At 46.5% G+C, this 142,945-nt stretch overlaps 5 protein-coding genes and 1 long non-coding RNA gene across 6 annotated transcripts in view; 2 read left to right on the top strand and 4 right to left on the bottom strand.

Annotated features, from left to right (window-relative positions):
• Positions 1-17,936, top strand: part of LOC149364778 (high-affinity choline transporter 1-like) — an 18,433-nt gene extending 497 nt beyond the window's left edge. The window contains exons 2-10 of the mRNA XM_089568755.1: positions 466-573; positions 1,413-1,568; positions 2,447-2,595; positions 3,395-3,544; positions 4,779-4,908; positions 6,133-6,350; positions 9,606-9,804; positions 16,295-17,313; positions 17,700-17,936. Coding sequence (XP_089424881.1) covers positions 466-573; positions 1,413-1,568; positions 2,447-2,595; positions 3,395-3,544; positions 4,779-4,908; positions 6,133-6,350; positions 9,606-9,804; positions 16,295-17,313; positions 17,700-17,936 — 2,366 coding nt within the window. The remainder of the gene's footprint in view (positions 1-465; positions 574-1,412; positions 1,569-2,446; positions 2,596-3,394; positions 3,545-4,778; positions 4,909-6,132; positions 6,351-9,605; positions 9,805-16,294; positions 17,314-17,699) is intronic.
• A 7,284-nt stretch (positions 17,937-25,220) lies between these two features.
• LOC149364777 (putative methyltransferase DDB_G0268948) lies at positions 25,221-42,092 on the bottom strand. Its single transcript, XM_089574710.1, has 7 exons — positions 41,873-42,092; positions 31,009-31,184; positions 29,366-29,526; positions 28,362-28,560; positions 27,457-27,563; positions 26,512-26,646; positions 25,221-25,421 (listed from the first exon to the last, which is right to left on the bottom strand). Exons 1-7 carry the CDS (start codon positions 42,012-42,014, stop codon positions 25,334-25,336), a joined length of 1,008 nt encoding a protein of 335 aa, XP_089430836.1. The 5' UTR covers positions 42,015-42,092; the 3' UTR covers positions 25,221-25,333.
• Positions 42,093-45,015: 2,923 nt separating this feature from the next.
• LOC149364776 (dehydrogenase/reductase SDR family member 7-like) lies at positions 45,016-62,893 on the bottom strand. The gene is made up of 8 exons (XM_089574709.1): positions 62,227-62,893; positions 61,414-61,563; positions 60,765-60,871; positions 59,793-59,988; positions 57,823-57,869; positions 56,119-56,241; positions 48,308-48,474; positions 45,016-45,859 (listed from the first exon to the last, which is right to left on the bottom strand). Exons 1-8 carry the CDS (start codon positions 62,354-62,356, stop codon positions 45,799-45,801), a joined length of 981 nt encoding a protein of 326 aa, XP_089430835.1. The 5' UTR covers positions 62,357-62,893; the 3' UTR covers positions 45,016-45,798.
• A 15,163-nt stretch (positions 62,894-78,056) lies between these two features.
• On the bottom strand, positions 78,057-79,036 carry LOC149364775 (uncharacterized). Its single transcript, XR_016288628.1, has 2 exons — positions 78,976-79,036; positions 78,057-78,230 (listed from the first exon to the last, which is right to left on the bottom strand). It is a non-coding gene; the product is annotated as an uncharacterized LOC149364775 (long non-coding RNA).
• Positions 79,037-83,038: 4,002 nt separating this feature from the next.
• Positions 83,039-110,705, bottom strand: LOC149364774 (neprilysin-1-like). Its single transcript, XM_089570192.1, has 21 exons — positions 110,537-110,705; positions 108,476-108,590; positions 107,653-107,751; positions 106,488-106,649; positions 104,418-104,504; positions 103,529-103,743; positions 101,801-102,004; positions 100,226-100,316; positions 98,733-98,862; positions 95,722-95,947; positions 95,000-95,098; positions 94,817-94,894; positions 94,536-94,648; positions 90,530-90,588; positions 88,898-88,949; positions 88,720-88,787; positions 86,794-86,924; positions 85,909-85,974; positions 84,935-85,036; positions 83,991-84,067; positions 83,039-83,281 (listed from the first exon to the last, which is right to left on the bottom strand). The coding sequence occupies exons 2-21, from the start codon at positions 108,567-108,569 to the stop codon at positions 83,182-83,184; spliced, it is 2,253 nt and encodes a 750-aa protein (XP_089426318.1). The 5' UTR covers positions 108,570-108,590; positions 110,537-110,705; the 3' UTR covers positions 83,039-83,181.
• Positions 110,706-118,065: 7,360 nt separating this feature from the next.
• LOC149364773 (neprilysin-1-like) lies at positions 118,066-138,848 on the top strand. The gene is made up of 18 exons (XM_089570190.1): positions 118,066-118,213; positions 119,529-119,609; positions 120,645-120,850; positions 121,330-121,494; positions 122,290-122,361; positions 123,166-123,308; positions 124,400-124,628; positions 125,217-125,315; positions 128,799-128,876; positions 130,136-130,245; positions 130,907-130,965; positions 132,703-132,754; positions 133,521-133,588; positions 135,638-135,768; positions 136,665-136,730; positions 136,879-136,980; positions 138,474-138,550; positions 138,656-138,848. The coding sequence occupies exons 1-18, from the start codon at positions 118,072-118,074 to the stop codon at positions 138,753-138,755; spliced, it is 1,980 nt and encodes a 659-aa protein (XP_089426316.1). The 5' UTR covers positions 118,066-118,071; the 3' UTR covers positions 138,756-138,848.
• The last annotated feature ends 4,097 nt before the right edge of the window (positions 138,849-142,945 follow it).

The following is a 142,945-nucleotide window of genomic DNA, read 5'->3' as shown; positions in this document are numbered from 1 at the left end:
TGTCATTCTTCTTGTTACATTACTGGAAATGGGCTAAGGTTTGTACCCCGTTTCAGGATTTTCATAGTGGTGGAATGAGTTAAGACTTTCCTGTCTTGTGGGCGTTACCGTACAATTAGGAAGTCGGTAGTTGTAAAGCAGCTGGTGAGATGTCATAGATAGACCATTTTATTGCCCCGTATTCAGAAGCGGAAAGTACTCTGTGATAGATATCTTTTCCGTGAAGCCTAAGCAGTTGAATCAGATGGCCTGGATTTCTCATGCCCAAAAGTGTCGTGTTTCTTTCCAAATGTCCTCCGACGGCAAGATTTCGGGAGCCCGTTTCAGCTGGCCCCTACGGGAAAAAAAAATTACAAATGGAGGAACGAAGAAAATAAAGCGATTGTACCGGTCCTCATTGTTTAACAACGATGAACTGGGGCAACTGGATGAGGTTTTTACCATGTGACTCCGTTACACCTCCAGCGACTTGGGTCGGTGGCGGCTACCTGAGCGGAACTGCCGAGGCGGTCTACACGCATGGCGTCCTGTACTGCCACGCTCCGATCAGTTACGCCATCAGCCTCGTCCTCGGTGAGTAGCACACGGTCTACATCGGATCTCAAGCTTCAAGTACTCCACCGCTCTAGTTGCTGGGAAGCATGCCTCAGCCCTGCGTAGAGAGCTCCAATGGAGCGATGGAAAAAAAATGAAGCCACCGGTGGCCCAATTCACATCTTTGTACGGAAAGTGCGTCCAACGTTATGCAAACACACTGACTTATGTAACACACTTATTATCTTATGTGCTCTCGATCATGTAATCGTTGTGGAGAGGAGCAGTTAGAATTTTCTCAAACTTAGTAGCACAAACGGCAGGTGATATAACAGCGTTAATCACTTCAAACAAAACAAAATAGCGATCGCATTTATCTCTAGAACAACAGTCAGCATGCAACTTCGCTTTACATTTGCTCAGCACTGAATTTTCAAGAGTTGTACAGAAAAGTGATGGCACTGTAGGACCCTGTTATTATACTATGCCGGTACTTTATGAAAAATAACCGTTGATTTTAAACCAGAATCTACTCATGGTACTGTGATGGCCAGATTTACCTGCAATTGACTGACACAATGCAGTCGCGTAAGGAACACCTCATTAATGTACGGCGTTCCGTCTGGATTATCCATAATTATGCAGTATATTCCATAAGGATTAGGGTACCTGCCAAATGATATGCTGCTGCTGCGCCAAGCATGAATTTTACCAGAAATGTATGTGACAAATCTTTCGGTTGTCTGCAAGGAGGACGCACAGCCGGTCACTGACTTGCATGAACATCTATTTCAACGCCACTGATGTGACTAACTTTCATCAGCTCAGCAATCTTTCAGAACTCTAACTGACTTCCGCCTTGTCATCGGCCGCTGTAGGCGGCTCCTTCTTTGCCCAGAAAATGCGGGAAACCAACGCCCTCACCATGCTGGACCCGTTCCAGGAGCACTACGGCCGCTGGATGGGCCTTCTGCTGTGCCTGCCGGCCGTGTGCGGCGAGATATTCTGGACGGCCGCAATGCTGGCGACGCTGGGTGAGCCGCACCAGTCGCGCTTCACTGAATCTCCCCAGCCTTTCAATGAGCAGAAAAAAAAACATTGAAGGCGGTTGAGAGCAACGGACACTTGTAAACCTTGTGTTACGTCTGGCACTTGCTGCTACCATCACCCAGGCGTGTCCTGTCAAATTCGGCTCAAGCCATGGGCTCGTTACACATATCGAGTTATCGTGTGCCAATAAGTCCAGGCTTTTATCAAAAGTAGAGCCCAAAGGGGCTACTTCTAACCCATGTGCTAGGGCTGTCGTAACAACCGCTGTTTCGGAAGTGTGACGACGATACTTCGCTCCCCTTCAAGAGATTTTAAACGCTTCGAGTACATAACCGGCCAAAAAGTCAAGAAGCAGACTTCCTGATCGCTTTACTTTTAAGTAACCTGGCACACGACTTCACAGCTTGCAAACACGTCAGCTGCCGGAAGACTATCATTGGTTCGTCGCCCGTGGTCACTCCGGCGGATTAGAGTTCCTGTATATGCTCTACAGTAACTCTACGGCGGATCAGGAAGCCCCGCCCCCTGGGGGATGGACGCGTGCATCGGCATCCGGAGGAGGGGTCGAGTGGCTGGTGCCGGCGGAGGTGCGCCGGCATTTCAGCGTGCAAAAAGTTAGAGAGGAGAGCGAAAGGCGCGAATACGCAGAAGTTCAAATTCCGACTACAGATAGCTCAGCCTCCTCAAAACGCAGTAAGGAAATTGTTGCTGAAGGACATTTGTGAAGCGGCAACATATTAAGCATAGCGCAACATTACGCCTCATTAAGGGATTCGCATATGGTTTGTGGAACCTCGAGAATGCTACTAGAATGAATGGGAGTTACAACGCATGCCTCATAAAATTTCATTACGAGTCGCAGGTGCCGCGGCGGGCGCAATCGCGGAAGTGGATCCGGACCTCTTCATCGTCTTTTCCGCAACGGCCATATTTTTCTACACGGCTATTGGCGGCTTCTACTCGGTCACGTTTACCGATGTCTTCCAGATAGGCAGCACAGCCGCATGCCTGGTAAGGCGCCCTCTTTTCGAACACGCTCGCCAGCTGTAGACCTAACTATTCAACTGAAGCTATTTTGCAACAATCCCACTCCTTTGCATCCCAGTTTCAGAGAATGCAATGGTCGATTTATCACGAGTTTTTAGCATCGAAAACTGAAGCAATATTGTAAACAAACCACAACACTTTAAAAACTAGTGGTTCATCAGGACAGCAGTCATTGTTGCATGGGAGCCTTAGGTGCTTATGTACCCAAAAAGCCCTAAGCACTCATCCACATTGAGCGAATTCCCCGATTGATTGTTTGGCAAAAACTTCTTTTGAACTAGAGTATCTTTACAGGCTATTGCACTCCGCCTATTGTTTCGGTAAAAATTATCTCACGATTGTTCAGTGCATTTAAATATATAGTCGCCTCCATTTACTGCGAATGAACACTGAAAAAAACGGACTGTAGACTTGACGCGAAGTGAGGGATACGAATGCTCACGTCTGCTACTACTCAGTCCTTTCCGATCGAAGTTTTTCCGCAGTTCAAGCCCGTTCCAACGGGCCTGACAGCATTCACCAGTAAGGATGGTTCACACAATCTCATGTTGGAGCCGGGCAACGGCTCCCTAAAAACCTGCAGTGGTCAGAACTATACGCCTCCTACTACTTATTTCTTCTGTCACTCGATAAGTAAATGACGAGCGATGTACCAAAATCGGCTGAAGCATACAGTGCACTGGCAGTGTATGACGCTCTGGCGGTTCACCACTCACTAAGTAGCTATTCAGTTCACACTCCTGCTTACGCACTCCATGCGCAGTGGATCTGCGTGCCTTACGTGTCGAGTAGCCCCGCCGTCGGTGCAGTGGGTCCTCCTCAGAACGACTGGATCGGCAGCATAGCGGTGAAGGATGTCGCCCAGCTGCTGGACGCCTTCCTCATGACCGCACTGGGAGGCATCCCGTGGCAGGTAAGTGTACAATTGCGCGTGAAACGAGCAGGTTGCAAGGTATACCGGATGTCTTACTTCACATGCTCTGCAATTTTTGAAAATAGGCTTTTTGAGTTAGCAGAGCGCTTTTTTCGCCATTATATTTCTAGCGGTGCAGCGGATCAAAACACAGCTAAGACGTGCTAACCAGTTGGCTGGTTAACTAATATTTAGTAAACTTTTTAACCATTACTGTGTAGCCCACCGTAAGTAATATTCATATCAGTTTTTACAGTTTCGAAAACGCAGTGACCCTCGGTGCTGTGGCCCAACAAATTTTGGCTATCTCTAGAGTTATGCGGACATTGAGGGATTGCTTTGCCTCAAGCTTCTCGAAAGCGCATGCATCTTATCGCGGTGTACCCAAAACTTGTCGCACAGCAGCGCCGAATTAACTGCGTTCCCGGCCACCACATTTTACCCGGGCACCGTTGATCCCCTCACCCACGCTCTCACAGGGAAGGTCGAGAATGTTCTCCGCCGTGATCGTAAACTCTTCCCTGACCCCTGGTCTTTCCGTGCGGAAAGATCACATCCTTCGACAGATGCAACTTAACACACCTGTCGCATCTGCATAGCTTTTTACCTGTACAAATTCCGTCGCTATCATTCATGTTCCAACTGCCCTACCTCTTATGCCAACTTCTCCCACTGTTTATTCTCCTGCTCGATTGCTTTGAAATCGGACTTCTTTTCCACCCGCATTGACGCTGTCGGGACCTGTCTGGACTGCCTTGGAGCTGAAGGTGAAGACAAACAGCATGTACAGTCGGCAATCTGCGTCTTAGGCGCCCAAATAAAGTCCCACACTACTACTACTGTATACGTTCTGGCAAGAAGTCCGCTCGCGAATTGAACGAGCTTAGTTTGCTATCCATTTTTCCTCCTCTCACAACTTCCGCATTATGCCCAGGCATCAGCTCTGTAGTTAGGATGCCGTCAGCGGGATTCAGTAACTCGGTTTTTAAATACCCGAGCTGCAACGTGGGCCATAATGCATACCATAGAGTGGAGGTCACACTGGGCTTGCTCTGCGCACACTGAAATATCTTTACACCAGTAATTTTGCATCTGTCTCTCTAAGAATGCGGTCACCGTGGCCGATTCCTACCCGCACTCACATGCTCAGAAACATGGCGCCATATCTGATGAACCACCGCGACATCCATCGGCAGGTTTCGGCGTTTCTCTGCGATAAATCTTTCTCTCGCAGGTGTACTTCCAACGCGTCCTCAGCTGCGAGAGCCACTTCGCTGCCAAGATGATTTCGTTCGTGGCTGCCACAGGGTGCGTGTTCATGGCCATACCACCGGTGATCATAGGAGCCACGGCAAAGAGCGCAAGTAAGCATAGCGCGGATTTAGGTTTCTATTAAAGCGGCAGCGTTAAGGCTCCCATTCAGCGGATAACCCGGCGTCGGCGTTAGTGTGTCGAGAAAAGCAGTTGGGCCACCGGGTTTTGAGAAACTTGCCGCCTCCTGCTAGTGGCAATGAAATAAAACAAATTCAGTGCAGTTGCCACCTGACCACTGCGTCACTGGGCATGAGCCTTGATAGAGCTCGAGAAGAGCAACCTGGGTCTCACAAGAAGCGCCGGTAGCTGTGTTAAACAGCCGCAGGTGGCGCATTGCTTAACTGCTGCACCGACGCGCCTGTAGCGGCGTGAGGTCACCCCCTGCCTATGAATGTGAAATAGAGAGTGACCTGTTCCGCGCATACTGGCATGTAGGCGGAACCTATAGACAAAAGAGAATTAGTACCTGCGCGGTAGGAGGGGGCTTTAAAGCATTATGTGATGGAGAAAGAAAACAGTGTCCGCGTCTACCGAGTGATGCGCAAAGAGGACCCCTGTCGGCTTTATGCTATCGCGTCATAACGTTAAGGCGGAGCTTAAGTGTCCAACATGTTTTGTTTCGCGTGTTGCTTACCTCCGCATAGCACGTCCGTTCTTAAATGCTGACTTTGTTCCGTCGTCACTAACGTTGCAGGCGTCCGCTGTGAGAGCTTAAAAAGAAAGAATGCATGAGAGTCCTCCTCACTGTGCAGCACTTAAATGATGTGGATGATGCTGTCTCTCTTAATAATGTGTGTTTAAAGTGCACACTGCCGGATCAGTGGCAGAGCCTTGACGCGGACCTATTTTTTTGCGTCTTCTTCGTGCAGAACATGCTGCTCATTCCTAGTGTCCTTCATTTGGATCGTTATGCGCTATCATTTCACGCAAAACAAGACAAAAGACATGCCTTACTGATTTCGCGTGGTTGAGGGTTCAGTTCCCGCACCTGTGGCACGTTTCGTTTCTTCCTCGTTCTGGCAAATTGTTTCTTGTCATAATTATTACTCAATCACTTTCCTTGCGCGAATAATTAAAAAAGAATTACAATATCTTTCCGTGCTCTCTTTGTTTTCAAATACTCTTGGCTTCCATCGAACATATCCACACGAGGCCCCAACTTCCACATATTCCCCATTGCTCGAGACTAAGTTTGGCATTGCTCGTGGAGTTGAGCAAATAATACTGCCAAGGAGGAGACGTTTTTTAAGCGCCGCTTCGCTCCCACGGCGCAGATTTTACGGCGGCCGGCTACCGAGGTCCGTGGAAGCTGCACGAGCGTGACAGCTCCAGCGTGCTGCCTTACGCTTTCCGCTACCTGATGCCTGCCTCGGTCTCCGTCGTGGGCATGCTGGGCATCACAGCCGCCGTCATGTCATCCGCAGACTCGTCCATGCTCAGCGCCTCCACCATGGTCACCAGGAACATCTACGTCGTGCTCCTTCGCCCCACTGTGAGGCGTGCTTCCAGCACCTTCACCGCAGTTGCGTCTACACGCGATATAAATCACCTGTTCAGAGTAGCCAAAACAAGTCGCGTGATGTCTGCGACTTGCTGGTGTGGATGGGCCATGCTTTAAAAATATCGCATTTGTGTTCGAAGGAGCTATTGGCTTTGCACACTACTGCTTAATAAAAATAACTTGATTTCTTAATTAGTATATTTATTCAGTTAACATAAAAAATAGCCACCGCATTTTATTTCAAAAGTGATTGAACCGAGTCAATACAACAGTACATTCTGATATCAAAACGCTATAAACCTATTTCGGGTAAAAGGTAAACTAATAAATGTTTTCCGTATACCTTTCTAACCTTTCTGGAAGTACGTATGTGCAACTTTCGCTGAAAACTAGAAATACCGTAACTAGAACGACCAAATGTGAAAGCAAAAACTCTCCGTCAGTACTCTGCAAGGAACAAATAGCAAGGCAGGCTTTGTCCGGTTGCAACGCCAGCGGTTAAAATGTGATCTGCCAGTTCCCATCCTGGGGGAGGCAAAACTTCAGGCGAGTTATCAGCACACTCGCCGTGAAATTGTTCTGCAGCCTACGTTGTCCGTTGCCAGATGCGAGGGCAGATCCAGAAGAGTCTGGACTTGTCACGTAGATCCCTCCGACGAAAACCCAGATATGCCTCACGGCCCTGGCGCACAGGCGTCAGGGTTAACGCACCTTCGTCGGTGGGGAACGCGGGTCTGTGGACATAGTAGCGGCACGTTCAGACGTTCAGGCCCAGAGAGGCTTGGTTCGTAGCGGTTCGCACATACTTGGTCGGAGACGAACGCCGTCAATAAGGTTTCCCGTCGTGTGGTGAGCCGGTAGTCAAGTGCCAGCCACTGCGATTTCGAGTACCTTGGAGTAGGAGCCGAATACCGTTCTTACGGCGAATTCGATTCGTACAGTACCCAATACGGTCGGGGCTGGTCGAACCAGGGTTGGGGTACGGGCAGTCTGAGTCGTTCCTCGAGATCCTCTAGTACCAAGTACGGTCGGGGTGGTGGAACGAGGCTCGGGTAAAGTGGACCCCTGGTCGTGCCTCTGTTAGGAATCCCTGTCTCAGAAGGTCGGAAACCCGGCAAGTGCCTAGTGTTGTTGGAAATCCGCTTGAAGGCCGAGGGCCGCATATTGGGCTAAAAGTGAGCGCTCGCCCTCTAAGAAAGGCCTTAAAAAGGAGCTCGACTCAATCAGGATCATTGAGCAAAACCCACGCTGTCCCCTTTCCCATCCCAATTCCAACAGCCCCTTCCCATCAACTCTCAACCTATTCCCTATTCGCATCCCCTCCTGCTACCCCCCAGGGGAGGCAAGGGGAGTCTCCCCGGGCCTCCTCACTCAGCTGTAGTGTCGCCAGAGTATCACCCCCCCCCCTTTTATGTTTCCATTTTACGCCTGCTGGCGAACCAAACAAATTTTGGACCACGGGACCAATTTAATTATTTTACCATTGAATTAAGCCTGTTATCCATAGCGGTGGAGGCAGGGGAATATTATTTTTCATTCGTTTCGTTCGCCTCAACATACTCTGTATTTTCCTGAGCTCGTACACAAGACTAATTATTTGCATGCCAACCATTTCTGTTCTATAAGCATCCTGTGTAGCTGGTAAGGAGGGTTAGAATGCGCTGAAGCACCATTTTGAAAATTGGTGTAATTGTGTCTGAAACAAAGACACGGGTGTCTAAGTTAAGGCAATTTTCAGAGATGTGAGGTTGTGAGGTGTCCTGCGTTTCCTTGTGATGGAAGATGGTCGAGTTGTCTTGCGTCTCCTCCGCTTGGGGAGACTTTGCTAGGTTGGCATGAGAATTGCCAACACAGGAAACAAAAAGATAATAAAGAAAGAAAAGCTGAGCATGGTGGCAATTGACACCACCCCGTTTCAAAGGGGACGCTCCTATCCATCCATCCATCCATCCATCCATCCATCCATCCATCCATCCATCCATCCATCCATCCATCCATCCATCCATCCATCCATCCATCCATCCATCCATCCATCCATCCATCCATCCATCCATCCATCCATCCATCCATCCATCCATCCATCCATCCATCCATCCATCCATCCATCCATCCATCCATCCATCCATCCATCCATCCATCCATCCATCCATCCATCCATCCATCCATCCATCCATCCATCCATCCATCCATCCATCCATCCATCCATCCATCCATCCATCCATCCATCCATCCATCCATCCATCCATCCCATCCCATCCCATCCCATCCCATCCCATCCCATCCCATCCCATCCCATCCCATCCCATCCCATCCCATCCCATCCCATCCCATCCCATCCCATCCCATCCCATCCCATCCCATCCCATCCCATCCCATCCCATCCCATCCCATCCATCCCATCCATCCATCCATCCATCCATCCATCCATCCATCCATCCATCCATAATCTGCGACCACACCTTAGGCCCGGATGGTACCGCCATGGCTGCTAGACCGCAACGAAATAAGCGGGCATAGCAATGGTATCAGTCAATAAAATAGATTTCAAAAGATGAATGCGCGGATTCTGCCTTAAAATATATGCTGATAACCAGAGTGTTGGGTAACGCCGGCCTTTTGAGGCAATGTTCGGAGTCGGAAAAACGCAATATGTGAGCATTGCTCAGGCGACCATCAAGAAGTGCGTAATAATTTTGTTTGTAAAAATCACGTACCTTATTAACTGATCCACTTATCGCTAGAAAATTAAATTCTAGCTTTGAATTCGTGTTTGCTGTTTCTCGATTTTAATGAATTTCCGTGTTTGTCCCCGTTGATCTAGAGCACAAGATAGTGCTTCAATGCTTACACCCCGGTGAAAATAAAAGAAAAATTGGCTGTGGCTTAGCTCTAGTTAAACCTGGACTGGCGCGAGAGCTCCGCCGAGCCGCCAACTTATAAAGCTGCGACACCTCTCCCCCTCTCCATCCCCCCCCCCCCCACACACACACACACGACACGGCGCATGCGCACAGCTGTTACAGCTCGGTTTCGCGGGCGCGCCGCGCCGCCGGCAGCAGCAGATGCTCCGCACCACGTGACCAACAGGCTCAAGGCCACGGCGCCGCCGCGGAGCTCAAGGGGTGCCACGCTGAAGGCTCGAAGGGCTGGCGTAGTGCAGCTCTCGCTACAGAAATAAATTCATGCGGCTGCTGTTCGTGGTGGTCAGGCACTGTGCCTTCAACGGGGGCCCGTATTTCCGCGCAGGCCTCCGACACGGAAGTGGCCCTGATGCTGCGGTTCATGGTGTGCCTAATCGGCGCCTTTGCCACCTACCTGGCGCTGTCGGTGCAATCCGTGTACGAACTGTGGATCCTCTGCGCGGACGTGGTGTACATCCTACTTTTTCCGCAGCTCGTATGCGTCTTCTACCTCAAGGGCACCAACACGTACGGCTCCATCATGGGTGAGATGCCGCGCAGTCACCTTCCCCCTGTTTCCCTCTTGGTTCACAGCCATACCGGTTTCCTTTTTGGTTATTTCGTTTACTGACGTGCGGAAACATTTTCATACCCTTAAACTGCTCTGTTTTTTTGCTAAATAACGGGTTTTATAAAATGTCTGTTGATTTGGGCAATTTGGCCAAATGAGGATATGTGCGCTATAGCATGACGTCAATTGTCAGGGGCGGTGGCTTTGGGGCGGTGCCACTTAACACCCAAAGTTGGTTGCCACTGGCTACACTTTGGCAAGTAAGCCACCCGGTGGGCAGGTGAGCACTGGCGCAGTGGCACAAGGCAGGTGCTATGGCAGGTGTTGCCGTCAGTGGGACTTGGGTTGCTCTTACCGGGCAGACTCTCACGATTAAATAGGCTCCTGCCTGCCACAATACCGGCTTCAGAAAAACAGACAGCTCTCAAATGCGAGTAATGGTCACTGTAAGTGCTTGCGTACTAATAACGGAGTTTTCTTGAAGACCTCGAAATCTTTTTAAACCTTACAGCATTTAAAGCTTCATGTTAAAGTGGCTCCCCATAAAAGTATGACATCGGACTAGAAAGAAACAAATTCGTGAAAATGGATTGTTAGAGGATATATCCTCCTCCATTCTGTGCACTGCGTTAGTACACTGCTGTGCACTGACAGGTGAATTACTATACAACAGCTCAGGTTAATCCGCTGGGCGTATAGCCTTACATAGCTCTGGCACACATACCATCTCTCCTCTTCATCACGTGACGTTCGCAATAGTGCACTCATTACGAAACCGAAGGACAGGTTGCATGAAGCAGCTTGAAACAAAGTACTTTTATTATACGCTCACTTTTCAGCCCCTCAGTATTGTATTTAACGATTAATACTAAAAGTGTTATATTACGTCACTATAGCGCAGTAAGGAAAACGTATATTGCTGTAAGCTCGGCCGATATTTGAAAAGTGAGAGTAGATAAGCCTGGCGGGCTATCGCTGCGCTGGCTAATATGAGCGTTGGAAGATAGTTATTTATAAAATAAATATACAAATATACATCGCAGCGTCAAGCCAGCATTTTCAAATGTGTTGACTCTAGGTGACGAGTGTGTCTAATGTTCTACAATGTCCTACATTGTGTGTATAATGTTCTTGCGATTTTTCTTACGGAACTCCAGATGGAATCTGTTCCATTGCCCTTATGTGGTATGCAAGTCACCCCTTTCTGGAATGTTTGAGTACCTTCGATTCGAATATCATATGGGATTATACTAATCCGACTCCTTAATCCACCATAATTGACCCTCTTATCTACTTTATTCCATTTTCTGGGTGGGCCTACCTCTGAAATTTTTGGGGCCTCTTGGGACTTTGGGGGTGGGCCAACTTTCAAATTATGGGGGTCCTCGGGTATTTAAATTTGGTGGTGCTGATGAGGTATGACCTTCTCGAACAATAAGGCAATGTTGTGACAGAGAATCCGGAAATTATTCGTGAGATGACAACCTAAATGCTACCGCATTAATATTGTTACGTTGCCCGAAAGGCTAGTCACAAGCAAGGGCGACCGGAGCGCAGAGCGAACAACACAGGAGACACCGAACACTAGCGCGCGTACACCAGTCAGGCACTTCCTTCTCATCGTCTTCTGTGAATATCCGTTGCATGGCCCCCCGTCCGGAAAAACACCGTCACGGTGTACTGGATGACGTTGAGGGGCATGGCGAGAGGTAGGGTTTCAGGCGAGAGACGTGGACGATATCACGTTGAGGATGGCGGGAGGAAGCGTGCTGGAAGGCCGGAGCGATCTCGTAAGTGACAGCGGTTACCTGGCGCAGGACACGGTACGGGCCAACATAACGGGACAGAAGTTTTTCGGAGAGGCCGACGCGGCGAGATGGGGACCAAAGCAAGACGAGGGAGCCAGGAGAGAAAGAGACTGTGCGGTGACGGCGGTTGTAGAACTCCTGCTGGGAGGCCTGCGAGGCGAGAAGTCGGGAGCGTGCAAGTTGACGGGCGTAGTCAGCACGGGCAATGGCGTCTTGGGCGTATTCAGAGGACGGAGCAGCAGGTGTAGGCAGTAGCGTGTCCAAAGGCAATTGGGGCTCGCGGCCGTATAAAAGGTAAAAAGGGGAGTAACCGGCAGTATCATGGCGGGAGGAGTTGTATGCGAAGGTAACATACGGGAGAGCGAGGTCCCAGTCGCGGTGGTCGGGGGAAACGTACATAGCGAGCATATCGGTCAGAGTGCGGTTGAGACGCTCAGTAAGTCCGTTTGTCTGCGGGTGATAGGCGGTGGTGAGCTTGTGCTTAGTAGAGCAGGACCGAAGAATGTCGTAGACAACCTTGGACAGAAAGCAGCGGCCGCGGTCTGTAAGAAGTTGGCGGGGAGCGCACCATGGTGCAATATGAGGTTGTATAGCAAAAAGTCCGCAACATCTGTAGCTGTACTGGTTGGCAGTGCCCGCGTGATCGCATAACGGGTGGCGTAGTCCGTGGCAACTGCAACCCATCTGTTGCCGGAGGTGGACTCTGGAAACGGACCGAGAAGATCCAAGCCGACGCGATGGAAAGGTTCTGGGGGCACGTCAATAGGTTGAAGTGTGCCAGCTGGGAGAGTAGCAGGGCGTTTCCGGCGCTGACACTCATCACAGGCTGCAACATAGCGGCGTACGGAGCGGAACAGGCCGGGCCAAAAGAAGCGACGTCGCGCACGGTCGTATGTACGTGATACACCCAAGTGGCCAGCAGTGGGGAGATCATGGAGTTCATGAAGGATAGCAGGACGAATGTGCTTGGGGACAACTAGTAGAAGGTTGGGGCCATCCGGATTGAGGCTGCGGCGATACAAGATTCCGTCAGAGAGCACAAAGCGCCGCATGGAGGGATCAGACGGAGTGGAATTGAGGCGGTCGATAATTGAGCGCAAATCGTCATCGCGGCGCTGTTCTTCGCCCATGTTGGCAAGGACAGAGACAGAAAACAGGTCGGCTTCGGTGGCAGGGCCAAACAAGTCACACTGGCCAATGGGGTAACGGGAGAGGCAGTCGGCATCTTGGTGTAACCTGCCAGACTTGTACGTCACGGTGTAATCATATTCTTGCAGACGCAATGCCCATCTCCCAAGCCGCCCTGCAGGGTCCTTCAGAGAGGAGAGCCAACATAGCGCATGGTGGTCGGTTTTAACCGTAAAAGGGCGGCCGAATAAATAAGGACGGAATTTGCCAACTGCCCAGACAAGGGCTAAGCACTCACGTTCTGTTATGGAGTAATTGCGCTCGGGCGCAGAAAGAAGGCGGCTGGCATAGGCGATGACACGGTCCAGACCGGATTGTCGCTGAGACAGCACAGCGCCGATGCCGTAGCCACTGGCGTCAGTACGGACTTCGGTGGGGGCCGCAACATCAAAGTGCGCCAAAACTGGTGTGGTGGTCAGCTTGGCGATCAAAGTGGAGAAGGCTCGTTCTTGGTCAGGTCCCCAGACGAAGGTGGCGTCTTTCTTCAATAGGTCGGTGAGGGGACGGGCGAGGTCGGCGAAGCCCTGAATGAATCGACGGAAGTACGAGCAGAGCCCTAAGAAGCTTCGGACGTCGTGGCATGATCGGGGAAGGGGAAAGTCTTTCACGGCCCGGATCTTATCGGGATCAGGGTGAACCCCCTGGAAATCAACGATATGGCCCAAAATAGTGATCTGACGTCTAGCGAAACGGCACTTCGAGGAGTTAAGCTGTAGGCCGGCACGACGAAAGAGGGAAAGAATCTGGGAAAGGTCTTCGAGGTGGGATGAAAATGTAGGCGAAAATACAACGACGTCGTCCAGATAACACAGGCACGTGGTCCACTTAAATCCCTGCAAAAGGGCGTCCATCATGCGCTCAAATGTGGCTGGCGCGTTGCATAGGCCAAAAGGCATTACTTTGAACTGATATAGGCCATCAGGGGTCACAAAAGCTGTTTTCTCACGGTCCTTCTCATCGACGGCAATTTGCCAGTAGCCGGAACGAAGATCTATGGAGGAGAAGAATTTGGCTCCGTGTAGGCAGTCAAGGGCGTCGTCAATACGCGGCAGAGGATAGACGTCTTTTTTAGTTATCTTATTGAGGTGTCGATAATCAATGCAAAACCGCCAGGAGCCGTCCTTTTTCTTCACTAGCACCACTGGAGAGGCCCAGGGACTGTGGGATGGTTCGATTATGTTCTTGGCAAGCATTTTTGAGACCTCGTTGTTTATGACCTTGCGCTCGGCGTGGGAGACACGGTAGGGCCTGCGGCGAATGGGAGGGGCATCGCCGGTGTCAATGCGGTGCGTCACAGCGAGAGTTTGGCCCAGTGAGGTGTTGTAGAGGTCAAAAATGTCGGAGAACGACTGGAGAAGGTCACGAAGCTGAGAAGTTTGGTCGGGGTGGAGATCGGTGGGCATCATGGTCGTGAATGCGTCCGAGGTCAGCGGAGTGGACCGCGGTGGGTCTGGGGGGTCGCGATTAGGAGAGGCATCTAATGGAGCCACAGGGCACTGGGCGAGTGGGGACAACGTAGCTACGCACATGCCGGCTGGAAGCAGTGAGGAGAAGCCGAAGTTCAAGAAAGGTAGAGACAGGTTGTTGGCCGTGACGGTGGCGATGGTATGGGGCAGGACAACACTGCGGGTCAGTGCGAGGTCAAGGACTGGCGCAACGATGTAGTCACCATCGGGAACAGGGCGAGAAGGTGTGAGGGAAACGAAAGATAAGGCTTGAGGGGGCAGGTGGGCATAGTCGGGGCAGGTCAACCGGAGCGACGAGTTGATGGGGTCAGGATCGAGTTGGGGAAGCTCAAGGTGAAGGACACCCTGCGAGCAGTCAATCAGGGCAGAATGATCGGACAAAAAGTCTAAACCGAGAATGAGGTCATGGGCGCATGTGGTAAGGACGGTGAACTGAACCGGCGTACTGTGGTCTCCGATGGTCACGCGAGCGGTGCACAGTCCCTCGACAGCAGGCATGGCACCATCCGCGACGCGCACACGAGACGTTGCAGGCGTAAGGACTTTGCGTAGGCGACGGCGGAGGTCAGCACTCATCACTGAAATATGGGCACCGGTGTCAATAAGGGCGCGCACAGGAACACCGTCAACTGTAACGTCTAGCAGACTGGGTCGAGTCGTCAGTAGAGGGTTTGAGGTCCGGGTCGTTGATGCAGCGTCACCTCCGGGAGCTGCATCACTTAGTTTTCCCGATGAGAGGGGCGGTAGGACGCAGCAGTCGAAACACGAGGCGACTGCGGTGAGCGTGAGCGGCGGGCTAGCGGCGAAGGCGAACGGGAGGACTGTCGTGGAGGTTGATCGGCGGCCTCAGACGTCTCGGATGGGCGGCGGGGTGAAAAGCGGCGAGTGTAGTTTGGACGGTAGTATGAGGCGTCTCGCGGGGGTGACGTCCAGGGGCTGCGGCAGTGGCGGGCAATGTGGCCGACCCGAGAGCATTGAAAACAGATTGGGCGGTCGTCTGGCGTGCGCCACTCATTCGGATCGCGGTAACGCCGTGGTGAATAATAGGTGGGTCGGAAAGGGACTGGAGGTGGTTGCTGTGGGGACGAGTTTCCGATGGCGCACAAAGCCGGAGGGAGGTTGAGGTGGGCGAGTTCTTGCCGCACGACAGCCTGAATAAGCGACACGCAAGGCAGTGGGTCATTAGGTGTGGTCGATGATGTTACCACAGGGGCTAGGGATTCGAGTTCACGGCGAACAATTCTTGTCACTGTGTCGGTGACAGGAGGAGACTCTGAGGGCACTTGAGTTTGAAGTCGTTGGTCCTGGCAAGAAGATGTAGCGGCTGTGTTTGGAAGTCGGGAAAGCTGTTGAGAAATGCGACGGCTTTTGACTTGTTCGAATCGACGGCACTCCTTGATAATGTTGTCAACAGTTGTGCAGTCTTTGCAAACGAGCAGATGAAAGGCATCGTCAGCAATGCCTTTCAGCACGTGGCCCACCTTGTCGGACTCGGTCATGGTGGCATCTACTTTGTGGCAAAGTGCCAATACGTCCTGTATATAGGCCACGTAACTTTCCGTCGACGACTGCGCACGAGAAGCAAGCTGTTTTTTCGCAGTGGTCTGCCTATCATCAGGTCTTCCGAAGAGTGCTCGCAATTTCTCTTTGAATATATCCCAACTGGTAAGTTCTTATTATATTATAGACCACCCACATCAAGCTGTCTTACGTAGATGCACGTTTGTAAAAAATGGAATTTGAAAAATCCAGCAGTTCTGTGGATACCCTAAGCTTTTTCCATTGAAGCGATTCACTACAACAAAATTCTGTAAAAAAAGGCTCATTGGCGGGTTAGTTGAAGACCGAACAGCAAAGACGAGCAGCTTTTATGGACTAGTCTTTTCTTTCTCAGAAGAAGTTACATGGGGTTGTCTGGTCCACGTTGGAACTTCAAGCCCTGCTATCGCCAACGTCTTGGACGCCTGGCTCTAAGCATCGTTTTTTTTTTTCTGTGGCTCAGCTTTCTTCCTGGGGGCCATCTCTCGCTGGCTGTGCGGACAGCCGTCTTTAAATATGCCAGCGATGACGTGGATGCCCATCTACGATCCGGGCCAGCGCCATATGGTTCCTTTCCGGTTTGCCTGCATGGCTCTCGGCGTGTCGAGCCTCGTCTTAGGCTCCCTGCTCACAACAATCGCCTTCAAGAGACACTGGATCCCATCCCGCTTCGACGTGTTCGGCTGCTTCGCTGGCCGCCAGGCGGCACACGAATCCACCCTGCAGAGCACCGGAGGAATATTCCCGGCAGGCCACGAGCAGCCCCGGAAAAGCGTCTCTGAAGGCCGCCCAGTGGCCCAAAAGCACGGCAGGCCGAGCGTTGGCGGAGGAGGCCCCGCAGATCGCCAGAACACAAAGAACATCGTAGGCGGAGGAGGCCCTGCAGAGCGCCAGGACGCCAGGCACATCGTTGGCGGAGGAGGCCCCGCAGATCGCCAGAACACAAAGAACATCGTTGGCGGAGGAGGCCCTGCAGAGCGCCAGAGCACAAGGGACATCGTTAGCGGAGGAGGCCCTGCAGTCCACCAGAACACAAGGAACCTCGTTGGCGGAGGAGGCCCGGCAGTCCACCAGAACGCCAGGAACATCGTTGGTGGAGGCCCAGTGGACCACGAGAGCGTCAGGCAGATCGTTGGCAGAGCAGGCCCAGTGGACCACCAGAACTCTAGGCACATCGTTGTTGGAGCAGGCCCAGCAGACCACCAGAACGCACGGTATATCGTTGGCGGAGAAGGCCCTCCAGAACACCAGAACGCCAGGCACACCGTTGGAGGAGGAGGCCCAGTGGACCACCAGGACTCCAGGAACATCGTTGTTGGAGCAGGCCCGGCAGACTACCAGAACGCACAATACATCGTTGGCGGAGGAGGCCCTGCACACCACCAGAACGCCGGGCAGATCATTGGCCGTGGTGGCTCGGAAGATCGCGAGCACGCCGGGCGCAACGTCGACTCTCCCCGCATCTCTAGACAGCCGTCTGATGTGAGTGATTTCATTGTGCATATATACTCTCTCCAAGAATATGTTGTCGCTGTAGTCGAAGGCATAGCTGTCGCACGCAGATGGGTGGCCGGACACTCACAGCCTTGATGCGTGTCCACGACATGACTTACAGTCCGTGCGTCAGCATTTTTCATCACCTTTCGCACGACTTCGTTCTCAAAAATAAGGGGTTCAGCCAAGTATTCTGCCGTACCATGGTACGGAATGAGCGCGTGTTTGCGAAGGTAGTAAGACATAGTGCGCGCAGTTACAACATTAGCCGCTGAACACGAAACACTCGCTGTCACTGACAGCTGCTGTCAGTCTAAAGGAAACAAGTGCAGAATGCGGAGGCAGCACCACGTCTCCGTTCTTTAATCCCGCAGGCGAGCGAGCCGGTGGTGGAGCTGCTGGACGCCGAGATGCAGCCCGCTTCGCGGAGACGCAAATCAAGCGCAGGTGCTGACCGCAGGGGCGACGTCCAGCGCGTTGCTCGCAAGGCAGACACCCGGCGCAAGAGCTCCGCGGGTGTCGCCAGCAAGGACACCACGCGCAGCAGTCGAGGGGCCAAGGACAAGGCGGCTCAGGGCAGGCACCTCGACAGAGCTCGACAGCGCCCGTGAGCGACCCGACGCAGGCGGCTGGAGTGGTCGGTGGTTACGACGCCTTGGGCAGACTGCACCAGCGGCTGACCATCCCAGCGGCGTAGAAGGCGGCCATCTGGAGCTGAGCTGTGGTGGCTGCCTGCCTGCGGTCGTAGCTCCTTCACACACTGCTCGCTGGTGGTGGCGTTAGTAACGCCCACTGCTTCGATACCCGCCTGCTCGGATGTGCGTGTACTTGTGCGCGAGAACATTATTCAGGGGTATTGTTTATTGAGAATTGACTCAATCGTGACTGTGAAAAACACATTGTATACTAAGATGTCAAACGTTATAGCCCACTAGCGACGAAAAATCCTCTAAATTTTTATTTATCTCATTTCGGAGTAGTGCAGGAATGGCATATGGCCAGCGGTGCTGAATCCGTGTGCTGCGCCATCAGTACGGTGCTGTGTCCGTACTTGACTATAAACCCTGACGCAGAACGAAAGGTCCACCGGCAGGAACTGTGAAGCAAGTGCGCGTTTTACAACCGACTTATTGTGCGGATCAGCTTACAGCAGACGTGCTTCCTGAGCCGGAAGCAAGCTTTTCGACCTACTGTGTAACGCTTCGAGTCGCAGGCTCTCGCACTAGTCGCTATGCCAACGAAAAACTGAGGGCTGCATACGTCTGTATCTACAGACGCATACGCCTGTGCATACTCTCTCCTGATCGTAGGCCGTTATGAGCGTGGGAAGGTCAAGGGCGTAGACTGGAAGCCTGAGAAGTATGTCGTCGGATTCGTGGAATGGAAAGCCCAACTGCGCCTATAAAAGGGCGTCTCCAGAGGCTTCTCCTCTTAAATGTCAATAAAACCATTTATGAAGCCCATATTCCTTTTTTATTCTGCGTGTCTATTATTCCTCGAGCGTCGCTCGGCCCGCTGCATCGCCCGTCTCTAGCCTTAGTAACACTGCAGAACGGGCTCGTGTAGGCGATGTTTACCGCTTCTTGTTATGATAAACATCACGTCTCGCGGCTGTTTACATCTAGGCTTCCTCGCTTAAATTAACCGCAAACATGTTCACCATGGCCGACACCATGAATATAGTAGACCAGTGGAGTCAACTGATATCCCGCAAATTACTGACGCAACTCATGCCAGCGGCGATTGGCTGTGATGTGTGGTTTTCTCCGGTCTGAAAGTATTTGTGCGTTAGCTCCTGTATTTTCTTTTCTCTGCCATTGTAGCCGTCAAGGACATAGCCAGATTCGCTCTCTGCTCCCCCTTACTGTTTGGGGTCGACTAGGCACCTTAGGAGGCTTCATGGTTTTGTTAAGTTTAACGAGTCGCATAGTCGACGCCAATACGCCTTGGCTAGCCCCGAAGCGTTTGTTCGTGCTGTTTTTGTGAGTTCCACTATTCGTTTTTTAGCTTCTTGTTGAGCCGCTGCTTCTGCCACCTCTTGGTAAAGCTTATGGCCTTCCATAGGTGTAGAAAGTGCGGGTGGATTGCTGAGGTTTCTTCAGTTGTCTTTATGCACTTCCTATGTTACCCGATGTCACCTAGGAGTTGTACGGCCCATGCTTCGTAGTCTTTGATTTCTTCCGCGTCTCTCTCTTCTTCCTGTTTTCCCTGACTTTGTTCCAGTCCGTTTGTCTGGCTTCCCCTCTTGCTCTTTTGCTTCTGCTGCATTCTGTCCAAATTATGAGTATTTAATTATCTCTGCCTAGATTTTCCCCTGTTCTCCCATTACGCCCTCCTAGTATTCTTCCCCAGTGAGTGATCTGGACATGTCCCTCTGCTGATGCTATTTCCTAGCCTCGTTGGATTGATGGGTATGTGAGCACGGTGATGGCTTCCCTAGTCAGTAGGTTGGCTAATCGTCTTCCCTTTGGGGTTTCTTAGGCGTAGCCGCACAGCTGGCTTGCCGCGTTGAAATCTGCGATTAGCGGAGCCTTCCCCGCCTCGTTTACTGCTTTCCTGAAGATGCCGATTTTGGTATCCTTGTTGCTCTGTCTACTGTATACTGTACATTTAGAATAAAAGTGCTTCTGTTTTTTTTTTTTACGTGTATGATTTCAGTAACTGAGTAATGGATTCCTCGAGATCGTGCTGCGACGCTACGCATTCTTCGCTAACCATTATGCATACCTCATTCCCCTTCTGATGTCTCTTGTACCTTGTGATCTTGGCTGTCGCGTTTGTCTCTTGCAGCGCTATTATGCCTGTCTTCTCTGTTGTCGTCTCAGTATATTGCTGTAATGATGCTTTTTTTGTTGAAGCCTCTGCAATCCCATTGCCATTGTGTTAGTTTCTTCGCCATTCGTTCTGAGTCTTTATCCATCGTGCATTTTTATTTCTTCGATTTCAACTTGCCTTTTTGCCGTCCAGTCCTACTTGCCGCCAGTTTCGCACTTTACTGGCGTCGTGTGACCGATTACCTTCCTTTCGAAACGTCCTTGAAGAAACGAATGCTTGTGCACTTTTTTGTACTGTGAGTCTTGGCTCCTGTTTCAGCTCAGTAAATTGTCTTGTGATTTGTCTTTGTAGATTTGTGCTTTGGCTATTAAGTATCACGTGACTAAACGTTATAAATATCGGTGTCCTCGTCAGATAAAGGTTGTTCATTGCCTCTCGACCATCGCTGCTCTGCCGTCGCCCACAAGCCTCGAATCCACAGCGCCCCCAATCATGACCCGGCCGGCTTCCCCGCTGACCAGTGGCCATCTTGTGATTCCTCTTCGCGCCTCCACTTCTACATTAGTATATGTACTAATGTACATATACAATGCACATTAGTACATATATAATGCATATATAATGTGCACTGCGTATGTCAGTGCACGTAAAAGAACCCCAGGTGGTCGAAATTTCCGGAGCCCTCCACTACGGCGTCTCTCATAGCCTTAGTCGCTTTGGGACGTTAAACCCCATAAACCAAACCAAACCAAACCAAACCAAACCAAACCAAACCACTTCTACATTAGAACCTCAGATGAGTTTCCGGCGCCGGTGCGCTTTTCCCTTCGTGAAGTGGCATGTGCTTACTCGACTACTACTCCTGCTTAACCTACGCTCAAATTACGCTCGCCTAGACGGGCACATCCCCTGGTCGATGCTGACGCTGCGGCCTTGCAGGTCGATTTCGGTGGCCTCCGCCAGTGGGTCCCGGATCCTGCAATGGCTGCAGCTTCTCCCTGTGCCTCAGAGAATACACCTCATTTTAAACGGCGGTATACCGCAATTGGAACATTGAGAAGGCTTAGGAGCGCTGGGAAGTGTTTTGTCACGTGGTGACAGTTTTAAGTAGAGCCGTCATCATCATCCATGCTTTGGCGTCATGCATTAAACGAGCGAAAATGAGACGAAGTACGAATAGGAATGCGAGAGTTAGCCGTCGCTGGCCAGAAGGAAAATAGCAGCAACATGCACTTAGCTTGATATCTCGCAAGGACACAAGAGTGCAAATCCGTTTATTTGAAAGCATTGTACCTGTCGGGACACGTCAACTAAAAAAGAAAGCATATTAGTAATGCATAACTTGAACGGAGTTTGACAATACTGGTCTAGGTGAGCGCTACAGCGGGCAGCGCCGCATATTACATAAGGGGTGTAGTGGGTAGAACCCCGAGGAACGGAGACGAGGCTCATTGGTCGAATGGCACCGATTTACAACCGTTAGTTCCGTGATATAAGCAAGTACATATGCATAAAGACAACACACAAGACAATCCACTGCACTGAAACCGGAACTAAAACCACAATACCGTCTATCAAGTATTCGTCTATCACGCACCCTCCTTCGCAGTGAAATGTTCAATAAAGCGCGAATAGTGTCGTGGCGGCGGTTCACCCTGCGCATCCAGAATTGCGGCCATCTAGAATATCTCGCCGCACATGGCCGGCAAGCACAGAAGCAAGCCCCTCCAGAGGCCATAGTGCCCCTCGAACCGGTCTCGCATCTTGTGGGCAAAGAGCAAGCTGCCTGCTGTTTTATACGCCTGTTAGTGTGGATGAAGTTGCCGATCCGGAAATCACTGTCGCGTCAGTGCGGTTCTGACTGACTGCGGTAAGTGAATGACCACGTATACCACCACTGTGCTGAAAAGAGAAATATTTGCCGCTTATATCTTTTTAAACAAAAAAAAACTGCAGAGGATGTTTACTACATTCGTATCAGTGCGAAAGCATGTAGAAGACGACGATGATCGGGCAGTGCCGCGGGACGGAGCGCTCGCGATAGGCCAGCTGCGAACAGACAACACGACAACGGATGATTTGTTTCAGGGTTAGCACCAATTTGATTTGTGCTTACGCACTAAAACTTATACATGTCGTAGTATCAGCGTGTCTTTCGGAAAGTAAATTGACCCTTTTCACGAGTTTTGAATAATGCTCAGCATTCTTCAGTGAAGGCAGTCTAAAAATATGGCACTAGAAGGGTGACAGCATTATCTGACTAATCGTCGGAAAACAAGAGTCCCAATACCACGAGCAGATCATTGTTAAAAAACCAAAATGTGGTTCTAAAGTACAGGCACTGGTAGCAACAGGTTCAAACTGTGCTCGCCACTGCTTTGTAGTGACTTTTGCTAGTGAACTACAGAGGAAAGTAAAGGGAATGTGGATACTGACTTTAGGGTGAGAAGAGAGAGAGAGTGCGCTTTTGTGCTAGCCCTTTTATTTATCATAGTTTTAGAAGTAATTGCAACCGTTCCTCTTTTAATTGTGTTATGGAAGTCAATGTGCCTGCATAACCTAAAAGTATTAAGCGTACTACGCAGATGTGCGCTGCACAAAGCTTCATTTGCTCTGCAGCGCACCAATGGAGCCGTCTACGTTGGCTGACGCGCGCTGCGCAGCAACTCCAACGGTGCCGGACTTGGAAGTTTGAGATCCGATGTAGACTGTGTGCCGTCCACCGAAAACGAGGCTGATGGCGTAGCTGATCGAAGTGTGGCAGTAAAGGACGCCGTGCCCACAGATGGCCACGGGAGTTCCGCTCAGGTAGCCACCGCCGGCCCATGTCGCTGGAGATGGAACGGTGACACAAGAGCCACATCCAGTTCTGCTTTCCATCAATGTTATACAGCAAGCCGCGCTACGACAGCTTTCTTTTCCCCGTTCCTCCATTTGTCTTTTTTTTTTTGTCAAGTCCGGCGAAAACGAATGTGCGTTCGGCCACCGAGTTCCCACCCGTGCTGTACTTCCCAAACGACATAAAAATCTTGACCCGTCTGGCACTCTGAAAATCCTAAATTCCGTGGAAACCTCAGCGCACCTCCAGTCATGCAACAAGAAGAATGTGCACACTATAGTAGTGAAGTAATTACACTGCGTCACGAATCCTTGATTACAGACCTGGCTTTGCGTAAGGACGAAATTTGTGGGGGAATTAATAGCGCGTCTAAACAACGGATATATGGTTCGCTTCTGAGCGTTCATTCGTAGCAAGCCTCAGTTTGAGGAATTTTTAAAATTTCCATCGAGAATATCTCCGCAACAGGTAATCCGAGAGGAGGTTGGTCGCCCTCCTCATCCTCGGCCAAGCGTTGCCCTCACCTGTCATGGAGCAGATTCCGACGGCTAGCGGCAGCTTGCGGTCGGCCACGAAGAGCTTCTCGAGGAAAGGATTCTGCGTCGCTCCCCTGCGCTTGGAGTCTTCGACTGCCGACAGCCTCCGGACAGGGTGTGCGCCGCTGTGGAACTTGCAGCAGTACCACACTCCCTCGCACCCTACTACGACGAAGTACATGATCACGGCGCCCACGGATGGAAGGTTGCTGTTGTTGTTGCCTCTGAGGCAATGGCACATACCCACGGTGGGGGATTGGCCAGAGTTCGGTGCAGATCCAAACGTCGACCACCATGGCACGCAGGTCTTCTTCTTCTGCATGCACGCGCTGCCTCGAGCTTTGGAGGGACAGGGCGACATCGATTGAATTGGATCGGAATGAAATAGGTTAGATTCGACCTTCCTCTTCTTTTATTCGATATCATAAGAGCCCCACGTCCCCGCACCCACGGCCGGTGACACATTTTGCCACCTTGCCAGGCGGCAATAGCCCAGAAGAGCCAACTGCGACCTGCAACATGCCGCTGGCGACAGGTGAGAAAGTGGAGAGAGATAAATCCCCCTCCGCACTTGTGTGGTATGTGTAGTCGTGTACGGCTAATAGTAATTATAGGCGTGCTTCAAGTTATTGCAGTAGGCAGGCGTGGGAAGGCCGAGGATTGGGGAAATTCCTGGGGAAATTTCACGCGCACGCTGCAAATGCTTAGAGTGATGTACTACCTTCAAGCATTCACTTTGCGAGTGAACGAGCTACTTGCTAAACACGCAGCAGAAAAAGGCGAGCAAAAAATATCTAAATCAAACACCATAGAGCCGGTGAGTCACGCGGCGCGCTCGGATTTCTTCTTTGTTTCTTTGTTTATTTGCTTTGGACGCCTAAAATAGGATCTGTCTGTATGGAACCCGCTACAAGCGCTTGCCTGTTATTTTGTGAGCTTGCTCTGAGGTTTGTATAGGGCCATCGTCCACCCTGGTTGTTCCAAGATCCAACTCTACGTCGGAACCACTGGTCTGGGTTCTAGCGTGTCCTCCCCGTGGTGACGGAACTAAGCAAATACTTATATATTTGGGGGCGCACACATAATTCCCATTCTACAGCCTAGCGGACTCGTTTCAAATGGCATGGCCGCAAGCATCATCATCATCGAGCACACGCCATTGGTCTGAAGGCGCTCAATAGAAATTGCTGCTTGAATTCAGACCAAAGCGTAACAGGCTACGTAGTTCCTGAAGATTTATCATGGAGGTTCACCATCCATCGAAGACACAGACTGCAAAATATGCCCATTGTAAATGTCTAGTGCACATTAAGGCCATTGCTCTGAATTTATTTATCAAGTGTATCACATTCCTTGAATACGTCTTCCGTGCTTAATCTGGTCTTTCGTATGTTTTTAACGAAGGTTTTGTTTATTTGGGATGAATACGCTTCTTTACAATACGGCTTGTATCCGAGCAGTATTTTTCGCATCCAGCCTACTAGGGAGAAATGCACATTTTATCTGTATCCATTCAGCATCGCTTCTGTCGACAGAAAGCTGGTGTCGTCAGCTCCCCTCACTAAGCTTATCATCTGCTGATTCCCATGAAGGCCAAACGCAAGGCATTCATCCAACAATGCCCCTACAACTTCCTCCTTCTGAGCAGCGCAACGTTCCAGAAGGAAACCACTTCCGCTCGCTTTAGCAGCGTTCCAGATATTAGCAATAGACCGTTCAGCAGTAGCAAGAAAGCGAGCCCTGCATTTCAAGCAATTATTCGGTTTATTCTCGCGTTTTCCACGCTTTCCATACGTGCTTTAACTCCTTAAATACACTTTTTGTAAAAAAAAAAATTGAACATTTTGATCGAAGTGGGTCACTTTCGGAGCAGGATGTAAGATGCTCTGTAGGCTACTTTTAGTTCCGGATCGCTTTCACCAGGCTTCCCCAGACCCGATCGGATCCTGAAACGAGAAGTACACAAAGCGCTACATATTACACGGATGGCGCATAGCATACCAAAGCGCGCACATGAATTGCATAGCTCGTTTACAAGTCTCGGCACTGGCACGTTAGCATGACCTTAACTCGCACCCTGCTGAGACAACAACGGCGTATTTTCCATTTGAATGGCGTGTCACGGTGCTGCCCCCCCCCCCCCCCCCCCCCCTCCCTTTTTTTTTTTCATCTCACTCGCGCACTCCAAGTCCATGGACCGTTAATTATGGAAGGCAGCAGTGTACCGCCGGGATCACTTGCACGTTCCACAACGAGTACTTCCGCAAGAGCTTGCCTTGGTCGCGCTAAGTGCCCGATGAAATTCAGTATTTGCCAAAAATCGGAGGGCGACAAGCTTTGGCCCATGCCATGAAGCCCGAGCCACCATCTGAGAGACAGTAACTCACGATTTTTTTATTACCTTCCCTGAAAGCCGACAATGCTTTGTACTCCAAACTGGGTCATGGAAGAGAAGCCTGCATGCCTTTAGTACTACCGGTGCTGACCTGAGCAGACGACACTTCAGCTGACGTGGAAAAGCAAACCTGAAGCATCCCTGGATAACCCTCAACGCTCTGAATTACCTGTTTTGTGGTAGCAAGTATGGAAAATTCCGCCATTCTCTTCAATGTTATTATCTCAAGTGAGCGCAACGGCTCGCAGACAGTTGACTATAATTGGTTACGAGGATTTCGGTAAGGCGCAATAGCTGTCTGACTCTCGGTAGGCACCTCGGCCAGCTTATTGGGAAAATTCGCACTCCCCAGAACCAAAAATACTAAAAATGATGGTCGCTCTCCCTCCGCCTTCTGGTCGCATCTGGATCACCACCTGGACTTGATAAACAAAGCGACCGTGGTTTCCGGCCGTTTAGTAGAAAGCCTGCCAGTTTTTGCTTTTTGCACCCAGGTCACCGACCGGCCCCGCTGCATAACTGCCTCGGTACCAAAGCAGCCAGCACCTGACCTAAACAGCCTGTCTGCTTTCATATCGCTTGCAGCGCCGGTCTTACTCCGAAAGCCACTAGGAACACCGCGCTCCTAAACGCGCACTTACCTGGCCTCGAGTCTCTCCACCGCTTCTTTGGCGCGCTGCGGTTCCTTCTCCGCCATTCGTATTGCGAAGCTCCATGTCTTCACCAACGCCACAACGGCCGAAAGCGTTGTCTTTTCGATCACGTCGAAATTTTTTCTGGACAGAAAAAGAAAGAATACAAGCCCCATAAGTTATTAGGTGTGTTTTTTCCCGCCCCGAAGAGGCGATGAAAAGCACCGTAGGAGACGGACTTTTAATAAAAGCTCCGGCGCTAAATAATATCGCGCCAAGTGTGCTTTTACATTTGGTCTCCTATGAGCCAGAAGGCGGAAGACTGTAGGGGACGGTACGACCAGGAACTCAGCTACGCCCTTGCTATCAAAAATCGGCGTTCACTTAGTTTAGAGCCTCACTTAATAGAAAACAATAATAAACACATAATAGAGCCAGTAACAATGTGATGCGTTCGGCGTCTTCTATCATTCCCTGCCATTTTTATCATAAAATTTTTCATGGAGAGACACGTAGCGCCTTTGCAAAAAGTAACCGGGCAAAGGTGGTTTGTTTCTTGGCCACGCAGTGAAGCACTTAATTATGGCAGCCATTAAGCTCTGAATCAGCGTAAAGTAAGGTGAACTCTTGACCTCGCGTTCTGGCACCTTTCGGTCTTTAGGGGGGCCGTAAAGGCTCCGTTGTGCGGTTGAGAAGCAAAAACCTGTTGCTCGGTTACTTCTGGCAAAGGCGGTACCTCCACTGTCTCAATGAACTGAACTGTGAAAGCTGTGTGGTCACGTGTCAACCGCCGCATAGAAGCAAGCCATAAATCGCTGCTCTCATGCACCTCTGCTAGTGTGAAGTTTCAAATACTCGGTAACTCTTTGAACTACAAAAAATTGCTTTTTTCTTCATTGCGCAGTTCCGCTTCTCGGAATTGAGCGAGACAAATGTGCACCATAGGCAACTTACGTCCGAGCGTCCTTGAAGGGCCACTTGGAGAAATCTGTGCGCTCGTAGCCGTACGTCCAGAAGTCATGCTGAGAGGTTAGGTAGCCTTCAAATTCTTTGTACCGAAACTGCAGGGGTAAAAAAGATAAACATTGAAACGTTGTCAAAACTCTGAGAGATGCTATCCCTGAAAGCAAACTTGGCTCCTAATTCTCTCCGATGCTGTCACACTCGACATGCTCAGAATACCATTACATATGCATCAGCTCGTGACAATGCACTTGTGACTTGTGGTTTCTGCGCGGCTGTGAATGACAATAAGTGCAGGTACAGGCAGTTTAAACGGGAACGTCTAAGTGGCATGCAAGCAACATGAGTAAGGAGCATTTTAAGAGTAGGTCTTATGTGGACGAATGACTCTAATTTCTTTTTAAAGCTGCCCGATGCACCAAAAAAATTTTTAAAATCGGCCCTTGAAAACAAACTTTGTGTGTGCTTCTAGCTGCATATTACACCTTCCTGCCCAGAACTATACTTTTGTCATGCCACCCACACACGAACACATTACCCATTTATCTTTCACGAGGGGAAAAAAATCCACGATAGTCGAATGGTGCATGGACACTTAAGAGACACATACGAGACTATGGGAGGCGCCGTAGTGAAGGGCTCCAGATTAATTTCGACTAGCTGCAGTTCTTAAACATGCGCCGACAGTGCAAAGCACACGGGCGAGTTTGCATTTCTTCTCCTTCGAAATATGTCCGCTGCAGCCGGGATTCGATTCCGCGTCCGTAGTCTCTATCATCAGCCGAATGCCGAAAACTGACCGGAGTCAAGAAGCTCCCTACAAAGAGAAAACAACGGCAGAGACCCTAGTCGTCCCCACGGTGCAGTCATGAGTATCCGGATAGAGTGCAGGGCACCTCTTGTAGGCAGTCCTCCAGGCCCGGTTCGGCGACGGCGCGTAGCCGGTAGAGCGACGGGCAGAACACTCCGCCGTCCGCCAGCACCCGGCGCACCTCGGCGAAGAAGGATTCCCAGCGGAACCAGTGCAGAGCGTTCACCGTCACCACCAGCGCCACGGAGCCGGCGTCGAAGGGCAGCGACTCCGCTTTGGCCACCCTGCGCTCGACGCGACGCGCGCGCCCTCCAGTAACCGTCAAAGAAGGTGACTATAATGCCGTTATTCGTTCCGAGAGAGTGGATTCGTTACCAAAATTGACATATCACCTACACGTAATCATACAGCAACAAGGCACGAAAACGAAGTTCCTTGATAGTAAACGCGTTTCTTTCCTGCCGCCGTTCTTCTGTGGCGAGTTTATTCGTCTCAGGCCCAAACCCACGACAGACACCTGTCTTGTCTTGAGCAGCGGCTCCGCCGACTGAGGTATAGTCGGATACAGCTTAAGTATGCAATGAAGCTCCACTCACATTCAGGACCATCTCACAGAATTCCTCCACGACAAAAAAAGTTGTCTGCTGTTAAAACGTTTCTTGTTACCTAGACAAGTAGGCAACCATCGGAAGAAACCAGAATCTCTATAATTTTGATGCGTCTGGCTTGTTTAACACAATAAAAGGTTAAACAACGGATTTCGTCTACTGTGGTCATAGGTCAGCGGAGTAACACACGACACCACGGCTCATGGCCCATTGTTATCAACTGCTGTTTTTCTTAAGTTGTATCCTACTACAAGTGCTGGAATCTTGTCTAACTTGTTTGATAGAGCGACTACACTAGACAGGCGGCGGTGGCAGGTTCCAGATTTTGGCCTGGATATCTTTTCTTCTTGAACTGCGGAGTTTATAATAGAAAAACTTAAGGGAGCCCGCGAACTCGAGCAAAGTAACATAACCACTAAGCCAGCAGTGCTGGTAATCAGGTGTTGCCTTTCTCACTGTCCTGGAGTGCACAGTTGCTCACTCGAAGCTCGCGTTCTTGGCGGTGCAGGAAGTTCGGGCTATGGAGATCTGCGTCTCGCTGATGTCGGTGCCCACGACCTTCTTGAAATGCGGACAAAACAGCTCCGTGCTCTGTCCGGGTCCGCACCCGACGTCGACGCACACGCCATCCTTGCACGAAACCTGCCCCGCAGTCATAAACAGAAAGAAAAAAATGCAGCGAAAAGGACGAGTAAATCTTCTAGACTACGCCTTCGCTTGCGTACTGCGTCTTAACTTTCAGCTCCGCTCAACACTCTTTCTTTTAGCACACATTTAGCTCGTCACACTCGAAATGTTCCAATCGATACTATATATAACTGAATATCTCGGTACTCGTCAAGGCGCACACGTGCACTTTCTACTGAAGATAAAACAAGGCATCCGTCCTATAGCGATCTGAGACGCATTGTAAATTATTACTGTGGAAGCTGTAAATAGATAACTGACGGGATCGAGGCCAAGTGCTCGAGAATCCCGAGTAAAACGCACACCTGAAATGGCACTAACACTGGTACAGTCATGGGCAACAGTTAATGGGAAGTGAGTTCGCGTGGGAAAAAAAAAATATTTCTGCGTGTTGAGGCAAAGCGGGTCAGTGGAAAGCATAGAAACGTGACGGGATACGCGTGCTTTATCGGATGAAACGAATGCCAACCGAATGCTCACCGAGTCAGCCCAGAAGTAATTTTTGTTCCGCAAATCGGCATCCCGTCAACTTCTGTCCGTGAATGTGCGCCTTGTTTGGCCAGTTTAAGCGAATGCTCTGTGAACTGCGGCAAACGTCCGCCGAAACTCGTGTGCTGCGCCGTGTTTCAGGAAATGTTGCCGCTGGTTCTCTTTATTGGTAGAAACTTGGATAATAGGAGTCAGAAGGAAAAGGCCACACGGATCTTTAACTAAGTTGCTCAGCAGGAAAGCTTATCCATGCTGCCAATAGGTTGACGTGAGACGCAGTTCGGGCAAATTAAAAGTATTGTGGACCGGCCAATGGACGCGCCAGAGTTTCGTACAGCTCCGAAAATCAATACACTGCTGCACCAGACAGGCTATCGTAGGCTAAACCTCGGTGAGAAATTGACACGATGGTTTATTCGACACGCAGTGTACCTCAGTTCAACTATACCTTGTGCCGCGCCAGTGACAGCCCTGAAACTGTTGACACCGTAATATCGGTTTTCCCGACGTACGCGCCACGGAGATGATTACTGACAGCTTCGTTGGCGCGCTGTGACTGTAGGCCGTTACCTCGTAATCTTGTCCAGGGGCCCTTGAAGTCTCTCCAGGCAGTTCGGGCGTTCCTCCTCTTCCTAAGCAGCGAGGATCGCGACTAGCGACTGTAGTAGGTTGCATTGATGCTGCGTTTCTACGCACTTCTGTTCTGACAACATTCGAACCCAACGCAGAGCTCTCTCTCTCCGCTCCCCACTCCCCCACTCTGAGCAGCTGGCCACAGATCTATAGCCAGGACCGAGCCCTATCAACTTCCGTTTCTTGTGGCCGCGTGTAGCACGAGCATACTTATTTACTTAGCAATATTGTGAGCCTTGACAGGCTCATAGTTATATCGCTATATAAAACAGAGGAACAGGAAAACAGAGGAAGCCAGAGGCCGCGTGCCCATACCGTTTCGTTGGCGTACTCAACGATGTCGGCCACCATGGAGGGAGGGATGATGGGCCTTGACATCTTGTACTGGGCCGATAGGTCCCCTCCCACGAAGCAGCGTCTGTAGGATTCCTCCAGGCTGCCTGCGGGCCGTTCGCCATAACCGTGCAGCGTCGTAGCGGCATCCGACATTCCTGTGGCCGAGTCGAGAAACCCCGGTCGCACTAAGAGTTTGTTTTTGTTTTTCCGGAGAAATGCGAGGTTTGATTTGAACACGATTGGTTTTCTCCAATCACTTAAATGGGGGGATATGGGAGAGGTCTTTGTCTTGTAGTGAGAAGAATGGCCTGAGGGGCGAGTTGGTGCATGATGAAATGAACGGCGGCGCAACAAGAAGAACACAACAAGAGAGGGGACACGTGGTGCGCATGTGGTGTCCCCTCTCTTGTTGTGTTCTTCTTGTTGCGCCGCCGTTCATTTCGTCTTGTAGTGAACGTAGTTAGGGTGATTATGGTGACGGTTTTGTCATATTGAATCAAGGCATCCTTTATAAAAATCATTTTTGTATTTCTGGTAATGCCATATTACTTACTCAATGGAACTTCAATGGACACACGGAGCTGTACTGAAGGTAGTCAATACCTTATTGAATACTGAAGGTATTCAATGAGTTATATATTGCCTTATGTTCAATACATTGGTAACTGAGAAGATGGCATTGTATTTATGTTGAATTCATAATGTCTCGCGACAATACATATCGCAATTATACGAAACGTTTTGCCGCCGGCCAGGACACTCAAGACCACAAAGATGAACATTAGCGCTGAAGGCAGAACGTTAAAGTAACTCAACAGGATAGATAGTAACATTAGTTAAAGTAACATTTATGGAATATGTACTTAAAGAATTAAAACATTGCTCCGACGTGAAAACACTTCGGCAGGTCTGGCTCGGGCTCAGTAAAATAATAATGTAGCGGGCCCGGCCCGGGCCCGGGCTTGAAGCCGCGGGCCCAGGTCGGACTCGAGCTTTGAGTCTCGGGCAGGGGCCCGCCTAGGGCCTCAGAATGCGGTCCGTGCAGTGCTCTACTCGTGACGTCCTTAGCGAGAAGAACGAGTTGCCCACTTTCTGAAGTGAATAGAAGCGTAGCGATGCATCTAGGATCCGCTCCCAAAAATATATGTCGATGCATGCATTGTACCTGCGAAGTCGGCCGTTGACGGCGACATGTGCATTTCTTTTCCTGGTCTTTTCTAGCTTATAACAGCTCCGTTTTCGGTGCGAGCGTTCTCTTTCTGAATAGAACGTGGCACTGTATCGATACAGCTAATTTTTATTACTCATGAGTGCCCGCTTAACATATATTTATCGTAGTAAATGACACAGCTCCAAGAAGAGACAGTGTGGTTACCGCTACCATTAAACACGCAACCTAACCTTGCAGCGCTGGTTAATCATACCAGCGGCACTGCAGATGTACATGCATTTTTGTTATTGCTTTTTTTTTCTGGTTTACAGTGCATATGCCTAGGTCCAAGGTGCATAGGTTTACAGCGCATAGGTCCCAGGTGTTTGATACTGGTAGAATATAGCCCGCATATGGGTATGACGCGATAGTCCATGTGCAGAGTAAGCGGCCGTGAAACTAATAAGTCTTTCAGGCTTTTAGACTTCCTCGAAAGGTTTCGAAACAGCTTGCAGCGACTGCTTTAGCAAGTTACGTCATGTAATTGTTGCCACACCACACAGTTTACTTACATTCACGAATACGTGCGCGGATTTGACGTGCTTAACGTCCCCAGCAGAGCAGTATTTCCCCTGGAAACTATTCGCCTTGAATACAATGGGCCACCACAAAGCCTTAGACGAGGCATAAGAAAAACTGTTTGAACCGACCAATCAATGTTTACTGTTCGATCGGCCGATCGAGTGTACACCCAGTGGATATTTAAGCGACGGTGGTTGTGGATCCGCGGGCGCGGATGGAACGGTCTCCTACTGCGCACTCTCAAATCCGCAGGATCACAATAATTATGCTCAGGAGAGCAAGCTGCCGGGCTAGTTGGTGAAGCATGTTAAATAGAATTCAGCGCAAAAAAAGAGACACACAGACGTTCACGAGCGCTAACTACCAACTGTTTATTCATGCTGAAGTACAGGGTATATATAGGAAGGGAATGAAGAGCATGCGCGTAGAGAGGTACTGATAATGCACATCCGTCAAGCAAACGAGTTAATCAAAAAACGAATCTAAAAAGGCACATTCAGATGAGTATATGTGTACCGACGTGTCACTGACACACCGTTCGGACAGCTTTCTGATATAATAAGCTTTTAAAACGAGCCTTGCCTTATCATTACCGCTCTTGCCAAGAATTGTGGTCTTCTCTAATCCCGCCCTACATTTACACGAAGCAAGGTGCCGCACAAGATTCACATTCGTGTCGTTATTTTCTATGTGTTTGGCGTGCTCCCGTAGCCGGTCATTAATACAGCGGCCAGTTTGGCCAACGTATGAAGCCCCACATGAGAGGGGGATGCAGTACACCACACCTATTGCACATTTGGCGTAGGCGATCCCATGTTTTTTGTTGCAGCCCCTGCCGGCACAACCAGTGATGAGAGGGCATAGCTTGGACAGCTTGTTTGGAGCAGAGTACACCAAGGGCACGTGGTGCCTGCCAGCCACTTTTTTGAGGTTGTGAGAGAGTTGGTGTACATAAGGGACCACCACCGGCTTAGAAGAAGGGGTTTCATGTCTTTTCTGGGCGCCTTTCTGCAAGAGGGTTTCGGCAACAGCTGAAATGACCGGGCCAGGGAAGCCTGCTGCTGAAAGTCGCGAAACCTGATCGTTCAAACTCTGTAGCATTTTATGTGGGCAGGATTATGCTGTTGTGAATATTTGCTGCCTTGACCCTTCATGGTAGCCAGTCGCCACTTCAATAAAAGCTGCAAAAGTCTGCATCTTCGATAAGGAAGGGGGTGCGGCTCCTACTAAAAGTTTCGTCGTCATTCCTCCAGCTTTGATAGTCACCCCACCGACCTTGCAGGTTCCGAGGTACTTTTTCAGGGTAGTCGTGGGCAGCCGTCAACCCTCCAGATCTCTTCACTTGCCGCCCACTTCCACTACAGGTGAGTTAATTCCCGAAGTGTGTGTAGGTCTCCGTAAACGTTTGCCTGATCGACGTAGAGGCATCATCTACAGATGGGTCTTGGAAAGTGGCTCAATTTAGTGCGCCGTATCGCAGGCTAGCGAACGCAGCCGTGGCTCCAAGGGCGGTACGGAAAACAGCGGGAGCAGGAACCTTTTATATCTCATCACACGAAAGCCAGGCTGGAACCGACCGGTACAGCGGCGACCGCACCCTTCACAACTAGAGCCGCACGCACGTATGCCTATGGGCGACCATAGTTTATCTCCATCATCACCATTCAGCGGCAGTGTCCCGCAAGCGCGCTTACGCTTCATTGCATTGACTTCTGCCCAGCGGGCGGCGGCTTTACTAATCGATATGCATGAAACAGCCCATTTAACCACGCCCACAGCATTCTCCCGTGTCATCTGGAATACATTTGGTTAGCGCTTCCCATAGAGTTAATATAATGAGCTTCCATTACTTCGTCTCCGAGACTCTGTATAATATTGGCTTTGCCAACATGCCGGAATATTCGAGGACAGGCCCGTTGCAGCACAACCAAAGCCTGCGATAGTCGGCCACGTGTAGGTACAGTGCGTTACTGACGAACTTCCCCAGATATTTTTTTCTGACAAGTTAGAGAACGAGTTCTCCTCAGAAAAGCAAAGCTACCAACGGTGACACCTTGAACGGGGCAATAAATGTCGAAGGATGACAGCCGATTCGAAAAGTGAACAAAACAAAGAACAGGGCTGACAGCATTCGGAGTACCTGTAGAACCACGGCGACTGCCTTTAAGAATACCCCTTGGCGGGCCCTGGCGTGCTTTCAATGTCACTTTTTTGCAGTTCAACGCTCATCCCAAAATGCCTTCGTCACCGGCCGGACCGTTCAAGGCATCTATCAGCCGTGGCTACAGTCGCATCATTTACGTTTGCGCCAGAGTTACATGAAATCCCTGCAGAGAATTCCGGCCTGCACTTCAGCGACCTCAATCCCACACAGCGTGCGATGCTTTTGTGGGCTGAAGCGGCAGGTCTGGCAGGACATTCCGAGTGCCAGGAAGTCGGCAGCTCGGCAGCAAGCCAAGCTACCGGTGTGGCAGCTGTCACCGCCGAGCCACTGCTACGATTGATGAGTAGAGACTGGTACATGCGGACATATTTAAATTCTGTAATAATAGTCCTCGTAGCACTGGTTATGCACCCCAGCGTCCTGGTACGTTTACGAAGCGAACACGCCGAGCGGTGCGTTTGCTAACGTGGAGACTCGTGCAACATTGGCTAGCCGGGAGTGTTTTCCTCGTCGCATGAGCGTGCCGAGGCATGAATTTCGCCGAAGGAGCACTTAGAGGGTCACTTGCAATACTTCTGCTGCTCCGCACTTGTAAATCGAGACGAGTCAAAAATGAAACTATGCGGGCACGCAAACCGCATAGCCCCGAAACATATCGAAACCACCGAGATTCAGCTGGTGGCCTGTGGCGCCGCCAAGTACAGGTTTTATTTGGCTTCCAACATTCAGGTTGTCTTTTTCCAGGCTTCTTTGTGTTCTAAATGTGCTTGAGAACAAAACTTACTTCCTTCGTTCATGCAGGTTTGTAACCCTCAGAGATCTGTGGTTATTTTCAGTTATTTCATCATCGCGCTTGTACGCAAGCGCGATGGCCTTTACCTTCGAAGCAATCGCGGTGCTCAAACCAGTTCCAGGAGTGGAGCAGCTAGGTATACATCTTTCCAGTGCGTCCGCGGCTTTTCCCATTCACTTTGCAAATATGCAGCACGAGTTCTTGTCTGGCTTGCACTCGAAGTGTAGCTGAAATGCAGAAAGATGGCGGCGGCCATGCTCAGGTTGGTCGGACGAGTACAAAAGCAGTATGAATGAAACGATGGCAGTTCTTTCGTGAAAGGAGCAGGCGCGTAGCTGTCCCTGGCGTCTGGATTTTAAACCTGAGCATTCACTTGAAGTCCCGTGGGCAGCATTTCGGCGCATATTTGCACATCATATACGTCTAATACATGGAGCGACTTTTATTTCCAGGGAAAGTGCTATTTTCTGGGGCTGGTTCATGGCAACACTTCATTGCAATTTGCTGCTTGAAAATTCTTAAAGTGGTTAGGGAAGTTGGTGGCACCTGATGTGGGCGGCACACAGCTGGCTGCAATTTGGTGGCGATGCCAAGGCTTTTTAAAACTAAAATTAAAATTGGGAAGCGTATTCGACAATTCCAAAGGAGGCGCTTCACTTTTAGAAGCTAGGGTTGGTGGCCTAGGACGAAGTACCATCAGCAAAAATTTGACACCACAGATATTGGCTGCATATAAGATAGAGAAACACAAGGGCGTCCGCAGAACTTTTTCCAGGGGGGGGGGGGGGGGGGGGGCACCCGATGGCCGGGTATGGGGGAGGCGGTAGGAAAGCACCAAAAAGGAACTATTTCTGGTCTAAACTGTGCACATGAAACAAAAATTAGAAACAGCAAATTAGTGCTAGGCTTGGAGAACAAACATTGGAATTTATTATGAACAAATAATTGAACTCAAAAAGCAAAATCCGATAAGTTAATATCGCCTAAGTATGCTAATCAAGCTGTCATGCTTGGCTGTGTTCTACTAGTGCATAAATAATATCCGTAAATCCAGGGGGGGGGGGGGCGCAACCCCCTCCCCCCTTGGCCCCCCTTTCGGACGCCCATGGAGAAACAATAGATCATACTCTTATCCAGCGTAAGGTCCTCCAGCCCTCAGAACACAAGGCCGTCAGGCCACCTTAGACATCCGGATGCACTGAACTTTAGAAATATCCAAGGCGTGCTCAAATTTCAAAAAGTAGAAGCAGGTATGAGAGCCGATGAAAGGATAGGTGGAGAAGGTCAAGCGGGAAGTTTAGACGGGGAAGGAGAAAATTGGCAGTTAAGACGAAGAAATTTCGCACGCTATAATTTGATAGCTGGGTGACAATTATCACTACCTCGATACAAAGGAAATGAGCTGCCGCGGTGGCTCAGTGGTTATGGTGCTCGGCTGCTGACCCGAAAGACGCGGGTTCGATCCCGGCCGCGGCGGTTGAATTTCTTTGGAGGAGAAATTTAGAGGCCCGTGTACTGTGCGATGTCAGTGCACGTTAAAGAACCCCAGGTGGTCGAAATTTCCGGAGCCCTCCACTACGGCGTCTCTCATAGTCTGTCGCTTTCACCGCGGTCGCTTTGGCACGTTAAACCCCATAAAACCAAATCAAACCAAACCAAAGGCAATGATATTAATTACCTATGTATAAACGCTACAGCGCGCAGAATACTAGGACTGCACTCGATCACTCATTCTGGCAGCAACCAGTGCCGAGCTGCACTTAAACTGCCTGAACCGGCGCTGCACTCATGGTACTGCCATGGAAAATAACGGAGCTGGTGCAGTTCCAACAAACACCTTTGTTCCACACAACATGCCCCGGTGCTGCCCTCTTGTGTGATACGCATGGACCAACGAGATGTTCACCTCGCCGCTGTCCGCAAGGTGGGGAGAGCTGCCCCTGTGGAATATGGTGACTCGACACAGCTGCATTGAGGCACACTATTCTGCAGCTGGTAGGCTCCTATAATGTCTCAAAAGCAGCGATTCGTTGACAGCCGTTCTTTTTTTTTTTTACACTGATTTAATACTTTGTTTTATATTCTTCGTGAAACGACACACATCGCCAGCCTACGCGCTGACACCCCAAAAGTGCATGCTGCTTACATCTGGCGGTTACAACTCAACGTTTTTGCTTTAACCCTTACCGCAGTTAGGCATCTTCTCTACTAATCACAGATGTTTGTTGTGTTTTCTAACAGCACACGCATGCGATCCCTCGTCCAGCGTTGTAAACTTGCCTGCGTGCGAATGCTCTGTCGCGTACTGGATTGCTTGCTGCGAAGGAGACGCCGGTTCGATGCAATGCGCAGGTCAGAAGGCTAAACGGGCAACTGTAGGCAACTGCGGCTGCGAACGCCATCTATCAGACATTGCTAGCTGTTTCGTCATGCGTTTCGTACGGGACGTCAGTTCCTCCGCATAGGAGGAATATGAGAGGCAGAGTAGTGATATTATGGACAGCACAAGAACTGGCAGGCCGGCCAATTGGCGCGATCCGTTGCGAAGTGCGTGCACAGACTAGACGGCGATGGACGTAGACTCACCGCTACATCTGACGGACAAGTAAACAGTGACAAAAAAAGAAAAACGACATCATAAAATCACCACCACAGAGAGAAATAGAGAGAGAGAGAGTGCATGTACAGGGCAGATATCTGCTCCAGCGGGTACTTGAGATTGTCGCAGTGACCGTCTTCTCGGTCGGCACTAAATAGACTTGACTGTCTTGGTGATCTTACAAATCCATTATTCCTTTTGCATCTCCACTTACTCCTATGACTGGATTTCAAATCACCTTTAGCTGTGAGCCGCCGCGGTGGCTCAGTGGATATATGGTGCTCTGCTGCTGACCCAAAAGAGGGCAGTTCGATCCCGGCCGCGGTGGTCGCATTTCGATGAAGGCGAAATGCTAGAGGCCCTCTGTACTGTGCAATGACATCGCACAGTACACAACTACAAGTGGTCGAAATTATCCAGAGCCCTCCATTACGGCGTCCCTCATGAGTGGAACGTTAAACCACATACCAAACCAAACCTTTAGCTGCGAGCGTTGCGACTAACTGTTCTGAGCTTCCTTCGGTGTCCAGGGTCCGCTTACTCTGTTTATCTGCTTCGCTATATTCATGCATTCTCGTGTTTCTACCATGCGGATATCGGGAACTCGCGAACCAGAGGCGAGTTTCGATTGTACGCTCGAGATAAAGAAAGCCTTTTATTCTCCATGAAAGGCCTGGAGAATTGGGCACAGGAGGAGAGCAATGCGATAATACGTTGTCTAAAAAACGTGCTTCGCCCCGACGCAACTTGTCTCGCCGAGTTGCCTCATGACCGTTGATGCCAGCACAATTCACTACGGAGATGTGTCGACGGCTGCAGCGGTCTTTTCTCTCTAATTAGCGAGACCCGAATTTAGCTTGAGAGGGGCCGGCGAAAAAAAAAATGCACGGAAATATTCACCGGCCATCCTCACGCGACGTCATTGTGATGTCGGTTTTACTTGCCCTTTTCGGCTGACAGAATCTTTGTTCTGCAAGTCCAGAATTTCATTTTCAGTTTATTTCATCGACTAAGTAGGCTTTGCAGAAGGCGAAATTCACCGACATTACAGTTGCCACCATTTTGTTTTGCGTATGAGGAGCACGGCGCAAGGTAGCCTCGAGTGTCTGATCAGTGTACTGTCACCAGCAGCTCTGGCCTGCATCACTGAAGCTGCGCGCTGTACGGCAAAATGGTACATGTGACGCCACATGTATATGTCCTAAAACGAAAGGCATGGGGACCTGTAATTGCTGCTTTTCTTTCTTACAAGTCTAGGATTTATCAATTGCAGAGTAACTCACAGCCTTCCTATTTGATTACTAGTTTCCCTTTTTTCTGCATTTTATGCAACAGATCATCGTCAAACCCACAGCTTTTTTTTTTTTTTTGCAGACGTGTGCAGCGCATGATTGCATACGTTTCAACTGTTCCTATACAGCTGCAGTTCAACCCAGTTGACCCCGTTACTGCGTTCTAACTGCACTGACATACAGATAAGCTAAAATTGATAGTTTTGTTGTGCTCGCGCTTGACGGTATGTTAACGCGAGGTCACGCATAGGCATTTCATGCGACCTAATTTCAGCCAGGTCAGGCTTGAATGCGGCTATAACAGCGTATGGCATAAGCTCCTTTTATTTGTGTCCGCACGTGCACCTGTCCGCTCGGCGCACAGTCCCCATACCTTTTATTGTAGCTTCGCATACCACCTAGTAAATCGCGAACTATAATTATTACCTCTGTAACACCCTATTACGTGCAATAACGGCAGCACGAACGTCAATGATATTAGTTCCTCCTTAAAAATTATATTAAGGTGGTAGTTAGGGCTGGTTGGTAACACACGTCAAACAAAGATAGCGCACGGGCAGAACAGGGACAAGCAAGGACACACATGAGTTGATTGGAAGTTAGCGCTCGTGTGTGTCCTTGCTTGTCTCTCTTCTGCCCCCTGAGCTATTTTTGTTTAATAATTGTCATACCTTAAGCGTATCGCACCCGCCGTATTTCCTTACATATTTCTCAAGGCAAAGTTAGGCGGTCAGCTGCGAAAGATGCAGAAATGCTACAAGATAATTCAGTGCGAAAGTCAGACAGCCTTGAATTTATGTGAAGGTAATGAAATGACATTAAAATTTAGCTGTTCATTGGTTGTGGACGCTAGCTGACAGCGTGTGCCTGTGTAGTTGAGACATGCGCCGTGTGGCCTCCCTGCTATGCTGGCCTGTTCGCACATGCATTTTCGTCGGAAACGGCTCTTTCAATGGAAATGTCGCCAGGGACCGTTCTTCACTTCCGCGGCGGACAGGCTGCCTGGGCGAACGAGATAGCAAGCGCGAGCCGTTTAATCAGTCAGTTTCTATCGCAGGTGACTATCACAGCGCAACTTCGCGCGTAGGTTCTCCATGCTGTCTAAAAAATCGCTCAGCTTTCAGACGACGGTGCTTATTCCCACGTGACCATGCTGCAAAGTGCCCAGCTGTGTGTTCCGTGAAGCTCACCACCTGTGCCATTCAACGAAATACGACGGATCATTGAGCTCAGCTAGCAAGGTATGCTATACGGCGCGAAATTTTTCGCTACATTGGCCGTTATTAGATCATTCGCGCAGAGACACATGCATAACCTACGCACAAAATGTTGCCGCGATGGCGACTTGCCAAAGCAATTAATAATAAAAGTGCTTGCGCGCGCTACGATCGCTCGCCCAGACAGCCTGAATGACTACACCGCGAAAGTGGAAGAGCGGGCCCTTGCGGCTTTTCTGTCGAAAAAGTAGTGCCCGACGGGAATGTGTGGGTAATGCGCGTTTCTCGGCAACAGGAACGAGCCGTTAATTCTGCCTAGAGTTACCCATATACAGTAACTCTAGTTCTGCCTGCCACCGTACTCGTGGTCTCTCTCCACTTATACTGACGCCTATACGTTCCACACGCAGCTGCTACGCACCGACTGCCCGATTTCCGCCGAAGGTAATTTCGTCACTACGTTCTTTGTGCTACATAAAATAGTAGATCCAGTACATCCGTACTCGGTAGCGGTGTACGAAATGGCCGCAAAATCTCCACCTTGCTGAGTATTATGCGAGCGAACTACTTGCGATGAGCAGCGATTACGAGCCTTCAAGAATATTGCCTTGAGGGGCATTTATTGGTGAAATAACACTAACTGCAACAATCATATGGAGGTTTCGCTCCGTCGCTGACACAACTATCAGTGGCACAATAAGCTACATTTGAAATTCGCGCCTCCTGCGTCTTATCAGTGGAGCTATCTCAATGCGAATTCTCCTCAGAACCCCACGCCATGGCATAACGCCAATCCCCTTTCGGCTAGAGTCGATAACTTGCCGCTAAAGAGTCTTGAGCTCGCATATAATAAACATAACTATGCTGAACTAATTCACTATGGCATAACGAACCGTTTCGCATCAGGGAAATCAAACAGTCGGCTTTCTGTTCTTGAACTTGGAATATGCAGCTGACGTAGTAGCAGAAAAATTGACAAATTCGACGCTAACGTGAGACACAATTTAGTAAGCAGAAGTGACGAGTGAAGACAGGTCGGGTATTACCGTCGCGTGATGTTACGTTGTCGGCGACGTTCGACGAACGCAGCGAGTTCGCAAGCACAAACGAGCGCCGGCTGTTCCTCACACAGGTGAACCGCAGAAAACAGCTGGCAAGGCATGCCGACCTGAACATTGCTGAAACCATGTTAAATCTACGGCTGGAACTAAGAGCAGCAACGACGCCGGCGGCATGTTTGGATTGGCTTCGGATTGGATACCTTTCGTCTGATACGCAGTCGCGCTCTCGTTCGCGTATCGTTTCATGATACGTTCCTAATCTGTCAAAACTACATGATCATGGATGACCATGCGTACGATTCAAGCCCCAGTAAGATGGCTTTTGTTTGTTTATATAAACTGAAGCTGTTATACGGCGCGTTCGTACCGCGCAACGGGCGGGACTTTTAATTAAGTGTCGCACAGCTAGCAGAGGCTCAGATACCGGGTGGTGGGTAAATTGTGTTCATAGGTCTAGAGGCGCGCGGTGTCCTAGAAGCTCGTACAATCTTCAGTTACAGTGAACTAGCAATATTCTAGTTCACTGTACTTCAGTCTTGCTTCGCTTCTGCCTCTGTTCCATCTGCTCGCGACAGCGTTAGCGGCCCAGTTTGTGCCAGTACAGTGAAGTTCTTGGTTTTCCTTTCTCATTGTAATTGTAGCTACTTACGCGTTTGTCTGCAACATCTTTATATCTTTTATATACTTAATGCTGACAACGTTCTTCGGTTTTGGATGTAGCACCGAAATACGTCTCGAACACGTAAAGACCGCCGCAGATCCTGAACGCAAATATCAGCAAGAATTACCAGCTGAATAAGAAGGGGATGAGTAAATTTGACAAGCACTGTGATGTTTTGTACAGCAGTTGGCCTACTGATGTCCCTCGGAAGAAAAGTATGTAACTGTTGTAGCCTGCCAGTACTTATCTTATTACTTACGAAATTGCATAGGATAGTGTGGTTGAGGCTGGCTCTGCACAGAACCAATTGGGGATCAAATGCAGGGTTCTTAGTCCTGCAGTGAATGCAGACTCTCTGACTACAGTGATCCTAATAAGAGGCAGGTGCTAGATGCTATGCCTAATACCCAATACCTGGGGTTCACATATCCTGGCCCTGCAGTGAATGCATACTGGCTGACAGTGATCCTAATAAAAGGCAGGTGCTAGATGCTATGCCCAATACCCAATACATGCCGTTCACATATTTTTACCAAGCTAGTGTCAGGCAAAAAGCGGACATGTGGCTTCTGTATGACCCTCAAAAAAGCACTAGCCATAGTTAACTCAGAAGTTGCCTAAAACTGCACAACAATCATGCACGCATAAGCTGTGGACGTAGCAGGAGCAACTTATATTTGAATATACACAAAAGCACTCTATCACAAAAAATTGGAGGGAACACTCAAGGAGTGAACATGTCATACCCTTAGGGTGGATGCAATAGCATAATGGGGGTAATTCCCATATATGCAGAAGATAATTCTCTACTTGACATTCATACACACATGGGAGTCCTCAAATCCAGCCTGGCGCAGTGGTGCAGCGGTTAAGGGATGCACCACTGCCCTGCGATGGCAGGGGCTCCCAGCTGTGGGCCTTGTGTAGCCCAGGATGCTCTTCCAGGGCGACCAACCATTAATTTAATTGCCACCTGCCATGCTTGGCAGTTTGCCCACTTTCCGGTGGGCAGGTTGATGATGACACCGCAATAAGGTCACGTGTCCTAGGTGGCTCACCTGCCTCCTAGGTTGCTTCTCTGGGCACCACCAGAGTCATCCACATGGTTTTTCGCTCACAATGCCAACATTGTCGACGCCGGATTTTTCTGATTAACGGAAACTTTAGCGCCATCGCATTAATACTTATGGGCAACTTTCTGGTTTGGTTTAGTTTATGGGGTTTAACGTCCCAAAGCGACTCAGGCTATGAGAGACGCCGTAGTGGAGGGCTCTGGAAATTTCGACCACCTGGGGTTCTTTAACGTGCACTGGCATCGCACAGTACACGGGCCTCTAGAATTTCTCCTCTAAAGAAATTCAACCGCCGCGGCCGGGATCGAACCCGCGTCTTTCGGGTCAGCAACCGAGCACCATAACCACTGAGCCACAGCGGCGGCGGGCAACTTTCTGTGGCACTGCAATAAAAGCTGTCTTCCAGAAGAGTGCTTTATCTCATGCATTGCCAAGCCAACACAGCTGACATGAGCAAACTGACAGTTCATGCTCACATATCTTATCAGTGCTACAGGCAGTACAGCTGCAATATGCAGACTTACAGCTTGTTCTGATATTTCTACAGCAGTGCCACAGACACAAACATGCACAGGTCTCTCCATAAGGGGTGGGGGCTGACCAAAGTTCATGGCAGTGGCCTTTCGTGTCTTCTGGGTAACAGGGAACAATATGGTACAAAATTTGTTCCCCTCTTCCCCATGTCTTATAGGGGGAGGCACTGCCCCCCCTTCTGCCCCTACTGCACATGCCTATGGCCACAGACAGTTGTCTCCAACTCGGTAGGCTTTCCCAGGCTACATGTCCTTCGCAAGTGCACTCCATTGGTTATGTTGCGTGACCACACAACTTGTGACCACACAATTTTCCAATTTTAATTTTCTTTCACAGGAAATAGTTCAAGTGTAAGGTAATCAGCACATTCACTCCTCTGTCGAGCAACAACAGCCACTCCATTTCAAAATTCATTTCGTAATCCTTGTTGGCACATCTCCATGCACCACAGAAGGCAGTGAACTCGGCAAACTTCAACAAGCCAGCTTACTACACATTTATGACGAAGAGCAGAGAGATTGGCTGGAAGAACATGCTTGCGCTAGATTGATGAAAGAAAAACCAGCATTTTCACAGCACAGAGGTAAACGCCTATTTGACTGCAGACAGCTCATGTGCAATTTTTTTTATGCATTAGCTGCTTGCCGAAAATGTCACTGCTAAGTCAGTCAAGATCTTTTTTCATGACTGCTGAGGATGAGACAATGCGAATGCATACTTTGACATGTATCTGAATTTCTCCAAGCAAAACAAAAAAAAAAGGGTACGCCAACATGCTGGTTATGTTCTACGTGAGCTAACACAAGGAGATGCGTGTAAGAATTTAGAGCAACAGTTTTCAAACCCAACAGCACTATTCAGACATGCTACATGTATGTTTATTACAAGGACAGGATCCAGGCTATATGAAGATGTTTGAATGATTAGTTTCAAGGAATACCATAGCAACTTTGCAGTATCCAACTGCCAAGTAGCAGCTGCCCAAGAAGTTGATGGAGATCTGGGTCTTTCAACGCATTTTTTCTGCATCGACCAGCGATTAATCACAAAAAAGAGTTATTTTTAGCAAGTACACAGAAATACATAATTTTGCATTAAGGCACTTAGCTATGACTAAATTCAAAACTATCATGGCAAGCCAAAAAAATCAGCCTGTTATTGAAACGATTATGTGAATAGATAACAACCAAAATAGAGGTATTTTGAACAAGACTGCTTTTTCGGTCAGCATCACACTTGCATAGCGAGAACAGGAAAATATGAAGGACTCTAAGAAATAATGAAATCACTATGTCCATTTTTATTTAGTAAAACTATAGCTTTGTAACAAGATCAGTAGCTTCAATACAAAACACAGTGCCACAAATATTGGCTTTCCAGCTCCCATAACACTATCACTTTGATAGCCTTATTACAAGATCCTATCATAGTACAAAATTGAGAGCAAATAGCATCATGCTTCCTCACACACCTTTTAAATAAAACATTACGCACCTACAGCAGCAGGCTTCTTAATTTAATTTGAAGTGCTTGTGCAAGGGCAGGAGGAAACAACAGGTACTCATAAGACAGGTGATCACTTTGCAACACTGCAGCACACAACCACTGTTAAGAGTCACTCATTGGAATGCTTCCACAGCTGTCTACTGGCCTTCTCTCAGCTTCATCACTCGGTCCTTTGTGAACAGCAGTTTCATGACGTAGCTGTAAAAAAACAAGAGAAAAGAAAGCTTCACAATTTGCCCTGCAGTTCTAAGGAACCACTCACGTCCAGGGCACAACGAATAAAGCACATGCACAAGTTCCTGAGCTCAGTAGCAATGGCAGACCACATACTTATAGCACGAGTTTGTGAAGATATCAAAATGATGCACACACATGCTCATCGGCATCCTAAGTTGAGCATGCAGCAAGAAGAACCTCAAATCCGCAGACCTCGTGCTGCATGCTGTCCGCACAGTTCCACAGCGTCTGCATGGCTCCCTTTTGTATTTACCAGCACTCCTTTCTCGCTCTGTTGTGGCCCAGTTCTGAAGGCACCAACTACTGGACAAATTTTTTACAAGCCAGTTTTCTCTATGCCTCAACCATAATTTTGTAAATAATTCCACCATCCCCCTTTCCAGTAATGTACTGCACTGAGCGCCAACATGACAATGAAGGCAAACAGAGCAACTTTTTTAGAAAAAAAGCTTGCCTGCTTTCCAGAAATAAGCTGCATGTGTCACTGCTTACTTTAGCTAGCAGATCTAAAATCAACAAATAATTCTGTCATCAAGGATGAGTGATAAACTTTTAGAACATGTTAAAAGGATCTCAGCCAAAAAATATAGGCTTGTACAAATATTTGATAATTTAGAATATTTTTTAAAATGGTCAATATCTGTTATTCATCTTAAGTGAATGTTTCTCGAACATTTGTTTCAGGTGGTTCTGGTTCAAGCACCTCCTTCTGCATGGCATCAAGGTACAGCTGCATAACGATGCAATTAAGACCAGCAGTTCGAGGCATGTGGCTATCAAAGGCAATAAAAAGGCTCAACTTCCACGTCTTCCTTTCTTGCGTGGCCCAGCTGGTTATCAAAGCAGAAAACCTAACTGCTGGTGATCCTGTAGTTTCAGATCTTAGCACGATGCACACTTCAGAAGTTACTGGAAAGACAGGAAGTTTTCTCCTGCACTATCACTTGCGTGGGAAAGCAAATGCCAGGGCAAGTGAGGGGGGTATATGCCCCGCAGTTTGAATTTTTGTTAGCAGAACTGATTTGTATATGAACTGACGATGCCTTGTTTGACGTGTGGAGCTCCACAAATCATGGCAGTAACTGACACTGGCATGAGGAGCATAATACCCGCGGCTCGGCTGAATCTACCTTGGGCCCCATAAATAGGCCAGCCTCAAGTGTAGGTCATACCTTGAGTAAGTGCGGCGAAGCTTAAATGCAGTCTATTTTTTCGTGTACTGGTCTTGTTGTTATGAAGAATATACATTTTTGAAAATGTCTATTGTGCCATTCAACCTCTTTATACGACAGAATGTTTGAAACATTCACTTTGAAATAATTTGAAGAAAATTACTTTTCACTTCGAAATCACTTCAAACCAAGAAACCACTATTCGCACAAGCCACCACAAAAAAAAAAAAAAAAAAATGTTCCCACTTCATCCCTTACGTCAAATCAAAGAGCTCCGATTGAAAAAAAAAAAAAAACCTGATTTCAAGTTTGCTCTAAGCATATGATTCTTTGCGTTTTGGCATAGTGCATACCTTACCAGCATTCACTTCAGACTCCCAGGCAGATGGAATTTATCCAGAACCGTCCTCTACACCATCCCTTCCTTTATTCCTTCTTTCATTCCTTCCTTCAAGCCCTTCCCTCACACCACAGTTAAGGTCTCCACCAAGAAGAGAGAGAGATACTGCGCCTTTGCTTTCTTCAAAGCAATATTCATTTTCACTCTAGACTGTCTTTCTACAGAATGCCCCGCAGGAAGCTATATTTACTACCTATGTGTCTGATACCCAATGCATGTTGAAAACCCCTACTATAGCAAAACACTATAGTCAGATATAGCTCAAGAACAAAGTAATGAATGCCTTTCAAAGGAGGCCCTCCAGCCGATGGTGTTGACCGACTGTCATGATGCTATGCTTAATCCCCTTGCACCTGCTAGTGTCACTACACAGGGGCTTGCAGATGCGAAGGGCCTTCTTTTAGAGCCATTCACAGCTTCACTCTTGGGTTGTGCCTAACTATAGAGAAGGACACAAAAATGAAACAAGCACTAAATTCTAGCACAGTGTTGCAGCAAAAAATCTATTTCATACACAATCATGAAATTGAATGTCATGCGTAACCAACAAACAAACTGAGTAGCAATTATTAATTGCGCTGTCAAGGAGGCTGAGATGCAGTCAATGAATTTCAATGTATAGCGCTTACTAACAGCAACAAAATGCATGAGTTTAATCCCATTATTAAAAACAATTACTTTCATTGCTTAAGTTCCAGAAGGTTGGGACTTCCAGTCTTTTTCATTGTTTACAAAAAAGCATGGAAGGCATGTGTTACTGTAGCATCTGAGGGTTATTTTGTCCCTTGGTTTCTTCACAGCGACAGCAGCCGTCTGTAGAAGCAAAAAAGTGCTCACTTTCTGAATATGGAGGGCATGTACTGTGCCATGTACATGGTGAGCAAGATGGGGTGCTGGGAAATCCAGACCTCATCCATCTTGTTGGCCATGGCGACTGCGATGAGCTGAGCACAGCGTTCGGTGGGCATCAGTCGAGACTTGGGCGTGTCCTTCATGTTGTACAACTGCAGGCAGCAAGAAAACAAACATGCACGCCAGTTGCAAGCTCATAACTACCACTGAGCAAGAAGTACAATGAGTGCTCAAAGCTCAAGGCAAATCAGTTATGTGCACATAATCCATTTTCCCCTCCCGTTTAATATACTTTGTAGGCCAGGAATTTCTATCAATTGTTCAAAGTCCTTGGCATATGCATGTCATGAAGTGCAACAATCTAGACTGCACTGAAGCTTAAATGTAATTATACCAAAACACAGATGTTAAAGGTCAGTAACATCAGACAGTGCATGTGATAGCTAGCTCTGGCTATGTGATAACACTTCTCCTGCATGTCACAGGTGGGAAACTTCTTCAAAAGCATGTACAGAAGAGCGTGTTGTCGGGCTAGTTGGTTCTGCATAGTATATAAGGGAATTGCGCAACAACTTAGACAGGACACAGAAAGAAACACGTACAACAGTTCACGAGCGCAACTAGTTGCGCTCGTGAACTGTTGTATGTGTTTCTTTCTGTGTCCTGTCTAAGTTGTTGCGCAATTCCCTTATATACAAAAGCATGCAATTATACTATTCCTCATGTTGCATAAAGACAATTCTTAAACGGACACTGATACTGTGGCATATTTTTTTGCCGATTACTGGAACCCAACACACCCCTCAATCTTAGCCAAAACCACTGCAAAAATAATTACAAAATAAAGTAGTGGTGTAATCCATGCTACACCTGGACTACCCAGATGCAGGGATGCATGCGTGCTGACCGGTGTCCTCAGGTCATAGCAACACAGTTTATGTCTGAAATTTTCAGAGGAGAATCGAAATGGTTCATCCACCTCAAGCACCGGGTGAAATCTGGAGTGACTGTGACTAGCCGGAGAGCATGTGCCGAGAGTGTCACGGAACGGGCACAAGTGGGCGAGGCATGACCAAGGAACGGTACCGGGAGGCAAGGGGGTGACGTAAGCAGTGAAAGAAGCAATGCAGAAAGTTGGGCGAGTTGGTAATACATGTTGAACTTAGAAAAGCGCAATAAAAAGACAGGGACAAGAAGAAGAAGAAGCACGCAGGACAAACGCTTGACATTAACTAGTTCTTTACTCGGGAAAAAAACACATATATACAGATACATAGAGGGCGGAAACAAATTATTAACCAAGCAATGATTCGGCTTTATCACAAGTGTGTTTAGAGTGAACAGGTATCAAGGTAGACAATTTCCTTGCGTGATAAGGTCAGGGAAGGAGTGCTGATACAATTTTCAGCTTTCTTTACAATACGATAGGCCTCTATAATTTCTCTGTGAAGCCTCTCTTTTCCTTTACCGCACGTGCGTGTGGCATTGAACTGTGGCTCATTTGCTTTGCATTTTTTACATGACTTGCAGTGTTCTGCTAGGTGCCCATCCGTTGCTACAGCTTGCACAGCACGACGGTGTTCCCTCAACCTATCGTTCAGGCACCTGCCTGTCTGGCCAATGTACGATTTCCTGCACGAGAGCGGAATCTCGTAGACCACCCCTGTGACGCAGGTTGTGAAACGGGTGGCATGCATCGTACATTGGCCAGACAGGCAGGTGCCTGAACGATAGGTTGAGGGAACACAGTCGTGCTGTGCAAGCTGTAGCAACGGATGGGCACCTAACAGAACACTGCAAGTCATGTAAAAAATGCAAAGCAAATGAGCCGCAGTTCAATGCCACACGCACGTGCGGTAAAGGAAAAGAGGCTTCACAGAGAAATTATAGAGGCCTATCGTATTGTAAAGAAAGCTGAAAATTGTATCAGCACTCCTTCCCTGACCTTATCACGCAAGGAAATTGTCTACCTTGATACCTGTTCACGCTAAACACACTTGTGATAAAGCCGATTCATTGTTTGGTTAATAATTTGTTTCCGCCCTCTATGTATCTGTATATATGTGTTTTTTCCCGAGTAAAGAACTAGTTGATGTCAAGCGTTTGTCCTGCGTGCTTCTTCTTCTTCTTCTTGTCCCTGTCTTTTTATTGCGCTTTTCTAAGTTCAACAGTGAAAGAAATTAGGACGCTACCTTTGGCACAAGCATAATAGAGACAGTTAGCATTGCGTGTACTACTACCGCTACCGTATGCCGCACCACCAGTGCTCACGCACTGGATGGTCAAGATGCATCAGGGTGCTGCACCCTGGATGAATAGAAGTATGGGAGATAGGAGGGTCCCCTTTGAAATGGGGTGATAGCAGTGGCCATCATGGTCAGCTTTTTTTTCCCTTCATATTTCTTTGATGATGTTGAGGGTGTATGAAGACCGTCTATAATTTTGCCATTTTTTTAAATACAATTTGTTATCCTGCACTTTTAACCTTAAGTTACAATTTCTTACTCTGCACTTCCAACCTTATGTGACCTCTCTGCTTTTCAGCCCCCAATCTTCTAAGCGCTTTTTGCTAACTTCTACTGCAGAATCATTCACATGACCATTGTTATCTCTAAACACTAGAGCCTCAACTTAGACAACCTGGGGTTATTTTAATGTGCACTGACATTGCACAGCACACGGATGCTTCGGCTCCATCGAAACGCGGCTGCTGTGGCTTGGATTGAAACCAGGTCCTCTGGCTCAGTAGCCGAGCGATTTAACCAGTAAGCATCTGGGTCATAATGGAAATGAAAACAAGAGCTAGTTAAAGCATAATGCTCTGCATACTTTTCTCATCGCTGGCGCTCACTCGAAACAATAATATGCATAGGTGAAACAGCCTTAAGCAGCTTTTGGAAAACATGAAGCCAGGAAAGTCTTGTTATGTGCAGTTTCTCCAATGAAGCTGTAGATGAGGCAGTAGCATATTGAGTGTTCACTGGTCTAAGTCCCACTAAGGAATTGGTATGAACTTCTGGACTGGCAATCCATCACAATGCCAAAACAAGCAGGTGAAGCCGGCAATGGCCATGTTTCAAGAGCCAAAAGGTTGCAGCACTGGCCATGGCAAGCGCAGTGTGCGGGTCTGGCAGTTACTTGTGTTCTTCTGTATTTGAAAAGACTAAGACATCTCGTCATTAAAGGTGCACTGAAGAGGATTCTGAACATGCCTTTTTGCCGCGGGAACTCGATCCACACGTTCCTAGCATTCTTAGAAACAGTGACTTATTGCCCTGTGTGGCCGATTTCCCCAATTAAAACGAATTAACGTCCGGCTCCCGCCTTTTTCTTTTTAATTCTGCCTCGTATGGTGGGCGGAGTCGACCAACACGTGAAGCGCCTTTCACCCAGTCCCATGGAGGCTTTGCTTTCGCTTTATTTTGCTTTTTAGGTTTCCATGAATAAATAGTTTCATTCGCAGATAATATAGCCGCAAAATAAGCCCGAAGAAATAAAAATACGCGCGGACTATTTGCTACTACGGACTACTACGTATTACTCCGCTGATGGCAGAGCGGCAAGCCGCCGCGGGACTGGGTGAAAGGCGCTCCACGCGTTGGTCGACTCCGCCCACCGTACGAGGCAGAATTAAAAAAAAAAAAGGCGGGAGCCGGACATTAATTCGATTTAATTGGAGAAATCGGCCACACAGGGCAGTAAATCGCAGTTTCTAAGAAAGCTCGGAAAGTGTAGATCGATTTCCCGTGGCAAAAAGACAAGTTCAGATTCCTCTTCAGTGCACCTTTAAAAGCCTTCATGGAAACCTAATTTTAATGCTTCATTCATTTTAAATTCTTATGAGAATGGGTGCGACCAGCGGTTGGCTAGCGTGTTCTGATGATTTTGCAAATGCTCGGCAAGAAAACGTTTTCCTGTGGCATCACAAGAAGCTCAAGTACTGTACCTAACAAAGCTATAAACGCAGCACTAAACACAATGAACACTTCTATTGATGTGTACTATTTTGTGATGTGTTATAAGACCTGGATGCACCTGATCCATATGGTACACTGTATTAACAGCCTGCAAATTCACCCATCAGTTGAGCGACGTCTCTTGCCTGCGTTAACAATAATGCTATAGCATGTTCAAACTATTTAATCCTAATCTGCACAACAGCGGTGTATAACATACCAAGAAAACCTGGACAAGTGCAATTTTTCAATGGGGAGTTGTTTATGAATGCAATTTTTTTGCATATCATAAAACTGCACCATAACAATCAATATATCCACAGGTCCTTCTGTGGGATACTAGTAGTTGTTGCTATTTGTTTTCAAAAACATACCATTGATATGTTCATAACAGTATGTTACAATATCCTACAGTTGCCACACAATTATAGACAAAAACAAGCCCAACTGGTTTTCTCGATCACAATTATTTATTTATTTATTTATTACCTCAAAGGCCCCGGTTGTGGGGCATTACATGAGGGATGGGCCACAATTAAAAGTGACGTCCAAGAAAGCTGGACTTGAAGAATGTAGCTCATTTAACTGAATGTTGAGACGCAATCTACGACAATCACAAAGCTACAGTATTTACATGTATACAGTTTGGCCAAGAATATAATTCGAGGGGGGAGTTGCAGACCTCACCAAATTTTAAAAAAAAATAAACAATTACAATGTGATCTCAGCCCGTTCAAGCCAACTACAGCCAAGAGTTCAGAAAAAATAGTGACAACACCCAAAAATATGGAAGCAACGAATACATCGATTCATTTGAGAAGCAGCACTCAAGATATGTGCGTGACATAACCGCAGCACAGCAAAGCCCCGGCATGCAGCAAAGCCCCCATGCAGGCCACCATACCACCACTGCTTCGTGTTTTATGCCGCCCAGAACTGTGCCTGTTTGTACTTTCTTGCTTTCCCTACTCCACTCAACTATTTCAGTGCCTTCTTTCCACATTCATAGCCACCCTCTGTTTTGCTGAAAAGATGGCTCTGCCTAGCCACTCATGAGCCTAATCATGAAGCTATCTGTAGTTATATTGAGGTGCAGCTAAGAAAAAAACTTTAAAGATACTGTGTTATCTTCGTTCTTTTGGTTACGATTATGATGTGAGACGTTCTAAAACCGATGAACTAAAAAAAATACCTTATGTTAAATTCATGCAAATTAGGTAATTCTTTACCTAACTAGGCAATACAACTCCTGGAGATGATGAATTTTTAATGGCACAAGGTGTTTTGCTCTTCACAAGGTTGGCCCAAGGACCCATTTTCCAGGCATTTCATGTCATAGAATCCGAGCACCAAGCCAGGGAAGTGCTTTTACCCACTATAACTAGTAGTTACAACATTACTCAAAGCATGATGGAAGCATTTATTGAATATAGCATGAAACGACTAATAGTTATAGCATACTGATGACTTAGCAGATCAATATATCTACAGCAAATATTATGCTAAATTCCATTCGTGCTCAGCACTTAATACGTATTGCGCAAAAAATGAAGTGATCTTATCTCTTCTCTCTCTCAGTCTCTAATTCCAATTCTGCTATATTTGGCTTTACAAATAGTTGCTCGGTTTTATGGGGTTTAACATCCTAAATCGCCTCAGGCTATGACAGATGCTGCAAAAGGAGGGCTCCGAATAATTTAGACCAGCTGGGGTTCTTTAACGTGCATTGACACTGCACAGTACACAGGCCTCTAGCATTTCACCTCCATCAAAATTCTACCACCGCACCTGGGATTGAACCCTCGTCTTTCGGGTTAGCACCAAGCATCAAACACTGAGCCACTGTGGAGGCTCTCTACAAATATTGTACCTGTCTATAAGAATATTTTGGCAAAGAATGTTCATACGAATCCAAGACTGCCGAGTGCCACAAGTGGGACGCGTGAAATGCAGTGACCCTTCAGATGTGCGCCGCTTTTGCACCTCGCAAGATGGCGGGCGAAGGCGTCACTCTAAGAGCGCCATTTCCATTCCACGATTACTGCATAACCTCCTTGAGCCACACATGGCGAAAATCTTTCCCAGCCCAAATGGTTTATGGAACAATTTCCAGTTGGTTCCAGTTGGAACCTACTGGGTTCCAGTTGGTTCCAACTGGAACCCAGTTGGTTCCAACTGGAACCAGCTGGGAATTGTTCCATAAACCAGTTGAGCTGGGAAAGATTTTCACCTGATAATCACACCAAAATCGCAATAAGACTAAGACGCACGAGGCAATGACTGGTGTAGGCGGAAGTGCTCATGAGAATGCTTCTCCAGTCAGCAGTACTTTCTTGTGGGAAGTACTAACAATCAATAAATAGAATCTGCACGTAGCTGGAGTCCGGTGCATGTCAGTATTTGCTAAATGCACAGAGTGTGCTTCGACATAGCCCATAGTATGGGAGACATCAGATGGGCGGCGACCATCCACTCCCTAGGCAAGTGCACCTCTCTGCCCGCGTGCAAAGAACTCTCAACAATCACACACAGGCGCCGAACTCTACTGGAACTCATGTATTTCTGCATATAGTGCGTAGTGCACCCTATCCCTGTCCCTTCTGGCCCCTCTTTCTTTCCCTTTCCTTGTCCCTTTGTTTCCGCTAGCTGCAGGTCAGGTGCTTCAGGCTTCGATGGTAGATACTGCGGCTATCAACGTCTTTTTCTTCTGCTTGTATTTTATTATGAATAAAACAACTATTAATATAATGTGGCCACACAAAGGACAAGCAGGAAACTGTTTTGGGAGAAATAAATCAGGCCTGGCTCTCCAGAAAATGTTAACATCTCCCATGAGTACAGAAGTAACGCAATGTTTAAAATCTCCTTAGTCAAACAAACCAAATCTCAATCAAGTACTTTACCTTGAACATGCATAAATATGAACAAAAGAATGCAAAACTGCAAAAGTACATAGAACCTTATTTGTTTGTTTATATATTTCATATTTGCCACTACAAAGAACACACTACAGAAGTCTTCCAGACTAACTGAACATTTAGACAAGTTGTAGCTACAAAAATGACAGAGAGAACAGCAAGTATAATGGAAAGAAACACTATTTTACAGAGTCACCAAATTAACAACAGTACTGCCTCTAATTTTCTCACACTTGTTTAGCCCAATTGGCAGCAATTTGCTACAATGGCTGTCCAGAAATCACTACTCGTTGGACCTACTGTGTGAACGAGATATCCTTACGCTGATGCACTGAATTTAGCAGTGGAGGTCAGCCCCGATAAAGATATAGCTAAGATACATTCAAGGTTGCTGCGTGGATGTGAACACAAGGAAAGGTGAACAGTGATGACTAGGTTTGCTTGCATGAAGTGACAATTGCATGAGCCATGCCACAACAATCAAGCAGCATGACTGTGATCAATTATCTGCACTTTATATCTGCACTTTATCATGCATTGCATGTTTGATGATCATATAAAACATGCAAAATAGCATAGTTCTATGATCGTGTAACTTTATCAGTGGAAATTGTGGTCATGATAACAGCAAGTGCCCTCAATGATCCTCACGATAAGAACCTCTGTTGCTCTCATTTGCATTCTATTTTTAGATGATGGTAAATTTTTGAGATAAAGCACCTGAAACACTGATAACAATCTCAAGCATCTTGAGAACTGCCATGCATGATCACAGTAGTGTTCTGGAGTCCTCCTGTCATTTAGCACAGCAAACAAACTGATAAGGTCCTGTGCCAGCGGTGATAAAGACTGTGGTGAAAACAAGCACAACAAAGCTTCACAACCACATTTGCACGGACGCAGACAGATAAATGATACTCACCTTGCCAGGTGTGGCAGTGAAAGCACGTTCCCGGATGCGTGAGAAGACGGGCCCAGGGCACGTGATGGTAACATCCAGACCTCCCATCAGCACAGCCTCCAAACGCAGGCACTCAAAGTAGCCCTGTAAGTCCACATGCAGAATACAGTTAATTCCGATGATGCTTTTTTCATGGAAAAACATAATGCATCATGAAAATACTTGCCGTGCATTTCATAGCATTCGCTTCTGTGCATTTTTATGTTGTACAATACTACATTTCATGTACACATGCACTGCCAGTTCATACACAGCAGTGAATACAAGTGCAATGCTTGAAAGATGACACTGTCATCTATTGTGCCCACAAGTGGCACTAACAAGTGACAGTTCCTAACATTCCAATGCACGAACTTAAGGACAAGGTTTAGGCCTAGAAGACAATGCTGTGTCCTGTGCACATGCACAGAAGCTGCTTGCAGATGCGCTGGATACAAAGGATGATGTTTGGCTTCCAAGGAAAGGACATTTAGTCAGCAGTACATTATGCACTGCAGGGTGTACCAGCGGCACAACATCGTCAACTCTGCATGGAAAGCTTTGGAAACACTGATGCTGACGATGGTGACTCTTTACGGCACAAGAGCAGCTTTGGGCAAACAGCATAGCGTAAGTAGACAAAAGGTGGGGTCAAGGACCCATTTCCCAATCAAATCACCCCGCATAAGCTGAGCAGTAGGCCTGAGGAAGGCTTGATTGTATCTCCGGTGGGTACCCAATGGCACTGAGGATCGAACTCCACGCATCTCACATGCGAGGTGAATGCTCAAATGATTAGGCTACTGCTGCGCTGTTTTGAAAACTCAACTTTTCCTATAACTGCTGATGATTTGTTATGTATTTGTATGAAATAAACTCCAAATTTAAACATGAAAGCCACCATTGATCTGTCATGATAATGCTTTATCCAAATTTTGTGACTACAAATTACTGGCAGGATGCATGATGCATGTACAATGTGTTACAGCATTGGATGACATAGAAATTTTCTTATGACAGGGGTAAACATCTTGATGCGAAGGGACCTGAAGTGATCAGCTGCTGGAGATAATGGTCAGTCACAGAAATGAATAGTGTAATCTTTACTCTTATGAGCATCAGAGCTAAAATTTCAAACTGCTCTCGCAGTTCAAGAAGGTGGCTCTGGCCGGCTTTAATTATCTATGGTAGAAGTCTCCAGAGAACTTGAAATGCTTGATAACTGAGGAGAATACAAGGCACAGTCTCCAGAGGACTTGAAATGTTTGATAACTGGGGAGAATACAAAGTCCAGAGATTAGTACTCGACTACCATGCCAGAAATTTTGCCACCTGCAGAGCTTGGGTGATCGACGGCATAAGTAATGATAGTGATGTAACTGGCTAGCAACACAACTGCAACGGGCATTGATAGCAGAATGCTGCATGCCTTTTATATCCTTCAGACAGCTCTGGCAAAGCAAGTAATGTCCTGCTGTCTCATGAACATCTTGATTTGAACGTTTTAAAAGATAAGCAAACTGCATTGCACTTGTTTTGTTTTTTTTTTTCACTTTGGTGTTCATGTTCTGGTTTGTTTAGAATAACATGGATTTAGCACAATATCGATCATTATTCTTTGAGGGTTCCCAGATTTGTTTTATCTCAATTAGGTTGCATTAGAGCACAGTGGCTGCTTCTACATACCTGCAGTGCATGTTTGGAGCCAGTGTAGGTGGCCGAGAAGGGGGCACCTGAAGAGAAAACAAAATGCTACACACCCTAGAATACTCCAAGAAACTTGACACTTAACCAGCAGTAACTTGACACTTAACCTAACCTAACCTAACCTAACCTCTACTACCACGCCAGAAATTTTGCCACCTGCAGAGCATTACTTGACATTTAACCAGCTTGACACTTAACTTGACACTTAACTTGACACTTAACTTGACACTTAACTTGACACTTAACTTGACACTTAACTTGACACTTAACCAGCCTCCTGAGAAGAAAGCAAAAGGAATGTCAAGAATGTTATCAAGTGTTCATTACACACAACAAGATGGAATTTTTTTTTTTGACAAGCATGCACAATACTTGGTAATCCAGGTTTCAGAGACTTCGGGCATAAAAAGTGTATCATATGTTTCTAAAGTAAACATGTTTCCACCTAACCAAAACAAAGCCACCAGACCTCGAGTTCGTTTGTGGGGTGAGGGTGGGGCGGAGATGTTGCCCACAATTCTTGTGTGCAGCAGAGCTACCAAACGAGTAGGGTAATCAGCTATCTCATAAAAAAACAAAAAAAACATATGTACCTCTGCTGGAAATTCTTAGAGATGGCACAACGCATATCTTAAATGTTTCAGGGCATATGAAATGTGCAAGCGAAATTACAAATCTACTCCCCAAGGTGGAGTAGGTGTGTAATCAGCACTTAGCAAGATTCACTTGCGTTCAGATTTCCTGTTTGTAATAAGGGAGTTATTACTCATTGATATCCACCCGAGCGCAGCCATACGGCTACAAAGGAAAGCTATACAGCTTTCTCAGAAACTTCGTAGTTAAAGAAAAATTCGTCCTGGTCCGGGGTGAAGCGGTGGTCCTGGGTTCGAACCCCGGACCAGGACGAATTTTTCTTTAACTACGAAGTTTCTGAGAAAGCTGTATAGCTTTCCTTTGTAGCCGCATGGCTGCGATCGGGTGGATGCCAATGAGTAATTACTCCCTTATTACAAATCTACTCCACCTTGGGGGATTCCCCTAAACATTTGACCAACACAGATTTCCTGTTTATTCACACCCACAAAAAAATCACAAACGATGACTGGAGGAGAAGGTAATATGTGGCCCTTGAAAATGCAATTGTAGCCAACTGTTTCATATTAGCATTTAAGAAACAAGAGGCAAGTAACTGCTGAACAGCTGCCATTCTGTCATCTGAGGAGCACCACAAAAGGAGCACCAGCCTGAAGCTGAAGCTACATGCTGAACATCAAACTGGCACCCATGATGTCACATGACTACTCCCCATACAAAACAGGCAGCATACTGCTCTAGAAGGAATCGGTCTACTCAGGTATTCCACCTCCCTTTCCCTCACATTCCAATCACAAAACTCCAACATGGGACCTGAGGCCACATTTATAAAAAAGAAAGAATATAAGCAATTACTAGCGCTGCCTCTGAAGAAGTCCTATACATTTAAGATTGGGCCTTTTATCGCTAGAGGTGAATAATTTATGAATCACCAGCGCAATACATCAATCCGCCGGCACGCATTTCCCTCTGCATTAGTCATCCCCTTCAAGTTGCCCGGCCACGTACACGCACAACTACATTTGCATCGCCATTTTTTCCACGCTCAGCCACGGACAGGAACAGCCTTCCACATGACATTGCCGCCATCACCTGCCTATTAACATTTACGAACAGTTTAGCTACCATTTTTAACAGCGAATAATTTATGTACCTTACATAGTTTCTTTGTTTACTCAATCTGCTTTATACATGTAACCCATCCCTTATGTAATACCTCCAATCCTGGGGGCCTTTAAGGTAATAAAGTGAAGTGGATAATCAGGCAGCACACTGGAATTATCTGACAGCTCCTGTCAGTCATGTCTCGCATAACTGAGTCCAAAAGCAAAAATAACAAAACACGAAGGACTTACCCAGCTTCCCTGCTGTACTGCTAGTAACCACAATGTGGCCCTGCAGACCCTTTTCCTTGAAGTACTTTACTACACACCGTGTCAGCGATATGGCACCAAAGACATTGCAGTCAAACATCTCCTTGTCAATCTCGACAGGAATTTCCTCAAAGGATGCGCGCTGGCTGCGGCCGGCATTGTTAACCAAAACATCCAACTGCAAGAAGAAAGTTTGGTTTTTGCATACATTTTGCTTACTCCTACATTCTTAAACTGCCATCAGAGGCTCTAAATGTAAATAACACACAGAGACAATGTTTAAAAGGGAATAAGCCAATCTGTAATTTAATAATCAGGAGTACAGCCTACAGTTTCGGCTGCAAGCATTAAGAATGCTTCTAAACTTGGCTGTGCTATATGCTGTGACAGTCAAACCGGTGAGTCTGTTCTACAACCTAAGGAGCTTCTGTAATGGAGAAAATTAAGAAAGGAATCTTTGGCTAGCCCTGTTTGCAGCAACCAATAATGATCTAGGTGGTGGTGCTATACACACAACCATAGAAAGCCATTTAAATCCAAAGAGGAAATGTGAACTAGCTGGTGCTGTGAACCTTTGCGACATAATACAGTGCTACAAGATAACACTAAAGTAAAAACAGCCCTAATGCTGGTGAGTGCCCAGTTTTTCTCCGCAGTCATCCACTCTCTTTCGGCTTTGCAGCATGCCACCAAAAAAAAGTTCTTTGCCACTTTAAAAAGTGAACTTCAAGTTACTCTTTCATAACAGCAACAGAGTTCTTGCATCTAAAGACATCTTGTTAGACACCTGCAGCACTGTTTGACACAGACCCCAACAAACAGATGAGAGACACATGAACAGCACTGCGTGGAAATTGAAGTTTGATAAATTGCAATCATAAGCGGTGCTTGACCAGGCAATCATTCAAACTATTTTGTGTACAAAGTGAATGCAAATTGCTTGAGGAAACCAACCTTTCCAAAATGGTCTAGAACTTTCTGAAGCTGCTCAGCGTGTGATGGGTAGTCGCAAATGCTGAATGGAAGAACAAGGATTTCCGTGCCTTTGTCTTTTCCAAACTCTGCATAAACAGGACGGATTGGGCAATGCTGGCTTATCACAGTTAAGTAGCTCTCAGCAACAATGCTGAAAATTACTGCTAATGCATAGGAAGAAAAGTACTGCACGAAGTAAACTGGAAAAATAAGTATGGAGACATGCACACTGCCAAGAAAGAACAAGAAAGAGAACACTGTTCCTGTAATACCAAATCCAGTGCCGAGAAAAAAGTCTTGAAGGTGAAACCCTATAGCCAAAGGTACTAGAAACAGTGTACATATTTTACTTTTGTTTCATTATTACTCCCAATATTCTTTTGTGAGGGTAACTATTCAGGATTTTAATACTGTTACGTCCTTTTGTACACTGCCAAGCTAAAAATTTCCAAGTATTCAGACAACTGTAGGCTTTCAGTGGGCTGAAACAAGATACTCAGTTACAGTATATTCACCTCGATGGACTCCCAACGGGAATCCAGTATGCATGTATATAGGATACTACTTTACGCCAGAAGGCACGCTGCCGCAATAAACAAAAATTCGAAGTGTACTGCACATGTCTTACCAAGACAATTCTTCTTGACAAGCTCCAAGTTTTCCAAGTTTGTGCCAGATAGCACCAGGCGGCAGCCCACTTTGGCCAATTCGTACGCAAGGTACTCTCCAATGCCACTCGATGCTCCTGTGATCCATATTACTTTGCCTTGGAGGGTTCCTGCATGTTCAGAGAGCCAAGGTTATATCCCAGGGTGACTATCTCATGTGCCCTTAGTCTCTTCCTTAACCATGACAATTTTCTTCTGATCTAATTTGTTGTCCCTGAGACAGAACCAAATGAGTGCAAAGCTATCTGCAATGTTAGTTTTCCAAAGTATCCATACTCAGATAGTTTGCCTTTGTGAAGAAAGGATTACCGCACGCTGTTTGTCAAGTAGTTCAAGAGTCACGACCAAGTGCTTAAAAAATTGAAACCACGACACTTCAGTGAAAATGCTTACACCTCGTCCCTTTGGGCGACAGGGACGCTTCGTGCATTTAAATGGGTGCAGTTTTCCTCACTCAAGCTCAAGGTTATACCTGACGTAAGTACACAAAAAGCTGAGAGCGTAATGTACCCGCAAAACTTTGCGACTTCTGAAACTCGCGTTTGTAGCTACACTGCTGCTGAGAAATGTTTTGCGCTTAATTTGAGTCCTCAAGGTGCAAAACAGGTGAGAAAGGACACGCAAACTAAACTGGAGAAAGCGATAACGTGGTTCCAAACGAAAGAGGTCAGTGTCAAGCATCAAAGAAAGAAAAGATTGGCCCGAGTGGGCGGGGCAAACAAACGCACTCAATAGAATAACGCTTGGATGGCGAATAGAGGTTGCTCACTTACTGATCGGGCGGCCGAACTTTGACTTAAACAGCAGCGTCAGGTCGGCGTCGGCAAGTTTAAGCCATGCCGCGAAGGCTAGGAGCCAGGGTACTCCTAGGTAGAGCAGCCACGACACTAAGCAGCACGCCATGGCACAGGCAGGTTATGACTTCCACTTAGCGAGGTCACATTCAGATAACGGGGCGCAGTTCCAAATGGCAGCGTAGTCCGAAGCAGCTCCGGAGTCGCCCTGCACTGTCGGTACAGGTGCTACGATCACGGTGGACCGCTGAAGCCGCCGTCGTTCGCCACAGGGCACAGCACAGCACTCAGAGCACAGTAGCAGAAGTAGCCACGTTCCAACGCAAGTGCAAACGACGCAAAAGAGAAGCAGTCGACGCTGTTTATGTGAGGAGGATACGCGTACGCAGCTATGTACGCAGTACGAATGAAAGACAAGCGAACAGTCGAGCCGTCTCGCGGCGACTGGCTTCGGATGCTGCTGTGAACAGACCGTACCGTCCGCCCGTCGCCAACTTCCTTGTCTCGCTTGTCTGCTGCTTGTCTCGCGTCGCTTGGATTTCCCGCTGCCCTCGCCTACCCTCCTCCCCGAGTGCGCCGAGTACCGATTAGGCGCCTCATTCAAGGTGTATGCGTCATTGCAGATTACGCCACCAGCTCGTTAACAATCTCCCGTTATCTATACACCCTCCTTGCGCTACGCTTGTGTGATAATAAGTACAATTATGAACTAGTTTAAAAAATAGTCGGAAAATACTTGCTGATCACAGCAACAATTTTTTATTTATTTTTTTTGCTTTGTGCGAGTTCATCCTGCTTTTCTGCATCCGCTTCTTTTAATGGGCAGCAGCGCGGCATTTGAACGGGAGAAAGGTTCCCGACGACCACAAAACTCTCTCCGCGGTTTCCGGCGCTGAGAGCCGGCTGGGAGGCGCCCCGACCGTGAGGCCCCATGATGACGGAAATAAAGTTTATTCATTCATTCATTCATGTTGCAAGAACTAAATCGTTTTAATGAAGACCTTAAATGTGATTGCAGTTACATTCCTGCGTTTTTGTAAGAGAGCCTGCGATGCACTCAGGTAATCAACAAAAATAAAATACATGAAATATCAGTTATATAACATCAATCCACGGTGTGCTGATAGGTGGCAAGGACCGTTGTGGCGGTTAGCCGTAAGGTAAATACCTCATGCTCACTGTGGATCGCCCGAGAATTTAGAAAGAATTAAGACGTAATGCGTTATGCTCAGACGAACAGTTTTGATTTAAAATTAAGATCGAACTTCGTGAGACACACGATCGAGTAATTCAGTGCATGCCATCGGATCTACCATGCAGAAGGGGCTCCGAATCTGCTCAATTTTGTGTTACCGCGTACGACTGCGCAGTAAAAAAAAAATGAAAATTTCAATTGGAACCAATTGGACAGGGTTGCAGTTGTGTTGTTAGCCATCCAACCAACTGGGTGCGACTGGATCCAACTGTGTGGAGCAGCCAATTGGACCCATTAGGCCCTAGAATCACTTATCCAGTGACTCCATTAGGCCCTAGGAAGTTATTGCATCCAGAAAATATTAACAAAATGCATGTGAGAAATATTTCTACAGCGTAACATAATATTAATGTGCAAAAGGAAAACTAATTTGTGAGGACTAACAGGGAGACACACTGCCTGGTGCTAATCAACATTTTCACTACGGTATCGAAATTCAGATGCTTTTTCTGAAATCAAGGTCAACAGACACGCATACATCACGCACGTATGCATCAGATAGAAGTAGTATATATTAGCTAAATATGTATACATCCAGAGAACACGCTTCCGCTCCAACTTATATATGCTCCATTTATGCGGCTCTTTGCTGAGACCAGTGGCGCTTGCCCACTGAGTGCAGCTATTTAATTTTGACCGCAGTGGGGGTGCAGATGATGAATACAACTTAGTGGGTTAGGCTGCTGATAGCTCTTATTATAAGAACCATGTTATTCTGCCTTGTTTATAAAATTGCAAACATTTACATGGACACTTTGGGTGCAGTCGCACAGAACAATTGGATGCAATTGGTAAGACCAATTGCGCTCACCAGTTGAGAACTCAATTGGCCCAAATGGATAGTCCGTTTGGAGCACCATTCCAGTTGGAAAATGAATTGGTCCAATTGGAACCATTTGCAAACTCAATTGGCCTAACTGGAACCAGTTGGAAATCCAAAGGAGCGTGGACCAACAACTGGGCTGCTGCGTGAAGGACCTTCGATTGCACGATTGTCAGCCGTCTGTTCCAAGAGTCTGAATGTCTGCCTTCGCCTCCCAAAAACATGTCTCTAGGATTCAAGAAACGCCAATGGGGATAAGCATATTGCTTTAAAGCATACTGCGCAATAAACAGGCACTTTGGCTTTTTGTCTCCATACAAACGCTGCCATGAATGTAACCTGCGATATCAAGCTCATTCAAAAACATTTTCATGTCCGATCAGACAATCTGATGCGTGAAACGTGCATGAGAAGTAGTGATTTTGCCTGAATCTCATTTACGGAAGCTTTTCCAGACGAGGGTTTTGTTTTTGGTGCTTTTCTCATTTTGCAGCATCGAATATGCCTGAAGTTGCGTCAGATCGTTCGATATTTCCGTTTGCTGGTTTATCTGAACTTGTCGCAGTAATTCGCCTTAGATTGGCAGGTTCCTCTGGGCTAGATGCAGTGCTGTTTGCGATGAATGACTATACGTAATGCTTGCCGCTGTCATTTCGATGCTCGGCGCGGCGAGCACGCTGAACAAACATTGGTTCCTCGCTGGTGTCATATCTTGTCCCGCTGGAATCTTGGGGCTCGGCCCGGGAAGCCAGGAGCGCGCTAAACGTGGACTGGCAAAGCGCGCGGCCGCGCAGTTTTCGGGATTGAATAGGCAGACTTCAGCGAGCAAGTAGTGTTCGGCCACACCTATGTTTTGACCTTATCGCTTACACGGACGCATGCCAGACGTCTGCAATTGCTTACTGACGCAACAGCTTTCTCTTTTGTCTCCCTGAACCCCGTTATCATTGCTGTTTCAGGCTGTCGAGTTATGTTATCGCTGGCACGAGTGCCGCCAGACGTTTGTTGCCCTCGCCTCTCGCTGTCTCCTCTTTATCCTGATACCAGATACTAGGAGGTGGTGTGCAGTAGCAGCGCCTTCGCTCTAAAAAAAAGACGTCATTGCTACGGCTTCGGGGACGTTTTAATATTTTGACATCGCAAGCCTTGAAATATGCCTGATCAAGAATATAGAGGTACTCAAACATTATTGCGAGTGTGTGCAGCCATTTTCATTTCGCTCTCGGAACTTCAGGGCTATTCGTAGACAACATCACTGTTCAAAAAGCGTATGGGCGAGCCCACTTTATTGTTTTCTATTTCGTGTTTATACGAAACCATTTTTTTTTTCAATTGTTATTGAGATTTGAGTGCCTTGGCCGGCCAATTCATTTGCTTGTATAGCATGTGACTATTTGAACTCACTGAGCAATTTAACTCTCAGAGACCGGGCCTCACGGCGGGCCGGGACTTGAATCCGCCGTCCTGGGCCGGGCTGAGGCTTTGAGCCTCGGGCTCGAGCCGGGCTCGAGCTTCAGTATGCTGCCCGTGCAGTTCTCTGACACCATTTTCCAACGGCATCTCACCAAGGGCGTCCACAGAATTTTTTGCAGGGGGGGGCCCCATTGGTTGTTGGAGCCGGAGGGGGGGGGGGGGGGTATGTTCGTAGCAAAAGGCACTTTTTGCGGAGTAAATTTATTTATTTATATATAAATAAAAAATAAGTGAAATACACACATGAAAGAAAAATTACAAACAGCAAATTAAAGCGTGGCTAGGAGAGATACATTGCAGTTTATCAACTAGAAACAATCAAAATTAATAAAAAATGCAAAAATATACTGTCACTTCGTGGAGAAGAGTGCTCAGTCTTGCTGCATACGGGTTCTCGACTCACCCGGATTGATGACCAGCACACAGCACAATATGGTCACAAACACGCAACTACAGTCACTCAGTCAGTCTTCCTTGAACAGCAACTGTAGGCGCAGTTAGACTCGGGTTCAGGTCTTCCTCTTTTGTGGTGGTGGAGATGGGGGTCCGTTTGGGCGCGACACGTTGCAGGAGGGAGATGAGACGTAGACGAACTTCTTCGCGGAAATGTACAAGCTGGGTTTATTTACAACTATTTACACATATACACATCGACCAGGGTGGTCGCTAGCATTCAGGACGATCGGGAGCGCCAGGCCAGAGCTCGCCCCTACGAAACCCTGTCCTGCATGGCCGACTGAACTCGCGCTACACGTAGCGGCTCCTCGTCCTTCGGAACGTGGCCAGCGCAAAGCTAGACCCTGTCCGTCTCGCGATTCCGACTCTCCACCAAGAGTCCCTGCCCAAGTCTCCCCCTTTGGCGCCAAAACGCCTCCTTAAATAAGTTTCCCCAGCATTCTGGGGACAAACTTAGTAACCAATGAGAGATGGGCTTCTTACAACCAATCAGAGCGTTTTCTGTGCAACTCAACAGACCAAAGACACGCCGGTCCCCACGAGCTTGTTTGCTCGCGAGGGCCGCATGCCTTTGAAGAAGCCGATAGCGCTTTTCCACACACAGTGAAAACACTTTGACAACACCACAAAAGCACGCAAGCACCACTTCCATCAGCTGTGGCTCCAAACACTACAGAGTGGCATCTGAGCCCTCTGGCCAGAGGCAGAGTAATCACAACTCGTTACCCGAATGACCACTTCCATCCGGCCTCACGACCATTCGTAATTGCACTCAGCTGCCTCCCACGCAAGCTTCCCCCTCAAGTGTCCCTGGAGCTTTCTTTCGCACAGTTCGACGCCGCCGTCGAAAAGCCATTGAACTTAACCCCGACAATAGCCGGGGTACGCGACTCGTACGCACTGTCCGCGGAACGGGTCCCCTTCCGGCACCCCTCGCTGCCATTGCTGCTTTTACCTTTTGGGGCGGCAGCCCTTTGACCCCAGCGTTTCCTCTGTCTGCTTAAAAGCTACGCCGCCTAAAACATCTTAAGATAAGGACCAAGTCGGCGGCGCCCGGGGGGATACGGAGATGGCCCGCTACCCGGCGGCCCGCAAACTCAACTGGCGCCTCGGATTTTTCTGGGCGAATTGCGTAATTACAAGGGTGATAAATTCATTTCTGTGCTTCATTACACGCTCTCGGTGCACACTCATCATACACATTGATTGGAAAAACAGTTGAACGCGTACGTTGAAAACAAAAGATGACTACATATACAACGAAAACTTATTTACAAGATAAATGCACGCTCGCAGCTTCATACACCTCGCTCCGTCTTGCTCGCGCATCCGCACAGTCGAGCAACCGCACACACACTGCTCGCCGCTCGTCGTTTTCTCGTCCGCTGTCTTCGTTGTTCTCACTTTCGTTGACAACCGGCCACTAAAAACACCGAAGCACAAACAAAGAGGCGCGCACACGTGCAAGATTTCCGAATGCGCACTGGGGGGGTGAAAGGAACGCCGCGCGACTTCCGAGGGGAAGGGACACTCGCCACTCCGGTCGGAAAATTTGTTTTTGTGCTTTTATGGGGTTCAGAGCCCCGAAACGACTCAGGCTATAGCCTCGTATACATGGAGCCCGACGTTGCGGGTCGGGTCGGGGTGCGCCAGATGTCGGGCTGACGAGCCCGACCCTACCGCGTTTACATGAACCGGTTTTCTGTCGGGCAGAGACCGTCGCTACCCCTAGCGTCGAGCACGCAAACTACACGCATGCTAGAGGAGGAAAGACGCCCAGACGAAAAGTTCCCTTTCCCGCTGCTGCTCTTTCCGGCCGGTTGGTTCGCCCGTTCACGTGAGCGCTGTCTTCCAGGCCGGCAACGGCTCGCTTTGATTTCTAATGGGTGTCTCCACTGTCGGGAAAAAAAATCTCCGAGCACGGCCGGTCTCGACGCGGGCGCTTTCTCGCTCTCTTCTTACGGCCTGAGCAGGCGCCGAGAGAACAAAGCATGGTGAAAACCACTATCCAAAGCCGGGGTTTCTAGTGATTCCGGTGTTTTTTTTTTTTTTTTTTTGAAAAGGCGGTCAAGTATCTCCCACGATCGAAATTCTCGAAGTCTTGTAACTAATCGTTGAACCACATCCAGAAGATTCACCCGTCCTATGCTGCCCGGAATGGGTTGACAGGAGCCACACCAAATGCTTAACACACCTCATTTCTGAGAAGTTTCTCCGAATTCTTCTCGTCAGCTACACAAAGAAATTGACAAACCAAAATGACAAGCCGTCTGGTTTCATCCACAAGCCAACGCCAAAGCATTTAAGGCTGTAACTGACATCCCTTGAACTGCGAGCCGCACAACAATGTTGTATAGGCCATTACAAGCAGCGCCTGTTATTGTTTTCAGTCCTTCTAAGCATGTGAAACGATATCGGAGTTCCAAAGAGCAAAGGATCTTTCTGATCTGGTGTGTTTCACGCAGTGAGAACAGATGGCACAGATACTTCGAATGTTTTCAAACGGCAAGTGCTATTATTTTATTCATACATTTCCAAGTATCAACAGAGACGGGGCCAGCCCTGAAGATGAAAATAAATGTTTTCCTAACCGTGGCTTCGCCCTGTAACATCTTGCCTCACTTTTATTCCTGCTAGACGCAAATGATACAGCCCTATTCGCTAATACTATGCGCCATCATTGCATGCCGACTTCCAAGGGCGTCCGCAGAACTTTTTCCAGGGGGGTGCACCCGATGGCCGGTTATGGGGGAGGCGGCAGCTATGTAGTTGTTTTCTACTAGTGCATAAATAATATCCGTAATTCCAGGGGGGGGGCAACCGCCCCCCCTTGCCCCCCCTTCCGGACGCCCATGCCGACTTCAATGTATTGAGATCCATCTACTAGTTCCCTGCTTTGCGTGCCGATAGCAGTGGCTGCATAAAATATGGTCGTCAAGTTCTTCTTCAGTACTCGGAGCAGCCGTTCAGCAATATGTGCAAAGTAACCGAACCAGCCCCCGGAGAGTTGCGGCGATAGATAGCAACTGCCCCTCATGCACAGGCCGTTAAAGGGAAGCTGAAGAGATTTTCGAATTCATTAAGATGCTCACGTATGGATGTGGGAGCCTTAAAAATCATGCGGGTGAAATTTTTTGCAGATTAATCACTTAGGAGCGACGTAATCGCCGTTTAAAATTGCGCGGTAGCTCCGCCCCCCGCTGTCCGCCGAGCGCTGCTGATGACACTGACGATGCGAGCCGAAACCGGAAACCGTGGGGTGGTGACGTAAACCTTGGTGATCCGTCGCCTCGCAGCCTCCGCGACCGTGCTTGTTTCTGCGTGCGTGTAATCGTAAGCTGCTTCGATCTGCCGTGTGTTTGTGTATTTGTGCGTTTTTATGTTTGTGGTGACGTACAGAAACGTGTGCAGCATCGAGTGAAGCGGTGGACCATCATGCCGGCGTTCTGCGCAGCCTTCGGCTGCACTAACACCAACGGCCGCGACGATGTGGTCTTTCATTATTTCGCGCAAAATAAGAAGCTTTCCGCGAGGTGGGTCGCTGCTGTGAAGCGAAGGGATTTCAAGCCGTCAAAGACTACAGTGCTATGCTCTGAACACTTTCGTGATGAAGACTATAACCAGAGCCTGTCGATAATCCCAACAAACACAAGACCTCCCCATGTGCGCCTAGAAAGGATGGAATGTCCCAGTCCCAGTACGACGTTTCTCAAACGTTTCCAGACCATAGAGGCAAGACATAGAAACATAAGCAAAAAGGCAGTGCTCCCACTAAAGGTCTAGAAACGTTTTTTTCTGCAGTTTTAAGCAGCAACAAAAGCGAGTTAATGGATTTTGGTCCCAGAAAGGTAACTGGGCATAACGTTTTGGGACCAATGATTTTCAACAAGAAACAAAAATCGACTGCTCGCGTTCTTTTCTCTCTCCCTCGCGCCACAAGCTGCGGCGAGAGGAGGTTTTGCTCTTGCACGCGTCGTTTTGAGAGATGAAACGGCAGTTTCATTCGAACAGCCGAAGGAAGCAGTTAGCCCCGCATCTCTCTCGGCGCATGCGTTTCTTGCACGTGGGCCGTCGGTTCCATGCTGCAGGCAGGTGGCGGCGGTCACCAACTTTCCCGTCTTCTAGCGGTTCCCCTGCTGCCGTCCAACTGCAACATTGTGTGGTGGCCCCTCCAGGCATCTTCGGCTATCGGTGCCTGCGCCGCTGTCTAGCAGAAGTGCAGTAATGGCCTCCCGTCGCTCGCCCGGCTTCCTCGCTGGACGGAAGCCATTTTGCGCGCTGTTATTCGCGCTGCCTCAGCCGTTCGAGCACAAGCCCCAGCGCGCGGCAGTTCTTGCTCTTATCACTACGGTAATTGGGCTGTCGTGGACTTCGTAGCTACGGATTCACGGCAGTTTTCCCGCGCATCTCGGCGTGCCCATACCATTCCTTTCGGAACTGATGCAGCGGCGGCGCATCGCAAGTCCTTTGCGCAGCTTCACGGCCCTACTGATGCCGCTGTTCGAGGCGGCGGAGTTCGTGGCAATAGGCGACTCCTCATACGCACCTGCATTCCTCAGCGCCTCCGACGACTGCAGCGCGTTGGTGGTGGAAGCGTGGCTCTCAACTACGGTCATAGGCGGGAAGGACCTTCGGAGACCCACCACTCTCTTTCTGCGAGTACCCATGGATTAGCCTGCTCTACCTACTTCGCCACCGCCGAGCCATCCTGTCGCAGCGGTGTAGTTTGTGCAGTGTTCGCGTGGCTATACTGACTCTCCCGCACCGGATTAATCGTGCCTTGATCTCGACTCTCACGCCGGACTGTGCCGCATGTATAGTGAACTAGAATACTCACTATAGCCGCATGCGCGGTCTGCCGCACCATGGATGCAGCGCGCCACTGCACCAGCCTCGAGACGTCCCCCCTCCCGCCTAGCTTCAAGCAGTCTTATCCCCACACTTAGTCACAAGAAAATAAAACTCCCAGGATCGTTACGAGGGTGTAACGCGTATGTTTGAGCGTTCGCTGTGCTATGAGAAGGCGCAGGACAGAAGGCTGCGTTTAATTCATGGTTTCAGCTGTTGCAGCCTCCTATTTCATCCCTGGGTTTCCGTAGGCAAAATTGTCAAGGTATGTTGGTTTATTTTATTTATTTATTTAAACATACTGCAGGGCCTTTTCACACTTTTTTTTATTTTCGCCTGGTAGAACTATTTTTTTTTTCTGTTTTGATAACATGTCGCTGAAGCTTGTTCCGAGAGAGGGGGGTTTCAACTTGAAGATAATCCATGACCTTAAACTGCGTGTCTGCAGCGTACGCTCATCTCGCCTTTTGTTTTGTCATCCAAGTTGCTCTTTACGTACGTTTGCTTTTGCGTGTGCATATCTGCTTTTGTAGCCCTTAGAATACTTGTTTAAGGTGCATCAACTTCCAGTCCATGTTCTGTTTTACTTTCTTCAGTTTGCAGATTTCTCAGAGCTAGAGAAAAAGTGGCCATCATAGCACTTGTGTATTAAAAGGTGCCTACGTTTGCGTCTGCTGTTTGTATTCATTCAAATTTGCGCCGTTGACCGGAAGTTTTGTTCAGCACGGACTTTCAATTCGTCTGTATTGTTTTTCTTTGACTTGCATTTTGATTGTGGTGGTGTATAGTGCTGTCGCCGGTATGGACAATAGGCTACAAGTCCGTGCTAAGAATACGGCTAGTAAACTGAAATGACTTCTGTGTGGTGCTGCTATTTGTTCTTATATATGGGCAAGATGGGGTGACTTTTTGAATTCATATTTCCTTTGTGTGTAAAATGCTAGGACATTTCACAGTGCGAAACGGCCGAGCCAGCACGCATTCACACAAGCGGACAGGTGAATTACATCACCTGTAAAGTAAGTATGCACCTGAAATTTGGCAGATATGTGCGCTTGGATGCCTGCAGGCTGCATGAAAAAGGAGGAATAATTTTATTGAACCAGAGCCGAGAAATCGAGCATTAACCTTTTGGGGCTTTCCATGGGACGCACAACTTTTTGGACATCGCTAGTTGTGGGGACGTTTTTTGGATGTGTTCGGGAAAAATGAGCACCTCCTGGGGAGATTCCAAATGTCCCGATGGGTTATTTTTGGGAGATTTTGAGGAGGTTTTGTGTTTGTTGGGATGCGTTCATTGGGCCTGTCAACAAAGTCAGCTCGACTGAAACCCGGCGCAATACCGTCTGTCTTCGCGCACAGGAGCTCGTCACCGCCACCGAGGCCAGCTTTCGCGAAAAGGAGGAAGCTCAAGGTAAGAATTTGTGTATTAACTCTATGAGAATTTGACTGCGCGAACCGGTGTTGTGTGTAGTGTATGGCGCGTAATTTCGTGGATGCAAGACTTTCGGTAGTAGTGAGATGAACGGCGCTGGAATGAGAACGGCAGGACGGCAGCAAACTGCAGCTTACAAAATAAGTGCTTAGCTGTTATGCATCTGATATAAGTGCTTAGCTGTATGAGATGCATCATGCATCTCGTACAGCATTACTCATATCAGAGCTCGGCCCTAAATTTTTTGGCAGAATAAAAATCTTAAACTGCTACTAATACTGCAAGAGGTGGAGCGACGCGAAGTGCGCCTCACAACCGGAGACTGCGCGCCGCGCGTGAGCAGAGAACTTCGTTCGGTAAGCGAGCACGTGAAAAGACGTTATATGCAGACTCTTTACTCAATTACATTGGAGCTCACATATTCTAGGATTCATGCGTAGCCCTCAGTGGCGAGAACATAGGGAGTAGTAAGGGGCACATTTTTCTTCGTGCTCGGAGCGCCGAGAAAACTGTTTGCAGATGTTTCTGGTATACAGGCGCGCGGCGTTTCGTTTTCAGTTTGGTTTCGCCTGGGGCCTGGCTGATTGCCGCCTCCTCAGCGCGAAATGTGCGCAGTCATGGCGCTTGCAGTCTGGCCCCAAAGCGTCCACTTTTTTTTTTAGCGATCTACGTCGGACGCGGCCGCTAGCGCTGTGTTAGCGCTTGAAGTTGCCTGTCAGGGTGTAAGTTTTTAAAGAGATCTTTTTTGCTTGGCCATAGTATATATAGGAGGTGCTCCAAATCTGCAAATACAACATAATATGAAAATAAAAATTTAATTAAGATATGCAGTTTAGTGAGCTAATGGAAGCCTTCTGCCTATTACTGGTGTCTGCCTTATCCCTCAATATAGCCCCAGGGATAAAATTAATACAAAGTTAGTTACCCGTTTTCAAAAATAAATTTTGGACCTTCTAAATAAACACCTGGTATATAATAAATGATCTCACTTTTCACGGAGCTCGCCAATCAACAAAATGGTTTATGAAATAAACCAGAAGATTTTACTCATACTGAAGCACACTTTTGTTCTGTTTGCAACAATAACATCATATGGCTTATGCCTTTCAGGTTCTTGCCGAACTGCTGCAAGATCAAGACTGCACACCAGACGATAGTGCTAATCAAGAGTGCATGGAAAATGACATCACCACTGGAGGCTGCACACCAGACAGTCAAGAATGCACACCAAACAGCAATACAATCATGACTGTGCAACAAGTCGAATGCCACTGGCAGATGCTGCTGAGGACCCTGCATCGAACTTTTCTAAAAGTGATGACAAGGCTCACAAGTCTGTTGAAGTTCTAATGCAACCAATGCCAGTAAAGTGTTCTGCCAGGAATACATTTATAATAACACATGTAGTCGTAAAAAATTGCCGAGTGCAACATGGCTTCATGCATTAATAATAATATTATATAATTATGTGCCATGTGTGCTACAGCCAGCCTTGCGATTCGGCCTGCTGGGTTGCAGCACGAGGCCATCGAGTTAGTGAAAAAAAATCACTTCTCGCTTGATCTGAGAACAGCGCGATAAAGGCGACCGCAAACGGATGGAGATATTCCTACAAGGGCTTGCAGTATGAAGCAACTCGCCTAAACAAGGATTTCAATTTACTGCCAGATCCCATCTTGGCACGCAGAACGGAGGGCGCACGTTTGTCACCTCGACGAGTTCTGCCGCAAAGCGCCGCGAACTTCTGTTTTACACGTGTGTTATGCACCGAGCCGGCACGCAGCGACCATGAAGCGATGCCAGCATAAAATTTGCATCTAAAAAGAGTCTGATAACTTCTTGCGCATGTGAATGGCCTGTGTGGATTACAAGCAGATTTGCGGCAGCACCGACAAGCGGCAAGACAACAATGCCGACGGTCGCATCCGCTTACATTGCATTAGGAAAATTTCGTGGGGCAGTGCTATACTACATTTGCTCGCTTCAAAATTAATTTATTGTATCACTGAATGAAGTTTGGCTAGAAAAGTATGCTTACCAATGGACATCTCCAACACGTGGAGGTGCTGACACTTCGCTTTCGTTCAAGCCAAAAGCACCGCTTGCGCCTGCATCGTTGCTTCCTTGGAGCGGTTTGCTCTTTGCGATTGGTTCGTACATGTAGGGGATGACGCCAAGATCCTCTTGGTAATCTTCGATGTGTTACATCGTGACATAAGCATCAAACCAACAGCCCGAACCACCGCGCGCCGCGCTTCATGTACTACATCGGCGGCGACCGAGCCGGGCTCTCCGAGCCAACGCCAGTGTTTACGTCACGAGGCGCTCAACCAATCACAGGCGGCAACGAGGCGCGCGAGCTGGCCCGAGGCTGCTGCTGCACTTTTCGCCAAAATAAAATAGGTTGCGCTTTCCTTTGCCTAATTTCGATGAGAAATTCGAATTCCGAGGGTGGAAAACTGTAAAGTGCATCTCTTCACGGCCCGACAGCCTGCTTAACCCGACTTTTGTCGGGCTCATGTAAACGCCCAGTATGAGGGACGGAGTAGTACAGAGTTCCGGATAATGTCGACCACCTGGGTCTCTTTACCATGCACTGACATCGCACAGTACATGGGCGCTGTTGTGATTTGAGGCCCAGCCAGAGCTAGTGACAAGCGAGCCAGGCAGGCGCCGTCGGGCTGCGTTGACCAAAGGCGCTGGTTTTCGGAGAAGACGCAAGGAACGCTGGTGTGGGGGCGCCTCTGGAGACTGCGTCGCCGTGAACAAAAGCAGCTAATCCCCTTTGCCGAAGATTCTGAAAGCGGCGCTTCTACCGAACTGCGCTCTCCCGTGGATCGGAGGAGACAGCGAGCGGCGGCGGCGCCAACTCATCGCCCGCTTGCCCCTGAGCAGCCCGACAAAGCGGGGTGGACACAGCTGATTTGTCCTTCCCTCCTGAAGAATTCATCGGAGGCCGGCGTACTAATGTATCCTGATTATAGCGAGCGAAAAAGGCGAAAACAAGATGTCCTGTGCACTGTCTGCCTCCGTGTCGCTATCTCTCTAGAGATCAAAGAAACAGACACCCATCTCAAGACGGCTCGAAACACGTGCTCGCCGGTGCCGCTGCATGTGTGCAACAGGTCGCCCTTTAGTGGAGCTAACGATGGCGTGGTTTGAAAACGGCGGAACGACGCGCGCCCGGACGCGGCATTTCGCAGATGTGACCCAAAGCGTGGAAGCGGGGCTGCTTTCACCCTTTTGGCTGAGCGCACCATCGACCCTGGCGTGCGGCCATCACTCACGGTTCGAGTGAGTGATTTTCCAGAGGGGTGCAGCCGCCCCCCCTTGCCCCCCCCCCCCCCCTCCGGACGCCCATGCATCTCACTGTTCTTTATGAAGGGCTGTGCTGGGCGAAAGCGGCAGTAACATGTACTAAAAATATTATATCTCACTGATAGAAGGAGGTTATTGGTCTGCTGAGACGAATGAACGGCTACATATAGGTGCATCACGTTGCGTATCATGAAAGTGCCTTAGGAAATTATTAAAACGAGAACCTGTGTGAATGGCTCAGTGGCTGTGGCGTTCGGCTGCTGATCGCGAGGTCGCGGGACCGAGTCCCGCCTCGACGGCCGCATTTCGATGCAGGCGAAATGAAAAACTGTGGAGATTTCTTAACCACATTCTTAAATAAGAAAATGCGGTATCTTTGGAAGTTTGCCAACCCCCAAAATTTCAGAGGGCCCCGAAAATTTTGGAAGTAGGCCCGTCCCAGTAAATGGATTAAGGTGTTTTAGCTGGAATTAGTGGGTGGATTAATGTGAATTAGTGGGAATTTCGGAATGGGTTAAGGCGTATTAGTGGGTTGTATTAGCATATTCCCATACGATAATCCAATGGAAGGCACTGGTACGTTGTAGTCCTCAGATTCTCAGATTTGGCGGTAAATCACGACTCTCTCGACCAATCAGGGAATTTCGTTACGGAGGATGGGCAAATTTTTTGGATGACGGCAGCCCAAGTGCCACCCCATTAAAAACGCCGGTGCGCTATGAATTAACACGGAGCCCACTATTAACATCATCATCATCAGCCTGACTACGTTCACTTAGAGTCCCTAGATATCAGCTTTGCTTATCTAGGGGCTTTAAGTCCTCTGCAGGGCAAAGGCCTCTCTACAATTAACCCTGCCCTAAACTCTACATACCAGTGCCATTAAAACGAGAGAAATTGCAGTGGGAAAAACCGCTTTTGCACCAGGTGGGAGCGGGAGAGTCCTATTCTCGCGCTTGAGCACTCACCGCACGGACTTTCTCAGAACTGTTTTGCTTCCTCTTTTTACCCGCTACAGTTAGCGGCCAGTGCAGCCTCCCAACATCTCTGGACGCTTTCCGTGGGAAGAAAACAAGAGTCACCACGAAGTTGTTCTCTTTTTCTCAGATAGGCAGAAAAGAATGAGCTACCTCGTCCGGCAGCGTCCTTGGCTTGAGCGGTGGAGGAAACACCGTGTGCGTGTTATGCATTGTCTTCAGCGTTTGTCCCCGCTTGTGTAATTGCTACTTTCCTTAGTATATACATTTACTCTTCGTTGGTCCTCTCATACTCCCTCGTTCGAGCGCAGGCTTTTGTTGCAAATGCTGGTTCCGTCCGTGCGTCCTCCGACTGAAGTAAGCGACACGTCCGCTGCTCAAGGAAACCCTTGCAGCCTCGAGCGGGCTCGCTCTTCGGGAGTTTTATCTTTCGCTCGCATTGCATACAGATGCTCGTTTGATGCCCTTGATACCCGTGATCAAGATCAGCGATAAAGACTGCGGCTGTCTTGGGGCCACCAACTGCATCTGCTTGGGCATCGTGCAAGACAAAAATAAAATAAGAGACACTCGTTTTACCGTGGTGTCTTGCTGCTTTGATTCTTGGCTAACGTTTCCTGCGAGTCGCACTCACCACTTCTAAGGTCGCCTTAGCAGGGGCGCGCCAGATATACGCTTTGCATACTTGTTCGAAGCTCTTAATCTAACCTATTTTTATTTCACCCAGCTCGTTTCCCTTTTTTTTTGTTCGTTATGACAACTCAGCTGCAGGGTCAGGCTACGCATAAAGAATAAAATGGTAAGGATTAGTACCGAATTGTAACGGCAGCCGTCCACTATAACGCCACCCCCCCCCCCCCCCCCCCCTCTCATGATCTTACTTAGCTCTCCAGTGCGCTCACGGTTCGTGTGTTACGAATCTCCCGAATATGCACACAATTAAGAGCACAACTGGTGTGTATCACGGAGACGCCTGCAACACTTTGCAAACAGGTGAGCCATAGATGGGCGGAGCGGTGCCGGCTTCGATAACTCCTGCATCTCTTGTACACAAGCCAGCTGTCTACAATTAAAGCGCATCCTCGCTGGGCTTGTCGTTGCCCCCCCCCCCCACTCACACACACACGAGGAAGCGCTCCTACGCTATCAATTGCATCACCCGCCTCACGCTGTCGCCGCAACGAGATGAAGTTTTTCCCTGATTGCATTTATGAATCAGTCATGTTGCAAGATTAGTTGCCATTTATTGCGCCAATGTGTTCATCTGTGTTGTAGTAAATGTATCTTCTTCTTTCCTTTTCGTTGACGTGCTGCGAAGAAATCTGTTGGACGTACTTCGCGCTATGAGAAGACCTTCTCAAAAGCATTGCCAAGTAAGAGAAAGCCTGTATAGAGATGCTGGAAAAGAAAAGGAAAAAAAAAGAGACAATGAAGACAAGTCAAATCAAATAAATGTTTATTAGCACATATGAGCTTGTTCAGTGAGAGCATTAATCAAGCGGTGTCAAATGATTCGAAAGCTTCTTTTGCTACTTCTAAATGAGCTTTTGATGCGTAAATAGGTTTTCATTCTAATGATAGGGGGGAGAGGGGGGGGGGGGGTGTAAATGTCCCGCGCTAAACAGCAGGAAATCTGGCACCGTACGGGTACGCTGCATTTGCAATAAAAGTAACAACAGCAGCTATAAAGTTCTTTTTTTAGCACATAATTCTCGTTGTAAATGGTGAAACTATAAAAAAATAGCAGTATTTTCAGTTTTCTAGGCATCGTGGATATCATGTAATTTTATCGTGAGTGATGTATTCTTAATCAGTAATACGCGTTGAAGGTGCTCAATAGAACACGATTTCTGCCTCACGTGGATTTAGATCTGAGTTTAGTCTTTTCTACTAAAGCAGTGCAACAACTATTTTTTTAATGAACTGCGGCGTTAACCTGGAGCCGTGTGCACAACGCCTTCCTTAGCACTATTTTAATTGACTACAGGACGAACACCACCCAAGAAAAAATCCATCTTTCATAAATAAATATAACTGCGGGCCGTTGTGAGTGGTGACGACGATTATTCGCCCTGTCAGGTTACGGCGTCGTTACGCCGCAATAAAATTCCAAAGCCAAAGATATATATGCAGTTACACTCACCGCTGTTCATCGCTTATTTAGTTTTCTGCCAGCAGCCGACAAGTAGACTCCGTGCGTGGTCCTGCGCAAACACGTCATAGATGAAACGTATAAAGAAAGAGCCGCCAGAATCTGTGTATTCAAACGAGCTGCTTTGCAAGGAAGCACGCAAAAGTTGCAGGGAGCCTCAAAGTAAGATTTTATTTTTATTTGTTTTGAATTCCTCCAGTATATTGTGCCCTCTGTTATTATTTGAGGGAGATGAAAACTGTTGAAGTGAGATGAAATCAGGAATGCCATTTTCCCCAGGAGCGCATTACTTTTCTCTGTAGTCACCACTCGCGGATATGTGCCATAGGTTGCCCCAGCTTATTTATGCCGAAGGGGGAGAATGAGGGTGGCGGTTGACGACTGCAACGGCGCGTAGCATCTCGCAGCACTGACCTCGTGACATCAGACTTGTGGCTCTTTCGCAAGAAGAAACATCTGAAAGGCACGTGCTTCGCGTGAAAAGGTCACCAATACAGTGTTGACCATTGCAGGCGTCTCCCTCGACAGGCTTCCACTGTCTTTGGCCATGGCATGGGAAGACAATCTCTCAGTGGGCACAAAAAACTCAAGCGCTCCTGGCGAAAAGAAAATTGCAGACTTTATTTTAATGCAGTATATTGAAATTACATCTCTTGAACACCCTTCGCATGTTACACTAACCAATAATTAACAAAAATAAGCTGATTAATTTTGTGATAATTAAGCTGGAATAGTGTGATTGGCGTTGTAATAGCTCTAGCGGATGTATTTTGCGTATTATAACTTGAATATGTCACCAATTTATTAATTGATAAACCACTTGAGATAAATCGAAAGGTCAATAAGAAACCTACAATGGCGCAATTTTTGAAGAGAAAAATTTATTTTGAGTACTTTTTGCACGCCTTGAACGCAGCTCGCAATGTCAGAAGCGCATAAGATATACGGCTACTCGCACGCGCTGATGTCGGCAGCTGCATCAAGTTGACGAGCTCTCCTTGTGAGGCCAGAAGAGTTGACTCCTCTGGTCTCACAATATTTCCCTAACTAAAGCTTCTTACGAATGACTGGTAGTGCAGAAGTAAGATCATTAACTGTAAATGACTAATTTGATAGCAAGAAAGGGTAAAAAAACTTTGCACTAGACAACCGCCAACAATACTGCTCTAGCTCAGTCGCATTCATGTAAAACGTCTGGCAAGAAAGCTTAACATGATCATGATTATCTGTCTTCCGCTGGCGCAAGTGTCTGGCCAATTCGTAAAGACTTGGTAGGAGTCAACTGATGCCGTCTCTGTCATATTCTCTGTTTCTGTCAAGTCTCTGTCAAGTCTCTGTCAGAGACAAGTCAGACAACTCTCTGTCAGAGACTTGCCTTTGACCTCTGCCTTCAATTACGTTGCATTCTCGAGTGGCACAAGCACGAACAGCGGAATGAATAGAACATTGCTAACTTCTGTAAGAGCACTGCTGCCTTTCTCTTCTCTTTCTATACGAGTTTTCAATGGTATTTTTTTTTTGTCTTTTGTCGTAATTCGCTGTGCCTCCTGTCTAGGCTTAAGTCGCTTAAGTCGCTTACGGTCCACTTTCAGTACGTCCTCATCCCATGCTCACTTCAGGGCAAAATAAACTGTGTAAACGCAAGGTACAGTCTTTGTCAAAAGTAACCAGGCTGCATGGTTTTCTTCTCTGTCGTATATTAAAGCGATTATGCCAGCCCGCAAGCTCTAAATCTCTGTTCGGCAAGAAGAACCCCTGTTCTCATCTTCAAAGAACTTTTTGACCTTTAGGGAAGCCGTGGGGGCTCTGTTATACGAATGAGAAGCAAATCATGGAGCCTGGTTACTTTTACAAAGACTGTACACATATAGCGCTCAGCCCATCGAGTTGCGAGCACACACGACCGTCTACTCACTTCCACGATGGTCGCACTTAGACTCCGCCGTGTCAGCGCCCCCTTGCTTGTAGCATGCAGCCAGGATGCCAGCGACGGCCAGAGCCGTTGCGACGAGTAGCGTGGGCAGAGTGAGGAGACAGCACATCATGGCGGCGAGAGTGGCGGTGCGACGATGACCCCTCCGCTGGGTGCAGGGACGCGAAGAGGGCAGTCGCGCCCCGGTGGCGTTCACGTGCTACTCGGATAAATGAAGCATGACTAATGCGGCCACAACCACAAAGAGGCGGATTGTACGGCTGCTTACGGGACATGTGGGGCCGAGCTGACTCAAGCTAGTTGTTTCTCATTTTTATTTTCTGATAGCGTCCATATGCAGCTGTGTGCGCTGCAGTGTGACTGGAAGGCTGTTCGTGACGCAGTTGGAATAGATGCAGAAACGTATATCAAAATAAATAAAGCGTCTTGCAGTACGTTAGTTCGTTTTTTTTTTCATTTGTTTGTTTGTTAGTTTGCTTGCTTGCTTGCTTGTTTGTCTATTCGTTTGGTTTGGTTTGGTTTATTGGGGTTTAACGTCCCGAAGCAACTTAGGCTATGAGAGACGCCGTAGTGGAGGGCTCCGGAAATTTCGACCACCTGGGGTTCTTTAATGTACACTGACATCGCACAGTACACGGGCCTCTAGAATTTCTCCTCCAAAGAAATTCAGCCGCCGCGGCCGGGATCGAACCCGTGTCTTTCGGGTTAGCAGCCGAGCACCATAACCACTGAGCCACCGCGGCTGGGTTTGTCTATTTGTTCGTTTGTCAGTTCATTCATTAATCTTGTAGCTACATATTAACAAAAATTTGAGGAACAATGACAGAGTAAGTATAAGGACTGCTGGAGAGCTAACATATAATCTTAATTCTAACCGGGTGGCCTTGGAAGACATGTAAAGAGATTACGAGGCGAGAGCGATTCGACCAGACTTTTGTCTTTCAGATCTCACTCGAGGTTGCACTTGTAGTGAACAAAAGCACCCCTCCTGAGTACGTGGTCACGTCTCAGCGAGCACACAAGAGACTGGAGTAGGCTGGCTTATGCTGGCTCCATTTAGCGCTAAACAAACATTGCATGGCGTCGCCGACGCAAGGATTTCAAGCGTTAAGCACCAGCGGCCTGAAGTTCTTATCAGAGGAGCGTAGCCTAGCAATGGTTGAACCACCGAAAAGTGTTCTATTGATCTCAATGTTTCCAACAATAGTGGCTTGCCTCGAGCCATGGTAACAAAATATGTTGCTTCTAAGCGTACTAATATCCAGTCAATGAAAAAGTATTTAATTTCGGTGTGAAGCACTTGCAACTGGTGCCTGGAGCCCCTGCTCGTGAAGCAGGTGTGTTTCAACAGATTTCGCACAAACTGTGGGCGTATTTGGTTCGAGTCATATACGCTGAACTATGATGCAGTCCCCACAAAGGCTGACCCGCGCAAAAACACGGTGGAGATCGAGAGAGGAAAGAGAGAGTGAGAGAGAGAGAAAAGCACTTTATTAAAGAACGTCATATTAAGCGCTCAAAACATCCTGCTCATGGAGCAGCCGAACACCCTGGTCATCCAGTTGGTCCGACGCAAGCAGGTATAAGAAGGTGAGAAGGGAAGCAGGGAGTTCGTAGGGCTTCTGGGCACTAAAAGTGAGTGCTGCAGATTGGCATAGGAGAAACGACCACGCTGATAGAAGCAACTGTTGCTGGTCGCAATGCTGTCGTTCATTCATTCTTTACCGAGTCCAACGTTTCTACGCTGCTTTTCTCAAGTCCGTCATGAACCAAACCTCCGGAGCAACACACATTTTATAGGGACACACACGTGACATCACGAACGCCAACTGGGCGTCGATTCAGCGCACAGTTTCAATGGGGCGGACCGGAGCAGATGGATATTAAAGCCCCTCATTAGCATCAGCAACAATATTGGAGCTTTAGTACAGATGAGCCGATTCGACATGCGCGACAGCATTTCGCCCTGCTCCATGGACAAAAACATGGCGTCCACTGAGGCTAGAGTGCGCACTCCTTTAACATAGCTTGCAACTGTGCATTGTATATAGCGATAACAACGGTGTGTTACTGCGGTGTTTTTATGTGAGTAGCTAACATTGACAATCAGCACGCAAAATGAACATTGTCTAGAAATGCTTTATATGTGCAACAATGACGTAGTGTTCCTGAGTGACGACTAGGACGGTGGATGGTGCGTGGCGCTGCAGGGCGAAGTGGCTTTGGGACGAGACTTCTCGTTACTTTGATCCATGCTTTTGGGCTCACCATAGGACGCACTTTCTCTTGCTGTGCATGGGAGAATCTTTGGGGCAGTTGAATGCCTTCGAGAACTCGGGCATGTTACTCAGGGGCACGTTCACCCTAGAAAGGGAGAGAAGATACGGAATAAAGGAAGGGAACGGCTCTGCTAATTACTTGCTGTATTCTGCATTAACATATTTGACATGTGTTCTATCTCAGAAACACAGCAGTCCCTTGTGCGAATTAGTCAAGTGAAAAAAACTTAAAAAGCCGTAAACGGATTCCGCATCCACGGATCTGATGCATTATGTTATGGATCTCGGTAATGATTTTATGTCCCAATGATCATATTCACTAGCTGCAAAATATTGGAAACCATGTTTTCATAAATTCAACGTATATGCGGCCTCTTTTTGTGTCCACTCGGTGATTTTAGCACCATAGGCTCATACGGCGACGAAAACACTTCCTTACGAAGATGCCTTTTCTCTGTGACTTTATTCACCAGTGCAATGTGATCGCACCGTTTAGCACATTTCTGGCGTCCTGAATTCGGCCTTCATGTAATACGATTTCGCGCATTTTGTTACGATAAGAGACTTTAATGCTCTTTGCATAACAGCGCGTGCAGATATTAACAGTTCTTTTTGCCTTAGGGCGGCTTTTAAAAAACCGTTCCTAGAATGCTTCCTATGAGGGCTAAATACATTAAGCCTCGGTAATTGATTTTGCTTCCAATAATTCTGGGTAGTTATCATTTCCCCAAACTTTTTGCACTCTATTCTTGAAAAATAAATGTCGGTTTTCATCCGTGATTTGTTTCACGTACCTGTATCTTGATGGTGCGTGAACGTCGAAGTCCATCTGTGACTTCAGGCGCTTCGGTCGTGGGTTGGTGCACCATGTCTGTACAATATGAAAGGAAAAGAAAAAAGAACGCAAGAAGCATAACTGACCGAGTCTTTTCCTATAGCTGTTAAGGTATACATAAAAGATGCCGCTCTTTTCCCCTCGCTGATGTGGACAGGACAAGGATTTCAATTTCTGGTTCTCGGTGAGGTGCAAAAGAAAGAAGAAGGAATGGGACAATGCCGCGGCTGTTCAAAGCTGCATGCTGCGATTAGTTCACAATATACAGCGATGCCATTTCTGTTCTCGTATTCGCTCGACGAGTGTTCCTAATAAGACGGAGTTATTTCAGTAAGGTTTCGCTTCTTAGGCGTGTTGAGACAGAAAAGTCCACTGTTCTTTATACGTTATGCTGGTACTGGGCCTTGTAGATATTTTAGCGGGGCCTCTCCAAAATATCTACCCTACCGCGCAGCAATTAATTTAGACATGTAACAATTAAAAGCAGTACGGACCTGCCAACGCGTTTATTTTCCCCATATTATAGTTCTATGAAAAGCAATTAACAATATAAAGCGTGCCAAAATATAATGGCAGCTTGCAGCAAAAAAAAAGTACCAAAAAATGACAGGGATGCATGGTTGGCGACATAACGCGGAAATCTGATATAGGTTTTTTACGTTTTCTTTTTACCGGCGTTATGCGCTGACGAGCCCTTTTTAACGAAGTAATTTACCTGTAACGCTGAACATTACTTTTCACGCTGATGAAACACACAGGACCACGTCAAGGGCGTCCAAGAAACACCGGTCGCAGAGGTCATCGCTGGGTGGGTCGCGCGACCTTCGCCACTCGTGGTTGGGAACAAGGCTGTAGGCGCATTTGGTTGCCATGGGTAAAAAAACAAAAGAAAAGCAGACTCACCAGTGCCACCGAGATGAAGAACAGCTGATCGGCAGTGTAGTTCTGGAGACCGGGTAAGGACTGCAGCTTGTTCTTGTGCTTCTTCGCCCAGAAGCGGTAGGCCTGCAAGGACATGTAGGTCATCAACATGCAGTGTTTTATGCAGAACTTGAATATCTGAGGGCTTGTGTCGTCTGAACACCGAAGTCTCCAAAGAAACAGGTCGCGCGCTGTCGCTGCTATTGGAATACAGCCTTTTCCAAAAAAAATGTGACACGCTCTCTCCCATTTTCCCGAGAGTAAGTGGAAGTAGCGGCTCCTCCCCTTACGAGTTGAGAAGTTCTTGGGCTGCCTAAGTAGCCCCGTTAAGTGGCCTGGTATGCCCAACCCGGTAGCCTGTAAGTTTTTTTTGGCATATGTTGTAATGCTAAACACTTCCCATCGTACAACTTACGGTTAATGGTTAGCTTCTAGGATTCCTTCGTAAGGGTCGTTTTCAACGTATTCTTGATATAGGCGGGGTTTTAGTGTTCACGACACAGTATTGTCCACTGATTAACGCTTATATTGCCGGATATACCCCTCCGTAGTTCGCCGCTAGAGGAGATGAAAAAGAATATTCTACCTTCAAGATGTCCCTATTTCGTGAAGGTTTTCAGCAGGGGCCACTGCAGAGTGAAGGCGCATGGGAGATTGCACCACCACATCCCCAGGAGGCCTGAGCCCAAGCAAGCTCGACATAGGCAATGAGTGGTATACTCAAGCATTCTGTTCTATTTCTGCTTTCTTCATACTCCTCATCTTTTTCCTCATGGCATTACAACAAAGCTACAGTACCTTCCCTTTCTTCATAAAGTTTTCCGCCTAGTTTTTGTCGTCTGTTCGTCGAGATAGCACCTTACATTTCCATCGCACTTAACTGTCTGTAATGCAGTCAAGTGCGGTGCAATGAATGTAATGAGGTTTCGTTTTTCATGAGCACAGGACCTACTTACACGGTACGCCTGGTGGATGCCACCATTGTCTGCCGTGTTTTCTCCTTGCGTTCGCTTGCCAGCAAGCTGATGAGAAGAGGAAGGAAATATGAAGTTTAAGCCGGATTTTTAAGAGCACGCGTAGACTGCAAGTTATCCCGTGAAGTTGCAGAGTGCTTAGCATAGAAAAACACTTTTGCATGTAAAGTGGTCATCTGCAGTCTATTCTGAACGTACTTTAGATAGAAGTAAAAGAAATGACGATGCTAACTAAATGAGAATTGAAATTTGCGAAGTTTGGCAGCCAGGTTTTAGGGGCCATCAGCACTGTGTTTAGCATTAGGAAATTAAATAATCACAGCCAGTTGACTTAGCAGATAAATACTCTCCCATTGGGTTTAATTTCTGAGGGAGATCTGAATATAGTAACGCGAGTCAGCTTGTGCAAAATCAGCTGCAAGATTTAATTATAACAACAGAGTATTCACTACCAGGACAGACAAAAAATTTCGTGCTGACTGAAATAGTCGCAGTATGGTACGGAAGTGTCAGCCGATTTGCGCAGCTACGACAAATGCGAATATGTGCGCTAGCAGGTTGCCACCTGCCCACCATTACAGGTTGGTCATGTGTTACGAGACCAGGCTTCAGACAAGCAAACACACAATGGCTAACTGCAAGGAATGGGCGCTATAAGTGCTAGCGTGTTAAAACGCTCCATGAAAACCGCTCGACACCATAGGCAGGAGAACCTCCTTTCAGGGGCTTTCACCACTCAGTTCTTGAGCTGTATACGAATATCTTGATCAGAAACAACCATAATACTTAACGAAAAAGAGTTGCCCACCAGCATTAGCTCACAGCTATAAGTCATTGGCTGGGGCACACAATGAGACAACCCCTCACCTTCATCTTGAGTCTTTCATCCGTGATGTTGCCGTACTGCTCCTTGAAGCAGGTCATCTTCTTTACAAACTTCTCCTTGGTCCTGTTCGTCCACCAGTTCATCATGTTACCGATGCTGTCAAACTGGCTTCCTGGGGTTGAACAAACAAGGTCCAGGTGAAAGACTCCTTTCGAGAAGAGTATCATACTTTCTTCAAAACTGAGTAACTTCAAAAAACGATAAAGCGCCAATTTTGGAGTTCAGAAACTTCACAATAAATCGAAAGTGTTTAAACCAAAATTGGTAGCGGGTCCCGATGAGACTTGATTTGCATTTAATAAAGTTCATTACTAGAATTCCTGCGAATTTTTCGGGCGCTTGAGAATCATTTCGCGAATACGGTTGTCCCTCACGAGCCGTCGTCGGCTTCGCAATCTTCTCCGCGTCTGTCGCCAAATTTCGTTAATCATGTCACATTTTTTTTCTGCATGCGTTCCTAAAACATCGCAAGATGTTAGTTTTACCTGGAAAGGCACAGTGCTTTGCCATTCAAGTGCGGCCAGCCAGAATACAAGGAAGCTTGTAGTTATACAGCAAGTCTTCCGTCGACTCGGTGCTAAATAATTGCCGCTTTGTGTGAAGGCCGCTGTGCAACAAGACACGGCTTTCCCTATACGTTCTCTTCTAGATCGTTTACAGCTTTCTTAAAGGGTCTCCACTGAATTTTTGTTCTTACTAAAAATCAATTTTATGGCTCTTTTTCTGTGTGTTAATATTTGTCCGGCAACAAAATGCGCATTTATTTCCGAGAAAACTGAATTTAAATATTTTACTGCTACTCGAATAAAATTCGTGATGCCCATACAGAAAAAGGAATTCATGTTAATTGTTTTGAAATGAATAGCAGGATAGCCTTGACTCTGGGATCCGCTCAAAAAGACTGTGTCGATGGAATGCAGTTTACTTGCAAAAACGGCTTGTGATGGCTACACTTGTATTTCTGTTTATTCGAGATGTTGGCCATTAGTCATAATGGTTTGGTTTGGTTTATGCGGTTTAACGTCCCAAAGCGACTAAGGCTATGAGAGACGCCGTAGTGGAGGGCTCCGGAAATTTCGACCACCTGGGGTTCTTTAACGTGCACTGACATCGCACAGTACACGGGCCTCGAATTTCTCCTCCAAAGAAATTCAGCCGCCGCGGCCGGGATCGAACCCGCGTCTTTCGGGCCAGCAGCCGAGCACCATAGCCACTGAGCCACCGCGGCGGCCATTAGTCATAATGAGAAAGGGAAAGAAAGTTAGAAGAAGGAATGTAAACAAGCCTCGCTTAAGTAGTGGTAAAAGTTCTCGATAAAGTGATTATCATGTGTCCACTTGCGATAGTCGCCTGCAACGCCCCATGGCAAGCCCACCTTCTTTAGGGTATTTAATTTTTGGCCTTTTCTAGCGCACAAAAGCTACACTTTCAGTGCAAGTAGCGTATTTTTCCTTAGAATGACGTACAATTAATCGATACATGACAACTTGGACCTGTCCTCAGGTTCCTTTAATGTTCGCAAAGAGTATCTCAAGGATTCAATAATAAAGACCCTTGTACAGCCGGCCAAATCTTTAGCTGGCGTGCGTGACGGCCACATTTCCCGTGCTCCTGCAGGTTATGACGGAGCAAACTTGCGAAAATATCAAAACTAAGCACAGACTCACTAAGCTCATGCTTAATATTGAGCTTTCTACAAGTTTGCTTCATCGCAAAAAGCAGGAGCGCAGTAAGAGCGGCCGTTGCGCACGCTAGCTAAAGATTTGGCCGGCTGTACCCGTTGGCTTCCGGTGCCTCCGCACTCACTCGAGCGACATGTACCTGTAATTATAGGCTGTTGTAGCAAAGACAACAGCGAGATAAAAATGGAGCGGCCGAGGACAAAAAAAAAAGAAATAAAATCTTACCGGTGTCATCAAACGCATGTGTGACCTCGTGCCCGATGACCGCTCCAATTGCGCCCATGTTCATGTACCTGACAAAAAAAGACAAAACAAAAATAAAACTACGCTTTTTATTCCAGTTTGATGCACAACATGCGCAGCTTCAGTGTAAAAAAGGAAGACTGACAACTTTGAAACGTACATTGGCAAGCCGTACTCGAACACTGGAGGCTGCAGAATCCCGGCAGGGAAAGCTGGAACAGGAGCGCGGAGGAACTTTTAAGCCATTTGCTGCTAGCCTGTCAGGCAAATATTGTTCGTAATTGCTGACGCAGAGGTACCGACTGTGTATAGGAGGTTAGACGCAGTAGTGTACCTCTATGTAGCCGTTTTATCTGGCGCTAAAAGGAGTGTGGGGGCGAAGTGGGGAGGAAGGGGCTACTAAATAACTGTTGCAGCTGAGCTCCTTTGATGCTCTTTCTGCCTACCAAGGAGAATAATGTTAGCATCAGTGCTGACACTCGTGTTGACTTCGGTATCAGGGTGCAGTGGTTGCGCCCATATCTGCAGCGGTTGTCGCCCGAGAACTCAAGAATTAGACGCATAACCACGCCTTTTTTGTTTGTGATCAACTATACAGGGTGTTTCAACTAAGACTTTCTGCAATTTTTAAAAATAAGCTATTTGAATTAGATACGCGCTTTTTCTGGCATAGGATTGTCAGTGGTGTAGTCATCATAATTCAACTAAGACGTGCTAACTAGCAGGCTTGTTAACCAATATTTAATAGTTAACTTTTAAACTATTACCGTTGGGCTCCTTAATTATTGAGAGGCATGCAGCCCAACGTAAGTAATGTCCATATCCGTTTTTAGAATTTCGAGAACGCGATTATCCTCGGCGCTGTGGCCCAACAAATTTCGCCTACATCGCGCCAAAATACATGCGGTTTGAGAAGCTTGCAGGCAAAGCAACCTCTCCAGTGAACCTAACTCGTCGAAATAGCCAAAATTTGTTGGGCCACAGCGCCGAGGATAATCACGTTCTCGAAATTCTAAAAACGGATATGGGCATTGCTTACGGTGGGCTACATGCCTCTCAATAATTAAGGAGCCCAACGGTAATAGTTTAAAAGTTAACTATTAAATATTGGTTAACAAGCCTGCTAGTTAGCACGTCTTTGCTGCATTATGATGTACTACACCACTGACAATGCTATGCCAGAAAAAGCGCGCATCTAATTCAAAAAGCTTATTTTTAAAAATTGCAGAAAGTCTTAGGTGAAACACCCTGTATATGTATGTTCCTTGCACTAATCTGGATCACTGCTTATTTCCCTGCCGAGTGTACCTTTAAACCATAGGTGGCGTTGTATAAACTCCCTAATTCACTCTTGCCCCCTTCCACGTAGTGCACTATCTGGTTTACGTTGGACCATTTCCATACCCTGGATCTTCTGAGTGCTCGATCTATCGCCTGTAAATAAAGTGACTTCCACTCTCTTATTCCCTACTCGCTGCACCACAGGAAGGAAGAACTCGTTCTTCTTTCCATTATACTGCGATAGCGATAATAGGTTCATTTCTCCAAATCGCAGCGTGTGGGAGCTGAGTAGTGCCTCCATCTTCCATAAACTCTACACATCGTAAACTGCTGCTGTCGCAGTTTAATCGCATCAGTTAGTATGTTCGGCAGTCAATTTTTTTCCTCCAACACTTCACCCGAAGGACACATCTCTTCATTCGAGTGCCAAAGGGAAAAATGATAAGCCTTACTTTGTTCCCGCCCAGTAAGACATATCTTGCCCTCACAAAAATGGCAAAGGTATACTTACTTATACCATTCACCTGTGGATAATAGTATGCGTTCACGACAGCAGGTCCAGACGACCAACTAGTAAGAAAGAAATGGAAGTTTTACTCAGCAACAGCTACTAAAGCATTCGCACAGTGGCTTGAAAATTAAAAGTCAAGTCATGAATTCAACTAGTAAAACCATGGCAACACGGCGTTCTTTGTTCGTTTTTACGTTTGTAGTCGATGCATCAAGTATACACCGGGTACCTAGTGCGGTTGTCAGCTCGCCAATAAAGAGCTATGCTCGTGTGTCATGCTTTCGTTTCGTTGCGTGTGTGGGAACATTCAGAAGGAGCGCAGTCGTTGCAAGAGGTCCTTGGTACAATTAGGATCTTTCGGACTTGTTGACTGCCGAATTTGTCACTCTTTAGGCAAGTAATTTTCTCTAAAAGAAAAAAGGCTCTTCAATGTTAGTGACATCCAAAGATGAAACCAACAATCCTTAGAACGCAAGTGTGTTAGTTTCCAAGCCAGTGCCAGTGCCGAGCGCAAACACGGACAAGGCAACATAGTGCATAAAAACAGTCATCACAAACAGAGGAGGTCCCTGAAAGTGCTCGTCGCTTCAGCTCTCAACCAAGTGGTTACATATTACGCCGGTCATTGACCCCGAGCAGAGGGCGCTGCACTCCTTGCTGCTTCAACAAACACACCGTCCCATGCGCTTCCTGTTTTCTCTCTTGAGTCCGCAATGCCTGTCTGAGACACTGGGCGTGCCTTGTTGCTTGCTGCTTTGCATAACGCGCCAAGCAGGGCCGAAAAAAAAGAGCAAGAAAAAGTGCCTGTTGAGGCCCTGCCTAAGGGTACGTTATTAGACATGTGGGGGAAGCTGTGGACAACAAAAAAAAATAATAAAAAATAACGGCTTCCAAGATTTCATAGCGTGGGACAGATGTGGTGGCATGTCGTGGTGTCGGGGAGAATATATTAAACTTTCTATTCCTTTGGTTTATCTACCGAAATTTGCTAGTTATTTGTCTTTTACTGGTGCGTCAAGACAAATGGCACCTGAGTGTCCGCTTTCTTCAATGAATTTCTTCCGCACTCACTGCAGCCTTTGAGTGCTGGTTTCTTTGTTTGCAGCACTTTGAATTCGACAGTATACACGAGCTCGGTCTCGCTGCATCGAGTGATCCTTTTTGCAACGCCGATCCTATTCGAGGAAGTGAGCGGACGCTCGAAAGCGCAATATGAACGAACCATTCAACCTGAAAGAAGGAACAGCTGTGTGCAGTGCGCAGCTGCTGTGTGTGCTGCGTGAACTGCTGGACTTGTTTTCATTGTTAAGAAAGCAGGAAAACATGGCGTGGGCTCAGCTACGCGCGTTGTGATGTTCCTGTTTTTAGCTGTTCGCCGTCTCAAAGAGTGAATGACGTGCCTTGACTTGTCTTCGTTTTTTCTCCGGTTTCTTCTCAACTGCGGTGCTAACTACGGATAATCCGCAATTCACCGGGTTATCCACGTTCCACTGTGTATAGGCGGGAGGTTCTTCGTATCTCATTCTAAGAGGCTCCCATAAAGCTCCATCCTATTCAGCAAGAACTTTTATGGCGTCCGTTTTCAATCCCTGAGCGCGTGCTGCTCCCGGCTAGCTTTTCACTATAGTTCCTGTTTTAGGAGGTTGCTGCTATGGGATTTGGCAGCAAAGTCATAAAACAGGAGTCGAATGAAAAGGGGTCGCCCACCTTAATGATGCGTACTATCGGCCATTTCGTCGCTGGGGCATCGGTTGCGGCCTAGCGCGTATATCCTTTTAGCTGCGTCGCTTTCTCCGGACACAGGTCCTCAAAGAGGTCTCTTCAACACGTTATAATAAAAACGCCGGCAAAGGTTCTCCGAACGTGAAGTTAGCGGACGCTGACATTTATGCTGGTGTTTCAAAGCGATACTGGGTGACTAAAAGTCGGTCAGTGCGTTTCTGTCGGTGGTTTAGCCCGTAATGTCGCCTGTATAACATACTGCTCAACTCCGAGGAACTGCTGATATGTGCTCTCCCTCTGAGCTCAACACACGCTATCATTAAATGGGCCTACTTCGTTAGTGCCAGAAAGACAACTTCCCAGAATCGCCTCTTCAACGTTCAACATAAAATACCTTAGTCAGTTTCCCTAAATATTGAGCCATTTTATCTAGGTTGCAAAGAGTACCATCGGCAGGAAAGGCGTTTTCCGACTTGTTTTCTCTGCATTCTCTTGACCTTTCATAATTTTTTCTTTACGACATATTCTTGGATAACTCTGTGTACAGGGTGATTGTTTTAACATTTATAGATTTTTATTTTGTAAAAAAAATGTGAGAGATACTTCGGTACAGTTTGTTGCGCTGGATGGTACAGCAAGGCAGATTTTATGTATCTCATATGAATCAATAAATAGATGATTAATTAACTTACTTTAATAGACTTTATTTTTGAATTTAGGTGGCGAGTTTATGTGTGAAATTGGTGGCCGTCACCATCGAAGCTGAGCTGTGTTTTAAAATTTGCTTAATCGCTAATGTGTTTAGAAATAACCAACGTCAAATATACGTATTTGAAAGCTCGTTGAGTTGGCTTTCTCGCATTGCAAATTTATAAAACGGCATCTCTCGCATTTCTTATGCATCGAATACAGGAACAGTTGGTGTATTTGATGATATAGAAGAAGTTAACATGATTTCCTCGATGACACCACGTGCAGCAATGCCATTTTATATTTAGGTAATGCGGGAAAGCCAACTCAACAACTTTTCAAATGCGCATTTTTGACGTTCGCTATTACGAACCACATTGCCGATTTAAACAGGGCTCACCTTCGATGTGGACGGTCATCAATTTTGAAATATAGCCTTACACCCCAAAAATAAAAAACAAGAAAGTTTATTAATTACTTTAAGTTAATTAACCACCTAATTATTGATCCATATGAGATACACAATGTCCGCCTTGCTGTACAATCCAGCTCAACGGACTGTACTGACGTATCACTTACAGCATTCTAAATAAATATCTGCAAAGGTTAAAAAAATCACTCTGTATATTATTCTGCGGATCTCTTTCAATAAAACGCCACCATTTCAGGTGGCACTTTCGAAAGCAGTGTAGAAAGCTATCACTAGCCAACGCCTGGGGTCTGCACGCTCTCACGAAGTCGTGCCCTCATGCTATGCTATTTAGCTTTAATAAGCAACTCGACCGGTTGCTTTCAGCTGGGTACCCCTGCGTGGTCATTGTGTCTGTAACTGAAGCCCTTCGAAAAACCTAGCAGGCCATGTTTGGTAAAAAAAAAAAAAAGCGCACTGGAAAAGTACTCAGTAAAACGTAAAGAGGCGCTGCATGCTCATAAGGCCGCCCATCATGTGAAGAAAGTGGCTAACTGACATTGCGTTCCAATGGCGTTTTCCGCTTCGAAGAAGCGCGCCCAACTTTGCTCGCGAATTTCGTGTGCTGGAAACAAGAGCGGACGTAAAAACAAGCTTGCAAAGCGGTTTGTCATCCGCAGTTCCGGGGTCGTTTACGAGATTCCGTTGACCTTCGGGAAGGCCTACATAGGTCAGACTAAGCGATGTGTTAATGATTGGGCGGGGATCATTTGCGGGCATTAAGGCGTGGAGGGACTAATTTAGCAGAATATTGTGCGGACTGCAGAGCATGTGAGTTGCGGTTGAGTGAGATAAAAAAACCTGGGCAGGGGTCACGACAAGACGGCACGTGAGCTGCTGGAAACGTGTCATATTAGGAAGAGTAGAGATAGGTGCATTTGTGATACGTCTGTAAAACTCTTGAAGGCATAAATCAAGTATTGTGAATGTTTTAGAGGATTTTTTTTGGTGACTGTTTCACTGTATATTATTCCGTAATGCACATGTCTTCGATTCCGTATATTTGCTGGCCTGGCTGCAAATAAAGACCGATGAGAGTTAGTGCTTGTTCTGTGTCTTCCTATTCCTTTCGCGCGTTTATCATTTTTTGCGCTGTTACTCCAAAATTCAGGAAAAGAAACATACTCGTCCTTCCTGCTGTAAGGCTCGTGCAGTGTCCGTAGGTTTATCCTGGACCACTGTTTCCGAAATGAGATATAACTGAGAATGAAAGGTTGTCCGGGCTCTGCGTCAATGACCTGAAGGAAAAAATGTGTTTGAAATCATTCTTTTTTTTTTTTGTGACCAATCGCAGACACAAGCAGGCGCACACATACACAAACACGCACACACGCACTCTGACATGTATAAAGGTTAACACACAAATTAATGGACAAATCTTATTCTTTGGACCTATATGATCGTACCTCCTTGAACATGTCGTTCAGGTAAGTGTCGTTGAGGAGAGCGTCCGCGTATCCAACATGCGTGACCATGTTGTCCAACTGAAACAGGCGAAGTAAGTGGCAGGCATGTGGTAAGGAATCTCGTGTTCCATGCTTGCATACTTCCTTCTAGCAGACAGCATCGCAAAAAGAAGAAATACTTGCTTTTTTAAGCGCATGGTTTTTCGTTGACTTGTCCATCCAGCGCGTTTTCTTGATGCTTTTCCCAAATGCTTCTTTCAGTTCTCCGACAAGCTCAAGAATCTGTTGCAAAAATGTTTTATGTATTTAGGGCTAAACGTGAGAGCACAGAGCATATCCTGATTGTTTTGTTTTTCGCACTTATAATCTTTACAAAACCGAGATGTTCGAGCTCTGTGACCGCATAAATACTGGGAGAATAGCTTGAATTAGGTAAGCCTAATGTTAGCTTAAGTCTCATACTGGGCTAGCCTAATGGTCCTGCACCAATGCCGTCAGCGACCTTATGTGGCACAATGTGCTAATCATTACTCGTGATTGGAGTGCCATGAAAAGCTTAGGAGGGTGCCGGTGACTACAATAGCCTGTTAATAAATCACAATAGGCATTAAGCATGCGCACAGTCTGAGACTTGAAAAATACGGATTTCTTGTACACACTGCCTCTAAACACTCTCTTACTGTAGCCGCATTGCAGCCGGTTCAACCTTCGTCATCTTATGACCCATTTATATGAACTAGGAAGGTACGAAAGAAAAAAAAAGAAACTTCCTACCGAAGCACAGTGAAATGCAACGCAGTGTCTCGTCGAAAACTGTGGTCACTTCGCTACCGCGTCCCTCAGAGCTATTGCTATCGTAATTTCTTTCGGAAATTTACGGTTATGGTTCGCTCACGAGCACTTACATCTTTCTTGGCCTCTCTGCTGAAGAAGCGCTGGATGTAAAGCCTTCCGGTCGGGTAGTCCATCACGTCGCTTATGTGGTAGACGCACCTTGTCGACAAGGGGATGTCCCTCTTGACGCCACGGGATGCTTGGCTGATCTTGAACGACAGCTCCCGCATATTCGGTAGCGCTATGCTGCCGAAGTTTCGGATGATACGCCAGACCATGTAGTTGTAGGAAGAATGTCTGCAGTGTGAGAGAAGACAATGTTACGTAAGCGGGAACAACCTCTTCATTTTCTTGTGGCTGTTTTACAATCATTGGTCGTGGACGGTATATATTTCTCGGGATTTCATGTGGAACGTTAGCCGAACTAAAGAAATATGATGTGTTCTTCAATATTGTTGCGGGGAAATACTATTTACATTTATTTACAAGCGGTAGGTGAATAGTTTTTTTTTTTATTCGAGCTGTTTGCCATCAGGCATAATGAAAAAGGAAAAGAAAGTTATAAAAAGGAGTGCAAACAAGCCTCGCTTAAAAAGCGGCACAAGTTCGTGATATAGCGATTATCTAGAGTCCACTTGGTATAGTCGTCTGCAACGTCCCATCGCAGGCCAACCTTTCTTAGTAAACGTCGTCTCACGGAAGCTGTAGCCGGGCAAGTCCACAGCAAGTGTTTTTCATCACACTGGTCGGGCGCAGCACCACAATGGGGACACTTGTCTGTCACTTCGTAACCTTTGTCACGCCACCGATGACGCACACAAGGAGTCAGAGCCGCTCCTGCCCGAATCCGGCGCACAGATACCTCCTCCTCCCGAGTGAGACTCCGGGGGAGAGGGTACGAACACGGAGGAATTAGAGCGCGTGTTCGCTGACGCAAAGACTGTTTCTCGGAAACATGGGACAGGAACGGATCTGAGGGAAGAGGGGAAGGTGGCGGGATATCGGATGTGTCAAGGTGTGTCATTGCATCCACATGAATATTATGCGGATCCTGGGCATGCCCGCGAATCCAGTGTATACAGGTGAATAGTTCCTAGCGGCGAGCATCAGGAAGCACCAACGCCAGCAGGAAGCACCAACAACCTCTTCTTCTTCGTGCTACCCTTTCACGCGGGAGGCTACTTCCACTTCCTCTTCGTCGTAGCATGACCCCCGGCGGCATGAGCGCCGTCCCGGCGTTAGGCCGGTGATAGAGGAGCGGCGTGGTAGGGCTTGAGGCGCATAACGTGAACAATGTCGGTGGGTGGTGTACATGAAGATGATGCAGGTGTATGAGGAGCAACTTCATACGCGACATCGGTGACCTGACGCACAACACGATAAGGACCATGGTAGGGAGACAAAAGTTTTTCAGAGAGACCGACGCGACGGGAAGGGGACTACAGAAGAACGAGCGAGCCCGGTTCGTAGGTGACATGACGACGGCGATTATCGTACAATGACTTCTGCGCTTGTTAGGACGCTTGGAGCCGAGTTCGGGCGATTTGGCGAGCGTCTTCAGCTTGAGCAATGGCGTCCCGGGCGAAGGCGGTGACGGGACGGTCAGCGGATGGCACGAGTGTGTCCAATGGCAGGACGGCGTGTCTGCCGTATAAGAGATAGAACGGAGAGTAACCAGTTGTGTCATGCCTGGAGGTGTTGTAAGCGAACGTCACATAGGGCAAGGCGAGATCCCAGTCTTTGTGGTCGGGGGAGACGTACATTGACAACATGTCTGTTAATGTTCGATTCAAAAGCTCGGTTAGCCCGTTTGTCTGTGGGTGGTATGCTGTGGCAATCTTATGCTTGGTAGAACACGAACGCAGGATGTCGTCGACAACTCTGGACAGGAAATAGCGTCCGCGGTCTGTGAGTAATTGACGAGGGGCACCATGTTGTAGAATAAGACTGTGCAAAAGAAAGTCAGCGACATCGGTCGCGCAGCTCGTAGGCAGCGCACGGGTGATCGCATACCGAGTGGCATAGTCTGTGGCTACTGCGATCCACCTATTTCCGGAATCCGAGGTCGGGAATGGTCCGAGGAGATCGAGCCCTACACGGTGGAACGGCTCCACAGGCACGTCTATAGGATGCAGAAGACCAGGAGGTGGTGCCGAAGGCTTCTTTCTGCGCTGACAAAGGTCGCAATAGGTGACGTAATGCCGGACTGTACGGTATAATCCAGGCCAGTTCGTGCGACCCTTTCACGCGGGAGGCCACTTCCACTTCCTCTTCGTCGTAGCAATATAAAGACATCAAGAAATTGCGAACTTTTACGCAGACAAAAGAAGGATGATGCGTGAAAGAACTCTCAGACTTCCTGCCTTCTCAAGAGAGAAGCATCCGATGTTTCCACATAGACTTGCCTGTCAATCAGCATATTATCCAGGTCTTTATGATGACGTGATCACATATGTTCGACATTTGATTACGTGATTCAGTTAGACTTTGCAAGGGCGCTATCGTGATGTGTAAACATGGGCGAATTTATGGATGTCTCCTGCAAAGGACGCTTGCAGGTAGGGAGGGGGTCGTATTTGCGCAATGCATTTTGTGGGTCTCTCGAAGCGCTGACGAACTGGATTTCCGCATGGAGCTCCCCCCTCTCCCCTCCTCTGACACAATTCCGCCACCGTGTATGAAAGACGGCGAAAATCTGGAGTTTATTTTTGCCATATTTCTTGACGGTACGCTCCTCCACACGCTTCTACATGTGTGTCTTATCGTACAAGGGATGGAAATTTAACATTATTTGGCAGTGAAAAGGCGCAATGTTGCTATTCCAAAACTGAACTCTGGAACTTGAAATTGCAGCAGCTCACGAAAAACTGTGGACCGGAACGAACACAAGAGTTTTTAGATGCTTAAGCAGCGAATGCTAATACATGTAGCTAAAAGTACTACATCTGCTTCCGTGTTTATTACTTTTTACTCTCTTCTTTCTGGCTTAGCAATTGATGAATAGAATGACGATTGTACTGTGGGACTCAGTGTGTCCTAGCGTAATGAGGGTCAGCACGTTTCTGAGAACGTTGTACCTCACCTGGAAGTGTTCCTTACGACGTAGTCGACCAAGGTCTTGAAATAATACAGCTCGCTCAGAACCACTGGCTCCTGCGGTGTCAGTGTTATGTTCACGCTGTCGAAGAGGCGCTGCAGCATCTGTAGCCAGTCTACCTGTGGTGAGAATTAAGAGCCATGGGTGATCACAACCTTTTGGTGGAGAAACAAATATTCACTTGTTATTGTAATTTTATTGATACCGCTGCTTCGATTTGAAGAAATCCAGATATTTGACGCTGGTAGTAAGGAGCAAGAGTCGGTAGACGGCGGGTGTAAGGTAGGAAGTATGTTTCTACAGACCCATCGTGCTTTGATGGCTCCTTTGAGAAAGCTCGGGATGTCAAACTTGGCATTACTATTGCTATACTCCCGATATGGTTTACTATGCGCTATGGTTTATTGGTTATGCGATATGGTTTAAATGACAGCAGATGAACGTTTTCAAAGTAATTCCTAAGTACATATTTGGCTTTCCTTGTACACTAATGTTGGTTACAAAACTCAGGAGCGACGCTCAGATATAGCGTCTTTGATTAAGCAGTGAACAATTTGCCTGGCCTGTAAAAACTAGCCTTCATGGGCCACATACAATTATTTGCATAGAAGGGCTTGGCCGCAAGCCGTATCACATAAATGAGACGACCGTTCATCATGCTGCTTAGTACAGACACAGTCGCGTTACTTTGTTGAGTCATGTACAGGCATGAGTCCTTTGCACAGGTTCCTTTGGTTTTAAGAACCGGTCATTCCAAATGACAATTCGTCCACGAAAATTTCGTAGTCTGTCTGTGTACTGTTGATATATATCGTTCACTCCAGCGTACTTCCTGTCCTTCAGAACGCCACATTGGAAGTTTGAACTGCAACAGAGTAAGCACCTTAACCTTCCCCAGCCCCCAAAATTTCAAGGATGAGGGGCATAATTTGATAAACAGTGCCTTTTGATGAACACTTCGGAAATTGCACTATTACAGTACCTTGCGTCCACCTCAAACTTTGTAAACAAGCCCAAAATTCCGAAGCAAATTTGATGGCGCGAACATTTCCGCCCTTCTATCAATAATGTGGCTGCAACAAATTGCTGACGAAAGCCTGAACACTTGCCGCAGAGTACTTAACAACGAAGGCGCGAACCACTTTGTCGTCTTAATTGTCTACATAACTCCGGGCAGCCTGTTCCAAGAGCCGGAGCAAAAACGCATGAAGAAATGTTACCGATTATATTGCAGTTGTTTACGCTTTACATGTTCTGCACTACACTATGAAGTCATAGCCAGTGTTCGGCTTTTGCAACCGGAACTGAAATATGGCAGAAGATATTCAGTTATAAATTTATTACCGCGCATACATGTTTACGAGTGTTTACGTTTGCGAATGTCATGCACATCCCTAGAAATAAAGAACACGCAGCTGAAATTTCAAGTCTTCACTGTTTTTAACTCTGTTTGCTACCAAAGTGTTCCTTTGGAGAACTTACGTGTTGGGAAACATTTTTGAGATCTGCAATGGTCATTCTGAAGTAATTGATATCGCTTCCAGATTTGTTCTCCGCATCCTCCAGTATCTGGAACGTGAAACAAGGAAGTTTAGGAGGAAAACTTTTCATCTACACATTAATTTGTCGAGTAAGATCCTTCGCTCAAGGTCGAACTTTACTCCTAACAAAGTGACCCATAGGAAGTGGAAAACGCGTACGACACGATATCTGGGCATCAATCCCTCAGTTATTGACAACACACATCGTAAGCATTATTAGGAAGCATCTGGGAATCCCTGTTAAACATTGTGTAGCGGATATCAGGGATTGACATGTCGTAATACGATACCGGCGCTCGGGACATTGCACATGACCGTCTGAGCCAGAGCGCCCGTTTCCGCCAAAACACAAGCATGCTATGGCGGCGAGCGCACACAACGGATCACATGTATCGGCGCGCAGAACACAACGCACACGGAGCCGCTGCGCCCTCCGCTTACGCCGCAGCATATTACGCGGAAATTAAGGATGCTCTTCTTTTTTTCTTGGCAGCAGTTTAGTTCAGGTTACTAGAGTAGAGCTGGATACCGCGAGATTATTAATGGTGGAAACGAAATCAAATCAAAGCGGAGTGCCTTCGTGAATAAAAATACAGAACCGGCCACTCATTACTGTCCACGCGTTCTCTTGTTCAGATGTTGCCTTTGCTACACGCTTTGATTCAGGCCATTGCTTCAAATAGTGGTCGCATATTTCAATGAAGTAGCGTAAAATAGAGCATCACTTCTTTGAAATCAAGAAAACACAGACGCCACTTATGGCGTTTTCCAGAGTAGCCTCTCAAGCAGTGCGGGCTGACCCAAGGTCGCCTACAGTGCTTCTCGTATCTTAGGAACTCTTCGCATGAGCCTCACTCAAAACTGTAAGACGAACGCATCGACACGACGTCTCGAATGGTGCACGCTCTTTAGATGCTGGTGAGTATGGTAGAAGTGGCAGAAAGAGCGAGGTTGCAGTATGTAAAAAAATAACAATAAAGAGGAAGTTTCTGTAGGCAGTTTTGCACTTCTTGCTTAATACCGCCTGAAGCGTAAAAAGACTCAGATGTGAAATGTCCACTACGAGTGCAGAGTTGGTAATTAAGATATAGTTAACGAGGCTTTACCTGCCAAAATAATACCGAGCGCCAACAGATCCGCTCTAGTGGAAGTTTCCGGATTAATTTCAACTATCTCGGGTTTCTCAGCATGCATCACAGCCTCTGTACACAGAAATTGTTATGTTCCGTCACCGTCTAAATGCAATCGCCGCGGCCGCTACATCGACCTCAGCGACAAATGGTCTAGTCCCTTTGCGTTACCGCAGCGATTGAAAGTACGCAGTCGGAGATGGATTATAAATCGGGCAATGTGCCTCGAACGGTGTGCTGGACTTTGTACAGGGAGGCCTAATAGATACTCTATCGAAGCTAGACATATCAAGTTATCAAGTTATCAGACATATCAAGTAATAATTCGCAGTAGTTCGTCTGTCTTGAAAGTGAACGAAGCGGTCATGCCGCGTGAGCTCACCTTCGTGACGTTGGCCTCAAACCAGAGGATGTCAAGCACGACTTCTTTCACTTTCTTGAAGGACAGCCTCGGATTAAAAGCCTTGATGCAGGAAGCCATGAACGTGAGGTAAGCCAGGTCTCTCGTGCTGACCCGATGCTTTCGCTTTCTCGCGCTTCGTTTTCTGAACAGGTACAGTTCTGATTTTGCTGACGGCCGCTCTATCTGAAAGAAAAGCTCGTTCGGTTCACTAGTACTTACTCCGCAGCTGACATTTCCTTTCACAAACCTGAACAATGCAGTCTGTTTTTATTTATTTGTATTTAGTTATCATGTTATCTTAACTGTGGTTATCTGCGGTCAAACTTTACCAAACGGTCTTATTAGGGCTAATGTAATTCTCGAGTAATCGGATAATGGAAGAGTCCTTGTTTTCAGAACAAGGCTTATTCAGGGTCAACTTCCTAGCTGTAAGCTCAGAACAGATGTGCTGTTTCTTCAGGAGTTCGTCGTCGAAGGCGTTCAAGTAACATTAAATATCATTATAATCATGAAACAGCTCGCTTGCATACAAGGACGAAACCTCTCCCAGCAGTCTCCAATTATCTACCTGGGCAAATCTATCCCAGCAAAGCTCCTTGCCGCCTCTCACCAATGAGCTTCTGCCGACAATTACTCCGCGCTGCCTTGTCTCAGTGTCTCTCCTCTCACCTTCATTCTTTCAGCTAGGTTATCCTAATCTAGCGTTTGATATCTAATTCGCGGTGCCCTCTTTGTCTTTTAACTTTGCATTTACAATATCCCTTCCCATTGCTCTCTGCTCTTTTTCTTAGAATGCTCTATCCGGCCTCATAGATGGCTGTGCTGGTATTATGCATCGGTTATATACTTCTCTTTTAAGGTATGTCAGTAAGGTTGAGAAGCTGGGCCGCCAGACTGTATTCTGCCCGTTGTTATTCTTCTGCGAATTTTCTTCTGATGGTCTCAATCTAAGATAAGACGAATGTGTTTCTTCTACGAAATGCTTACATGGCTATTGATCTTTCCGTGAACCAAATTATTTGCAGCAATTTGTAAGGACCATATCTAGGATGTCGTTATAGGGTGTACATTTCTTTTTAAAGTGATTCATTATAGAATTGGGATCCATTGTCAAGCCTCCCAGAAGAACCAATCTGTTTCGTCGGCTGATTGAAGTGTAAAGCTGCTACGATTCTGTTGCTAAATACCGCAGTAAACATGTTCTGTGCAGCAGACAATAAGTTATAGTAACCTAATAAGCTATTTAATAGGCTTATAAATCATTATACATAATTAAAATAGCAAGCAGAAAGCTAATTAGTTTATAACTGTTTACTTTCTTGGCGTCACTTTTCTGGTAACTGTGCGTTATGCCAACATTACTTGATACTTCAGGGGCAGGTGCTTTGTACTTTTGTGATCTCTTAGCGCGTTATTCAGTAATTGGATATAGCTGTTTATCCGACCCTAATGTTAAATAGCACCATCTTGCCGTGCACACGAACCATAGATGTTTGTCTTAATCTTGATAATGAAACAAGCACATGCAGGCATTGATTGATGCTTTTGCAGTTTGTTTTTTCCTGGAGCTATTTTTTTTTTGCACACAGAGTCATACCTTCTCATACTGTTATGTAACTAATTGCGCTTTCACAAACAACACAACATTCTCAAGCATGTTCTCATTTCTTAGTTACCGTTTGCGCTGGGTGGTCATCGATGACTTACACTGATAATTTTGTCTGAGACGTTCTTGGGGTCCTTGTCTACGCCTATCACAAGGAGCAAGTTGACGGCGAACTCGGTGTGGATCCTGGTGTAAAGCTGGTCCCAGGTGGGCAGGACTTCTCGCGTCTTCGGCGGAGGCCAAACTGGCCAGTACTCCCCGCCGATGCGCTTGAGAACATCGTAAAATGCGTAGAACTGTGTCTTCTCCGGAATGGCTGCAATATCACGCAGGCAGCTTTGCAATTTAAAGCCCTGATTAACGAGTGCACAGAAAGACGGAATCTTCGCTTGCTTGTGATGAAAATTTCTTGCTTTACGCTTGCAGAGTTATACTACTGCAGCGAAGTGTTTACTCAATGGTGACGACAATGAAAAAAAAAAGAAGTTTCGTAATAGTAATTCAAAAGTTTCTGCGCTTTGATTTCTACTCCTGCTACGGCAGCGCGACGTTATTAGGAAAAAAAGCGAAAGTTAACGAACTGTATTCTGCTGGTGTCCGAAGCGTAGTTTGAGATCTCTCCGAGCGGAATATTAACGAGAGGAACGCATGATGTGCTGAAAAAAATCTCAGACCGAAGCACCCGCGACCATGCACAATGAACCCGTGACAGTATACGGAAATTGTAATCCCTGGCGTTCGCTAGCTTCGCTATGAAATATGTCGAGAAGAAATTCCGCTGTCTCTCACCAGCTCGGGCTAACACATTAACGGAGCAATTTCGCCAACACACGAAAAAGAGGGAGGGGGGGGGGGGGGTAGAGATTCGATCTCATTGCGACCACAGGCGCATTGACGTGGGAACTATTGCTAACAGACGGTACATAAACACTACAAGTCATGCTGTGACTAATTACTGGACTGCTAGAATTATTCACCAGACAGACTTACATGTGTTTATGCAGTTCTTGTAGGAAGCGAGGACTTTGTCAGTTGCATTTTGGTTTTCAGTCTTGTATGTTCCGTTCTCGAATATAACTGTTGTTGAATGAATGGCCGATGTTAGTCGAACATACACGCTTGTCCGCATACTCGAGCAGAAAATAAGAAAACCTCGCTAAGAATGAGAAGCCTCACAATCTATCCGAGGGAATTTTTTAGTATATTTTGTTAAAGCTTGACAAAACGTTAGCAGCTACACACGTTTCGCTGATGCTCTCATGACTGGTAATAACGCGCAACCATGCTCTCAAGGGGGCCAGTTTAATTTTCGAGAAAACATACCCAACAATTCTGGACAAAAACATTTTTGAACAGGATCCAGTTTATGAACGCAATTTTTTTATGTTGTAAGATTTCACGATGACAATCATTATAACCGTAGGTCTTTCGTCGGCAGGATTTAATTTTTTTGCTGCTAAGTTTTTACTATCGTCAAAAGCTCTTCCAATTGGTTTTCTAAGGTAGTCTTAACTGCTTCGATGCGAGCGATAGAAAGACTGTAAAAGAAAGATTTTGTTACACATCGAAAAAATGGACCATTGCCTTCAATATTTTCATAGCAGTACTTTATAATATTCCAATATTCATTTTTTTTCCGAGAATGTTGGACATGTATCGCTGTAGCTTAATTCAGCCCATTCAGCAAAATGGCAGGCGTCGTCATTCCCAGAGTGTTAAGTGTTACAGATACTGTGTTTGTTAGTGTTAGTTAGTGTTTGTTAGTTAGTGTGTTTGTTACCATTAATTTGCACGTAAAATAGTCATTTCCCTTCGGATTATTTCCTTCATTAATGGACTTGTGCATTTGAGCTGAAAGTGTAACTATAAATTCAGTGGGAAATGGTTAAGCGCATACCATTTAACCATTTATTTTTTGCCACGCGATTTGTAGAGGTATGAGGAGCAGCTAGTACACTTTTTTACGATAAAAGATGTGCCGTTCACAATCATGGCTACGTAAAAAAAAAACACAGTTGTGGACATCTGCTTCTGATCAGTAAATTAATTAAAATGGTTAAAAATAGTTTCCTTTTCCCTGCCTAGAGAACCCTCTCTCATATGAGAAACCAGAAAAACAAGCAGATGATGGATAAAAATGGTTGTTGCGTATATACGCTCACCTAACGATCGAGTGTCAAGAAAAGATGGTGACATTTTTGTGGCAATCACCAGGGCGAAACTATTTCCAAAGTTAATGGTCATCTTTGCCTTTTATTTCAAGCGCAACCATCTATTGCTTATAAGTTGAAATGGTTCATTATGTATGCTTGTGTGCTAGGATCTGCCACTTTCTGACATACTGAAAAAAAAAACACTGTTGTGTCTGTATAATTATCCGGAACTGAAATAGTACCTGTGTAATTAAAGGGACACAAATGATAAAATGAAGTTGGCCTGTACAGATAGGTTAAAACAACAACAAATGCGCTGCTTTCACTGAAAACGAAGCTTTTATGAGCTAAGAAAGGCCATAAAAATAACGCACAGGTGTCGCCACCCTCGGACAACTTTGCAAATAAAGGGAGGTACGTGAAAACATATCACAGATCTCAGAGGCTCGGCTACATCGCCATTCACTTCAGTATAGTGATCATAGAGTTTTTTTTGGTGCAGAGGCCACGAGCTGAAATCGATTTTAAAGAGCAGTTTTCTCCGCAATAAATGAGTATTTTGCTGCCGGACAAACATTAGCATAAGGAGAATGAGCCACGGAAGCTCTCGACTAAATAAACGTTTCTCATGAATTTATTCTTGCCCTGAGTGTCCCATCAAAGACGAGAAAATTCCTTATAAAAGTTTTATTAAGCAAGAAAAGGCTTTATATTTCTGATCCCTCGCTTAAAGACGTAGGCCAGCGTGTTAGACCATCGAAAAAGTAATTAACTAATTGATTCAACGAAGCTTGTTATTATAAACTGGTGTGCTTAGCTTTAGGTACCACTTGTCACAAACCACAGTGCGTTGATACGCCTCATTAATAAAGACCAGAACATGCGTACGCAGCAAAGGGCGACCTACATTTCAGTTTTTCGGTGAGCTCGTCGTCTATTTCTCCCAGCACGCTGGTGGAGCTTTTGTCGTCCGGAATGGGGTTGTAGAATATCCAGTTTTGACAAACGTGGTCGTAGAAGCTTTCGCACGGGTTGTAGTTCTTGTTTAACGCAGCCGTAATGTATTTTGCTGCGTATGGTGTGAGTAGAGATGAATGTTCAATATTGACAGCGGAGATGAAAGTTCTATTTTTCATTGCAAAAATTTCAAAATGGCGTCGCACATTTCTTAGATGAACGTCAAGTATTGTACAGCGGGTGTGCCACTTTGGTTTCCGAAAACAATGCTATAGGGCCACTTGTTTTCATAAAAAATATGACTCGTCAAACAGCTACTGTTAATCAGTGGTTTTCCACCCCAAAGCCGAAATTTTCCTTATTGAGACCTGAAATTCTCTATTTAAGGCCTTTTTTTTTCCCTGGAGGAGATTCAAAACTTCGTCAATTTTAAAAGCAGTTGACAATTTTGGTTTTTAAAATTCCCCGAAGCACCAAAAAAATTTCCTGTTCACCGGAATTTTCCCTTCCAATTCCCGGAAGAAAGAAGCATTTCTCGAATGAAACATCACTGCATCTCTGCATTTCGTGATCACTGCATTTAGTGTGACAACCAAGAAAAACCAGCAAAAGAGACACGTATACATTTTGAAACAATGATAGCTGCAGTTAGTTGGTGAAGATACAAAGCTAATGGAATACTGGTACCAAAGTTGTTTTATCCAGTTTTCTGTCGCAAAAAAATTCAATGTACTACATCATGCATAACGCACTTCATATTGATCTCTTCATGTTGATCAACATAAGCAAAATATACATGATACACGTTAGTTTTAGCGCGTCCTTTGCTGCTGTTCCTGTTTTGCACTAGCGACAACTTTAGACGCAACTACTCTGAGTTTTGGATCTTAAAGAAAGTTGTGACTGCATTCTGTGGGACTTGTAATTAAGTCCACTTGATGATGCTCACCCCGAGGTGCTTTCTTCCGGCTGCAGTTATGACATGTCGGGTCAAATAGCGTTTGGCACGCAATGCAATGCTCAATGTCTAAATGCTGGTTCTCTACCACCTCGAATAACAAATAAGCAGCCATTGCAAGTAGGAAAATAAAAGTAAACTACTTTGTGAGACTCACCTCTATATTTACACGCTTTCGTCTTGCAAACATTTGAGGTGTTTGAGGTAGCTGTCAATTTAGCCGGGTGGGCCATCTTGGTATGTGTGGTGTTAGCCACTGAAAACAAACGTAATGTAAAGCAAGGAAGCGGCCGAGCGTAATCAGTGGTACCAGTGGACGAATTCTAATCATATTTTCCTAATCTCATGTCAGTGCCGCGCTTTCTTATCTACAATAAAACAACCAAGAAATAGACGACAACCTGAAGGGATATTGTGAAAGAAGAAAGTATGTTTTTTTGTTTTTTGCATCGTAGTCAGCTACATCTTGATTCGATCGTATTTTGGGTCTGTTGATAAGGCGAGTTTCAAGTCGCACAGTTAGGAATATGGGTAAGTTGAAGTATTTGGCGTAACAAACAATTGCTAAAATAATTGCAGAAAGAGGACCAGAAATTCGGTACTTCCTCTATGGAGACTCGCAAGAGACTAGTCTTGCGTATTTTTGTACTTTTTGTAGCCTCACCCACTTGCGGAGAGGCCGAAGCCGTTTAATAGCGGTGCACTGACTAACCGGCCACAAATTCCTAGCCGACGGCAGCGACGTACATATATGTATCCAAGTTGGCATCTACCACATGCTTTTCAAAATGATAGCTTATTTAACCTGAAAGACCGACTACTCACACGTACGATTAAAGCGCAGCTCAAATGCATTTAATGCAACGTGGGAACAAAGCCTACCGTCTTACGTGTAATATTATAATCGAGAATTCTGTGCGCGTTACTTCCACGCTCCGAGCTGGAGGACTGAGTGCCTGAAAAGAAATAACCAGCCATACCCTTGGGCGCGCGTCTTGCATCGGCAGGCGCTTGCGATGTTCCAATGGCAAATATCCATAAAATAACAATGACGTTTAGTTCGCTTCTTCTCATTTTCCACTAATCATTCGTTTCCTGGCAAGTCAAAAACAAAACTGGATTCAGTACAACGTTCGCAATAGCAGAAAACTGCCTTCAAAGTGAGCGGCACTGATGAGAGGTAATGCTTCTCGTCGCCATATGTTTCTAGCTCGATTTCTTCCATCGCTCAAGTGTTCGCGTATGTCCCTCACGCGGCGTTAAAATTGTTAATGTCACGTCGCAGCTGTCCACACCGGTCAGTCGCTCTCCACAGAAGGACGTGTTATTCGACGTCTCGCCTCAGTTTAAGGTTGAATTCAGGTCACGAAATTTTATCACTTCGTGGTCGTTTCGTCCACTTCATTTTCAGTCTAATTCTCTTCCCGTAATGATCTTCAATATTTGATTTTTCTTAATATGGACGAATTGACTTTTGTGCATGGCATCTCAAGAAGTAAATTTACCCCTGTCTAAAAATGGTGATCAGTCTGCTTCGTGCGATACCATTGTCAAGGTATCTGACAGCTAAAATTACTTGTTCTGTAGGGCAACTACCAAAAAATTCAAAATGTTTCCAAGCGTCACTGCCGTTTATTCTGCGTAGAACTAGTTTAGCCCACGCTTATTGAACAGAAACATTACTGCTTTTCTTCAGACAATACCCTATGCTTCTGCAAACAGTTCTGTTCATGAGCTTTCCCCAATTTCGTCTTGTTTTGCTCCTCTTATTATGGCATTACGCATTCAATGTGTGGAGATATCATGCTGTACATTCATTTCGTCCAACCTGACATCTGACTTTTAAACAGTATAAAACGTGGCTTATAGATGAAACGATCTGCGGGCACATTTTTATTTTTATTTTATTTCCCATGCAGTGAGGTGAAGCGGGTGGGAGAGAGTGGGACGACTCTATGCCTTAGTGTTTTGCGCAAGAAAGGGGTACCACGTGTATGCCGCTACTTGCACCTTTCATTTTAGATCAGGATAATCTCTCTATGAAGCATTGTTTACATTATGTGATCAAGCTCAAATTTTTTCCCAGCCTGCACGCATCCTATTTGTTTTAGTAGTTACATAAAAAAAAAGCGAAATTTCCGGTGCCCTTAGCTACGGCTTCCCTCATAGCCTTTGTCGCTTTGGGACGTTAAACCCCACAAAACCAAAACCAAACCAAAAGCATACCGTCTAAAACTCGCGCACTGACGTGGAGGTGCCCTATCTTTTTGCGAGTGAGGATTCCCTGTCCAGCTATTCTCCTTACGAAAATGATGGACATAGCTAGATGTCCAGAAAATGTTCCTGAAAGTTCAGGAGACTCGCTCAAGGGGTCGCCCTCACCTCAGTTCACAGCGCCTTAGAGACAACGCCTCATTTATTTTCCCTCACATATTCATGTACTACATTCCCAGTCAAGAATTCACATCCACTACACAACAGGTCTCTTTCTACTTACTTGTACAGCCCGGTGAATTGGCCTACGACATCGGCTGGGCCTTTTACAAGCTGCGTTAGTTCAGCAGCTAAAGCCCTGCTTTGTTCTGCTTGTTCATTTTCTCACCCTTCATTTAATTTACACATAAAGATAAACAGACAACAGGACGCTGAACAGCCGGTATACCGATACCGCGGTAAATAAATCAACGCTACAACGAAAGAAATTAACATCAAGTAAAGGAGAGATACCACGACGTCGCTAAGGCGCTCCTTTGATCGCTGTGAGTCAGTACTGATCTGATTCGTAGCCGCTTCGGTTACACTGCTCAGTTGGCGGCCAGAAACTACAGCATTTCTGTTCCGATATTTTGGTACATGCTATAATGCCCCGGGTGCCCATAGTAAATACGTCTTCGAGAGCAGCGCGTCTAGCGCTCCATAAATTCTATCGTAAGACCCATAAACGAGGTTAAACTGCGTGCTAAGCCTCGATTCGTTTTAAGTCTTTCCTCGCAATGATTAAAAACCAGTAAAAACTGCTCTCGGCGACGAATGGTACTCACCCCTTGGTTTCCTTCTAGTGACTCTTCGTGCGAACAGACATCGCGGCCATCTTTGCAAGTGATCTGACGTCGTCGTCGCCCGTAGACGACGTCGCAGAGATTGCCGTCAAAAAGCCGCGGCCTTTTCGACCGCAGCTGCCGGCCTTCTGGAGGCGATGAAGCAGGCGCCGCGTAGATTCCCTTTGTGTTCCGCAGCCAGCAGGTCTTCCATCAAGAGGCGAGGCGGCTCCGTGTCTTCGCACTGCGACACGTGTATTTCAAGTGGACGGCGACAACGCCTCATCCCCGTAATATTAGTCGGTTGTTTAATCACTGATATCTTTAAATGACATATGCTTACCTGAGCTGTGATCTGTGATCAGTTTTATTCATTTATTTGCCTACTTCAAATGACCTGGGGATTAGCTAATATAGTGCACATTCTGACCTAACTTTTTTTTTCAATTAAGCTCAGGACCGGCCCACCGGGGAAACAGCCTACCGTGTCCGGCATTCTTGGATGAAAATTTTGAATATTGGAATATTGTAAGAGGCTGTTACGGAAATATTGAAGGCATTGCTCCATTCTTCCGATGAGTAACAAAATCTTTTTTCTAAAGCTTTTCCATCGCTCGCATTGAGTAGCTAAGACTTGCATAGAAAACCAGTGGAGAACCTTTGTTACGAGAGCAAAAACATTAATAGCAAAAAATACAAGTCTACCGACGGGAGATCAGCGGATATACTGAATGTTATAGTTAAATCTTGCAATATATGAAAAAATTGCGTCCATGAACTCTTTCGCAAGCAAAAATGCTTTTGTCCAGAATAGTTGGTTATATACTGTGAAGGGACGTCGTGCTTGAGTGTGAAGACACTTGGAAATTTTTTAATGATCAAAGAAATCGAGATCGATGACTCGTGAGAGCTTCTGTCGGGTTGATCCGTCTTTCGTACTCCGCTGTGGCTTTCTTTGGAACCTTAAAATTCCTGCCGCGCTTTTAATATGTGCCATGAGCAAACGGCAGTACACCTTTCGAAACAGTGCTGACCCCTGTTAGGAAACCCAACACGGACCGAGCACTTTTCTCATGCGTTTGTTGCCCTGAAGAGTAGTTCATTCTTTTCTTCTCATAGCAAATTCTAATTTTATCGACTGAAATTGCTTTTTGTTTCCAAAAAAATTGTTCCCAACATCATGAGCAATAGGGGACAATGCAGCATATAATACACCTTCTCTCGACACATGGCTCCTTTTCCAGAGCGTCTGGCTGCGTGCAGGTACAAAACACTTCGGGCGAAAGAGCGCTCACTTTACCTTCACTCGCTTATATGCTCACATAAGTGTCCGGTGCATTTAGATGTTGAGAGAGCAGTTGCAGTCTCAGCGAATGCACCCTACCAACAATGGTGAAGCTCTGCTACTCCTCCTACCTGACGATTCCTTCCGACGGCTTTTGATTGATTCCCGTTGTTGTCCACGCTTTCTATACGCAGCACTGCAAAACTTACCTCTTGGTATCTTACTCCACAGATTCTTTTGCTTGAGGATGAGCTAACTAGGATATTTTATTTTTCAGTATACATTTCATTACAGGTGAGGTATTTGAAAGCTAAATGTATGTTCGGAATCAGCATTATATGATATGCCTGCATGCAAAGTTTCAGCAAGGTATGTCGAAAAACAAATAAGTTTAAGACCTTTAATTATCCCCTTAAAAGGCCGTGAAGAATGTAGACACAGCTTGTGATAATGCATTGTGACTTCAGACTTTGATTAGTCAACGACATTTCGAGCTTCCTCAGCGTCACGGAATTCTTTGTGGAACATTGCCTGCATGCCATCTGATTCTTATTTTTCAAGATAATTTGAGACTTACGATAAGTGCATCATACAAAACGGGCAAACCTCTGTGCATTATTTCATACCTTGTCTCGTTAAGAAGCCAGGATATCTTGTGTCATCATTCCAATTAAGGGCACGCACAAAGGTCGAAAGAGGATCTAGCATCGCATCTCTGACTTTCTTCTTGGCACATTTCAAGACTGGTGTCAACAGATTGTGTCAATGGCGTGGGCGCTGATAGAACTGACGAGTATATTGCGTGAGGGAGAAATCCAACTTCAGACTGGACCTCCGGAGCAAACTTAAACTCTAGGCTACTTTGTGAAACTGCACATACCTAACAATTCTGGACGAAAGCATTTTGAAGAGGGAAACCTTTTATGAACGCAATTTTTTCATATAATGTAAAATTTTTCTATAAAAGTCAATATATGAGCAGATCACGCGACGGTAGCCTCGCATTTTTTCTTCTCGTAACGTTTTTGCTATCATCAAAAGAGTTATTCCGTGGTTTTCTAGGGCCATTGTTCGATTGAGTTGATGGAAATACTTCAAAAGAAAAATTTTGCTACATATCAGAAGAATGGACTATTGCCTTCTATATTTCCATAACGGTACATAACAATATAGCAATTTTAAATTTTTTTTTTCTAGAATGTTCAAAATAAAACGATTCTCACTTTCCGGTGATCCGGCATGCAACAAAACCTTTGGCGACCAGAGTGGTACTGTGCATGTTTAGTGACATTTGCAGTTGGTATGGGCTGTGGTCACGGATACATATCTCTGTTACGGTTGATGATGTGCAGTACAAGGCAGGGGTACGAATCATTCCGTTCATTTCACACACTTCCAGACCTACCTTCCTTATATTTATTTCTCTTCAGCTCTCAATACACGCAACATAAAATGTAAAAGAGGGAGCATGTTCGTCTAGTGATTCTGCCTTTTAATGAAGGAATGCATTTAACGCTACATTTTCACCTCTCTTTGTCCGCAGATTTTTTCCCGTCCGTCCAGTTTCCATCTACACAACGAGAAAACCAATCGTCAATGCGACTGACGCGAGCAGACATAAGAAAGTTGGAAGAAATAGATGTGAAAGCAAATATTGAAAGAATAGGCGTGTCGCAGCAACCACATCCGCTGGAGCGGTTGCTGCAACAGCAGATACTAACCCAATCATCTGGCATGCAGGTCATAGAAGCTTATGTAAAGGCATCTCGCTCATGTAATAGTTAGCTTGGAATAAGTACGACAATGACAACGGCAGTAACTTCGTACGCAGCGAAGCACAATGAGGGAAGCAAAGATCTGTGTTGAAAGAAACAGTACGACAGATCAATCTTACCGGCGTCTGAATGCTCAATATCATCACCAGGTGACCAGATAAGCTCCTTGAAAACGTTACAGCTTTTTGTGCTTTTGGAACATGCAGAGTGTCTTTTTTTTGTGATATGCGAAAGCTAGCTTTCCTCGCACATGTTCCTGTCCACGCTCAAACGTGATTGCAGTGGCCACGTTGTTCTCTTCGAGTGTGATAGGTGGTTAAGGTGCTCGGCTGTCGATCCAAAAGACGCGGGTTCGATCGCGGCCGCGGCGGTCGCATTTCGATGCAGGCGAAATGCTACAGACCCGTATACTGTGCGATGTCAGTGCATGGTAAAGAATTCCAGATGGTCGAAATTTTCCCGAAGCCCTCCATCAAAGCGTCTTTCATAGCCTGAGTGGTTTTGGGACGTTAAATCCCGTAAACCAAACTAGTTTTAGAGCGAAAGCATTACTAGTGCTATTACGAGAAAAGCCGGCGGCATGTGTGTGTACTCGTAGATGGTACAGAAAATTCCAGTGATGGCAAGCAAAAAGGGCGACGTCATGAAGCGGCCGTATGACGCACACAGCAAGCCGAACACCGCCTCTTCAGACAATCCTATGCACGTTGTTCTTCTATATATACTCGCCACTGGACGACCCCCATGTGGCGCCATGCATGTGATAACATTGGTACCAAAATTGTGACGCAACCGTACGTCGTACAGCCTTCCGGTTGGTGTCATACGATTTCTCGTTGCATGTAACCCGCATGTGCTAGTCAATTACACAGCAACTGTCTAATATCTCGGTGGACACCTGAACCACACCGTAAGGAAAGGGATGAAGGAGGGATCGAAAGAAGAAAGGTATAAAGAGGTGCCGTAGTGGAGAGCTCTGTTAGAATTTCGACCAAATGGGGATCTTTAACGTGCACTGACATAACCCAGCACACGGGCGCCTTTTGCGCTTCGCCTCTATCGAAACGCGGCCGCCCCGACAGGGTTCGAATCCGGCCACACCGACGCAAAAGGCGAGTCCCGGCTTTTTGTCCGTCATTCTGTTTTTATTAAAAGAGTCGCCTTCACGGTGGTTTATGCTGAATGACGACGCCTCGGGACAGTTATGTGTTCTACAATATGCCCAATGTGCAGGGAACAATTGACACGCAGTGGCTGGAGCAGCGATATATGCGGGGAGCAAATGCGCGCTCCCGCCGGTAAACGTGCGCGTAAATATGGGATCCCGAATGTGTTTCCATTCATGCAAAACTAATATCGTCACAGTGTCCGGTACACCTGCTGTTCCAAGTATAACCAGTGGTCACGTGAACTTACCGGAGAGGATAGCGGGTCCCAAGACTCCGCTGCTCGACTCTTCGCGCTGCGACAGTCGCGAGGGACAGCACAGTTCGAACTTGTTTGCTGAATTTCTTTTCTTGTTGGCTCAACGCTTAATTTTAACATTGTTTACAACGCAACTTTGAGTATTTACTTGCTTGATATTTTTCATGATGAGAGGAAGAAGTAAGGAACTATTTATAGCTACGGTAGCTGTTATCCTTGCGATGAATGCACCTACCGGTAAGTGAACTTCAAGTTACACTGATGCTCTTCATACCTGCTAATAACAAGCACCTTGAAGAAAACGTTAATATTAGGCATTCGCTGGGCATTGAAAATTTAATTTCACCAACCTTCACCCATGGGCTATTCTAAATAACCCTCTTGGTAAGAATAATGATCAGCTTATTTATTACGCCTCATTCGCTCAGCAAGATGTGAGCGCAAGACGAAGATTCAGTTGAGCTTGCTGCAAGAGGTTTTTTCGACAGCGTCAGTGCTCTTCGTTGCTGAGATTTCGCGATACTTCCCGGTTACCTCTTTCAAGAACACGAGAGTTTATCTCTTTAAGGAGGCTAAATTGACGGTCTTTTTTGATAAACAACTATGAAATGATTATCACTTTTTTTTGTAGATCCTCACCTATGATTACAATAACGAGAGGAGAACTCGTGGTTTAAACAAGGCTTCATAATTCTAATTGGAAAAGAAAGTCAGGCCACAGCCCACAGTGGCGCTGTATGTGATCAAAGTTCATCGCTATGCTTGCAGTCAGGCTATATCGCCCGGAGTGGTTATACTAAATTTTATGAAACGAACTGAGCGCATTGCAAATGGTATTTCTGTTAAAAGAATTTGCAAGCCCTTACTTTTTTTTATCTTGCAGTTCGTCCTTTTAACCGTGCTTTTTAATCATCCTTTAATACGTTTTGAAAAGGCAGACTACCACTACACTGGCAGTGTCGCTGCCATCTGCAGCGCTGCTACCCTCAAAAAAATCCTCGCGGATATGTGTGATCGACGCCAGTTATCTTATCTTATTAATAGTTCTTTAAAGGGACACTGAAGACAATTCTATCGAATTATTGTACTCAGCAAGAACTGCTTCTCCAGTTCTTTCTGGGCAAGTTAGCATTTGTCCGGCACCTAAAGACGCATTTTGACCAAGAAAGTTAAATATGAAGTTTCCCCCACCACTCTATTCATACTCGTGACGTACACAATGAGACGGACTGGTTGCCGCCGTTTTGAAGTGAATGACGGTGTAGCATAGCTTCTGAGATCCAGACAAATATTAGGTGTCCACGCACGCAGTTTGTTTGTGAAATCGGTCGATGACGGCGACACCTGTTCATTTTTTTTATATAAATTTCCCAAGCGAACACTTTCAAAATTTTTTTTTTTTAATAGGCTTTTTGGGTTAAAAATATGGCTTTTGCGGCATAGTATTACCAGTGTTAGCAGTCACCAGAAAACCGGCGAATCGTCTTAAGTAGTAAGCTGGTTGACTAATTTCTGATTACTAATTTTTAGGTTCGGTTTGTTGGGGTTTAACGTCCCAAAGCGACTCAGGCTATGAGGGACGCCGTAATGAAGGGCTCCGGAAATTTCGACCACCTGGGGTTCTTTAACGTGCACTGACATCGCACAGTACTCGGGCCTCTAGAATCTCCTCCAAAGAAATTCTAACAGCCGCGGCCGGGATCGAACCCGCGTCTTCCGGTTCAGCAGCAGAGCGCCGTAACCACTGAGCCACCGCGGCGGGGGACTAATAATTGTTAACTATCACAGATAGGCAACTGATTGCAATTAGAGATTTGTAACCGCTCGTTAGTAATAGCCATATCAGTTTTTAGAATTTCGAAAACACGATTACCCTCGGCGGTGTGGCTCGACAAAATTTGGCTGAATCGTGCGAAAATACTCGCGTTTTCGAAAGCGTGCAGGCAAAGCAACCCCTACAGTGTTCGTAAATAGTCGAAAAAGCCAAATTTTGTCGAGCAACCGCGCTAAGGGCAACCGCGTTTTCAAAATTCTAAAAACTGATATGGCTATTACTAACGATAGGCTAGAAATCTCTCATTGCAAGTAGGGGCCTAACTCTACTAGCTAAATAGTTAATTATTACAAATTAGTTAACCAGCTTACTACCTAAGACGATTCACTGGTCTTCTGGTGTCCGTTAACACGGGTAATGCTTTGCCATAAAAGCAATATTTTTGCCCTAAAAGCCTATTTTTGAAATTTCTGAAAGTCGTCTTCAATGAAACAACTGGTATATGGTTGCGCTTTCATTGAACTGAACCGGGCTATTCGTCTAACGGAATGTCGCTGGCTGCCCGACACACTTGTTCGGAAGAAAGCAACCACTTCTTCGACTCTAGAAGGCACGACTTCGTATGACTGGTTACTTTATACATGATTTAACGCTGCTCAATTCTGCTTCCTCTTTAGGACTAGCGGGACAACCCGTCTGCACTTCACCTGTCTGTGAGAGCAAAGGTAGGCACTATCTCTTGGCTTCCGAGGTTTCTACAATTTACATGTGAAGGAAATCAACAGCCATCCAAACCAAGGTGCATAGGGGAATGTTTCTTTTTTTAATTTGTGTTGTTGATAAAGAGAAGAATAATACTGTGATCGGTCGCTTAAAGCCAATTAATTATAAAGCAGAAGAAAAAACAACCATGCCACCGATGGGATCCGAATACACAGGGTCCGAATTTCGGATTCCACTGGTGGCATTTTTTTTGCTTTATGACTAGTTCTCTTTCAGCGACAGATTAATCATAGTATTATTAATTTATTCATCAAACGCACAGATTAAAAAAAAATACATTCCCCTATGCACCTTGGTTTCGGTGGCTGTTGACTTCCTTGACATGTAGGTCAAACGAGCCGCTCATTTCCCTTACTTTGTCTGCTATATAAATGAAGTATAGTTATAATAAACCTACGGAATTCATACTTCATAATGAGAACCTGCCGTATGTCAGCGCAAGTTTAAACCAGTATCTGTCTCTTGTTGCTCTGTAGGTGAAGAGCTTAGAGAAAGCATGGACACTAGCGCCGATCCGTGCGACAACTTCTATCAGTTTGCATGCGGTGGATGGAAAAAAACGCACGAAGTGCCCGATTACACCTCGGCCTACGGACAGTTTCATGCCCTGGACCATGCAGTGAGGCACAACATTTCGGGTGAGTACAGTTAATCTGACTCCTACGCAACCAGTCGATGCCAACCGGCTTCTTGGCTCTGGAAAACAACGTCCACGCTGGACAACTGACCTCCAACACCTTTGAAGGGGCGTGCTCGTGTTCAGGGCAAAGAGGAATAGTTGGAGGTCGTTGCGAGTGGCATGTGAGCTGGACAGCTCCGCCTCCCACTCCTCAGTTGTTGTATGGGTTATCGATTCTTGGTACAGCTGGGTTTATCTGGCATGCCCCTACCTTATGGTATAAGACGACGGTTGTCAATTCTTAAAGCTCGCGGGAACAAGGAAGAAGTCTGCCATTCAGCCTGAGGACATCATCATCATCATCATCACGGCAAAGCTGCTAAAGAATAAGTTGGTGAGTGAGCGGTGTCGTCGTTGGCGTGAAACGTCCCATGACCATCGTGTGGTCATGCGGGGCCAGTCGCATGACGGTGGTGTCATGAGAAATCACGTGACTGCGACGTCGCCATCATGCGACCGGTGCTGTCATCGGCAGCTAGGACCAGTCCGAACGCGCTCCGCACACCTGCTAGTGGAGTTTCTACATTTAATCGCAAATAGCAAAAGCGTAAATCGCGAAAGCTCAAACCGCCAAGCTGATCAAATGCATTATATGAGGAAATATATTCGTTGAAGCATTTTTTTCTCCTTTTTTTCATGTGGGTCTAAAGCGTTAGCACCGATATGTCGTCTTGAGATCTGAACCAAGTCGTCCAACGACGACGTTCGTCAACTTATGGTTCACAGCCTAGTTCGGTATAGCATATGCAGAGCTCCTAAGACTTCCAAGTTTTGAAATCCTTAAAGTATGTGCGCAGCAGGACAACTTCGTTGACAGTGGTTTTACATTTGTGGAATTCTTCTTTCTACAAGACATTTGAGGGCGAAATTGGCGAAAAGGGAATTGTTATGGAGTGTCAGGAAATTTTAAACACTGAAATGGTCTCAATTTTCCAAATTAACCGAGTCTTGAAGCTGCTGCAGAGAAGAAGGGCCTGAAAGAGGAATTGTTTTTTAGGCAATTTTTGGTTATGGCATGAGACATCCCTGCTCGTTGACGTTCCTGAAGGGCCATGCGCTAAACTACAATAATCTGGACGGAGACGGCCCTGCGCTTCGTGAGGTGTGCTGTATTAATTAATGTAAGCAACAGGGTAATCTTTCTAAGCAAGCGACAATGTTGATATTCAGTAACCATCGCTGGAAAGTGGCAGCACTGCGATCGTATTGATCATTTTCTTATTCTCTCTAAATTGTTTTGTCCTTATCAAAACATTTTTCCGCTCCTCTACCAGATGTTCTCCAGATTGCCTACAACACATCCAATCCTGTTGAAGAGGCCCTCTACAGAGCCTACGCTGCATGCATGCTGGGCGGTGAGTCACGCCGCCTTCGATGCACAATTAAAAAAAAAACAGTTAGCAATAAAGGATCATGGCTCGCGGTGAGCTGAGCCACTGCGCTAACCAATCACAACAGTAAACTAAATCAGATTTGTAATGCTTGACTGTATCAAACAAGTCATAGGCATTAATATTTTTGAGCGTACAATTTAATCTTGTGATTGCTTTAGGTAACAACAAAAGCTTCAACAACGAATTAGTTTGCTCTGTGTCGAGGAATACTTTGTGGCGGTGACGTGTATGGGAGGAGCTTTACTACAGATTTAAGTTGTTAGTGACCATAACCCAGATCTTTCCTGCTTACTGATCATTTTCCAACATCTAGTTAGAACTGCACAACATACTTACCCGAATTATATATTGTCACCATTAGATAACCTTTTTAACCAAACATTTTAACCAGAGAGGCCTAAGTGGGTAGGATGATTTCGAGGATGATCGGCGCGTTTGGCACAGCACCGTCACAGGTTTAGGTGATTTCCATGACTACTATTTCGGCAGCTTTATTGCCAAGTGAGCGTAGACCCGAACACCAGCTGCAATTGGACGCAACTATAGCTTTCAATGATGTAAAATACCCAGCGCAATTTCTGGTGTCCGCATTGGAGCCCCTCAATGCTCAACCTCTCAACTTCGCCGGTTTGGCTGGCGACAACTACTCAATTTTTTTCCACATACTTAGTTTTTCGATCTCGCGATAGTAATCCGAAAGGCCGTATTTTCGTCTATCTGGACAATAAGACTGACCGGTTCAGTTGCCCGGCACATATACTGCTTATTTTAGGTAGAAATTTGCTGGCGTCATGTATATTCCAGACGTACAGGCCATCATTGTGAATCGAAATTGTGTCTTCCGGTGGAACAATGATTGGCACTATCCTAACCGGAAGCACTAGCATGGTTCGCATGGTTCAGCCCGCGCCGCCCGTTTAGTCGGTCACGACTTTTGTACCGAAAAGTTGCGTTTTCTATGGGGTGCCAAAAATGGCATCTTATCTTCGCCTTCAGGCAACGACGTAGATAGGGATGACGAAGAAGCCTGGAATGAAATCGTGCAAGCCATCGGCGTCGAGGAGTGGCCCAATGGACCGGGCGACATAAACATACCGATCTGGAGCAACCTGCTCGGCGGCCTCATTGTCAACTTCAACCTGAAGTCTATCATCGACATAGACGTCAAGCACGACCCGGACCGAATGGAGAACATCATTCACGTAAGCGACGCGCGTTTGACTCAAAGATAGGTAAAAGAAGATTCGCCATCTTGCACTAGCTAATATTCTAAGTAGTTCTTCTCCTAAACATTGCCAAAGTAGAATTTGGGATAGATCCTTTTAGATGCTGCGAATGTTTCCATTTTAGCGCCATCTAGAGTACAGAACAGTCCATCTCTAAGAAGAAACGTCTAGTAAATGCGTGACATTTCCTTGATTGCTATTTTGAGACAAATCAGGGAAGTTTAGAGTTGGCAATGTGTTCCTCCAGAATTAGCGCACAAAAGATACGAACAGGGTAAGGAAGTTGCAATTCCTAACTGCACCACTTTATAATGTAAGAATCTTGCTTCCCAGAGCTCCACCTGGAGTGACAGTGGCAACAATGTTTCCTAATAAGTTATTGACGCAATAATCTTTAACTTATCATCAATTCAGGTGCGCATTGCCAGGCACTTGTTTTCAACTGCTTTTCGCAGATACGTCCTGGATTTCTTGGGGTGAACAAAAAATACCTCAGTACACCTGAATACAAGAGCTACATACGTGCGGCCGTTAAGCGGATCAACACCACGTCTTTAAACGCCGAAGAGCTGAACACTGCTGTGGACGAAATGGTGCAATTTGAAATGCATCTGGCCGAGGTAAGCTTTTCACACCTGCTTAGTTTCTTCTGTGCTGAGCTGTTAGACTTAGTACAAGTACCGAATCCTGCTTTAGTCAGACCTAGCGCTCCAGGCCTAGCCTACGACAAATGATCCAGAACTGCAGTCTATCATTGTTTGTTACTTTTAAAAACAGGCAAGAACCGGAGGATAAGAACAATTCCCGAACGCAACGTGCGAGAGTGTAAAGGCTGTACGAGGCCAGGTTAATTTGCGATTAATTCCGCTTTTGAGCAGTGAATCGACACTTAGTGCACAATAGAAAAAACCATTGCCGGGGCTTCTGTTGTATCGAAACAAGCTTGAAGTTCAAGTTCATCGCAGGTGCCAATCAAATAGAACTGAAAAATGTGCGAACACTTGATAAAAACTTATACCGCAATGATAATTTCGGAATTTTTCTAAGCACGCTTCCGGCTTTTACGTTCGATCTGCTCTTACAGACGGCCGAAGTGTCAATCCAGTTAAGCCCTGATCAGGCGGAAAATACTAAGTGGCCGCTTTCTTAGCTCAGTAACAATGAGGTGTCGTACCAGCAATATTTTTGTTTGCACTGCGTCCAGGCTGCTGTTAAGCTACCCGCGTTTAAGGACCGTTTTGGATCATTTAAGCAGCAGTGTTCTGAACTCGACTTTGTAGAGCAAATCCACGAGGGGTTATCTCTATTATCTTTTATTTATTTACTTCATTCAAATATTTAGCCCTGCTTCCTCAAACGTTCAGCCCGATTTTGTGATTTGTCGCTCAAACGTGTATTTTTTTCCTTCGTAACAGATCTTTTCTATGAACATGACCGACAAAGAAGAAATTATTTCAGTCAGCGCTCTGGCCCACGACGTAGATCTGGTGAGGAAATCTTCATCTTCATAGCATCGATAATTTGCTATTTTTTTTATTGGTTCTGCCGTAACAACAAAATGCCGCTGCAACCATACACAATGTATTGTTGCAGCGGCACACGCAAGGGTAGTGACAGGAAATTAAATAAAAATACCTCTCTTTTGAAATTATCTATTGTGACTGCAAAAAAAAGAAGGTTGGGGCCTTGGGAGTACGAAATTTAGCTTCTGTCTGTTGTATGTATTTTTTTTCTGTACCCAACGGGTGCTGTTAAAACAAATAATGGCTGGAGTTCAAAGTGGCTTGAACCTTGTTATACGAGCCAAAGCTCTTTTAAGCATGGCCTCCACTGTCTCAAATCATATGCCAAGGTCAATGGTCAGTTACCCAATGGTCATAGTCCTATGATCACGTGTTCATACTACAATAGCTTGGACCATACCACCGCGCAGCTTGGTTCAGTTTGACCTTGTGAGGCACTGAAGGTTATTGTCGATGTGACGCCACTGCCTCAAATCAAATGTCAAGGGTTAAGGTCAGGTACCCAGCGGTCACTGTCATATTATCACGTGGTCATACAACCATAGCTTTGGCCATACCACCATGCAGTTAAGTTTGGTTTGACCTTGTGAGGCATTGAACGTCATTGTCTCATCCACATCGAAATCGTAAGTTCTACCTCGTGAAGTAGAGCTCTGTCTCTAAAATCGCCATCGTACTGCCGCTCACTAAGCATTCTAACGTAAATAGCGAACACAGAAAATAGCACAGCAGAAAGAAGTAACACTGCCACCGTCTCTTGGATCACAGAAACGCTCTATGGTCGACATCTACCAGATACTGGACAGCACCTTCAATCCAGCCAACATTACTGTCCACCGCGACTTGAACGTGCTTGTGTCCGACACGGGAAAAGTTCGAACGTTGCTCAGAGCTTGCGGGGAGTGGGAAAAGTAAGTCACTGGTCACTGCTCTTCTTTGTAGTGTAGTTAGCGGTGCTTATAGAACCACTGGCTCCTTTGACTTTGCGCTCTTGTTGTTTTCGCTGATGATAGCGTGGATGACGACTGACGTCACTGATGAGGATGTCGGTAGTGGTGATGAAAGTGGCGATGACAATGAAAATGATGATAACCATGCACTGTAAACATTCATCCGAACGCCTGGAGTACTCCGCGCGTGCTTAGGTTAGTACTTCCCAAAGAGCCGTGTCGCGAATTCGCTTGTCGAAATGCCTCCGAGGATGCGTAGATGTAAAGATAGTTTGAAATCTAGAGAAAGAGCACACAGAAATCTACAGTACAAGCGCCTCGGTTGTAGGTACGTCGCTCAGCTCTCGCACTCAAGAGCGGACAATGCACGTGCTGCTTCAAAGAGAGCATCAGCGAAAAATCTTCCGTGCTTATCTCAGTGTACTATTTATCTTTAGGTGCCTCATTTGGGTTTATTGCATTTGACTATTGCGCATCGAAGGCTGCTCCAACACCTCCCTCTGTGTGTGTGCGGTGAGTGAGTGAGTGAGTGAGTGAGTGAGTGAGTGAGTGAGTGAGTGAGTGAGTGAGTGGGTGAGTGAGTGAGTGAGTGAGTGAGTGAGTGAGTGAGTGAGTGAGTGAGTGAGTGAGTGAGTGAGTGAGTGAGTGAGTGAGTGAGTGAGTGAGTGAGTGAGTGAGTGAGTGAGTGAGTGAGTGAGTGAGTGAGTGAGTGAGTGAGTGAGTGAGTGAGTGAGTGAGTGAGTGAGTGAGTGAGTGAGTGAGTGAGTGAGGTGAACGATCAAGAGAGCACATGTCAGTGAACAAGATTAAGTGATTAAGTGTGTAAGACAGGAGGAAATTGCACTGAGTCTAAATTCCTCCATGTTAAAAGTATAAGTTTTACTTTTAATCCTACCGGAGGAAACCAGTTTTCTTTCTGCTACTAGGGTACTATCATTGAGCCTGGACCTGTAAACTGAATTTTGAAGCATCGAACTCACCCACGACTAATACGATTCAACAAAGATCGCGGCTCGCAGCGAAGTGTAGTTTATAAACTGGTTCTTTTGTAGGCAGATTGTGTCCAACGTCCTGGTCTGGAACGCCTTGCAAAAGGTGGGCGTGGACGCGATACCCAGCCTGCGAGAGCTCGACGCTGCCTTCAAAAGCAAAGTACGAAACACGACGCAGACCAGCCGACCGCTGACTCTGCAGTGCAACGCAGTCCTGGCAAAACTCGCGCCCGGGGCCTACAGCAAATTCTACTCCGAAAAGTACCTCGACGTCTGGCTAGCTCCCCAGGTAAAGAAACATCTTGACATGAGGCTTACAGTTTAAAATCCTTGCCCGCCCCCCGTCTGTCCACCCGCCCGTGCTCCCCAGCCGACCCTGCCTTCCTCTTTCTCTCTCTCTGTCTTTGTCTCTCTCTCTGTCTGTGTCTCTCTCTCCGTCCGTCCGCCCATCTGTCTGTCTGTCCGAGTCTGCCTCTCTGTGTCCGTCCGTCCGTCCGTCCGTCCGTCCGTCCGTCCGTCCGTCCGTCCGTCCGTCCGTCCGTCTGCCTGTCTGTACCTTAGCTTTCAATCCTGCTACGTTTCTTGCAAAGTGCGCCGTGTCTGAACTTTGTCATATTCGCAGATTCATGTTGCTACCCTAGCGTGTGATGTGCGGAAATCAGAGAGAATGTTAGGGAATGAGGGCAGGGAAATAAAAATGTAAAAAAAATTAGAAGCTCCATCCACCGCGGTTCGACTAAGTGATAACTGTAGGTGTGCACAGTGAACCTGACAAAAAAGCAACGCTGTGAATAGTGACCGCTAAGGCTGCGAAGCCACCGATTTATATACATCTGTCGCTACCAAACTTACATGTTTTGTCGCACCCAAATTATAGGTGGAAAAAATGGTAGACTTTCAGCTGAGTATATTCCGAAAGGAGTTGGAGAAGAATGACTGGATGGACGAGACAACCAGGACGGCAGCTCTGCTCAAGGTGAGATGATGCGCCCCAGATTCTTTCGTCTTCAGCACTGTGACTAGAAGCCCCCCCCCCCCCCCCCCCCCCTTCCCTCCTTTTTTTTCCGGTAACGATGGAAATGGCATGCAACAGGTTTTTGTTGTACTGCTGATTGATGTCGCGTGCTGACCACGCTCGTCTAAGCGATGTATTTCCTTATTTCTTTCACCGTTTCGGTTTGCCGACTGAAGTGAAATTTCGTTTATTTGCCCACGAAAATGTTACTTTATTGACTTCCACGAAATCACCTGTCAGTAGGTTTTGTCTTAAGGATGCAGCAGCCTGTACACGCGTGGATTTACTGTCGGAAGGCTGTACCTCGCATTAAGTTAAGCCTAGAGGTAGTCAAAGTGAGCACTGAAGCGTAAACTTTCAGAACCATTAGTTGGGCAGCTGAATAACAACGCAAAGAAAATTGGGGCAGCATTTTGAAACTCTCTTTCTCATGATACAATTTTTGTACCTTGCATTGATCAGATTCGCCTTCGAAACCGAAACCGGCGAATGCAATTGCTTGTTTAGATGTCAGTCTTGACGTCACAAGTTGCAACTTCCAATAGTGGAAAGGCAAAAAAAAAAGAGCAAGGCCATCTGGAGCGGTCGGAAGTGCGACTGCTGAATAGAATGCAACGTCTTCGCATAGACACACTGTAAATACGTGAAAAAATGGACGTAAGACGGTGAGTTAAAAGTTTCATGCTAAGCACGCTTTTCCTACTACACAGAAATGGGGCGAGAAATTTCGAATGTCTGAAATAAATTAATCTCACGAATATAGCATCCGGCGGTAGATACTTCGTCGTGAGAACCAAGGGGTATGCGTCTGACCGTAGGTCTGTAAACAGTCGAGAATTTCTTGTCTATCCGGCGACTCAGTGCAACGCGGAAAAGTTTGCAAAGTTGGTTTTGCTATAAGTTTCACGGAAATTGCGCTTGCATCTGCACTAAACTTGCTAATTGCTACTGATGTTAGCTAACTGCCACTTATTTCTCTCATGTCATACGTCTCTCGAATGTTGCTAATTGCTACTCATTTCTCTGATGTTATAAGTCTCTCGAATGCGTGGAATAGTGGAATATGTGGCAGGACCCATCGCGACGGTCGCCAAATTTGAGCTTTTGGTCATTGATCACAAAAACCAACGCCCAACGATACTATTAACCATTCAACGCTATCCAGCTTCACGAGATAGAGAAATGCTTTTATTTTGCTCATAAATTTTGGTCGTGCATGGGTGGAGCCCTTAGGACAGGTCTCCTGCGGCTGCGGCGGCGATCATGGCCGTTCAGTAAGCTTTCACTGCTCTTACACGCTTTCGCTGGACGGAGCTGCCTCACACTGCTCCGTTGTCGCATTATGCATTTTGTTAGCGGCCGTTGTATTTTGGCAGCCGACATGCAGGCTGCAATGACGCGTCTAAATGCCTGGATGTTTTCAATGAACTGCAGTCTCGAACGAAGAAAACTTTCCGAATAGCCATAATGTTATGGGTGTGCCTATTAATTAGTTGGCGTATTGCTGTGCATACTTCCGGGAGATAATCGCAATCCGTTTCAAATGTTCCTGGAGGAGTGGCCACGAAAACCGGTTATCTCTGTCTTCGCAGTTTTCGCCGGAGAGCAACAACGCTGTCAGTCTGGTGTGCAGGGTAGTCGGCTTAGATACGGAGTTGCCCTGCTGTCGGATATGGCGGGTCTTAATGAGGGAGCTGATAGCACGGCCATCCGCCATTCAATGAGCAGGTTACGGATGGTATCCCTTCCTAATAGTCAGGAAGAGTGAACGCGATGGCAGCGCAGCTGAGATTTGCCAAATGATTCCCGGCGCACAAAAAAAAGAGACGAAGACTGACAGAAAACACATCCCAAAGCGCTGTTTGTGGTGTGCTTTCTCTCAGTTTTCGTCTCTTTTTTTTTGGTTGGTTGGTTGGTTTATGGGGTTTAACGTCCCAAAGCGACTAAGGCTATGAGAGACGCCGTAGTGGAGGGCTCCGGAAATTTCGACCACCTGGGGTTCTTTAACGTGCACTGACATCGCACAGTACACGGGCCTCGAATTTCTCTTTGTGCGCCAGGAATCATTTGGTATGTGTAGCCAACTAGTCCACCAGTTCATCCTGAGCTCAACTTTTTGTCGATGGAGTGTTAACGGGAAGTGGAGCGAAAAAAATGTCAGTGGCTTAGCTCGGCTATGCCAGGATATCCGTAGCGAAAGCAGGCATGCGACACAGCTGGCGAAGCGAGCGGAGGCGAGCGCAACGACGAGGCAAGCGGTGTGACGTCATACCAAACGGCGGCGGCGGCTCCGCGGCGAGGCGCGCGGTGTGACGTCATGCCAGATGGTGCGGCGTCCGCCAGCTGCGGCGATTGCTAGGCAACGGCTCAAGGTCGGTCTCTGTGCCTCCTCGGAGCGCCACCACAGCGACATCGCAAGTTCGTGGCCAATGTAGCTTTCGCTACAAAATTCGGGCAGAGAGATTCTCCCCGCTGTGTGCGTAGATACGCTCTGAACACGAAAGGAGTAAAAGGAGAGTCAACTCTTCTCTAGCGAACTTCCTTTACGGGGTAGGGGGTGTGCTGCCCAAGCATTGGGGTTGACTTCTGTCGCTAAAAGTGCGCAGTACTTTGAGTTGGCAACGGAAACGAATTCACTTTTTGAAATACGTGAAGTTCTATCAGCAACGAAGATTTTAACCGAGGTTTCAATCTGCTCCATCTGATAACCTCTGAACCTCCGGTGTCACCTTTACAAACCTCCTCCCATTACTAACTGCTAACTGCATCAAGTTGGTGTATACAAAATAAAACGCAAATTAAGTGCACAGCAAGGTGTTGAAGCTTGCTGGCGCCAAAAGTGAGCATTCCGTATGTTTAGGGATCGAAATATACATTGGAACTTGGGCAGCATACCCTGCCCAAGTTTCAGCTTACTCCCGTTTCGGAGTAAAAAAATGAGCTTACTCGCTTTTTATTCCCAAACAGGTTTATTCGTGCTTAGAGTGTACAATCCGCGAAGTGGGTGCAGGGAGGCTGCCACTGACATGATCTTCCCAACTTCGCCCATGATGTAGCAGGGATTCTGATTATACTTGTTCGGTGGAATTTGGTGAAATAAAAAAGAAACAGCGAAATGTTGGATTTCAGAGACCTATATAATGCGGCTTGACATGCTTACACAAACCTTAGTGGCGCTATGCCTTAATTATATCGAGAGCGAAGTATTGAGTATGCCGAAATATCTCGAAAGCTGTTAAAATGCCACAGTGACAGGTTAGCGCGCATGACGGAAATTATTGGTGTAGCATTACAGGTTAATACTTATACATCAGGGCGTTATCACAAGTTGCTATATTGTATAAGAATTAATAGCACGTTGTAGGCAAATGGGGCAGAAAGGAAGAAGTTTCTTGCGCCAAACAATAAAGCTCATCGCATGTTATTTCCTCCACCACTTTTCAGCTTTTCAAGATGACTTCCGTGGTCGGTTTCCCCGATTCGATTCGGGATGAAGAGCGACTTCGAGCTGAGACACCGCACGTACGTCGGCACCACTTTCATTTTACTTATCACTGCCATCAATTCGTTCGCACCGGAGACAATACGAGTGTCAGTTCTATACGGCAAAGAAACGTCAATCGGCCTTTTCTTACTTCCGTTATGCTCCTTCTAGTGCAGTCACAGTTTACTGTTCAGTGAATGCAATGCCATATAATGGTGCCGTAATGAACGGCTCAGCGGGGCTTTCGAATGAAGTTTTTGGAGAGACTTCTTCGGCGCTCTCTGTTCTCTGTTCAGCGCGTATTGTTTTTAAGAGGATAAAAACCAATGTTCACCCAACGTCAGTGCAGTATGAAAAAAATATATCATAAAAAATGGTTGCTAATCTACAAAGAATAATTGCAGCAGCTCAGCGTCAGAGCGTTCATGGTGCGCAACTAACGGCAACGTCTTATGGTTTTTGATAACCACACACGCGGAACCTCTTATGACTTCATAAAGTCGCACCAGTTTCATGAATCTTCGTGACCACGTTGACGTCTTGTCTTATGCCTCAATTTTGGCTTCCGTAAAGTAAATTTCAAACACATACCGAACAATTCTAGACAAAAGCTATTTCGAGCCGGAAACCGTTGATGAACAAAATTTTTGCATGGAATGTAAGATTTCACTATAACGACCAATAGATCCGCAGATCACCGGACGGCACTCTTGAATTTGTTTTTTTTTTTCTATTAACGTTATTGCTACCGCAAAAAGCGTTCCCCATTGGTTTTCTATGGCAGCCTTCTCTCTTCGATGCGACTGATGGAAACACTTTAAATGAAGATTTTGCGATATATCAGAAGAATAGTCCATGAACTTCAATGTTTCCATAAAAGTATCTGACAATTTTTCAATTTTCAATATTTTTCTCCTAGAAAGATGGACATATTCCCTACGTCGCTGTCGATTGTCGATGTAGATACCTACGAGTACGCATGGCACAAAAGCCAGCCTGTTACGCCACATCATAGTAGCACTGTAACGTAGGATAAAGTTTTGTAACCGCAGTACGAGATGCCTCAAAAATATTAGTGACCTTTGCAAACTTCCCGTTAAAGGCGTCAAGCTTGTACAATTAACGCCTCGATTTTCTTTTATTATGAAAACACGATACATTTGAAATGTCGAAAGGTTTGTAAGTTGACTAAACATTTCGCAGCTCAAAGTAAACAACTGTGGCTAATAGCTTGTTCGGGATCAAAGACCGTCATTTCAACAGTTTCGCCTAAACACGTGTCACGTGTTCACTGCAGCCCAACGACGTCCGCGGAGAGCGATTTCTGCACTACTACACGACGTTTGCACGGCTGGCAAAGACGCTTAAACTGCGGTTCCTTGAGAGGTCCGAAAACCCAGCGAGCAAGTGAGTAGGCGCATGGCGTCTTTTAAGAGGTAGGCCTGGCTAATCGGAACTTCAGCAAATACCCAGACTTTGAGCACTTTATTCCAAGTCCGCATTTGAGACGTAACGGCATCATTGAGACCAAAGGTTCGCACGAATGAGAATTTCCGGTTTGCTTATTAATGCAAGAGCATTATATGGCTCTGTCGCGTCAGCAAAAAGTGTTCGCAAATTTGTCTACGCGATTGCGTCGTTCTCTGAAGATAAATGTGTGAAAGTCTGATTGTGATAGTGTGTGATAAAATGTTGTCTTGAGGATAATTGGGAGAATGAGGGGCAATTACTTAATTAAACGCGAAAAAAACGCGAAATAATACGCTTAGGTGTCAAAATAGCTATGGTCGTCGATATAGTACTAGAACGTCGGAAGAGCCACGGACATCGATACAGTATGGGGACGTTTTGCTTTCGCATTCCTCCAGTTCCGATCGCCGCAGTGATTTCAAAGTTTTTTGGCGTGAAATCTTTTGACGCCAATTCCCGGCGAAAAAAAAAAAAACGGCAACAGTCGAAGTATCAGCTTCGCCTCGACAGCCAGCCTTTACTTTTTTTATTCAGGTAATTTTGTAACTGAGTCTTTTGCATTTGGATACAAAATAATTCGGTTCTCCCTGCATTTCAGCGCGTATTTCGACGTCGCCATGGTGAACGCCTACTACAAGTGGACGGAAAACAAAATTTGTAAGACACTTTGTGCCTCCACTCAGCGAGCGGCGTGAAAATAATTGATGTGTGTCTCTCAGATAAGCGCGCGCACGCACGCACGCACGCACGCACGCACACACACGCACACACACACACACACACACACACACACACACACACACACACACACACACACACACACACACACACACACACACACACACACACACACAAGCACGCACACACACACACACACACACACACAAACACACACACACACACAAGCACGCACGCACACGATATGCTATGCTGCGGCAGGGGAAGACACAACTTGGAGAAACGTGATTCGCGTGCCCTGCAAGTAATATCAAGATTCGCGCTGTTCCCGCTCACTACCGTTCACTGTCGTACAATGTGAGAGAGTATGATACCTAGCAGTATTTGTCAGCAAACGTATATACTGTCATATCGTGCTCATTTACCTCTGCCTGACACCTTTGCAGTGGGACATAGTTAATGGAGTACTAGAAGTAGAGACCATGGCCGGCGAACCCATACATCGTGTTTTCTTTGTTTTTATTTTACAGCGATACCAGCGCTATAGTAAACAAATGAAAAAAAAATATAACAGCATTTCCCAACGAAGGCCACTGGCCTGCGGGGTCCTGTATTTCTCGCTAATCAACCTCGGCAACAAACGAAAGCAACATTTTGAGTTCTTACCATATTAACCAAGTAAAATGCATGCAAATTCTCGCGATTTTAATTTGGGTCTTGGAATTTTAACTTGGCCTTGGCTTCTTTTCAGGCAACAAGAAAAGCATAAAAAATTCTCTTGTTGCGGAGCACTGTGTGGCGGTCATGAATGTTTGCGGAGGTTCACTGCAGACTTAATCTGTATCCGATCATACGTACTTTATCAGGCGTTAAGTCGTTGGCGGCCCAGCATGTTGTGATTGAAGTCTTACACTTTATCTTACGGTTACCCTGGTTATTCTGTTATCCTGGTTAGGCAAAAGTTCTGAAGTTAGCAGACTGTCAGGACACCTGCGGCGGTCAGAAGAACTGCTCAGCAATGCTCAAAGTAGAAACATAATAGGAAAACAAAAGTTGTCGGTTGCTACCCATAGCTCTCTGCTTAGGTATAGGTGGCGCCGACTTCTTTTAGCAACCGTACCCGTCGCAGTCGCTTAGTGCCTACAGCATTCGGCTGCTCGGCCCAGGTCACGGGATCGAATACCTAACGCGGCAGACGCATTTTTTGGGGCAAAAATTTAAAAGACGCCCGTGTACTGTACGATCTCAATGCACGTTAAAGAACCCTAGGTGGTCAATATTAATCCGGAAACCTTTATTATGGCGTCTCATAACGAATTTGTGTGTTCGGGGCGTTAAACTCCACATAATGTATCATAAAACAACAAAGAATAACCTGTCATAACATAACATAACATAACATAAACATAACATTTTAGCCTCCACGAAGTGACCACGGGGGACAGCCGGGATTCGAGGTGGAGGGTCGCAACTAGTACATCGAAGAGCTCTTCGACCTAGGTCTTGGGGATAAGACCTAGGTCTTGGGGATAAGGGTGTAGACAGGTCCAGCTCCTTTCACACATTTTCAGACTAAAAGTGGTTTCTCTCCCAGATGGATTTCTTTATTTTTTCAAAAGGCTGGGAGTTTTTTTCTTTAATAAATAACTGCCAAACGTTTGCTGAAAACAAAAAGGCTTTAGAGGCACAGTCCCTGATTTTTGTTCTCATCGACAGATATCCCGGGAGGTATCCTCCAGAGACCCTTCTATGATCTTGGCCTTCCCGAGTAAGTCTCAAGTGCCGCGAATCTATGATGAATTCGCTTTCTATGATGCTTTATCTCGGCATAAAGATGACGCAGCTAACAATGTTTTCCGCAGGCTTGGTAGTTGCGTTTCTGTTTTTCTCGGAAATGTGGGTTTTACTTCCTGCAAAAAATTGATATAAGGCATCAACAAGCGATGCTGGTGACGCTCGCGCGAGGCAGGTATTGTTTGCAAAAATAACCCGCACCAATAAGCACTAATGCGAGGGAAAAAAAACAGTTGCTTTATTTCTGGCAATGTAGCCGAAAAACAAAAATACTGCGACTCACAATCAAGTTTCCTTGCTTCACTTAGCTCGCTTTCATTCCTCAGCAGGAACCAAACAAAACCTGTAAGACAAGGAGGTTAGAAGAGTTTTGGTGAACAAACTTTCCACCGCCTCTATTCAGATAGCACGAAAGGCTTTGTACTGATTTACAACAATAAACATTACGGCTTGCCCGCCATACATGCTTTCGTGATCTTACGTAAAATAAACGTAATTGGCCTTATAGACGAACTCAAAACGGTGGAAGAAGGAGCGGTACCACGCTAAAACTTACGAGAATATCAGTCGGCGTTTCAGTCGCTCACGACTTCGAGCTGGTTTTTGGTGGATGTGTCTTATTTTCTGGGTGCGGACCTCGAATTTATTTCTTTCGAGAAATTTCCTAGGTATGTGAACGAGAAGCCATAAAATATTAAGGAGCGTAAGATACAGCTTGGTCGTTGCGATGCTTTTTGCAGGTATATAAATTATGCAAGTCTTGGCTACATTGTATTCCACGAGATTACGCACGGATTCGACAGCAGAGGTGAGCTCAAATTCGTAAAGCGTGCTGTTAGGGCAGCTGGTATCGCTTGTCATTTCTATTCAAAAGTTCCAGGGGCACACTGTTCGCTTATGGGTTCAGCAGAGCGGCTCGGCACTCTATTTGAGGATTGAAATGGGTGGAGTTTCACTAGAGCTCCTCTATACACAGCCCAGCGACCAAACCCCGCACCGTGGAAACCTTCGAATAGGCCAACACAGTTCTACGAAACGTGTAAAAAACAAGCACGAAAGGACGTAGGCAAGAAAAAAAGCCACCGAATAATCCCTTAAAGCATACATCGGTGGTAGTTGATTGGCTGCCCCGGGCTGAGTGGTTACGGCGCTCGGCTGCTGACCCGAAAGACGCGGGTTCGATCCCGGCCGAATTTCGATGGAGGCGAAATTCTAGAGGCCCGTGTACTGTGCGATGTCAGTGCACGTTAAAGAACCCCAGGTGGTCGAAATTCCGGAGCCCTTCACTACGGCGTCCCTCATAGCCTGAATTGCTTCGGGACGTTAAACCCCAATAAACCAAACCATTGGCTGCACCGAAAAGGCAAGGATGAAAAAGCGAGAGCTGGCCTCAGTGAATGCAGGAGCATCAAACTGACATTAAGGCCATATTGGATCGTGGTATCCCATGCCAACTTTGCCTAAGGTCAGGCGTTTTCGGAAAGTACAGAGTCAGAGCTCTTATCAGGCATACTTCGTTGCTTCTTATTAACTTGAGCGTGAACAAGGAAAAAAGCGCAGAAACACTGGACGAAGGAAAAACGCGACGGCACAACTCACTCTGCTTCGTGTTTTTCTTCGTCCTGTGTTTCTGCGCTGTGTTTTCTTCTTCAAGGTGTACCAACTTGCCCAAGCATCCGCCTTAACTATGCGTGAATATGCGCCACGACCTCTTCTTACTTTACAATTCGCAGCCGCCTTGTATAATGCTTCATTCTGGCTCGAGATACAAGCTGTTTTGGAAAACGAAACGGGTACTGGGGAAAAGTCAAGACAAACATTCACAGGACGAAGCGCTACTAATAATTGCCACTGCAATAGCATAGCAGTACCAGTGGCACTTCGCGAAAACGCCGGCTCTGTCTGTGTAACTCGTCGATCAGTGAAGCCTCCACCCTACAGAGCCACCACCCACCAGCCACCGCAACCCCAGCTATAGAAGGCTGCCCACCCACCCACTTACAGCAACCTTCGATCCACCTCCCCACCCCACGACCACCCACCTTAAATCTTCAGAAACATGATTCACTACCAACTCATCCAACTCTACCCTCCAGAAACGCAACCCACCACCAATTCCTTTCCACCCACCCCTAGGCTTCCATCCAGTAGAAGTCCGTGCAGCAGCGGAACGAAAAATCGAAGAAGAAATTGAATTCAAAGACGCATTTGGACAAAATAGAAAAGAGGACACGTGGAAAAGAGGAAGCGCAACCAAAAAGCATGAAAAAAAGACATCACGCGATGGTTAGCACAATGAAATGTGAAATTCAGCGACAGCGGTGAGCGGGCGTGAATATTATGGTTGTTCTTCATTATTTTCCTTTTTGTTTGGTACAGCACGCGTGACGTCAGTCTGCTGTCAGTCATGACTTCCACTGTGTTCGGACCAGCTAGCGTGGCGAGTTGTCGCAGCACGTTGAACTCGCGTCATGTGTGACGTCGCCGCATACTGACCAATCAGTGTGGCATGCTGCAGTGACGTTATGAGTGACGTTCCTGCATGCTGATAGATCAGTATGGCGCGTATGCCGCATAACCGGACAACGTGCCCTCAATAGCAGTCACTGTAAAAAAAAAAATAAAACCCGGTCTACGTTGGGTAGTTCATGCCTATCTTCTTATTCTTTTTATCTCAATTTAGTTACGGGACGCTAACGCAATGATTTTTAAGAGTTTTTAAGAGCTTTTATCATCGAATACTTCTCAATAACCTCTCGCTCTGTCTTGCTTTTACACCTAGTGATTATTTTAGTGCTCACCAGAAGTCACACGCAGACTCTTCAAACTGGCTTCGGCTCACTGCCGCGCTTCGCAGGGAGACTGTACGACGAGGCAGGGAGACGTCGTGACTGGTGGACCGCGGAGACAGCACAGGTGTTCAAAGAGAAGGCCGAGTGCTTTGTGCAACAGTACGGGAATATCACTGATAGCGATACTCAGTCGCAGGTGAGAGGCTTTCAGATCATTGGTGACGCTGTGGATATGCCTGTGGTTGTCTTTTATCGGCAAGACGAATACACGCCCTTCGATCTTTTTGTTGGGCTGCAATTCATATTAAAGAACGAGAACGCAGTCATGCAGTGGTCATATCTCAGTATTAAACATTGCGACGCGGAAGCGCTTGTGATGAGACAATTTTTAAATCTCGAGGGCTTCATCTTAAGGTAAAAACATAACCACGTTTGTATAAATTTGAACGAAACAGGTGAAATGGGCATTTCTCAACTTGCTTCACAAGGTATGTATAGAAAGATTCGCGTTAAAGTTCCCGCTCTCAAAGATTGTTTATTTACATTTTAAGTTAGCGGATCAGAAACATTTAACAAATATGCTGACCTGATCAAGAAGAAGAAGACTGCCTATTACCCTGCACTAGACGAATCTTCGTAGCGTGCGTTGTCGCTTTCTGAAGCATGACCCAAGTTAGCTGAAACACCCTGAGTATAAAAGCAAGAGATTGTAAACGCCACTTTCTGCTATTCTGGAAGACCTTGACCACAAGGCTGGTCTTCAAGAAATCATGTAAAAATAATGGACCATTAAGACAGGCGAAAAAAACTGCCTGCTAATCCTGTCGTCATCCGAAGTGTTGTGAGCCTGGCTTAGACTTGCATGCCCATCTGCCTTTATTTCCAATTCTTTCTTTAAAATATTCCTTTATGGCATGGTTGGCACTGTCGCCATTGATGATGATGATGATATTGTAGGTAGGTTGTAGTGTGAGGCGATAAGAAGAGAGACCTCTCCTATATCACGGGTAACTGGTTTTGGTAGTGATAGCGGGTACTGTAGTGGTAGTGCTCCTGGCACCGGTTTCTGCTGCAGTGAAATATTGTGCGCAGCTTCCATCCCGCCACACTCTGGCCGAGGATATCTCGGACAACGCCGCCAGCCGCCAAAGTTACCTGGTAAGCTTACCTGCATCTAAATTTCCAAACGCAAGCCACAGCACCAATCGAATAACACGAGTGTTTGGCACGCGCCCAAGCATGCAGTGCACGACAGCTCAAAGGGAGAGCAGCGCACAAAATGAATTTCTTCTCCTCACTTTTGCAGACGTACCAGGCATTGAAGAATAGTGCGAAAGAACCATTGCAGCTGCTGCCCGGACTGGAGTCCTACACTAGCGAACAGCTCCACTTCATCAGCGCCGCTCAGGTAGATTTTGTCTGCTGATTTAAAGTTTTCTTCTAGATATTTAGCCGGTTTTGCTTTTGACTTTCTTCTTAAACTGCCATATTGAAAATAAACATGCAGTGTTGATCAGGAGCTGAAATGCAACAAACCAAGATAATGCGAAGATTGTAGGTGAGAGAATGTGTACATAAGAGACAAGCCCAGGAAATCTAGACAAGCGCTTCTAGTTCGCACGGCTACCACCACGTGCCGCGTCGCTCCGAACGCTTAAAATCACCGCGGGAATTTGGAATGTTCGGTACGTCTAACTGATTTTCTAGAGCCGTCATAAATAGTTGGTATGAGCATAGGAAGCACTTGATAGGACATATTTTGCAGCGAGAAGGAAGAAGTTCTTTTAGCAAAATTACAAACTTAAAAAAAACCCATTGTGTTACTCGATGTTCCCTACCAGCTGCCAACAGATCACGCTGTTTCTAAAGTTCAGGAAAGCTGGGCATAGGCGAGAGCAGGGAGGTTCGTGAAACTACAATGGTCAGTTCTGCACCATAAAATGAGGAAGTAAAGATATACAAGGATAAGTAAATTCGTGGAAAAAAAAATTAAAGCAGGATCAAGCAGGATATATGCATGCGCGAACACACTTGGTGTTAACAATGTGTTCCCGCCAAGAAAAGTCAGGCTGTTGTGTGGAAGGCTTCTACGCATGACACCGGAAAGCGTAGCAGCGCCTCAGTCGCTGACTGCTCTAAGGTCGAAACAGCACCTTTAGCGTCTGGCTTAGCCTGCAACTTAGCCTTAGCGATCGAATGCTGCAATGGCCGAGAGTTTGGGGACATGTTGTAAACTGGACGGGGTCAGAGAGCATTGTTAACGGTTTTCTTGTGTATGAAGTCCCCACAACATGCAAGCATTAAGTGACTGTGCAAGTGAACAACGGTGTCATACTCATGCGGCCTGACTTTTCGGTTGATTTAATGCCACCGAGCATTTAACTGTCGCTTATGCTGACGCTGTGCAGAAAATAGTGCAAATTGTATCAATGGTGTCTGGGCATGTCGTTATCGTGCTGGTTTACTTTCAAAAGTGAGGTACACGCCATCTTAGAAGTTTAAACAACAATGAAAGCAGACTAGGGTTCTATATAAGTGATTTTCTGATTCATGACGAGTTTCATTCTTGTCTCTCCTGGGGCCTACCGATACCGCAGCACTGGCCACTGGAAGAGCACTCGAGTATATTCCTTTGCATTCTTGCGCGTAAAGCACACAATTAGCCTCGTCATAGAAGCATACTACGGGCAAAAGTAAAGGCGCCTCTAAGATTGCAACAGGTGAAATCATATGTATGTTTCTAATATCACAAGCAGCGTATTCCCGAATAGCCACAAAGATGCAAAATAGATTTGCAAATTTACCGGAAGTGCGCAAAAAGCGTACAGTCAAGTGTTTCCTCACCCACTGGTCCAAGTTGTACACAACTTGTGAACCCTAACAATTTTCCAACAACTGCAGCCCTGGTGCAAGGTGTACAATCCAAGCAAAAGGAAATCATTGATGGAAGAAGACGTCCACTCTATCTCCGATTACAGGTAGGTGGAATCCCGTGTGGACGTCCAGAGCCTTCTGTGAGGGCCGGTGCCAGCCTTCCTTTATACTTCCTTTTCGAAACATTGTAAAGCATGTTTTGATTTCAGGGTCAACGTGGCCTTTGGAAATACGCCAGAGTTTGCAGCCGCCTTCAAGTGCCCATCGAACAGCAAGATGAACTTCGCGACCAAGTGCAAGGTCTGGTGATAGAACAGTACACATGATACTCGAGACACTGCTCCAGACCACGCTGGCAGGATAGCAGGTGATGGCCTTATTCCTGCAGGCTGTAGCCGGAAGCATGTAGTGATGACTTTCCCGATGTTCACAATAAACTGCTTTGAAAGATTCGACACTTGCCACGATCTTTCACGAAGGGCAAGAAGTGTTTAACCCTTCAGGTCCTTGAATTCGTCTATGTATGTTGTACTAACTCGATAGCATTAATGCTACAATTCTGCAGAAAATCCGGCACCGTCGTCGGTGGTGGTGGTGGCGGCTGCGGCGTGAGCGAAAAAGCAGGCGGGCCACTTGTCACCTATCTCACGTGACCTTGTGACGTCATCACAACCTGACCACAAAATTATGAGCAAACTGCCCACCGTGCAACCTCAGTGTCGCAAGCTCCAGCGGTGGCTGGGTTTGAAACAGCAATCTGCCAAGCAATGGCGCTTCTCTTGACCGCTGCACCACTGCGCCAGGGATGGTATTATGACTCCCAGCGATATATGATTGTAGATAATGACTAATTCCTCATATATTAGCCTTTCCGTCCTTTTCTCTCTCTCTCTCTCTCTCTTAAGTGTCCCCTCCAGTTTTTAGTAAAGGCGCAGCTATCATATATGAAAAATATTTTTTTTTATTTTTATTTTATTTATTTCAGATACTGTCAATCCCATTGGGATTTTTACAGGATGGGCACATAGTAAGTAGGTACAAAGTGAATACAAATGGAATGGTATACATTAAAAACACTGTTATTTGCAAGTAATTGCATGAGTATGGGAAAAAAACAGATAACAGAAAATAAAACACATAACGAAAGCGTATTTTTCACAGAAAAGGGGGGTGCAATTTTAAACATTGTAAGTAATATGTTCATACAGATGCTGTTATATGCAGTGATACGAGTGGTCTGTTGTACTTGAATAATTATGATTTAATTATCTGTTTAATTATCGCGCAACTGTTCTTCTACCAGAGTTACAAATTTCTGCAAAGATGTATTAGTAGTGATAGAGGGATTCAAACTATTCCATTCTTTTATGGCAAGCGGGAAAAATGAATATCGGAAACAGTCGGTTCGGAATGCGTACTCTTTAAGGGTTAATGGGTGCTTATGCCGGGAGGGTCTGGATTCATCTACAGATATATATAACGAAGTATCTATGTTTAATGTGTTATGAACTAATTGGAACAATAATTTTAGTCGTGCTAGTCTGGCGCGTTTCTGTAAAGTAAGAATACATGCTTGATTTAGTAGTTGGGATGGTGAATCACTGGTCCTGTATTTGTTAAAGATAAATCTAATTGCCTTTCTCTGCACTCCTTCTAGTTTGTTAATGAGCTGTTGTGTGTAGGGAAACCAAATCGTATTTCCATATTCGAGAACTGATCGTATAAATGTGTTATATGCTAACAGTTTGGTCTCCGGTGGCGCTTCTCGAAGCCGTCTTCTAAGGAAGAACAATCGTTTTAAAGCAGATGATACTATGTTGTTAATATGTGATTCCCATCTTAGATCATGTGAAATTATTAATCCAAGGTATTTGTGTTCGTGAACTCGGGTGAGCGGTATGTTATTGATGCTGTACACATATTCGGACCTTTGTTTTTTACGGGTTACAGATAAGAAGGCTGTTTTTTTAATGTTCAGTTCCATTTGCCATTTGTGACACCATATTACCACTTCTTGAAGGGCGCTGTTTGAATCATAGTGGTCATTTATATACGCACAGGAGAAATGCCGCTTTGTCAGCGAAAGAGCATTTCATGTTCTATGCGTCTCACAAGAAAACGGATAATTTCTACGCGCCTATTTGTCAAAGAAGTCCTTTAAATATATTTATTTTTAAACACTGCTACTGCATCGTTTTTGTCAGAATCCCTTGTCTCTAGCAGCACCCCTTCTCGAGTTTGTCCCAAGAGTAGTTTGCATTTGCTTTACCTGACTACATGACACTTCCGAAATAAAGCTGTTCTTATCACGCGGAGCTTAGTAGTTTAACAGCGCGCAGCTATATCTTCATGGGCGGAAGATTTTAAACTGTGGACGCGTAGTTCATGGTAACTAGCGGGGTAAAAGTGTAATTTCCGTTTCACCGCGCATTTCGGCACCACCACTTCATACCACAACGGCCGACGTTGGCTGATACGTCTGCGCTAGAGGCCACGAGGTTCAGCGTCACTAAATGTTAGCGATGAAAAAAAAAAAGCAAATGAAGTGACTATGCGTTTAAATTGTTTTCTGGAAATAGAATGAACGCGCCTGGGCTGAGCTCTCTGCTTAGGTCATTGGCCTAGCTCTGTTGCTCGGACGTGTGCCATATTTCCCTCAGGAATCATTCCCGAGCGAACGACCGTAGTTCTCCTGTGACAAATTACATAAGAACCAGCCGCTAATTACATTTCGACAAATTGTCCAAGCACAGGTGCCTAACGGCAGACATGGCTTCGTTCAGAAGAGTGTGGCGTATTGTAGTCTGTAAAATGCGGTGTTTGCGGGATCTCGCAGACCATGCTATTGCAGTAATGATGCCAGCAGTTTGAACCACCGAATTTTTTTCATTTTCATCGTTGTTAGCTTTGAGAACCTGTTTTATATGAAGCCGTATGGGATTCCCGGCACGGTGGTCGCATCGACTGGAGTGATATAGGCAATGGGCGAAGACCCTGATACATGTTCCGTAAACCTGTGAGGCAGATTCGAACAAATGAGCACGATTTTTGACTGTGTTTTCTAAAAAAGAGCGCCGCTTCAATATAGTGTTCTCATGACCACAAGCATTCGCTAGCGCACTGTCTGTTGATTAATCCATGTATTTACGCATCTTCAAATCCCGTACCAGGGAGCAATCAGGTCGCTCATTTATAGTTTTTTTTTTCTATTTTCACGATAGTGCGAGCAGCCCACTGTAATCAAGCATATTTACGCATCTTCAAATCTGGTACGAGGGAGGAATCAGGTCGCTTACTTACAGTTTTTCTATTTTCACGATCATACGAGCAGCCCACTGTAATCAAGCAAGCTAGTGGCGTCTCTCGGGGTCATAGAATAAAGCACGCCAGCTGGGCGACAGGAAGCCATGATGTTTAGTGCAAGCTTTCAGCGTGCAGTAAATGAGGGCAACCTTGGCAACGCGCGTTTTCTTTGTTTCCTCTTTCTTTTCTGTGTTTACCCAGCAAAGGCAAGTGAACGTAGACGTCCCTGAATAAAGGTGATGAAAAACTAGGTGGACAAACGTCCAAATAATCTGTTTTCCAATGCCGCCCTCTCGTTAGGAACCTTCTTCTCACAGAACTAACTAAAGAAACAAGTATCAGTACTGCTGCGTATACTACCTCCAAATGACTCTGAGATGAGTTTGAAACCTTCAGAAAAGCAACGTTTGGTTTTCGCGAATTTTTAATGATGGAAGGCCAAGTAAAATGTATTGCATGATCGGACTTTCGACAGCCGTAAAATATAACCCTCTATCAGTATGAGTACGATTATAACAAGCAACAGTCAGTATATGCAGTAATGCAAATACTTGCTTCTTAAGTTAGCTGCAAATTATCCGTTTTTATTACCTCTCTGGTTAGGTTGTTAATAAACCTATCTTCCTCTCTTGAAAAAACCTATCTTGAAAAAAAAAAAACAATTAACGTAGCGTGCAGCAATTTCTGACATCGTAAGAATTCTAGCAATATTCCATTCAATTTGTTTTCTTGTGTTAACATGGGGAACGGCGAGGAAAACAAGCCTGAAAGTGTAGCTTGAATTGCACCTCGGTCCCATGGTCCATATGACGTACGGACCTCTGTAGCGGCACAATGAGAAGAGGACAGTAATTGTTTCTTCGCGCTGCCGCTTTACACGATGATTCACCAACTAGCATGCACCAGGATATTAATCGATACATTACATGGGCTTGCCAAAACATGCATGCGGCCCAACAATCCCAAACCAAAAACCTGAACAGTGGGAGGCCGCGCTGCCAGCTTAAGCTAGAGAGATCAAAGACAGCTGGTTCACGGCGCAGCAAATAGCTAACACAGTAGGGAATTTGGACCAAAGGCCCTTCCCAGTACGGGGGCCTCAAAACACTTTACTGAACAAACGGCTTTTCATCGTCATCATCACCGGCGTCTGACAAGCCGGCACTTGGAAAAAGAAGTTCCTAATGAGGCAATTT

This window comes from Amblyomma mixtum, chromosome 2 (assembly GCF_055824585.1).
Source record: "Amblyomma mixtum isolate Tamu chromosome 2, ASM5582458v1, whole genome shotgun sequence".
NCBI lineage: Eukaryota > Metazoa > Arthropoda > Arachnida > Ixodida > Ixodidae > Amblyomma > Amblyomma mixtum.
The sequence above is the reverse complement of the archived record's forward strand: the minus strand, read 5'-3'. Positions and strand labels throughout refer to the sequence as shown.

Coding starts and splice junctions, on each gene's coding strand:
- LOC149364777 (XM_089574710.1), bottom strand. CDS start 42,014: ATGGTTTCAGCAATGTTCAGGTCGGCATGCCTTGCCAGCTGTTTTCTG. Junction 28,561..29,365: donor GCCAAGAACGCGAGCTTCGA/GTGAGCAACTGT, acceptor CGTCGAGCGCAG/GGTGGCCAAAGCGGAGTCGC. Junction 26,647..27,456: donor CCCTTCAAGGACGCTCGGAC/GTAAGTTGCCTA, acceptor TTTTCTGTCCAG/AAAAAATTTCGACGTGATCG.
- LOC149364776 (XM_089574709.1), bottom strand. CDS start 62,356: ATGGCGTGCTGCTTAGTGTCGTGGCTGCTCTACCTAGGAGTACCCTGG. Junction 61,564..62,226: donor AAAGTTCGGCCGCCCGATCA/GTAAGTGAGCAA, acceptor CTGAACATGCAG/GAACCCTCCAAGGCAAAGTA. Junction 45,860..48,307: donor ATGCCCTCCATATTCAGAAA/GTGAGCACTTTT, acceptor GTTTTTTTACAG/CTACGTCATGAAACTGCTGT.
- LOC149364774 (XM_089570192.1), bottom strand. CDS start 108,569: ATGAGAAGAAGCGAACTAAACGTCATTGTTATTTTATGGATATTTGCC. Junction 90,589..94,535: donor CCTTACAGCAGGAAGGACGA/GTATGTTTCTTT, acceptor CTTTCTTACTAG/TTGGTCGTCTGGACCTGCTG. Junction 86,925..88,719: donor ACATGCGTTTGATGACACCG/GTAAGATTTTAT, acceptor GTTCAACCCCAG/GAAGCCAGTTTGACAGCATC.
- LOC149364773 (XM_089570190.1), top strand. CDS start 118,072: ATGGACACTAGCGCCGATCCGTGCGACAACTTCTATCAGTTTGCATGC. Junction 133,589..135,637: donor GCACGGATTCGACAGCAGAG/GTGAGCTCAAAT, acceptor CGCGCTTCGCAG/GGAGACTGTACGACGAGGCA. Junction 138,551..138,655: donor CACTCTATCTCCGATTACAG/GTAGGTGGAATC, acceptor TTTTGATTTCAG/GGTCAACGTGGCCTTTGGAA.